At 40.7% G+C, this 144179-nt stretch overlaps 2 protein-coding genes and 1 non-coding gene across 3 annotated transcripts in view; 2 read left to right on the plus strand and 1 right to left on the minus strand.

The window, feature by feature from the left end:
* The first annotated feature begins 31934 nt into the window (after positions 1-31934).
* Positions 31935-92998, plus strand: scn4ba (sodium channel, voltage-gated, type IV, beta a). The gene is made up of 5 exons (XM_034168128.1): positions 31935-32714; positions 71454-71617; positions 74837-75056; positions 87863-87992; positions 92739-92998. The coding sequence occupies exons 1-5, from the start codon at positions 32621-32623 to the stop codon at positions 92830-92832; spliced, it is 702 nt and encodes a 233-aa protein (XP_034024019.1). The 5' UTR covers positions 31935-32620; the 3' UTR covers positions 92833-92998.
* Positions 92999-113836: 20838 nt separating this feature from the next.
* Positions 113837-113909, minus strand: trnav-aac. Its single transcript has one exon. It is a non-coding gene; the product is annotated as a tRNA-Val (tRNA).
* A 30141-nt stretch (positions 113910-144050) lies between these two features.
* Positions 144051-144179, plus strand: part of mecom (MDS1 and EVI1 complex locus) — a 523157-nt gene continuing 523028 nt past the window's right edge. The window contains 1 exon segment of the mRNA XM_034168129.1: positions 144051-144179. This exon segment is cut by the window's right edge and continues 154 nt beyond it. The gene's annotated coding sequence lies outside the window, so the exon portion shown is untranslated.

Raw genomic sequence — 144179 nt, forward strand, 5'->3', positions numbered from 1 at the left:
GTGTGGAATAAATTACTGTGATAAAGAAAGTAAAACACATTTAATGTTACAAAGCAGCCCTTAAAATGAACATTTTTTGACATAGGTAAATAACATAGTCATACTAACACACCTTAATACAAATACAGACACTAATACTAGAAATATACCAGATAATCCCATTAAAATGATATCATGAATGTGCAATTGTAAGGAAAGGTTTGGTATGAATTGCTCATGCGCCGTCCACCAAAAAAGCTTTTTTTTTTTTTTTTTTACATTTAAGGCACATAGAATATATTATATTGTCGTGAATGCATGTTAAACTGTGCATATAAAAAGTGACAGATTTTTCTTTCTCATATTTCACAAAAATCAGAAAAATTGTGTTACTTCAAAGCATGTTTAAGCTTCATTTCATGCAGCAATCAGGTGATATCACATTTAAAACCCTGGGATATATATATATACACACACACAGAGTTTTTAGCTTGCACTTTGATTAACTTCATATCTTTGCTGTAACATAAAAGAAGGACTTCAATTTCAATATTTCTTAACATTTTATATATATATATATAAACTTTTTTTTGTAGTTTGGATGGCAAAGTTAAAAATGTTGTTATAAAACTATGGCATACCTCTGTCTCCAAAGTAATATATTACATAAGTAAATAGTAAAATATTGTTAACTAAGAGAGCATCATTCATTTCTCATGTAGTAATAGTAAATGAAACATACAAAAAACTCACGTTATCCAGATATGGCATGGCATATTGTATTTTTTAAATCAAAATTGTATGTGTTTCTTTGACAATTCACTGAGTACACACCAAATGTTAGGGCCCCTTCACACATAACAAGATTGAAGCGCACAAAGGAGGAATTGCATGCCATTTTTGAAAAATCGGAGCTGCCTCAAACGCCTGTACACCTGTCGCCACAACCATTCATGCCCACAGGTGGCCGAAAGACAGCGAATGCCCTGCACATGCCCATTTGATCCCCCTCTCGGCAGGTGTCGACCAAATTCCGGGTGCCACACACGAACATCTAACACCACTCCCTGGGACTTAGAAAAGACGGGGCTATTCACACACCTGGTACAATAGTAGACAGCAGGCGACTACATTCAACCTGTGTGTGAAAAGTGTCTAAGTGCAACACGAGTGTGGCATCACTTAGCAACATACATGGGTGTAACTGTGCCAAACTCCCCCTCCCCCCCACCACCACCACCACCACACACACACACATGCACACTGGAGTGTGTCATCGTTGTCGTCCCCCCAGAACAAATGGCTTGGTGAAGTGTGTCATTCCCGACCCCACCATCCCCCCACCAACAAACACACACACACACACACCGTGAATCCAACATTGTCAACTGTGGTTGGAGGTCCTGGAGTCCGGTCCTGTCCAGCGCAGTGTGCTGCTGGACCAGCTGACCACTATGTCCTGCAGCTCAGCTGGACAACACGCAGTGCACATGTGTGGGTGGGCGCACATGCCCTCATGAGGACCGGCCAGCATCTGAGTGCGGCACAGGGTGAAGTCAGCCTGGCCAGCTGATGTCACTTCCACGATGTGAATTGTAGTTTACATGACAGACAGAAAGAGTGGAAATTAAATAAAACAAATAAGGGTGAAGACGTGAACTCATTCTTGTATGATCGCTTTGCTCATATGCTTTGCTGTATACGGCCCATGTCACCTGACTGCCGACTGACAGCTGGATGTGACTGTGCATGCAAGGTGTTACATTACAACACAGACATCAGACAGATGCAGGACAAACACATAATAATACATACATAAAATTAAAATCACAGAACAAAGCAACAGAGAGTGAGCCTTTTTTTCTGTGACCTGACGAGGTCCACTGACATAGGTGGGCGTGTCCCCCTGCAACATACAACTGTACAGATATTGGTGCTTGGAAGTCATAGCTTGGACCTGTAGTGGCTTGTAGGATATGACCGCACATAACTGTACTGTGAGGCACGGACGTCGGCATCCTATCCTCTCGTGGGAAAAAAAAATTTAAATACATTGCTTCAGCTGACCGGCATGTCAGTACACCGCAATGCTGATGAATATCGTGCCATTCAGGAAATCACCCCACAGGACTAGCCTGCGAGGTGTGTGTCAATGCGGGATTTCCCCACATTGTAATAATTAAAACACATATCACATTTGCAGCAGATCACTGCTGATGTGTTCACGACACGAGAGCCTGGCTCTTCATGAGACGGGAGACGACTCTTCATGACACGTGAGCCGGCCGACTCTTCATGAGACGCGCGCATCAGGTAATTCATGTAAAACATAAAAGGGAGGACAGTAATCCACTTCATTTCATTATCTGCTGGTGTAAGTGTAGGCGGAGCCTAAATCCGATCTTTATAACAGGAATGAAGTATTATGAATTGTGGTCTTTTTTAATTTTTTTCCTCTGCTGCTGTGTATGTGACTTTCCACATGCTCGCACTGCGTTTGTGCGTGTGAACACGAGTGTGCACGAAACCAACGCCACGGTATTGTGCACGCCTGTCCGACTGTGTGTCCCTCCCGACAGCAGGTGAAATGTTTCAGAGTTCTCCATTTCTTTTTTGGTTCGCAGATTTTCTTCCAGTTTCTGCGTCTTTCGTGTTATGTGTGAAGGGGGCCTTAAAAAGGTTTTGTGTGTATTGCTTGTTTGTTTTTTGAGACAATGGATTGCTAATGTTCCTTGTACTGTATATGTTACAGCATGTGAGCTTTGTTTATTTCCAACTATTTGATAAATTTATAAAGTCTGTTGTGATAACAGACCAGCTGTGTCACAAAGTAATAAGTAATATCTGTAATGTCACTGAGCCAGTTTGATAAGTTTTGTTCATTCAATCAAATGTGGTTGGCCTGGCTATTAAGAGAGTTAACAGGTTTTTGTCTAAGCCTGCTTAGTTAGTCTTAATTCATTTTGATTTTTTAAATGAAATGTTTTTTATCTATGTTTTTAGGCTGTGGGATGTCTGATATATACATGTACACATTATAAGTACATCTGGTTCCACACTGATATAGCCAACATTTTTTATGATATTCTCACATTTATGTGTTGCTCTGTAATGAACAATAAACCTGAATAAATGTTGCCTGCATAGCAAGTCCTTTGTGTTCAAGGAAGAATCCTGTTTGAGGTATTTCTTACTGAAAATTTATGGTGGGAAAAGAGAGCAGTACTTATTTGGAAAGTACATTGACAGTCCAACTATTCTCAAGTGAAGGTGGATTTTGATCACTTACCATATTTCTATTGCATGATGTCCACTGAATATTTTAAAGATTCGTTTTTGCAGGTGGACTTTTATATTACCGTTCCACCTCTTAATTTGTCCCCGTCACTTCAGGGACAATTTCGTAACTGTTCATGTAAAAAACATCACTTATTGTGTCACTCCATTCAACTTTCATCTTTAGAAATTTGCAAATACATGGGCACAAAATTAAAGTCCGAATTACACATTTTGTAAAAAGTATTTTCGTGAACATACACTTGACCCTATAAACTACATTGCCTTGCATTATTTTGTTAATTTTTCCTGCATATCCTCTTGAGACCCACTCAATTTTCAATTCAATTCAGTTCAATTTATTAATTTATATAATGCCAACTCACGACAAAGTCTCCCCAAGGCGCTTCACACAATTCACAACAACACAAATTAATCTAAAATCAAAATTAAAAGCAAGAAAAGCACAATAAAACGATAAAACACAGTAGAATAAAAAGAAATTACAAAGCAAACACGAACAGATTAAATTAATGATAAGACAGTCTGAAAAAGTGGGTCTTCAGTCTTGATTTAAAAGTCTCCACTGTGTCAGACTGCCGAATAACAGCAAGTAGATCGTTCCAAAGAGTCGGACCACGGTAGGAGAAGGCTCTATACCCCACAGACTTCTTGTTCATCCTCGGAACACACAGAAGCCCTGCACCCTGCGAATGCAAGGGCCTTGCAGGTACGTAGGGCTTAACCAAGTCCGCCAGGTAGGAAGGTGCCAGTCCATGAACAATTTTACAAACCAACAATAAAACTTTAAAATCCAATCTGGCAGAAACCGGTAGCCAATGAAGGGATGCCAGAATGGGAGTAATGTGGTCAAACCTTCTACTTTGTGTCAAAAGTCTGGCAGCAGCAATCTGTACCAACTGAAGTCCTCGAATGCTAGACTGCGGCAGGCCAGAAAATAAAGCATTACAATAATCCAGTCTGGAAGAAATAAATGCATGTATCAAAGTCTCAGCATCAGCCATAGACAGGATGGGACGAATCCTCACCACATTTTGCAGATGAAAGAAGGCAGTCCTCGTAATGTCTCTAATGTGGGGGCCAAGAGACAATGTAAGATCGAAAAGTACTCCAAGATTCCTCACTTTGTCCGTATAATGCACAACACATGAACCAAAATTAAGCTTCAACTGGTCAAAATGATGCCGATATATGCTGGACCAAGAACCATCATTTCAGTCTTATCAGAATTCAAGAGTAGGAAATTACTAGACAACCAACTTCTCACAGATATAAGGCAATCTTCCAAGGCTTTTATATGGGCAAGATTACCAGCAGTTACTAGCATGTACAATTGAGTATCATCAGCATAACAATGAAAGGCAATCCCATAATGCCCAAGGGGCGCTATATAAAGTGAGAAAAGCAAGGGGCCTAACACAGACCCCTGTGGAATCCCAAATTTCATTTTACCAAGGCCAGAAGTAGTGTTATTATACGCAACACAATAAGAACGACTGGACAAGTATGACGTCAGCCAAGCAAGAACACTTCCAGTAATCCCAAAGTAAGTAAGAGCCACAGTATCAAACGCAGCACTAAGATCCAAGAGCACTAAAACCATCGTGGTGTCTGAGTCCATTGTACACAGAAAGTGAGAAAAGTATCTGACCTTTTTATTTTATGCAAAACAATATATATATATATATATATATATATATATATATATGAATGAAATATATGGATTTCATTCATATGTTTTTACGTCAGCCAAGCTTGAACCTTCGTGTGCATGCGTGAGTTTTTTCACGCCTGTCGGTTGCGTCATTCGCTTGTGGGCAGGCTTTGAGTGAGCACTGGTCCACCCCTCTCGTCGTTTTTTCATTACGAGGAAATGGCGGAATAATTTGGGCTTTGTTCCATCAGAATTGTTTCAGAAACTCTTAGAGACAGGCAGCTGGAAACCATTCGGAAAATTCACATGGCTTTCGGTGAAAATTTTATGGGCTTCTCAGAGATTAAGGAGTGTTACTACCGCTTTAAGGACGTCCCACAATGGCGCACGGCATGCCGTGCTCCAAGCCACGATCGACAGGCAGAAACAACCACATCATTTCTAAACAGATGGCTGTGTGGAGCCGGGACCATCGTGTGCAATTTCTCTGGTTATCACAAGAGCTGGACATCAGCCATTTTCCGGCAGATTTCACTTTTAACAAGAGATTTTGTCATGGAAAGCCGCGTGGAGGCTTCGCGTGTTACGACGGATTCGCTGATGGAGCGAGACAAAGAACACCTCCGTTTTGGAGTGTCAGAGGACAAGTTAGGACAAGCCCAGCTCTCCACAATTTCTTTTATACTCACTCGACTGGTAAGCCACTGAAAGCCGAGATAGGCATGTCCCATGTACATTGCCAAATGACTTTGATTTGAGAAGAAAAGAAGGCACTGGTAATACCTTCAAGGGCAACACAATTAATCTGGGCAAGGCATGTAAATTCTTCGCATTTCAAGTAGATATTTAGTCATATTCCGGGAGACACTAATCCATCATCAATCCAGGATTTGCTGGAACCAGTCACACCTTGGGTTAGAGGTAGACATTTTTAGTTTCAGATTGATGGATTATCCTAGCATTGTGAGCAGATTCTCTTGTTGCTGATGTAAAATCCCTCACAAATAATTACAAATTAATATGGTTAATCATTACACAGTTTCATGCTATTCTTGCTGCCTGCAGGGTAACATAATTTATTCTTTAATAAATGCTCCTTGTTCTGTAATATACTGTACAAAAGCAAGACATACTTCTTTTGGAATATTTATGCTTTATGTCTACCAACACCTCCAGAATGCTTTAACCAACATGTGGAGTAATTACAAGCCCCATGTGACTAATGCGATTTACAGCATGTTTGATTAATCATAATCTGCGGCACTTTGCCAGTGCTGCACTTGCCATTTACAGCACAGGAGCTGTAACCTGGACCACATTCAAAATACCAAAGTTAGACATGTTTCTTGCCAGTTTTAGGCTTGTATGTTTCTTGCCAGTTTTAGGCTTGTAAGTTCTTCAAGCAATATATGCATTAGTTTTGCTCCGTCAGATAAATTACTAGTTACGGTGCATCCGGAAAGTATTCACAGCGCTTCACTTTTTCCACATTTTGTTATGTTTCAGCCTTATTTGAAAATGGATGAAATTATTTTTTCCTACAAAATTGTACTCACAACACCCCACAATGGCGACATGATAAAGGTTTATGGAAATCTTTGCAATTTTATTAAAAATTTTTAAAAACTAAGAACTCATCACTCATCATCTCCTCACTCATCTTCAACCGCTTATCAGGGATCAGGTTCGCAGGGACAACAGCTCCAGCAGGAGACCCGAGACTTCTCCATCGTCGGCCACATTAACCACCCCTGACTGGGGGATCCCGAGGCGTTCGCAGGCCAGTGTGGAGATATAATCTCTTGACCTAGTCCTGGGTCTTCCCCGGGGCCTCCTCGAAGATGGATGTGCCTGGAACACCTCCCTAGGAAGGCGCCCAGGGGGCATCCTTACCAGATGCCCAAAACACCTCAACTGGCTCCTTTCAATGCAAAGGAGCAGCGGCTCTACTCCGAGCTCCCCATGGATGACCGAGCTTCTCACCTGTGACCTCCAACACCAAGGGAGTGCTGGAGGTCACAGGTTAATGAAGCCAACAGGACCACATCATCTGCAAAAGCAGTGATGAGGCCCTGAGCCCACCAAACTGGAAACCCTCCTCCCCCTGAATATGCCTCAGTATCCTGTCCATGAATATCACAAACATGACTGTGACATTGCATGTACATAAGTATTCACACCTTTTGGACAATACTTTGTTGATGTACCTTTGGCAGCAATTACAGCCTCAAGTCTTCTTGAATAAGATGTCACAAGCTTGGTGCACCTATCTTTGGTCAGTGTTGCCCATTTCTCTTTGCAGCACATCTTCAGCTCCATCAGGTTGGATGGGGAGCATTTGTGCACAGCCATCTTCAGATCTCTCTCAAGATGTTCAATCAGATTCAGGTCTGGGCTCCGGGCCACTCAAGGACATTCACAGAGTTGTCCTGAAGCCACCCCTTTGATACCCTGGCTGTGTGCTTAGGGTCACTGTCTTGCTGAAAGATGAACTGTCATCCCAGTCTGACGTCAAGAGCGCTCGGGAGCAGGTTTTCATCCAGGATGTCTCTGTACATTGCTGTATTCATCTTTCCTTCAATTCTTATTAGTCTACCAGTTCCTGCCACTGAATAATGGCATTCACACCAAATAGTTCAATATTTGTCTCATCATACCAGACAATTTTGTTTCTCATGGTCTGAGAGTCCTTCAGTTGCCTTTTGGCAAACTTCAGGTCCAGGCCTGATTGGTGGATTGGTGCAGAGATGGTTGTACTTGGTTGATCATCAGGTTCTTGGTCACCTGCCTGACTAAGGTCCTTCTCTCCCGATCACTCAGTTTAGACGGATGGGCAACTATAGGAAGAAGCCTTCTGCATCCAAGCTTCATCTGTTTGTAGATGATAAACGCCACTGTGCTCATTGGGACCTTCAAAGAAGCAAAAATATTTCTGTACCAGATGTGTGCCTCGAGACAATCCTTTGACTTCAAGCTTTGTTTGTGCTCTGACATGCACCGTTAACTGTGGGACTTTATAGGTAGACAGGTGTGTGCCTTTCCAAATCAAGTCCAATCAACTGAATTTATCCCAGGTGGACTCCAATTAAGCTGTAGAAACATTTCAAGAATGATCAGTGGAAAAGGATTCACCTGAGCTGAGTTTTTAGCTTCATGGCAAAGGCTGTGAATTCTTATGTACATTTGGTTTTTTTTTTATTATTTTTGAATAAATTTGTGAAAATAAAAAAAAACAGCAAAACTTGTTTCACATTGTCATTATGGGGTACTGTGTGTATAATTTTGAAGGAAAATTTTTTTTTATCCCTTTTAGAAAAAGGCTATAACCTAACAAAATGTGAAAAAGTGAAGTGCTGTGAATACTTTCTGAATGCACTGTCATTAAAAAGCTGGCCAATCACAATAGCCAGAGGACCTGGATCACATCTATCTATCTACAGTAGTGTTCAGAATAATAGTAGTGCTATGTGACTAAAAGATTAATCCAGGTTTTGAGTATATTTCTTATTGTTACATGGGAAACAAGGTACCAGTAGATTCAGTAGATTCTCACAAATCCAACAAGACAAAGCATTCATGACATGCACACTCTTAAGGCTATGAAATTGGGCTATTAGTAAAAAAAGTAGAAAAGGGGTGTTCACAATAATAGTAGCACCTGCTGCTGACGCTACAAACTCAAAACTATTATGTTCAAACTGCTTTTTTTTAGCAATCCTGTGACTCACTAAACTAGGATTTAGTTGTATAACCACAGTTTGTCATGATTTCTTCACATCTGCGAGGCAATAATTGTGTTGGTTTGGAACGAGGATTTTGCTCTTTTACTAGTGTGCTTGGGGTCATTGTCTTGTTGAAACACCCATTTCAAGGGCATGCCCTCTTCAGCATAAGGCAACATGACCTCTTCAAGTATTTTGACATATCTGAACTGATCCACGATACCTGGTATGTGATATATAGGCCCAACACCATAGTAGGAGAAACATGCCCATATCATGATGCTTGCACCACCATGCTTCACTGTCTTCACTGTGAACTGTGGCTTGAATTCAGAGTTTGGGGGTCGTCTCACAAACCCTTGGACCCAAAAAGAACAATTTTACTCTCATCAGTCCACAAAATATTCCTCCATTTCTCTTTAGGCCAGTTGATGTGTTCTTTGGCAAATTGTAATCTCTTCTGCACGTCTTTTATTTAACAGAGGGACTTTGCGGGGGATTCCTGCAAATAAATTAGCTTCACACAGGCGTCTTCTAACTGTCACAGCACTTACAGGTAACTCCAGACTGTCTTTGATCACCCTGGAGCTGATCAATGGGTGAACCTTTGCCATTCTGATTATTTTCTATCCATTTTGATGGTTGTTTTCTTTCATGTTTTTTTTTTTTTTTTTTTTTGTCTATTTTAAAGCATTGGAGATCATTGTAGATGAAGAGCCTATAATTTTTTGCACCTGCGTATAAGTTTTCCCCTCTCAATCAACTTTTTAATCAAACTACGCTGTTCTTCTGAACAATGTCTTGAACATCCCATTTTCCTCAGGCTTTCAAAAAGAAAAGCATGTTCAACAGGTGCTGGCTTCATCCCTAAATAGGGGACACCTGATTCACACCTGTTTGTTCCACAAAATTGACGAACTCACTGACTGAATGCCACACTACTATTATTGTGAACACCCCCTTTTCTACTTTTTTTACTAATAGCCCAATTTCATAGCCTTAAGAGTGTGCATATCATGAATGCTTGGTCTTGTTGGATTTGTGAGAATCTACTGAATCTACTGGTACCTTGTTTCCCATGTAACAATAAGAAATATACTCAAAACCTGGATTAATCTTTTTAGTCACATAGCACTGCTATTATTCTGAACACTACTGTATTTGTGGCACAAATTTGGTGAAGTTGTTTTCATATAATCCTTCAAAGCCTATATAAAGAGAAATCCTGACCCAGAATCCAGATCTGAATCCGGATCACCTCCAAAATTTAATGGAGTCTTCCATGATGCAAATTATTCATTGTAATAAATGGATTAATAAATGGAATAGTTTTAACTGTGTTGAATGTTTGGTCTCCAAAGTAGAAGTCAAACATGGTTGAGGTCGATTGGATTCTAAGACATATGTTACCCTGTAACGTGATAAGTAAGCACAAGCATAAGTAGTCACATAGCACTACTATTATTCTGAACACTACTCCTATCTATCTATCTATCTATCTATCTATCTATCTATCTATCTATCTATCTATCTATCTATCTATCTATCTATCTATCTATCTATCTATCTATCTATCTATCTATCTATCTATCTATCTATCTATCTATCTATCTATCCATCCATCCATCCATCCATCCATCCATCCATCCATCCATCCATCCATCCATCCATCCATCCATCCATCCATCCATCCATCCATCTATCTATCTATCTATCTATCTATCTATCTATCTATCTATCTATCTATCTATCTATCTATCTATCTATCTATCTATCTACATAGACCCTAAATGTGGGAAAAAGGATGCATGAGGCTTCCTTAATTCCAAAATACCAAAGTTGGCAGATGTCTTACTTAACACTGTCTGAATGAAATTCAATGGAAATGAATGACAGCACATTTCAAATGTTAAGGCAAATGTGGTCTACAGTGTTGCCACAGTTACTTTGAAAAAGTAATCCAATTACTGATTACTCCTTGAAAAAGTAACTTAGTTACTTTACTAATTACTCAATTGTAAAAGTAACTAAGTTAGATTACTAGTTACTTTTTAGTTACTTTTCCCAGCTGCCGACAACAACCCATGTCAACATGACAATGATACCTGTTTTGCCAAAACTCACTTTATAGTCACCCTTTCTTGACTTCAATGAAAATAAATACTTGTTTTATAAAAAGTAAAATAAAGACCTCTTTCTTGACCTCATATTTAACTGTTGACAGCACTGTAACAGTAAAACTTGCAATTTTGAACCTACATTGTTTATAAATGTAACTATTAAATTCTAACATTTTTCTAACATTTAAATTCTCTCTAAACATTTTACTTGTCGAAATTATTATTATTTTAAGCAATATTAGTAGTTGTAGTAAAAAACGGCTTCAAAACTGGACCTTTAATCTAGGGGTGTTGTGAGGGGGGCACATCCCTGCCCCACGCCCCCATTCCATCTGGATTCGCCCCTGCTTTGGCGTTTGAGCACAAAGAATGGATAACATTTATTTATGCAGAAAACATGACCAGATTTACAGGTAAGAAAGTTTTATTGCGTTTTCACATCATGTGGTCCTCAGAAAGAGAGTTTAGGTGCATTTGAGTGGAAAATAGTGTTAGTTGTTGACGCGTCGCGGAGGATCAGCTGTTTTTAACGAGACGATACGGAGCACCTCAGCTCAGAATTCTAAATAAAGGAGGGAAAAAAGTATAAAAATGACTTTGTAAAGCTCAGTGCAGGTGTGCTGATCACCGCGCTTTAAGAGGTGAGGACGAGTCGAGCAGCTGCAAAAAACCGTGGATGAAAAGCTCACAGCTCGCTTAAAGTGGGCAGTTCAGTCGAACCCCGACCTCCTGCCCACAGACCAAGTTTAATGCTGCTGTCGACCCACAATGAAAAATAATAGTAACGCACAGTGACATGGAGAAGTAACTTTAATCTGATTACTGATTTGGAAAGATGAACGCGTTAGATTACTCGTTACTAAAAAAAGTGGTCAGATTAGAGTAACGCGTTACTAAGTAACACGTTACCGGCATCACTGGTGGTCTATGTGGCTTTTATAGCTTAAATTGTATGAATATTGAAAACTGGCTGTATGGAATTCCCCCCAGGTAAATATGTTCTCTTCATTAAAATTAGCTGCAATTTTGCAACACATTACAAAAATAAACCTACATTATAATGCTTGAATTTCGATAGAAGCTAAAATTTGTCAGTTTTGTGAAGTTTGAAAGGCCATATAACTTTAATGATTGATGTAAATGAAGTCCAAGGCATATTAATTTAATTGTGGCCAGCCTTTTGTCTGCCTGTCTCCCCTTCCTTTTCTCTCCTCTTGTGTGTTGTCTATTTTTCCCCCAGATGTCGCACTCAGAGCAGAGGAACACCTGCTGTTCATCATCGACACACACCTGACGTTCATGAGCGGCTCATCAGCAGCGGGTTACTTAAACCCAGGCTTTCATCTCATTGACTGACAGATTGTTCCATGAGCCAAGAACCAAGCCAGATTCTTGCATCGCATGCTGCATGAGATTCCATGACCTGACATCATTCCATGAAATCTTTCCTGCCTCTTCCATGCGATCTTACGTGGGAGCTTTCCGCAGCTCATTTCAAAGTAACCTGGGCAGCTCTAATTTCCATATTCGCGCTCGTTGTTTTTTTCTGGTGTTCCAGACAATCTCCTGTGCAGATTCCATGTCTCTTATGCTCCTGGCTCCACGACTATCTGCACCACATCACGTTGGCACTCTCTGGCTCTCAGCTATAGAGCATGTACATAGCTCTGCCACGCTTCAGTTAAGTTTCATCATGTTCTGTGAAATCCCGCTCTTACTCTGTTCCTGTCAGTAACTGTGCTTGACTAAGAACTGTTTCCAAGATCTGGCTTCAAGAGCTGTTCCAAGAACTATTTCCAAGAGCTGTTTTCCTAGAACTGTATGAACGCTGATATTGAACCACTAAGAACTTTCCAAGTCCTTTCTAAAGTCAAGTCCTGCTTAATTGGAACTCATGAACTGTGAATGATTCCTGAACAGCAAACCTTATTTCTTAGACTGTGAACATTATTTCCAGAGCCGTGAACATTCCTGTTTTAAGCCTTCAGTGAACTGTCTGTTGCTAAAGGCTTCAGTGTTACAAGCGCAGTCACTCACCTTCTCTCCCCACCCCCAGAACAGCATTATTATTTATCCAATTATTGTAAGTAAATGTCTTTTCATTCACAACCAGTTCTGTTCCTTGTTCTCAACATTTGAGTCCATTGCCTGGACTGGTCCGGTTCCATCCGGACCTCTAACCATAACAGGATGTCTCTCATGTCTCATGAAACCTGTCTATGAAAACTATGAAAATGCATCAATACATGCCAATATACTGTGTCATGTGGACATGTTATTACCATGTGGTTGTTTTTGTTATTTCTTGACTTGAAATGGTTGTTTTGTTGTTCTTTGTTGTGAAAGTGTAGTGACACGGACCCACAACAGGGGGCACAAATGAACGGTCAATAGATGAGCCAAAAATTAACAATTTAATGTTGTGAAGGAGCACAACGAACATACAGACAATCTCAGAATAAGATTACAGTCAATCCACAAAGGTGACGTGTGGGCAGGCTCGAGGATAGAAGACGTCTGTCCTGAGAAGAGCCGGAACCACACGATTTCCGCCGCCACCGAACCTGGTGAATACTGGAGCCGCCAAGTTCCGAATTCCCAGGTGATCACCGTCCCCGACTGTCGGATCTGGTACTGCTGGCGAGAACAAAGACAGTCAAGTGTAGGTGTGTGCACACCCAGTAACAACAACGGTGGGAATGCCACCTCCACCTCTCACTCAGAAACTTGCAGAGTACCGCAGTGATTCCTCAGGGGAAAAGAGTGCCTTCCAGCACTCTCTCAGCTTCCACCGACAGAGGTACCGGTACTCCTGCAAACACTCACAATATACAAATTATATTGTAACACAAACGGCTGAGGATATTACCTCCAATGAAGTACGATATCTCGGCGATGAGGTGGAGATGACGTCTGGGTTTTATGGAGTGCGATGATGAAGAATGAGTGACAGCTGTCAGGAATTAATGAGTGACAGCTGTCACTCCCGACTGTGTCTGTGGCGGTAGCGCCCTCTCGTGCCTGAAGCCCGCACTTCAGGCAGGGCGCCCTTTGGTGGTGGGCCAGCAGTACCTCCTCTTCTGGCGGCCCACACAACAGTTCTTATTGCTTTGTAACTTTTGACATTTTTTAAAACATCATGGCATTTACATTTGTACGTTTACCCGAGGCCATCAAATATGGCCATCAGGTATTGTGAAGGCTTTGCGTCCATCTGTCTGTCTGTTCTCAGCATAAGTCCAGTCCTATTACTGCCACAGTCTTCAAATTCACAGGGAACATTCTTGGGACACAGACATTGGACAAGTTCAAAGATGGTTAGCCTTGACATATTTTAAGAGGTATTTTAAGAGGTTAAAAAGTCACACTCTCTTTCAATCTGTTCCGTTTTGTTTTTGACATGCTGGGGTGACAGCCAATCAGAGTAGGGTTACACTGTGACAATCAATGGCTGGCTTCTCCAAAACCACTTTGTTTTTTGTGTTTATATGCATGTCTCTCATATATTATGTAAAACATAGTGAAACATAAACACTTCTAAAACTGAACATGCAGTTTTTGGAACCTAATAACTTATTTACAAGACATTTCGTGGGCGTTAGCATGGTGATATCACAGGCTGGTAGCTAGCTGCATAACTCTATTTCATTTGTGTGTACATATATCCTCTTTGTCATATATTTTGTAAAAGCTAGTGCGAAATATACACTTCTAAAACTAAAAACACTGGTTTTGTAACCTGATAACACCTCTGGAGTCATTTACAAGACATTTTGCGGTGTTAACATGCATGCTAACTTCTGCTAACTCAAAGCTAACGCCCTATGGAGTTAAATTTGTCTCATTAATACCAGCAAATGCACAGGGATGATTTACAAATATTGCTTGATTTGCACAACTTCCACTCTTATCAAAAGTTCATGTACATGCACACACAAAGCCTAGTAGTAGTAGTAGTAGTAGCAGTAGTATTTTTTTATTTATTTATCTGACATGCTGACACTGAGATGAGTGACAGGAAGGAAAATCTGTTTCAGGAAATTTCAACCAGTAATGTGAATGCAATAAACCACATGTTTCTCATAAATGGAAACTGTAAAGTCCACTTCATGTGGGAGGATAATGAAAGTATAGCCACAAGTGTAATGTCGGCTCCCAAATTTCAAGATTTATTTTACCTGCATATTGATCTCTCCATAGATACTTTGTATTCAAGTGACAAACACCACACTGAAAAAAAAGTCTGTTGACATCAGAATGATCATATGAAAATGATTTACATATTTTTCAGTGCACTATAAAAAAAGCCAAGCTATTTTCCCAAAACAACATGCATACTGCATGTATATTTCACACACTGGACCCATACTAGTCTCTCTCGCAACCAGCCAAAATCCAGTAAGTCAAGCTGCACACTGATATCTCAGGACTTGTAACAGGACTACAAAATTTGGATAAAAACTATACAACTGTCTTCTGCAACACTTGCAGATGGGGAAAAATATAATCTTATTGCAAATGTATTGTTAAAAAATGGGATAATTTTCTGTATGCAGTACTTTAATGTTCCCCATAATTCCCCTGCACTTCCGAGAATGCACTGCAGTGCCAGCAGAGTTCCGGCATCTCACAGCACATGTAAACAATGGCTAGCAAGGATGTGGATAATGTTAATCCAGCATGTTCATGGGCGATTATGATGATGACACATTTTCCCAAGTTATCTAGAGGAGGTGTAGCACCTGTGATGGACTTCTGCCACGCCCCGATGTTGTCTTGTTGTCCACACTTCGCAAGATTTGTTTACATTGTGCCCTGAACTGGAACTCTGCTGAAACTGACCTCTCGTGAGTCATGGACCATGAGATGACCCGAGATTCACAACTGCAAAAGAGTGAATTCTACAGTTTTCTGCACAAGGACCCAGCCGATGTCTCATCACTCTCTTGTTGAGTGAAGTGGAGACAAATGCTAACTGGACCATTCTCCCAATGGCAATTCTCGGCCCCGATTGACATTCCCTGTTGTGTGGGCCGCTGAAGAGGAGGTATGCTGGCCCACCACCACCAGATGGCACCCTGCTTGGAGTGCGGGCTTCAAGCACGAGAGGGCGTAGGAACCACTGGAGTGACAGCTGTCACACATCATCAACACCAGCTGTCACTCATCACCTTCATCCTCCATAAAAGCCGGACTGCAACTCCACCTCCCTGCTGAGAAATCAGCTACCATTCAGGTAATTTTCTCTGCTGAACAAAACATTGTGTAATAGTCTGAACTTCTTTTGCAGCCGTTTTCCTGTGGTGTTTGCCTTATCTGTGGGATTGGCATTTGGTGTGATCAGCGACGGCTTCGCTTCACACCCCAACCAGATAAGTGGTTAGACAGGAGCTGCACGAGTGTGTGACTGGAGGTGGAGGTTTTCCCTCCTGGAGGATTCAAACACCGGAGGATTGCTGGGTGTGTATTCACACACCCACCACTAACTGTTTCTGTTTCTGCCAGCAGTACCGGGTCTGACTGCTGAAGACAGTGGCCACCTGGGGCGCAGGGCTTGGCGGCTCCGGTGTTCTTCAGATCCGTTGGTGGTGGAAGCTGTGTGGGATCCGGCTCTTCTCTCGCCAGACGTCTTCTATCTTCGAGCCTGCCCACACGTCACCTTGTGTATAATTGGCAATCCACAATATTGTTATTGTCTGTAATTCGTTGTGCGGTTCACATTAAATTGTTACTTTTTGGCTTATCCATTGTCCGTTCATTAACGCCCCCTGTTGTGGGTCCGTGTCATGACACCTTCCCAACATTCCCATTCCAAAAATGAGTTTGTCACTGTATTATATTATTTTAACCCTTTAGCACAAACCCTCAAAAGAGACTCCCCAATTAACCCAGATTGCATACTATAGCATGCATTGACAGGGGATCCGATTGTTTTTTGAGCTACTAAAGTAAACAGTCAGGTGTGAGAAATCAGGAATGCTTTCTTAACAATAACTGAACCTTGTGCTATGCTTTGACTGTAAAAGTTTGTTTTCTGTTTTCAAAACAGAAATGACAAAATCAAGCAACTTGTTTAATAAGTTTACCTTCTGCATTTAACATGTATAAAACCTTTTCTGGGGAACATAAATTAGTTGGTCACGTCTTCAAAATGGCAGCACAGCGGTTTAGCGGTTAGCACTGTTGCCTCACAGTATAAAGGTTGTGGGACTGATTCTGATTCCCACCTGGTCCGTTCTATGTGGAGTTTATCTGGTCTCCCCGTGTTTGTGTGGATTCTCTCCAGTGGTCCAGATTCCTCCCACATCCAAAGACATGTAGGTTAGGTGAACTCTTTGACTTTAAATTGACCCTAGATGTGCAGGCATGTGTGGATGTGTTTGTCTGTCTATATGTGGTGCTGCAATAGACTGGCATCCTGTCCAGGGTGTATCCTACCTGGCACCTTGTGATTGGTAGGATAGTTTCTGGGTCAGAGGGGGTTGACTTGCCTTCATCAGAACCACACACTCTGCCTTCTGAACCATCAACAGTCTGCGGCCTGAACAGATAACATTTGCATAGGTTTCTTTAAATCATTTCAGTTTAACTAAAGTTATTTCAACTTAACTAGAGAAGTCTTGTGGGAGTAACTCAGTTAAAAGTTGAAATAACTAAGTTGAAATAACTTCAAAAAATCTATGCAAATGAAGCAGGGCCACATAAAGACAAACAAACACATTCATACCTGCAAGCACACCTACAGACAATTTAAAGTTTCCAATTCACCTAACCTACATGTCTTTAAATGTGGGAGGAAGCCGTAGCACCCGGAGGGAACCCGCACAAACATGGGGAGAACATACAAATTCCACACAGAAAGGACACAGGTGGGAACCGATCCCATGACTTTATTGATGTGAGGCAAGAGTGCTAACCACTATGCTACCATGGTGCCCTATTGCACTGATACTTGGATTTTTTTTTTCACATCTCCTGGCAAAATAAAGAAAGGCTATTTACAACACAAGCACTGTGTAATTGTCCAAACTGTCAAATCTGACAATCTGCTCAAACAAAGTAGTTGTAAGCTGTAAAATATGTAATGCCTCGCAAGGAATTAACTCCATTGAGGCTTATTTTATGAAATAAAATAGGTGAATGAGGCATATGCACTGCAATTGACCAAATGAAAATTGAAAACTGAAATGTACAGGCTTTTAGAAATGCTTTCAATGCATGGAATTTTTTTTCTGTTTGTTAAATAAAATTCTTACTGTTCTCTTTCCTAAATTTCATGTATTGAGGATTAATGTTTTGCACCCTTTAAAACATATTGGGTTCTTTCTTTTGTCTTTATCCACATTTGGCATTGAGGTAATCCAAAAATCAGCTAAAGCAATCACACTTTAAATTTATGATCTGTTACAGATTCCATTTATGAGTAAGTAATGAGACGTTTACCAGAACGCATTTGTAAATTAAAACTGCAAACCCTGGCAGTACATAAGGCCACACCCCATCTACACACACACACACACACACACACACACACACACACACACACACACACACACACACACACACACACACACACACACACACACACACACACACACACAAACAAACAGAGTAATGAAATTAGTGGTATCCCATAATCATGGCATATTGCTGTATCTAAATTAATAAGCAGTGACATGCAAAAGGAAATCCAGTGCAAGTTAAATCCCACAAATGACTGAGATTGGCAATTTAACTCAACCACAAGTGGTGTGTTGCCAGTACATTCTTAGTGTCGGTCCCAAGCCCAGATGAATATGGTTGCATCATCTGGCCTAACAATGATGGAAATTGGGCTACTGCTGGGCGAAGACGACGAAGAAGAGGAGGAAAACGTTGCCACAAACAGCGGGAGAAGAAGAGAACTAGAAGGGTGGAAATGAGAGTGGGGACTTTGAATGTTGGTAGTATGACTGGTAAAGGGAGAGAGCTGGCTGATATGATGGAGAGGAGAAAGGTAGACATATCGTGTGTGCAAGAGACCAAGTGGAAGGAAGACAAGGAGACTTGGTGGTGGAATGAAGAGGTCCAGGAAAGCATAAGGAGAAAGAGGTTGGCGAAAAAGTTTTGGGATAGTCGGAGAGATGAAAGTAGACAGGAGTACAAGGAGATGCAGCGTAAGGCAAAAAGAGAAGTGGCAAAAGCAAAGGAAAAGGCATATTGCGAGCTGTACAAGAAGTTGAATAGTAAGGAAGGAGAAAAGGACTTGTACCGATTGGCCAGACAAAGGGACAGAGCTGGAAAGGATGTGCAGCAGGTTAGGGTGGTAAAAGATGCACATGGTAATGTGCTGACAAGTGAGGCGTGTGTGCTGAGAAGGTGGAGGGAATATTTTGAAGAGCTGATGAATAAAGAAAATGAGCAAGAGAAAAGGCTGGATGATGTGGTGAGAGTAAATCAGGAAGTACAAGAGATTAGCAAGGAAGAAGTGAGGGCTGCTTTGAAGAGTGGAAAGGCAGTTGGTCCAGATGACATTCCAGTGGAGGCATGGAAATGTCTAGGAGAGATGGCAGTAGAGTTTCTAACCAGATTGTTTAATAAAATCTTGGAAAGTGAGAGGATGCCTGAGGAGTGGAGACGAAGTGTGCTGCTTCCTATTTTCAAGAACAAGGGTGATGTGCAGAGCTGCAGTAACTACAGAGGCATAACGCTGATCAGCCACAACATGAAGTTATGGGAAAGAGTAGTAGAAGCTAGGCTTAGAAAACAGGTGAAGATCTGTGAGCAGCAATATGGTTTCATGCCGAGAAAGAGCACTACAGATGCAATGTTTGCTCTGAGAATACTGTTGGAACGTACAGAGAAGGACAGAAAGAGTTACATTGTGTGTTTGTGGACTTAGAAAAAGCTTATGATAGGGTGCCAAGAGAAGAGTTGTGGTATTGTATGAGGAAGTCTGGAGTGGCAGAGAAGTATGTTAGGGTAGTGCAGGACATGTACAAGAATAGTATTACAGTGGTGAGATGCGCAGTCGGAATGACTGACTCATTCAAGGTGGAGGTGGGATTACACCAAGGATCAGCTCTGAGTCCTTTCTTGTTTGCATTGGTGATGGACAGGTTGACGGATGAGATCAGACAGGAGTCCCCATGGACTATGATGTTTGCAGATGACATTGTGATCTGTAGTGAGAGTAGAGAGCAAGTTGAGTCTAGTCTGGAGAAGTGGAGATATGCTTTGGAGAGAAGGGGAATGAAAGTCAGTAGAAGCAAGACTGAGTACATGTGTGTGAATGAGAGGGAGCCCAGTGGAGTAGAAGTGGTGAAAGTAGATGAGTTTAAATATTTGGGGTCAACTGTTCAAAGTAATGGAGAGTGTGGTAGAGAGGTGAAGAAGAGAGTGCAGGCAGGGTGGAGTGGGTGGAGAAAGGTGGCAGGAGTGATTTGTGACCGAAGAATATCAGCAAGAGTGAAGGGGAAAGTTTACAAAACAGTAGTGAGACCAGCTATGTTGTATGGTTTAGAGACGGTGGCACTAACAAAAAGACAGGAGGCAGAGCTGGAGGTGGCAGAGCTGAAGATGTTGAGATTCTCTTTGGGAGTGACAAGAATGGACAAGATTAGGAATGAACATACCAGAGGGACATCTCAGGTGGGACGGTTTGGAGACAAAGTCAGAGAGGGAAGATTGAGATGGTTTGGACATGTGCAGATGAGGGACCCAGGATATATAGGGAGAAGGATGCTGAGGATGGATCCAATAGGCAAGAGGAGAAGAGGGAGACCAAAGAGGAGGTTCATGGATGTGCTGAGAGAGGATATGCAGGTGGTTGGTGTGACAGAGGAAGATACAGAGGACAGGGTGAGATGGAAACGATTGATCTGCTGTGGCGACCCCTAACGGGAACAGCCAAAAGACGAAGAAGAAGATCTGGCCTAACACAAGGTCAAAATAACTATGTAGATCACAAATCAAATTTCCATACCAGATCATTCGAGGCTTGGGTTTAACAATGACCATCAACAATGCTGTTGTCCAATAGGGTGATGGTGGAAACTGAGCTACTGCTGGGCAAAGAAGAAGAAGAAGAGGAGGAGGAGGAGAGGGTGTCTGGAGACAGCAGGCAAGGATGAAAGTTTGAAGTGTGTAAGCAGAAGTTGGGACTTGGAATATTGGCAGTATGACTGGTAACACCCCTATTCCACAGGGTGCCATTCTACTATGATTACCCATGATCCAAAAAAGTGCAAAAACATGATGAAACTGCTTAATCCAGCTTGCCTCCTAACAGGCTGGTTTATAAAGTGTAGACCTGGCAAATGACAGTTAGGAGCTGTGCCCTCAGCCAGAACCACAACAAACACTGCTTCAGTTTCAAATTTTTACCCCAACAGAGCACAATCAAACAGATATCAAACCGTTAAGATTATGAACATCCAAAAGTCACCATGCACTAGTGACAATATTGTGAATCGGGATGAACATTTTGAACAGTTCAAAACTGATGCCAATGATGGCATAACTATTACGTATACCATGTTTGGTCAAGGTTGACAAAGATGAATCAAGAAGTTACTATGATGCTTCAAAATGTGCCCTGATTTGCTATTCAGGATTAAACAGGAAGGAAGGGTTCTGTAGAATAGCCCCAGAAAGGGGGAGAATTGGCTGATATGATGGATAAGGGAACTACTGTGTGTTCAAGAGACCAAGTAGTTGGGAAGTAGGGCCAGGAGCATCAGAGGTGGGTTCATGTTGCTCTATCATGGTGTGGATGGGAGACAAAATGGGGTTGGGGGTCATTCTGAAGGAAGAGTAGATTAAGAGCATGGTGGAGGTTAAGGAAGAGTCTAACAGAGTAATAAGTGTGAATTTGGAAATTAAAGAGGTGATAATGAATGTCATTAATGCATATGCCCCACATGTAGGTTGTGAGAAGAAGGAGAAAGCATGAAAGAGTGGGGTTTGGCACAGCCCTCAATAGCCATGTTGCTGAAGGGAACAGAGCTGATGAGTCAGTCATATGATATCAAGGCGAGGAATGCTGAAGGGCAGATAGTTATAGATTTTGCAAAAAAGATGGAAATGGCTTCTGTGAATGCTTATTTTAAGAAGAAGGAGCATGGGGTGACATAAGAGTGCAGGAAGGTGTACATAAGTGGAGTTTGTGGAAGACACAACCTAAAAGAATTTAGAGACTAAAAGGTGGTGGCAGGGGAGAGTGTAGCAAGATGGCATCAGATGGTGGTTTGGAGCTTGACTTTAGAGGTAAAGAAGAGGAAATGAGAGTGAGAATTGAACCAAGGATCAGATGGTGGAAGCAAAAGGAGGAAGAAGTGTGAAATTCAGGGAGGGGGTTGAGACATGCATTGTAAAGAGATGAAGTGATTTTGGACAACTGGAAAAGTACTGCAGATATGATGAGGGGGACAGCTAGCAAGGTACTGCGTGTGACATTTCAGCAGAAGAAAGATGATAAAGAGACTTGGTGAAATGAAGATGTCCAGGAAATTATAAGCAAAAACAGGTTGGTGAGAATGATTTGCAATAGTCGGAAAGATGATGAAAGTAGATAGGCGTACAAGGAGAAGTCTTGTAAGGTGAAAAGGAAAGGGTATGAATATATATCAAATTGTACATGAAGTTGAACACTAAAGAAGGAGAAATGGACTTGTATCGACTGGCCAGACAAAGGGATCGACCTGGAAAAGATGCACACCAGGTTCAGGTAACAAAGTATGCACATGATAATATGCTGACAAGTGAGGACAGTGTGTTAAGAAGGTGGAAGGAATATTTTGAGGAGATGATGAATGAAGAAAATGAGAGAGAGAAAAGGCTGCATGATGTGGAGACAGTAAATTAAAGTGTGCAAGGGATTACTAAAGATAAATTGAGGACAGCTTTGAAATGGAAAATGAGTGGAAAAGCAGTTGGTCCAAATGACATACCAGTGGAGGAAGCTTGGAGAGTGGCGCTAATAAAAACATGGGAGCTGGAACTGACAAACATGAAGATGTTGCAATTTTCTTTGGGAGTGATGACGTTGGACAGGATTAGAAATGAACAAACCAGAGGAACAGCACAGGCAGCATGGTTTGGAGACTGAGATGGTTTGAACATGCAGAGGAGGAATCCTAGGGGAGGTGATGGTCTAGTGGTTAAACAGTGTGCTTCAGACCAGAGGATCCTCGGTTCAAACCCCTGTCTGGCTGGACAGCCACTACAGACTCTTGGGCAAGGTCGTTAATCCCCAAGTTTCTCCTGGTGTAGTGAGCGCCTTGCATGGCAGCACCCTGACATCGGTGTGTGAATTTGATTGTGTGAACGGGTGAATGCGAGGCAACATTGTAAAGCGCTTTGAGCTTCTGATACAGATGGACAATCGCTATGTAAATGCAGTCCATTTATATAGGGAAAAGGATTCTGAGGATGGAGCCACCAGCTATTAAATAAAGAGTGACACCAATGAGCAGGTTTATGGATGTGGAGAGAGAGGACAAGCAGGTGGGTGGTGTGACAGAGGAAGATGCTAAGGTCAGGATGAGATGGAAAAGGATAATCTGCTGCCGCGAACCCTAACAGGAGCAGCTGAAAGAAGAAAAAGAAGATGGGATTGACCACTGAATCAATACTGTGCTTGACCTTGCAGATGACATAATTTAGATTCATAGGAATGATTTTTCAGCATTCACTGGCAGAGTTCAGGTCATTATTGCCAGCAATGTTACACATACTCAGTTTGGTTAAGTCGCTCAAATCATGTTCTTTGTTGGTATTTACTCTGCGGCAAAGGCGATCAATAATATGACTCGTAAAAAAGATTTACATTTAACTACTGTTATAGTTTTACTGCATATACAACCCTGAGCAGTCAACACAACTTTATTTTTCACAATTGAGTCTACACCACCTCAAGCTGTCTTCCCATCATGAAGATCACAACCAAAGTCAAAGTAGTTCTGCCTATTAAATCCAAAACCACAAGACCACTTGACGCTATGCCGCAACAAAACAAATCAAGATGCATCCTCTGCAAGCCTCTAGCTCCCAAACTGCACTAAGGGGCCAGCTGCATATTCTGTTCAGGGTACAGTCAGGCTCCCACAACTGCAACACACGCTTCCAAAGCACATGTGAAAACGTGTAAGGATATCTATGCTGGACTTTACTTCAGACTGAACTCACCTTGTGGTGGTCACTGGCTTCCCAGTGACTGAAGGATGGGCCAACACACATAAAGACAAGAGCATCACAAACCGGGCACACACAACGCATAAACAGGAAAGAAAGAAGACACAAAGAACACAGGGGTGCAATCACACACCAAAGAGCACTTCAACAAAGGTAAAAAGAAAAGACATAGGATAGATGAAACGAGGAGCTGGAGAGAGGCCCTCCTCCACAGTCAGGATGCTTTCTGAAATGTGCTCACTCACCAGCTGGTGCAAAGAGAGCGCGCGGGGGGGGGCAAAAGGGGAGTGGGGTGGGGAATGAACAGGTTGAAGTGAGGGTGAGAGGAAGGTTACTCAGAGTGGGAGGTGACAGAGGTGGGTGGGAGAAGATGGAGATGAAGAGGGAGAAAAAGAAAGAGGGGATCGCTCAGCTGCTGTGGTCGGTCCAGATCAGCACCAATGCTTCACTGCAGCATTTCACCACCTTGGCCGTCCAAGAAACAGATCCTCCGTTCCCTCCCTTACTCTGGCTCTCATCTCACCTCCCTCCTTTGTGTCCTGTCATCTCTTCTCCACTCTCCACTGCCCCCACCACCTTCTATTATCTTCCCTGTTCTTCTCATCAGTCTTTATGTTGAACTCTTCCCTTGCACCTGAACCACCTCCTCGTATCCCTAACACACTCCTCTGCTCCGCAGTGTGCCGTCTGCTCCACCTTCATTATGCATCAAGGTCACTCTGTCCAGAGGCATGCGTGTGTGTGTGTGTGTGTGTCTGTGTGTGTGTGAGCATGCACATATGGCTCTACATTTGCATATGTACAAAATATGTTTATACACACTGTATTGTCACCTTTTTTTTTGTATTTTTTTTCTCTGTCTCCAGGATTGACTTAGTTTATGTATCACACAATCAATAATGGTGTATGTACACTTGGACCAGGGAATGTAAAGGAAAGGATCAGCTGAAATGTACGCGTTTGCAGCATAAGTGTTGGTGAGGTTGGCAATCATAGGGTTTAAATGTGTTTGTGTGTGTGTCATTATTTCTATACATATTTTCCAACCCCAAACTACATAACCCTGAATGCTTATTGGATTGAAACATTCTCAGGTGATGTGTATTTGTGCAGTGAGGGAGGGTGTGGCATAAAGTGATTGATACCCTGTATCAAGATGTGTATAATTATTAGGCAACTTCTTTACCTCAAGAAAAATTGGTAAAAGATTTAACAGACACGGAAAAGTCAAAAATTGTAAAATGCCTTTCACAGGTAAACTGTTGAGGTATGAGCAATGAACAATCGGTAAAATTTTACTTGAAGGTACCTTCATAATAGAGACACGACACTGTCATAACTGTTACATGACACAGTCATGAAAGTGTCATAAACATTATGTCAATGTCATAAATGTTTATGACTGCTGTCATTCAGTGTCATTCGCTTTTATAATGACAAGTTGACATTTTTTTGGGTTGTCTTGATTATAACAACTTGACTGTAATCAAAGTGACATGACCAGAATTTGTGTTTGGCCTTTTTGGTCTTCAGTTATATGCCAACTTGTCATATATATATATATATATATATATATATATATATATATATATATATATATATACACTCAACAAAAATATAAATGCAACACTTTTGGTTTTGCTCCCATTTTGTATGAGATGAACTCAAAGATCTAAAACTTTTTTCCCATACACAGTATCACCATTTCCCTCAAATATTGTTCACAAACCAGTCTAAATCTGTGATAGTGAGCACTTCTCCTTTGCTGAGATAATCCATCCCACCTCACAGGTGTGCCATATCAAGATGCTGATTAGACACCATGATTAGTGCACAGGTGTGCCTTAGACTGCCCACAATAAAGGCCACTCTGAAAGGTGCAGTTTTGTTTTATTGCAGTGCAACACATCTCCTTCGCATGGAGTTGATCAGGTTGTCAATTGTGGCCTGTGGAATGTTGGGTCCACTCCTCTTCAATGGCTGTGCGAAGTTGCTGGATATTGGCAGGAACTGGTACACGCTGTCGTATATGCCGGTCCAGAGCATCCCAAACATGCTCAATGGGTGACATGTCCGGTGAGTATGCCGGACATGCAAGAACTGGGACATTTTCAGCTTCCAAGAATTGTGTACAGATCCTTGCAACATGGGGCCGTGCATTATCCTGCTGCAACATGAGAGTTCTTGGATGTATGGCACAACAATGGGCCTCAGGATCTCGTCACGGTATCTTTGTGCATTCAAAATGCCATCAATAAAATGCACCTGTGTTCTTCGTCCATAACAGACGCCTGCCCATACCATAACCCCACCGCCACCATGGGTCACTCGATCCACAACATTGACATCAGAAAACCGCTCACCCACACGACGCTACACACGCTGTCTGCCATCTGCCCTGAACAGTGTGAACCGGGATTCATCCATGAAGAGAACACCTCTCCAACGTGCCAAACGCCAGCGAATGTGAGCATTTGCCCACTCAAGTCGGTTACGACGACGAACTGGAGTCAGGTCGAGACCCCGATGAGGACGACGAGCATGCAGATGAGCTTCCCTGAGATGGTTTCTGACAGTTTGTGCAGAAATTCTTTGGTTATGCAAACCAATTGTTTCAGCAGCTGTCTGAGTGGCTGGTCTCAGACGATCTTGGAGGTGAACATGCTGGATGTGGAGGTCCTGGGCTGGTGTGGTTACACGTGGTCTGCGGTTTTGAGGCTGGTTGGATGTACTGCCAAATTCTCTGAAACGCCTTTGGAGACGGCTTATGGTAGAGAAATGAACATTCAATACACGAGCAACAGCTCTGGTTGACATTCCTGCTGTCAGCATGCCAATTGCACGCTCCCTCAAAGCTTGCGACATCTGTGGCATTGTGCTGTGTGATAAAACTGCACCTTTCAGAGTGGCCTTTTATTGTGGGCAGTCGAAGGCACACCTGTGCACTAATCATCGTGTCTAATCAGCATCTTGATATGGCACATCTGTGAGGTGGGATGGATTATCTCAGCAAAGGAGAAGTGCTCACTATCACATATTTCGACTGGTTTGTGAACAATATTTGAGGGAAATGGTGATATTGTGTATGTGGAAAAAGTTTTAGATCTTTGAGGTCATCTCATACAAAATGGGAGCAAAACCAAAAGTGTTGCGTTTATATTTTTGTCGAGTGTCTATATATATAAATATATATATATATATATGAGAGACATAATGTAAAAAAAAAAAATCCGGAAATCACAATGTATGATTTTTTAATAATTTATTTGTATGTTACTGCTGCAAATACAATGTGCTGTTTATCTCTGCTTCTGTGGTGTCTGCGCGCCGCATACAAGTAGTTGCCGTACTCAAAAGACCAAGATTCCTTGCGGATAGGACATGCGCAGAACACAAAATAATGTTCCTTTCTATGGGGATATCCCGATGCGCGTTTATATGACCTGATATTCGGGTTACAAAAGGAGAAACCCAGGGGTCTTATTCAGGTTTTTAAAAACCGGAATATGAACATATTCGGGTTTTTGCGGGTGTTTACATGGCCGTGCGCAGGGAAGATACATATATCAATTGATTTAATGCCAAAAACATTTTGTAAAACCGATATTGTATGCCAACTTAATTGATTTTTTTAACATACACCAATGATCCATGCCTGCATTTAAGGCCTGCAACACATTCAAAGAAAGTTTAGACACTAATACATTTATAACTTTGTAATGCTACCATTCCTTCTCACAGCACTTTACAGACATTTTAGCATGGAGGATACTAAGCAATGCAGTACTGTAGGTGTTATTTTGTCCCATTCTTCCAGCATACTGTACATGTCTGAAGGTGTGCAACAGTATAGGCTCATCATCGCTGCAGGTTTCCTTTCAGAATTCTCCACATCTCTCAATTTGGAACAGATCAGGACTGCAGGCAGGCCAGTCCAGTGCCCGAGTCCTCTTCTTCTGCAGCCATGCTTTTGTAAAGTGTGAAAAATGTGGCTGGAATGTTGAATGGATATATATGAACAAAAGAAATTAATATGACCATACAAAACATGAACTATCTTGAGTCCATACTGTCTGCAATGAAAACTAATCAAAGTAAATGTACAAGTATTATTTATTTATTTATTTTCAATTTTCATGCTGTTCACTTTTTCTGATTTGGGGTTATAGATACTATAATTCCGATGGCTCAGCCATCAGAAAAGCCAATTATAGTCTGATTCATGTGGAATATCACAGTATCCGTGTATACTAGGTCTGTTAGAAAAGTATCGGACCTTTTTATTTTTTGCAATAACCTTATGGATTTGAATCATGTGTGATTGCATCAGCCAAGCTTGAACCTTTGTGCGCATGCGTGAGTTTTTTCACACCTGTCGGTTGCGTGATTCGCCTTTGAGCACGCTTTGTGGGAGGAGTGGTCCAGTCCCCTCAGCGGATTTTCATTGTCAGGAAAATGGCCGAGCAACTGCTGCTTTGCTGCATCAAAATTTTTTCAGAAACTGTGAGAGACAGCCAGGTGGAAACCATTCGGAAACTTCAGATGGCTTTCGGTGAAGATCTTATGGGCATCACACAGATTAAGGAGCATTACAACCGGATTAAAGACGGCCCACAGTGGCTGAGGGTGCGCCGCGCTTCGAGCGGCCATCGACAGGCTGAAATGACCAGATCATTTCCACAGTGAAGGCTGTGTTGATCCGGGATGTCATCTGACTAACAGAGAAATGGCAAGAGAGGTGGACATAGCACTTTTTCGGCATATTACACTGTTACAGGAGATTTTGTAATGAAAGACGTGTGGCGGAATTCGCGCGTCAGGACGGAGCTGCTAATGGTGCAGAACAAAAAGCACGTCCGTGTTGGAAGTCTCACGGGACATGCCCAGCTCTTCCACCATTCGGAAGATTCAGACGGCTTTGGGTGGTTTTTCAGTCGAGTGAGTATCCAAGAAATTGTCAAAGATCTGGGCATGTCACATGTCCTGTGAGACCAACACGGAGGTGCTTTCGTTCCGCGCCATTAGCAGCTCCGTGGCGAATTCCTCCGATCCTGTTTTCATGACAAAATCTCCTTTAACAGTGGAATGTGCCGGAAAAGTGCTATGTCCACCTTTTCTGCCATTTCTCTGGTAGTCAGACGACGTCCCGGATCAACACAGCATTCAGTTTGGAAATGATCTGGTCGTTTCAGCCTGTCGATTGCCGCTCAGAGCGCGGCGCGCCCTCCGCCATTGTGTGCTGTCTTTAAACCGGCTGTAACACTCCTTAATCTGTGTGATGCCCATAAAATCGTCCCTGAAAGCCATCTGAATTTTCCGAATGGTGTCCACCTGGCTGTCTCTCACAGTTTCTGGAAAAATTTGATGCAGCAAAGCTCCAGCCGTTCAGACATTTTCCTCACAATGAAAATCCGACGAGGGGGGAGGAGCAGTGCTCACTCAAAGCCTGCTCACAGGCGAATGACGCAACCGACAGGCGTGAAAAAACTCATGCATGCGCACGAAGGTTCAAGCTTGGCTGATGCAATCACATGTGATTCAAATCCATAAGGTTATTGCAAAAAATAAAAAGTCCGATACTTTTCTAACAGACCTCGTATCCTGGTGATGATGCCCAGAAACCTGGCTGATGATCCTATAATGTTCAGAGTAGCTTGCTGTGTGAATATTGCAGTTCTGCTTTGATTCAGATTCAGATTCAAACAGCTTTATTGATCCCAAGTAAGACAATTATTTGCAGCATATGTTGATTTTTGTATAACCGTTGACTTGGCTGAAGAGGTTGCACTTTGGGACATCCACAAAATTTGTGGAAATTGATTTTGGTGCATGTGTCATCAATTAAAAATATTTCATATACACAACTCAAATTTCTCAGATGACTAAGTGACAACTAAATGATGACAGGTGCCTTAGGCCTCAGGATGCAGGGTGGTTTGTGTTTCTCAGCTTTAAAAAAATCTCAACTTTATGGAAAAGACCAGGTTGCAATGTTATATCTTCTGCTGAATCTTGAAAAGTAACACATATCTCTTTATATGGTTATATTTAGCATACCATTTAATTTATTTTAAATGAAATTTTTATGTCTATGATGTGTGTGGTTTTGCTTTTTTGTCTCTTAATTGGTTTGTGTGGTTGTTATATATTCATATTTTTCTTTGAAATCTTGTGTTTTTTAATATATACAGCACTTTGAACATTTTATCCTGAAAGAAAAAGATTAAAATAATAATAATAATAATAATAATTTGTATATACATTGAGAGATAAACTAATTTTGATACAACTAAATAAAAACTTCAGAAATCAAAAATGAAAGAGAGGATTGCATCTATTCTTTGTTATATGTTCATATTTCTCTGTAATTATTTAGTTATAATGTGTACAACACTTTGAAAACCTTAACCTGAAGGAAATGTCATCATTATTATTATTATTACCCTTATTATTATTATTATTATTGCTATTCTGTGTCAAATGGTTGCGGAGATATGCCTAGTGTGTTGGTATAGCTTATAGTGTCATTTCCACCTCTTGCTCTCAGTCCTCACTGCCAGCTAGCACTGCTATTGCAATAGTGTGAAAGAGCTGAGTACATAAGTCTCTTCTTGCCATTAGATAGCTTCTTCAGCAGCAAGCCTTTTGTAGTGCCAATATGAAAAATCCTACGGGGCTGACGACACACGTCAATTGAGTGTCTTGCGAACTCAGGCTAAATTACAACATGCTTGGAGGAGGTCTGACCCCCCAGACATGTGACATGCAGGCCCACCAGTGTATGGATATACCCTGGTGCCCATGAATCAAACCCCCAGTTTTGGCCACTGCCTTGTGGTATAATCGCGAGAACGATAAAGGCAAGGGGAGTAAAACCCACAAGAAAATCAGGAGTAGAGCCCCTTAGGCGGCTGGAATAGGCACCATGTAACCTTCCGGCAGTGCCTGCAGCTGCACTGGTAGAAAACATATTGAGGGGGGTCCTGCTTTTTGGGCAGCCCAGGACCTCCATAAATTTTGCAAAGGCTCTTTGCACCCTGGAGAGTCCAGCGTCATTCCAACAAGATGAAGCTGTTCATCATAACAACAACGCTGAAGGTCACAAACACCCCATCATCTCACGAGTAGGTGGATCGATCCTAATATCGATAATATCGATACCAACGCTGGTATTGATATTGAATGATCCTCGTGTAAAAAGATCGATACTCAATCTTTTTTTCTCTCCCGCACGCACTGACTGCTGCGCACGCAGATTCATCAAAGTCTACTCTCTGTCTGTAAGAGCAGCGCTGCACTGTGTCACACAACACAGAGCAGCGCACCTTCGTATTGTGGTTTGTCAGCCCTCTACCTCAGGAAATGTTGTTTTAAGTTGTGTTGAGTATTTTTTTTTAAACAAAAATGTTGATTGTGATAATAAAGTGTTTTGTTGTCATGTACAATGTTTGGCGAAATTCTATCCTAGGTCTTTTGGAACCTTTGGATATATGAAGCTTAAATATGAAAAAGTATCGGTATCGGTATCAATATCAGCGATACTGAGCCTGTATTTACTTGGTATCGGATCAATTCCAAAATTCCCAGTATCGCCCAGCTCTGCTCACGAGATGGGCGGATACCGACAACTGTCAATTTTTATCTTTATTATTAAAACATTAACATTAAGAGTGTGATAAAATGTGAGTTAACTTATGTAAAACTTGTAAATGACTCTCCAGAGTTCAGATATGCATTGCAGCATACATAGAGATTTCCTGTGGGAGTATCAAGCGTAAAGACTGATAGAAGAAAAAAGGAGATAGTAACAAACAAACAAACAAAAAAACAGTACTTTGTGTTGTAAGTGAGCTGAGTCAGCCATGCCATATGCATGTCTACGCGTGGTTGCATGTGGCATCAGTTCATAGCCCACCCTATCGGTTTCAGTATGTAGTCCTCTCTCTCTCTCTCTCTCTGACTCTCACTGTGCCTGCACCTCTACCTCTGCAGTACCTCTCCTGCTCATTCTTGCCCGCACTGGCTGGGAAGACGCACTTGCTGCTTTTCTGCATGGCTGCTGGCTCTGCTCCACTCTCCCTCTGTGCCTCTCTGGCTTTTTTTCACCACGTCCCTCTCCAGCCCATGTCTCCCCTCGTGGGGCATGTTTCGCCAGCCTCCTTCCCTGGCTGCTTTTGCTACTGCTGATGGAGCAGCGGAGCTGACTGAGGCTACGCTGCTGCACCACTCAGTTTGTCTTCTCATCTTTTGCCTCACATTTCGCCTTGCTGGATAACCGCCTGCCAGAGACAGGGACAGAGGGGAGGGAGGGAGGGAGAGAGAGTGTGCTCTTCATTCAGCTGCTGCATTCTTCAGTCTGTCTTTCCCTCTGCTGCTCTCCAGCAGAGGGAACAACTGGACAAGAGCGAGGTCTTTGAAGGAATTCCTCCTCTTCTCACTCTGCTTCCTCCTTCTGTTCATTCCTGGGACAGAGTGGAGAGGAGGACACCAGAGGGAGGGAGTGAGAGCAAGACTTCAGCCTTTTGCGGTGTCAGTGTCCCACCTCGCTCCAGAGACACATAAGACATACGTGCATAGACTAGACTTAGTTGGAGCTGAACAAACTGAAAGACAGATTGACAGACAAAATCAGTCTGCGCGCAGAGAGACAGACATAAACACAGACAGGTGGTATCATGGCGTCAGTGGACAGCACCGGTTCAAGTGTCTCCAGTCGGCTGAGATCAGGAGATCTACTTCATGCTGGTCTGGCAGTTGCCCTGCTGCTGGGTGAGTTCTACTTCTATCTGCACCTTTTGCTCTCCTCACTCAGTTTCCACGAACATATCATTCTGTCAACATGCCATCTTGCAGAGGAGTGCACATAAAGTGTTTATTCTTTTTATTATTATTTATTACTATTATAGCATCTTCTTTGTTTTTGTTCCATTCATTTTGCCTGTTTAGTGCAGTTTACCATCTTATTGCTCCTTATAAACATCTGCTGCTCCGTCATCCCTCGTCCTGCTTTCAGCTCTCCTGTTTCCTCTAAATCTGGCTCACCGTGTTCTCATTCCACACCTGCAAGTTAAAATTTATGTCGCTGTTACAGGTGATGTTTACTTGTTGCATCAGGGTCAGTGACATCCATCTCGAAGGTGACCTGACAGAGAATCAAGTATTGATGTGTCAAACAACAGCCTGTGATCTAAAAATTAGCAAGTTGATTCATTTTTGTATTCTAGGGGTACACACATATTTTGGTTATGTTTATATTTCCGTATGTGTGCGGTGAGAATATGGCTGGAGAAGTTGTGGTGCAGTGATGATCTATTTCTTACTTGTACATTCCTTTTAGTTGTTGTTGCCCAAGTGTTACTCTTGTGGCTCAGCATTACCTCCCACCTTCTTTTCCTTGTCTGGAAATGTCATAAAATTCACAGCTGGCATATGGAGGGTTGCAGGTGAAGGCGTATGCGTGTCATAGGCCCCATTCACTGCATTCCTAGTTTGATCAACTCTTTCCCCCTCTTTTACTTTCATAGCTAGATTCACACAAAATCCTTCCTGTGGGGTTGTGTGATAGTCTGACTGTGTTGTTTGAAATTGAGAATGTAACCACTGTATAACAAAGTAACTGTTCACTTCTCTAATTTAGTCATGGGCACAATTTGGTGGGGGATAGGGGGGACATGTCCCCCCACCTTTTCAACCAGGGTGGACAGAATATGGTATGTCCCCCCCCACCTTCTGACATATATGTGTGTACTTGAAACATGCTATGCCAGTCTTATGTGCAAACCGTGTCAGTCTTATGTGCAAAACCATGTCAGAATAGTATCTTTATTTCTGCAAGTTTGTGTTTTTAGCAGCATTGACTTGTTTACAACATGTGTTTCTTGTTTGTCACATTCGGAATTTTCTGGGACTGCATTTGCCCAGATTTGAAACCAAAAATAGTTGCCTCTAGGGACTAGTGTCTACACATAAGTATCAATGGACCATATGCTAATTTACTAAATTCTGAAAGTTAGAAAAGGAAATCAGAAAAGCTATCTGGGACCTCAGAAAGCCCATCTGCAATTATTGCTTGATCTCCAAAATCAGTCTGTGCAAGTGAAATTATGTTCAGTAGGAGTGTTGTCATTAGTGCCACTTTGAAAATTAAATTCATGATAAGTAATTTATCCTAAACTTATGATCTGTTGTTTTTTCAAACTAATGCAAAAACAAATCTTGAGAAAAAAAAATACAGTATGCGATAGTTAATAATTATTAAGAGTCTGTTCTTTCATATTTATGAATATATTTTACCACATTGCAGTTGTTTTTTTTTTAATGAAAACTCAATCTATCATTCTTTTTGAGTTCTACACATGTGGTGATACCTTATTTACACCAGGATGTTAATAAAATCAATGCTGGCTATTCTCAGAATAAAGTATTTATATCCACAGTTTCAAATTGTATAAGTTAAATGGTGTCCACTTTATGGTCTTCTCAAAACATTAAAATTACTGTTCTGGATGCTCAGAATGCATCTGAGCTTATCTAGAAACCGTTGGCCTATGGGCTTTGGCCCTGCGGGCCTTGCACTTTGTCCCCCCCAATTTCTAGTTCTAAATTGCGCCATTGAATTTAGTACATTTCTGTACAAAAATGGGCTGTCTCTCTTACTGACATCCAGTGGTGGACACAGCTAACATTAAAATGGTAACTAAATAAACTGATAAACCGCTAAAAAAAATTAGCAGATGTTTAGGCTAACCGCTAACTTTCAGTACTGACTCATTGGCGGCCACATCTGGCGGCTACTGATCAGCCAGTTTCGAGTTTAAGTGTTGCGTGGCCTGCTGGGGCTGCAGGATCACAAACACAAAATGAACGCATGAAAAATTAATAAAAAATAAAACCCCGAACACTGTCATCACCTCTATCAAAAGCAGTAAATCGCAGTATTAGAAGTCACAGTTTATCTCTATATTATATATTTAAGAACCATTAATGGAGCTGCGTTCACAAACACAAAACAAATGCACAAAAATTAAATAAATAAAAAAATAAAATCCCAAAAACGGTTATTGTTTTTATACAGTAAAAGCCAGAAAATTGCAGTATTAATAGTCATAGTTTATCTGTGTATTATATTTATGAACGGCTCACCCGTGTTGCGTTCAGTGCGAATGGTAAAATCTACACTTCACCTGTTGAGCTTCCGCACCAAAAAAAAAAAAAACATGCAAGTTTTGTCTTTACATAAAAATACAGCAATTAGTGTGTTTTCACTTTAAAAAAAGTAAAGATGTGCATGTACACGCTATCTTTAAAGCAGACACACTATCGATTTATGCTGCGGGAGCTCATCACGACAAAACAAACTTTGCAGACACACAACGGACAAGAACTAATACGTATGATTTTAGGGTTTACAAATGTTTTTGACGGTTAAACTTTACTCACTTTACCAGGAAAAAAAAAATAAATAAATAAATTAGCGGACTGAAAGTTAGCCGGGCTAAATTTAGCAGAAGCTAATTGGTCCGCTGATGGTTTTCAAAGTTAGCTGAAAAGCTAATTTTCTAACAAAAATGTTAGCTTCGCAAATTAGCATTTAGCAGATTAGTGGAACGACGCTCACCACTGCTAACATGCACACCTGCAACTCATCCATCATCAATCCAGCACCCACTAACCATTAAAGTAGGTAGCATCCATGTCTGTGGGATATTATATATTCAAAATGAAGTTACTTATTTTATGTATCAGATGCATTAAAGTTCACCAGATTTGAATGTTTGTATTTGTTATATGGACTTTTATTTGCTTTAACTTAGCTAGCTCTGCTCTGTGTAAGCCTGGTGTAGTCAGATCTCAGAAGCTAAGCAGAAAGGGTCCTGATTAGTGCTTGGACGGGAGACTTCTTTCAATGTGTTTCTCCACTTAAAACTGGAGTTTTGTCAGCAAGGTCATCTGCTGTAAAACGTGCCAAATCCCAATGAGGATCTGTGCTGGATCCACTGTGGCGACCATGCTCAAACGGGAGCAGCTGAAAGGCAAAACAACAACATAAGAATGATGTAACTTATTGCTTTTGATTTATCATTTAAGGACTTGCAGGAAACTGACTCACCTATCAGCAACAGCCACAATAGCATAATGTGCTACTGCAGTGTGTTATCACTTGAGTCATCAGCATTTCTTCCACTGCAGTATTGTATATAAACATCTTATTTGTCCTCCACTAGGTTGCAAAATGGCTGAGTGACAGTTTTGAAATGTTACAATCAAAAGCAGACACATCAAATTGTCATAACTTCATTGTCATGCTAATATTCATTCTCATCTACAATTACATGTTTCTATGTATGTGTGTGAGTTATTCTCTAAAGCCCCTTCACACTAGAGCATGAATGAGCCAGAATGCCATACAAATTAGGATTCGAGCGATAGTCCTGCAAATTTGAGTTGTATTCTTACAGCAGTCAGCACATTCCTGCTCCACAGCACATGTAACCTACATTCATGTTACGCTCGTGCAGGAAAACAGATTGTGGTACGACTGCAACTCCATTGCCGTCAGACTGACTGCAGTCATAATATTCGCACTGCAGTTCGTAGGAAATTTGAAGCATTTGGGCTGAATTCGAGGGGCTGTAGGAATTGTTCGAGCACGTTGACTCCTGGCTGAATGTCTTGACTGTCTTCCTGGTCACACTACACATTTGTGTTTGTACTTCACAAAGTCAGGCACATTCACACTGCCAGCACGAATGTAATGAATTTGCATGCCATTGTCGAGCTGCAGTCGAACTGGGGAAAAGTCCAGCGACGGGCGAAGGCCAGTCATACTGCAGTCTGACTGCATTCGGAACTTTCTGATAACATTCGAGGGAAAATCCAAATGGATTAGGAATGGCAAATCCTGCCAACACGTCCAATTGCGCCTCCGATGAGCCGGATCCCCCTCCCCTGCTGCATCCTATTCAGGGCACACAAAGGAAATATTGTATTGTGTAAAGTCTGGCACACAATCATTATGTGTACTAGACGTGAACATTGCGCAGTCACACTAATACACCGAGTCAGCACATCTCCATGATGCGCTGATGCACAGTGTGGCCATGTGGATAGGGTCTAACAGCCATCCTCTGACACATGAGGTGGACTGACAATGGATGTGTGATATCATGCTCATTCTGGACGTTTCACCACCATCACAGGCGTTGTATGTCAGCGCATCTCTGTGACATGCTGATGCACAGTGCGGCTATGTGGATGGAGTCTAACAGCCATGATAACATGATAATACACAGACATCCTCTGACACATGAGGTGGACTGATAATGGATCTGTAATATCGTGCTCATTATGGGCACAAGTGGCACCCTTTGACTCGCAGTGGGGCAGAGCACTGCACAGCTATATGTGGTGTTACAGCTGTGATGGTCATCAAAATTTACATACATTATGTAACCCATGAGAGGGCATGATCATGTACCTTTAACAGCCCGGTCAGGTGAGATGCAAAGTGAGTCAGTGCATCTCAGAGCCGCGCTACACTGCTCATGGCTGAGGGGCTGTCACAGCTGTAATACACATCATATCCAGGCCAGTGATCATATCACAGTAACACATATGAAGGACTGACATCACAACTGTATTACCAAGCCATCACAGTATGAATAGAATAAATAGTCACCTTTGGAATGGCTCCAGATGGACAGAATTTGGTACATGCCAACCAGCCTGCAGCCAGGCTGGACTGGAAGGCGCAGAAGGGGTGCAGGTGGGCAAACACTCAATCATCTTTATACTCTTATTTATTCCCCTCTTGACAGATATGTGTCAGTAATCATTACACATGGATCAGTAACATAATACAGCAACATAGTTGCTATCATGGCCGCATCCATCTGAAATTGGAGGTTTCCGGCGCTTTTTACAGGCCACCGGTGATCTCATGGCCTCCTGCACCTTTCAGTCCAGGAGGGATAACAACTGATTGAAGCACTGCTCATGCGTGTTGCTTGTCACACACCATGCTGTGTGTGTGTGTGTGTGTGTGTGTGTGTGTGTGTGTGTGTGTGTGTGTGTGTGTGTGGCCAGAACAGCTGACCGAACTGCTGTGTGTTCATGAGGCTGGAACACATGTGCGCTCAGCTCCATGTGCATGTGTGAGCTCATAAACAGCTGATCACCTTCCTGCATGTGCGCCCACACCAAGCAGCTGATTCTCTGGTGGGTGAGAGAGAGAGAGAGAGAGAGAGAGAGAGAGAGAGGGCGTCTGCAATCACTTGCACTCTGGGTAGTCGACCTGGATTTGAAGCTGCTGCACTCCAAATGTGCACGAATCATTCAAGGTGGCTTCAAATCACATTCTGGGTATTCTTATGGCATTCGTACACGGCTGTACGGATGTCTGTCCCATATGACTGAGGCTTGAATTCTGTCTGTTTTTCTCATTCGGGCTGATTTGGCCTCATTTGGGCTCATTTGTGTTTTAATATGAAGGGGCCCGTAACAGTGTTCAACAGAGTGATGCTCAAACTCACAATTCTGCAGGACTAAATCTGTGTTAGAGCAATGAGCACAAGTTTAGAAAACCAGTATAAATAAATCCATAATCTAATAGTCATTTGTTTTTGAAGAAACAACAACAAGTACATGGGTTGTGGTCATCAAAGCTAATAAAGAAAGAATACAACATTTTTGTGACACTGTGAGTTTAGATTTGTACTAAAGGTTGGTTCGAGCATTGCGGTGAAATATGAGTAGCAGTTGTGTCAACATAACTCAATAAACTGTCATCCATTTCCTGTACCCACTTAAGCTGACTTCATCCTCATGGAGTTCTGGAATTTATCCTAGTGCACAATGGACAAGTCTATCTCAGGACACAAAAGAGAATACATTTACAAACTGAAAACATGACACAACCTAAAAGCGCCTGCAGTAAACTATGTAGTGAGGTTAGCTAATCATAGCAGACAAGCTTGTACACAAAATATCCAGTAACCTCACACACACTCATCTTCAACCGCCTAGTCCAATTAAGGGTCACGGGTGCCTGGAGCCTATCCCAGCAGTTAGAGAGCGTGAGGCGGGATACACCCAGGACAGGACGCCAGTCTGTCACAGGGCCACAAACACTCAAACAAACACAGTCACACCCACTCGCACACGTACGGAGAATTTTAAAGATTCCAATCCATCTAACCTGCATGTCTTTGGATGTGGGAGGAAACCAGAGCACCCGAAGGAAACCCACGCAAACACGGGGAGAACATGCAAACGCCATACAGAAAGGCCACAGGCGGGAATTGAACCCATGACCTTCTCACTGTGATGCAACAGTGCTAACCACTAAGCCAGCATGCTGCCCATGCAGTAACCTATGAGACAAAATTGCTCAATCAGTTATTAATCATTGTGTGCAATTAAGTGCTGTGCACATGTAGGACCCATCAGGTTATTAGTGGAATAATAATAGTTGCCATTGGTAACTGTTAATATTAAAGAAATTTGCTGATGAATTAACTTATTAATACACCATTCTGGGCAGCATGCTGCATTAGTGGTTAGCACTGTTGCCTCACAGTGAGGAGTCCCCACATTCCCATGTTTGTGTGTTCCCTCGGGCTGCTTCAGCTTCTCACTCCAAACAACATGCAGGTTAGGTGAATTGGTGACATTAAATTGACTGCAGGTGAGAGTGTGAATGAGTTTTTCTGTCTATATGTGCTGACCCTATAATAGACTGGCAGCCTGTCCAGGCTGTAACCATTATCTCACCCAATGACTGCGAGAAGAGGCTCCAGCTCATCTTTCCCATGATTGTTAATTGGAATAAGTGGGTATAGCAAAATAATGAATAAATTAATATATTAAGTAAACCACAATGGGCAGCACAGTTGCTTAGTAGTTAGCACTGTTGCCTCAAAATGAATGAATGAACTGGAAGTGTTGGTATCCTCAGAGATTAGCACTTGGCAATGAGCAGTGAAGGATAATAATCTAAGCACTGACCTTTGCAACCAGCTGTTTTCACAAAAAAAAATAAAATAAAATAAAATAAAACTAATAATTAAAAAACAGAAAAACAAGAGTCAAACAAGATTTCTGACATCTGCCAATCCGTATCTGGATCACCTCCAAAACTCAGTGGAGTCTTCCATGCCCTAATATCTATCTGTGGTGCAAATTTGTGAAGTAGTTTTGATGTAATCTTTCAAAGCTTCTTTCAAAGGACTGTAGAATTGCTAAAGTGAAATCTTGATCCAGAATCTGGATCCAGATCACCTCCAAAATTTAAGGGAGAGTCTTCCAAGGCCTCATTTCTGTGGAATCACAGCCTATATCATTAGTTGGATTGTTTCAGCCTTTGGGGGCAACATGTAATTAGTAGGTCACCTTCTTTTAGGTACTTTTTAATTGCTATTGAAGTCTGCTAAATTATAATCCATAATATACAAATAATAAGAATGAATGAGGGTTAACTGACAGAAATAGATGGACCAGGGAATTGCAATAACAAAATAAAAAAATGCCCTGGTCCAATTATTAAAAAAAAAACAAAACAAAAAAAAAAACACGGAAAGTCTCACATACAAAACAAACTTTTGAATTCTGGTAGTCACTCCTTAAATATCTGTGTTTTTGAGGGGAATGAGTTTTGTTGAAGAAAACATAAACATGCTAAAATTCATCTGAATGTGTCAGAAAATCACTACACATGATTTTGATAATAAGAAAAAAAATTATGATTAATTGCTGGCTCACTGTAAGTGCACCTTGATTTTCTAAAGATTACTTTTATCAAACCAATGCCAGAATTTATATAAAAAAGAGGCCCTTATGGTAAGCTATGTCAACCAAACAACTTTTCATGAATTGCCAGTGCATCTGGAAACTATTGACAGTGCTTCATGTTTTCCACATTTTATGTTACAGCCTTATTCCAAAATGGAGTAAATTTATTTTTCCCCTCAAACTTCTACTCACACCCTGTGATGATAACATGAAAAAAGTGTTTGTTTGTTTTTTGGAAAATTTCTTACAAATAAAAACTAAGAAATCACATGTACATATGGGCCCAAATCTGAAATATGCATTTTCGTTGCACCCCCCTGGTCACCAAGGTTTGATGGTTTCATGATGTTCCTGGTTCATCTGGGATAACATTTCCACTTGTTGTCTTTGGCACAACCCGGCAAGGATATATTTGCCGAGCACGTTTGTTCGCGTCCCCTTCTTTTAGACAAAATTTTAGGTAACACACTGTTGGCTCTGTGCTTCCCCAAAACCCACCTGAATTTTATTTTTTGCAACCCAAACTACTCTCAGTATATCATAAATAAAATAAAATGCATTTAAGATGATAGGTGCCTTTTATATGTCTCTTGGACAAAATTATGTAAAAAAAAATCATCCAAAAACATGGTTATTGTGAACAAAGTAAAGACACATTTTCTCTTCCCATTTCAAAAGTATTAAAGATATATAAACAAAATATGCATCCAAATTATTCCTGGCATCTCTGCTGAATGTTGACAACTGTTTTTAGTGCAACTGGTCATCGGGATTCTGTCCACAAGGTATTTTCTTACCCCTCCCCCCAATCAAAAAGAGAGCCTTTTTAATGGTGTACACATAACCTCATACAAGATGGATTTTATTTCTCCACAATGTTGGTTGACATGATTCCTGCCCTATTTATTAACATTTTAATTTGATAAGTTTAGTTTTTGGCCATTTTTCTAATTCCCCCTACCTCCTCACAAGTTCAGCTTAAATTCAATGTTTGTACCTTTGCTTGTAATACTTTACTTTAATATTAATTTCCTTTCAGTGAATAGTGCATATACCATTACCACACCAAACTGGTTTTGATTTTTTTGTATATATGGCATATAATAAACACAATAATGCTAATACATAACTTTTTTATGGAAATAGTTCTCAAAGTTTGGAAATAATGCCAAACAAAATAAAAGTTTTGTTCATAATCTCACAAATGAATTGAAACAGAAAGTAACAGCATAGCATAAAAATGAATGAATGAATAAATGAATGACCAGTGTTTTAGGTCCAGTTTATGCACTATATAGAGGCTGATCAGGACCAGCCAGTAGCTGGGAGTGATGAAAGATGAGAGGTGAGGAGACTCGACGAAGTGAGTCCTGGGAATTGAACCCAGGACCTAGTGATTGACTGGCCAGCATCTTACCACCTTACCATGACTGCTGACAGCATAGCATAAGTTTAATATCCTTTGTTCATGTAAAGTTCAGGTTAACAAATGAAATTCAGTCATCATCTTCTTCACTTGAGTCAATTCCTGTCAAACCTTCATGGTTCTCACAAGAGACACATCTGCATACATCTGTGCAAGGCATCCCATGCTTGCAGCAAGAGCATCTGTTCCCTCTGCAACTACAACTGATCAGCTCCAGGATTGCTTTTGGGGCGGACTGCTGGTCCATCCAGTGGATTGAGATCTTGCCATCTGTCAGATCCCACTCATGCTCATTTGGATTTGGTGGCTGTGCCTCAGCCTCTAGGGCAGAGGTCTCAAACCAGTTCGAGAAAGGGCCGAGAGGGTGCAGGCTTTCTGTGCAACCACCCACTCCAGCAGGTGATTTCATTGATTAACATCACTTTGAGCAGGTGGAATCAGTTAATCAGTGAAATCACCTGCTGGAAAGCCTGCACCCTCTCGGCCCTTTCTGGAACCGGTTTGAGACCTCTGCTCTAGGGAATGACGCCAAATCCAAGCCTGATAATTTGATCGTGCAATGTGATAGGGAAGAGCATTTCTTGTATATTCGTCCGTGAATTGTTCTGTAATTTATGTTTGTAGCATGGCCCAAGCAGAGGGTCACCCGTTTGAGTCTGTTCTGCTTGAGGTTTGTTCCTCAGAGGGAGTTTTTCTTTACCACTGTTGCTGTGGGAGTTGGTAAGGTTAGACCTTACCTGTGTGAAGCGCTTTGAGGCAACTCTGTTGTGATTTGGTGCTATATAAATGAAAATAAATTGAAAATTCAATTGAAATTGGAGGGAGATCACTTGAATTAGTGTTTTTGCTGCAGAACATTCTGTACCTGACATTGTCAATGTCACTTTCATCATGACTATACAGTTTACAGACAAACTGAGTAAATCCTAAAGTGCATTTATCTGTGACATTCAGAGATCTTCCCATGAGCTGCATTGCAAAGCACATGTCGACTTCTGATAGGACTAGCTGAAATGCCTTCTTCTTGCCCTTACCCACAAAGGCTATCGCGCTATCGCACTATCGCACTATCGCACTATCGCATCCTGTGAAGGCATGCATTTCAGGTAATGCTTGGCATACATTCTCACCTAAGCTTTGTCCAATCTTGGTAAGATCTAAACATCTGTGTCTCTCCTTTGTACCAGTACTGAATAAGACCCTTGCATGAATTTCATGACTCAAGGCAACGCCAAGCACTGCAACATCTGTATCCGGGGATTGGATTATGATACACTCATGGCTATGAATTGAGGCATGCTTTGCATGTAAGAGTATCCTGGTGTTGGCCTCCTCTTGGTAAGTGCAAAGTAAGTCAACTCTAGTACAGGCTATGCTATTTTCTGCAGCAGCTAACATGTGACATTCTGGGCCATGTGTGACAAAGAGTGTGCCAAAGTTCCCAAACAAGGGAACATACTCTTCCTTCTGCCATTCCTCAACAAAGAAGTTTGCAAGGTTTGTCTTGTTACTGCCATCTCCAAGGAACTTCTTCCACTGGGCTGGGCATTTCTGTTTGCCATCCTTGACTTGGATCTGAATGGTACCCTGAGCACTCCTTGCCTCTCTCTCAAGGTTCTTAATTGAGACTTCTGGGTACTGATCCACAATGAAGTCAGTTCGTGTAGACTCTTGGGATACACAAATTGATTTCAACAACAGGAAGACGTACCTGCAAATATACAATGATATAAAGAAATATATTGAAATATGTTATATATTGTATTGTTTAATATTCAAATTACATTACATTATTAAGACACCGAAACAAAGAATAAAACATTTAGAAAATTTTGATACCTGGCAAGATCACTGAACGTCTTTGGAACCATTTTCAGGGACTTCAACAATGCCATGCCATCTACAACAAAGGCTGCAGAAACTGGCACATCTTCAACATGGTCAGCCTGTCCCTCAAGAAGGTGAAGTAGTGTGTCTTTTGCTGTCTTTGCTAGCCTACCATCAGTAGTGGCAAGTGACCAAGGGAGAGGTCCAAGAGGGAACTTCAAGACTTCATGCATGTCCATCTGTCTGTGCTGAGCAATGATAATCATTCTTGCAAATAGTTCACAGTCAGCCTTTAGAATACTAGTTGGGATCGATTTAGAATTCCTATTTATGGCCATGCGGCTGAATGTCTTCAAGTTTAATTTGGCCAAAGTGGCATGGAGCTTCTCTTCACTTGTGCACAGTCTAGTCTCCACAAATGTTGTAAAGGCATCATTTCCCTTTTCTTCTGCTGTTAGGAGGTCTGCTGCTACATCAACAGTGGCCTTTATACCTGATGCTATATTGAGAAGAGGTTGTGAGGGATCTCTGGACTTGAAAGGATCTACCCAGGTCTCCAATGTTGCCATCACTGTCTGTACAGCTTTATCTTTTTTTATATGTGAAGGAGTAGAATCCTTGTGAGTATTGTCCTGATTAGTGACACCTGCCATTTCCCTACATGTTTGCAAGACCTTTGCTCTGTCATGAGCTGTAAGGATCCATCGCTGGACTGAAATGATAGTGATAAGAGCAGGAGTCAAAAATGAGAACAACGTAGGAAAAGAAAATACATAATATGTGAAGTTATGGTAATTTCGCTAAAAAGGTAGTTTTTAATGAGGGGTAGGGGGAAGATAATTTCTCCTGAACAAAGTTCAGGCCATCTGGTGTACTATTAAAAATTGTCAACATTCAGCAGAAATGCCAGGGATAATTTGGATGCATATTTTGTGCATATATCTTTAATACTTTTGAAATGGGAAGAGAAAATGTGACTTTACTTTGCTCACAATAGCCATTTTTTGGATGATTTTTTTACATAATTTTGTCCAAGAGACATATAAAAGGCACCTATCATCATCCTAAATGCATTTTATTTTATTTATGATATACTGAGAGTAGTTTTGGTTGCATAAAATAAAATTCAGGTGGGTTTTGGGGAAGCACAGAGCCAATAGTATGTTACCTAAAGTTTTGCCTAAAAAAAAGGGGGGTACGCGAACAAAAGTGCTCGGCAAATATATCCTTTCCGGGTTGTGCCAATGACAACAAGTGGAAATGTTATCCCAGATGGACCAGGAACATCATGAAACCATCAAACCTTGGTGACCAGGGGGGTGCAATGAACTCCTTAACTAGAGCCCTTTTGAGATTGGGCCCACTGACTAATACAGGTATTCATGCAATGAAGCTCAAAATTGAGCTCAGGTGCATCCTGTTTCCACTGATCATGCTTGATGTGTTTCTACAAATTAATTGGAGTCCACCTGAGTTAAATTCAGTTGATTGGACATGATTTGGAATGGCACACACCTGTCTACACATAAGGTCCCACAGTTGACAATGCATGTCAAAATCTAAAAAAACAAAAAAACAAAAAAAAAAAACACAAAAAACACAACCCCCCCCCCCCCCCTTTTTTTTCACATTGTCATTATGGTATATTGTGTGTAAAATCAATCAATCAATCAATTTTTTTATATAGCGCCAAATCACAACAAACAGTTGCCCCAAGGCGCTTTATATTGTAAGGCAAGGCCATACAATAATTATGTAAAACCCCAACGGTCAAAACGACCCCCTGTGAGCAAGCACTTGGCTACAGTGGGAAGGAAAAACTCCCTTTTAACAGGAAGAGACCTCCAGCAGAACCAGGCTCAGGGAGGGGCAGTCTTCTGCTGGGACTGGTTGGGGCTGAGGGAGAGAACCAGGAAAAAGACTTGCTGTGGAGGGGAGCAGAGATCGATCACTAATGATTAAATGCAGAGTGGTGCATACAGAGCAAAAAGAGAAAGAAAGTGCATCATGGGAACCCCCCAGCAGTCTACGTCTATAGCAGCATAACTAAGGGATGGTTCAGGGTCACCTGATCCAGCCCTAACTATAAGCTTTAGCAAAAAGGAAAGTTTTAAGCCTAATCTTAAAAGTAGAGAGGGTGTCTGTCTCCCTGATCTGAATTGGGAGCTGGTTCCACAGGAGAGGAGCCTGAAAGCTGAAGGCTCTGCCTCCCATTCTACTCTTACAAACCCTAGGAACTACAAGTAAGCCTGCAGTCTGAGAGCGAAGCGCTCTATTGGGGTGATATGGTACTACGAATTCCCTAAGATAAGATGGGACCTGATTATTCAAAACCTTATAAGTAAGAAGAAGAATTTTAAATTCTATTCTAGAATTAACAGGAAGCCAATGAAGACAGGCCAATATGGGTGAGATATGCTCTCTCCTTCTAGTCCCCGTCAGTACTCTAGCTGCAGCATTTTGAATTAACTGAAGGCTTTTTAGGGAACTTTTAGGACAACCTGATAATAATGAATTACAATAGTCCAGCCTAGAGGAAATAAATGCATGAATTAGTTTTTCAGCATCACTCTGAGACAAGACCTTTCTGATTTAGAGATATTGCGTAAATGCAAAAAAGCAGTCCTACATATTTGTTTAATATGCGCTTTGAATGACATATCCTGATCAAAAATGACTCCAAGATTTCTCACAGTATTACTAGAGGTCAGGGTAATGCCATCCACAGTAAGGATCTGGTTAGACACCATGTTTCTAAGATTTGTGGGGCCAAGTACAATAACTTCAGTTTTATCTGAGTTTAAAAGCAGGAAATTAGAGGTCATCCATGTCTTTATGTCTGTAAGACAATCCTGCAGTTTAGCTAATTGGTGTGTGTCCTCTGGCTTCATGGATAGATAAAGCTGGGTATCATCTGCGTAACAATGAAAATTTAAGCAATACCGTCTAATAATACTGCCTAAGGGAAGCATGTATAAAGTGAATAAAATTGGTCCTAGCACAGAACCTTGTGGAACTCCATAATTAACTTTAGTCTGTGAAGAAGATTCCCCATTTACATGAACAAATTGTAATCTATTAGACAAATATGATTCAAACCACCGCAGCGCAGTGCCTTTAATACGTATGGCATGCTCTAATCTCTGTAATAAAATTTTATGGTCAACAGTATCAAAAGCAGCACTGAGGTCTAACAGAACAAGCACAGAGATGAGTCCACTGTCCGAGGCCATAAGAAGATCATTTGTAACCTTCACTAATGCTGTTTCTGTACTATGATGAATTCTAAAACCTGACTGAAACTCTTCAAATAGACCATTCCTCTGCAGATGATCAGTTAGCTGTTTTACAACTACCCTTTCAAGAATTTTTGAGAGAAAAGGAAGGTTGGAGATTGGCCTATAATTAGCTAAGATAGCTGGGTCAAGTGATGGCTTTTTAAGTAATGGTTTAATTACTGCCACCTTAAAAGCCTGTGGTACATAGCCAACTAATAAAGACAGATTGATCATATTTAAGATCGAAGCATTAATTAATGGTAGTGCTTCCTTGAGCAGCCTGGTAGGAATGGGGTCTAATAGACATGTTGATGGTTTGGAGGAAGTAACTAATGAAAATAACTCAGACAGAACAATCGGAGAGAAAGAGTCTAACCAAATACCGGCATCACTGAAAGCAGCCAAAGAGAACGATATGTCTTTGGGATGGTTATGAGTAATTTTTTCTCTAATAGTTAAAATTTTATTAGCAAAGAAAGTCATGAAGTCATTACTAGTTAAAGTTAAAGGAATACTCGTCTCAATAGAGCTCTGACTCTGTCAGCCTGGCTACAGTGCTGAAAAGAAACCTGGGGTTGTTCTTATTTTCTTCAATTAGTGATGAGTAGTAAGATGTCCTAGCTTTACGGAGGGCTTTTTTATAGAGCAACAGACTCTTTTTCCAGGCTAAGTGAAGATCTTCTAAATTAGTGAGACACCATTTCCTCTCCAACTTACGGGTTATCTGCTTTAAGCTGCGAGTTTGTGAGTTATACCATGGAGTCAGGCACTTCTGATTTAAGGCTCTCTTTTTCAGAGGAGCTACAGCATCCAAAGTTGTCCTCAATGAGGATATAAAACTATTGACGAGATAATCTATCTCACTCACAGAGTTTAGGTAGCTACTCTGCCCTGTGTTGGTATATGGCATTGGAGAACATAAAGAAGGAATCATATCCTTAAACCTAGTTACAGCGCTTTCTGAAAGACTTCTACTGTAATGAAACGTATTCCCCACTGCTGGGTAGTCCATCAGAGTAAATGGAAATGTTATTAAGAAATGATCAGACAGAAGGGGGTTTTCAGGGAATACTGTTAAGTCTTCAATTTCCATACAATAAGTCAGAACAAGATCTAAGGTATGATTAAAGTGGTGGGTGGACTCATTTATATTTTGAGCAAAGCCAATCGAGTCTAACAATAGATTAAATGCAGTGTTGAGGCTGTCATTCTCAGTATCTGTGTGGATGTTAAAATCGCCCACTATAATTATCTTATCTGAGCTAAGCACTAAGTCAGACAAAAGGTTCAAAAATTCACAGAGAAGACTAAGAGACAAGCTTTCAAATGAATTAAAGCTCTGTCTGGGTTTTTGATTAATTAATAAGCTGGAGTGGAAGATTGCTGCTAATCCTCCGCCTCGGCCCGTGCTACGAGCGTTCTGGCAGTTAGTGTGACTCGGGGGTGTTGACTCATTTAAACTAACATATTCATCCTGCTGTAACCAGGTTTCTGTAAGGCAGAATAAATCAATATGTTGATCAATTAGTATATCATTTACTAACAGGGACTTAGAAGAGAGAGATCTAATGTTTAATAGACCACATTTAACTGTTTTAGTCTGTGGTGCAGTTGAAGGTGCTATATTATTTTTCTTTTTGAATTTTTATGCTTACATAGATTTTTGCTGGTTATTGGTGGTCTGGGAGCAGGCACCGTCTCTACGGGGATGGGGTAATGAGGGGATGGCAGGGGGAGAGAAGCTGCAGAGAAGTGTGTAAGACTACAACTCTGCTTCCTGGTCCCAACCCTGGATAGTCACGGTTTGGAGGATTTAAGAAAATTGGCCAGATTTCTAGAAATGAGAGCTGCTCCATCCAAAGTGGGATGGATGCCATCTCTCCTAACAAGACCAAGTTTTCCCCAGAAGCTTTGCCAATTATCTATGAAGCCCACCTCATTTGTCAACCAGAGCTGTTGCTCGTGTATTGAATGTTCATTTCTCTACCATAAGCCGTCTCCAAAGGTGTTTCAGAGAATTTGCTAGTACATCCAACCAGCCTCACAACCGCAGACCACATGTAACCACACCAGCCCAGGACCTCCACATCCAGCATGTTCACCTCCAAGATCGTCTGAGACCAGCCACTCGGACAGCTGCTGAAACAATCGGTTTGCATAACCAAAGAATTTATGCACAAACTGTCAGAAACTGTCTCAGGGAAGCTCATCTGCATGCTCGTCGTCCTCATCGGGGTCTCGACCTGACTCCAGTTCATCGTCGTAACCGACCTGAGTGGGCAAATGCTCACATTCGCTGGCATTTGGCACGTTGGAGAGGTGTTCTCTTCACAGATGAATCCTGGTTCACACTGTTCAGGGCAGATGGCAAACAGCGTGTGTGGCGTCGTGTGGGTGAGCGGTTTTCTGATGTCAATGTTGTGGATCGAGTGGCCCATGGTGGCGGTGGGGTTATGGTATGGGCAGGCGTCTGTTATGGACGAAGAACACAGGTGCATTTTATTGATGGCATTTTGAATGTACAGAGATACCGTGACGAGATCCTGAGGGCCATTGTTGTGCCATACATCCAAGAACATCACCTCATGTTGCAGCAGGATAATGCATGGCCCCATGTTGCAAGGATCTGTACACAATTCTTGGAAGCTGAAAATGTCCCAGTTCTTGCATGGCCGGCATACTCACCGGACATGTCACCCATTGAGCATGTTTGGGATGCTCTGGACCGGCGTATACGACAGTGTGTACCAGTTCCTGCCAGTATCCAGCAACTTCGCACAGCCACTGAAGAGGAGTGGACCAACATTCCACAGGCCACAATTGACAACCTGATCAACTCTATGCGAAGGAGATGTGTTGCACTGCATGAGGCAAATGGTGGTCACACCAGATACTGACTGGTATCCCCCCCAATAAAACAAAACTGCACCTTTCAGAGTGGCCTTTTATTGTGGGCAGTGTAAGGCACACCTGTGCACTAATCATGGTGTCTAATCAGCATCTTGATATGGCACACCTGTGAGGTGGGATGGATTATCTCAGCAAAGGAGAAGTGCTCACTATCACAGATTTAGACTGGTTTGTGAACAATATTTGAGGGAAATGGTGATATTGTGTATGTGGAAAAAGAGGGGGCCCCAGAACCACGCCACCTGGACCACGGCCCCCAAAGGGAGGAGCGAGCGGTGGTGGGGACGGGGTGCAAAGGAGCCACTGCAACCAAACCCAAAGTGCGGACAGGGACCACAGAGCCATACGAGGGCAGGGCCCGGCCCCCAGACAAGAGGTGAGACCCAATCCCCTGAGCCAGGAAGCACACGAGGCCCCCCAACACCCAGCACAGCCAGCAGGACCCCTCCAAACGTCTCCCCCAGCGCCCAGTCCACCCCCCCAAACATCAAAGTCCAAGATTGGGAGGCCACCCAAGTGAGAGCGGGGCAATATCACACCCCACAGAGACCACGGCCCCTAACCCCCCAACAGCCATCCACCCCCTGTGCCAACACCCGCGCCCCACCGCCAACACCCACCCCCCAACAGGCCATGGGACCCTAGGCACCAGACCCCACCACCCCAGAGCCCCACAGGCAGGCTGGCCAGCTGCCCAGCCTCCCCCCCAGGCACAGAGTCGCACCCATGCCCCGTAAGGGAGGAGACGGAAGTGAGCACCCAACCCAACTCCCTGGAAGCTCACAGAGGCACCAGGCAGCACCGGAAAGCAAACCCCCCAGACCCCCGAAGCACCACCCTCAACCCCAAATCCCCAAGCAAGCCTAGGACTCCACACCCGGATGCCAAACCATCCCCACACGCATGGGCTGCACAGCCCCGCCATAACCAAGGGGCCACCCACTCGAGAAGACACAAGCTGTCTTCCCCAGCAATTCAATCGTTTTCAAGAGAAAAAACAAACAACAAAAAAACAAAAACACACAGTATCAATCTCTGACAGCAAGAGTATCCCAAAGAGCTGCAACCAGGATCTGCAGCACAAGAAAGAAAAGCCAGTAGGTCAACAATAATAGGAACAAGTCATAATCTAATATTAATACAGTACAGGTGCAAGAGTGGCATTCCCTAACAGGCAAAAAAAAAAAAAAAAAAAAATAGACCCCCAAATTCCAATTCAAATTTAATGAGTTGATAAATAAGGACCATGTTTCATTAAGTTGTGGAATTGGTTTCTTAATGAAGCAGATATCTTTTCCATTGATATATATTCAAAAAGGAGGTTTGACCAGTGGTTAATATTGATTGATTGTTTATTTTTCCAATTCAGCAAACTTGTTTTTTGGCAATAGTCAGTGCTACAAGTATAGTTTTAGATTGTTTAGTTGGCAGTTCAATAATTGTAGTGTCTCCAAGTAAACATAAATTAGGAGATAAGGGAATTCTATATCCAGAGATGGAGGACAATTTTTCAGTGACTTTTGACCAAAAACACTGGACAGGTGAGCAGAGCCAAAGGGCATGAAAATAGGTATCACTGGTGTTTAGCTCACACTGTGAACAAACATCAGAGTCTGAGAAGCCCATTTTATACATCTAATATTGTGTAATGTGTGTTCTATGTACTACAGTATTCAACTTCTTATACAGCTCGTTATATGCCTTTTCCTTAGCATTTGCCACTTCTCGTTTCGCCGTACAGTGCATCTCCTTGTACTCCTGTCGACTCTCGTCATCTCTCTGACTTCCCAATTCAGGTTGTTCCCTTAGTCTGGCCAGTCAGTACAAGTCCATTTCTCCTTCCTTCGTGTTCAACTTCATGTACAGTTTGATATACAGAAGTGCAAAACTCAAGCTTCAGAAAGTAACGGTCCAACCACATATTGGTTCCATCTTCCTAATAAACCAGCTGATTGTAATTAGTTCAACTCTTCAGGCACTTGGATGAGCTAATTATTGAGATCACCTGTTTTAGGTGCACAGGCAGAAGCAATACATGGTTTTTACTTTCTGAAACTGGAGTTTTCCACATCTGTTGATACATATATATATATATATATATATATATATATATATATATATATATATATATATATATATATATATATATATATATATATATATATATATATGAGGTCTGTTAGAAAAGTATCCGACCTTTTTCATTTTTTTCAAAAACTATATGGATTTGAATCATGTGCACTTGCATCAGACAAGCTTGAACCTTCGTGCGCATGCGTGAGTTTTTTCATGCCTGTCGGTTGCATCATTTGCCTGTGGGCAGGCTTTGAGTGAGCACTGGTCCACCCCCCTCATCGGATTTTTATTGTTTAGGAATGGTGGAGCGACTGCCGCTTTGTTCCATGAAAATTTTTTCAGAAACTCTGCCAGACAGCCAGATGGGAACCATTTGGAAGATTCAGATGGCATTCGGTGAAGATTCTATCGGTATCACATGGATTAAGGACCATTAAAACTGGATTCATCGACAGGCTAGAACGAGCAGATCACTTCCAAATTTAAGGCTCTGTTGATGCAGGATGTCGTGTGACTAGCAGAGAAGTTTCAGAAAAGGTAGGGATCAGCACTTTATTGGCACATTCCACTGTTAAAGGAGATTTTGTAATGAAAGACGTGTGGACGGATTTGCGCATCAGGACGCAGCCGCTCATGCCGCTGGACAAACAACACCTCCGTGTTGGAAGTCTCACAGGATAAGTTGGAACATGCCCAGCTGTTAAACAATTTCTCGGATACTCACTCGACTGAAAAGCCACCGAAAGCCATCTGAATCTTACGAATGGTTTCCAACATGGAGGTGTTGTTTGTCCAGCGGCATGAGCGGCCTCTGCCGCCGTGGGCCATTTTTAATCCAGTTTTAATGGTCCTTAATCCATGTGATACTGATAGAATCTTCACCGAAAGCCATCTGAATCTTCCAAATGGTTTCCATCTGCCTGTCTGGCAGAGTTTCTGAAAAAAATTTCATGGAACAAAGCGGCAGTCGCTCCGCCATTCCTAAACAATAAAAATCTGACGAGGGGGGTGGACCAGTGCTCACTCAAAGCCTGCCCACAGGCGAATGATGCAACCGACAGGCGTGAAAAAACTCACGCATGCGCACGAAGGCTCAAGCTTGTCTGATGCAAGTGCACATGATTCAAATCCATATAGTTTTTGAAAAAAAATAAAAAAGTCAGATAGTTTTCTCACAGACCTCGTATATATAGTATAGCTTCCACCATCTGATCTATTGTTGAGCTCTCACTCTCTTCTTCTTGTTGTTGACCTCTTCTTCTTCTAGCTTCTACCTTCTTCTTCTTCTTGCTTCTAGCTACACTCTCCCCTGTGATCACCTTACAGTATCCAATTTCTTATAGCTTGCATCTCCTACAATGAATGTAGTCCACCTGTGTGCACCTTCCTCCACTCTTATATGTTACTTTGTGCTCTTCCCTTTTCTTAAAGTAGGTATTCACCACAGCCATTTACATCCATCCATTCATCCATCCATTTTCTTCTGCTTCATCCGAGGTCAGGTCGCGGGGCAGAAGATCAAGCAAAGCTGCCCAGACCTCCCGATCCACACACACTTCCCCCAGCTCCTCCGGGGGAACCCCGAGGCGTAGTCCCTCCAGCGTGTCCTGGGTCTTCCCCGGGCCCTCCTCCCAATGGGACGTGCTCGGAACGCCTCTCCAGTGAGGCATCCAGGGGGCATCTGAAAAAGATGCCCGAGCCACCTCAGCTGGCTCCTTTCGACGTGGAGGAGCAGCGGCTCGACTCCGAGCTCCTCACCCTATCTCTAAGGGAGCGCCCAGCCACCCTGCAGAGGAAACTCATCTCAGCCGCTTGTAGTCGTGATCTTGTTCTTTCGGTCATGAGTCAAATCTCATGACCATAGGTGAGGGTCAGAACATAGATCAATTGGTAAATTGAGAGCTTTGCCCTCTGCTCAGCTCTCCCTTCACCACGACAGTTCGATACAGCGACCGCATCACTGCAGATGCTGCACCGACCTGTCTGTCGATCTCACGCTCCATCCATCCCTCTTGTGAACAAGACCCTGAGATACTTAAACTCCTCCACTTGAAGCAAGGACACTTTTTGCAAAATCAACGATCATCTGCCCTTCTATATTTCTGTCCTAGATATCATATCTACCAATTACTTGCTCATCACCTTTGTTCACTTTGCCAACATGCCCATTGAAGTACGCTCCTATCATCACTCTTTCATGCTTGGGAACACTATCCATGACCTCATCCAACTCACTCCAGAAATCTTACTTTTCCTTTGTCTTGCAACCTACCTGTGGGGCATATGCAGTGATGATATTCATCATCGCTCCTTCAGTTTCCAACTGCAACTTTGGAATAAGGCTGTAACATAACAAAAGGTGGAATAGGCAAAGCACTGTGAATACTTTCCAGATGCACTGTACGTATGTATATGTGGAATGTACAGTTGAACTAGCATTGTGGACATCTCTCTTTTCTGAATTCCCATTTACTTTACTTTTATTTTTATCTTACAGCTCTCTCTGTGGTGAAGACACACAGAGCTTCTTCCATTACTCCCTTAATTATCTCTCGTTTCCATTTTCGTCTTCAATTTCCATTCCCTCCATTTTCTCTCGATCTTCCCATCTGTGGGTTCACTCAGAAATGCATTAACTCCTCAGTCTTTGGCCTACTTAAAGCCCCCCCCCCCCCCCCCCCCAAAAAAAGCCACATCACCTTGACAACAATCAAGGACAAGCGAGCGCTAAGACTGTTTGTTTCCCACCCAGTAGCTACAGTGATTCACATATCGATGTTTCTGAACTGGGCAAAGGGAAATTTGATAATGAAGCTAAAAATATACATTCTCGCATATTGCTCATGCAGTCACAAGTGCACGTACTGCAAGTTCACACGCATACAACCACATATCGCATACACCACATGCTGTTCATTATGATGGTACGTGAATGTGGGTGTTGTGAGGACACACTCTGAACATAAGAGGAGGAGACCAGAAAATAGGACAGAACAGCACAGAAAGAAATAGTACAGTAGACAAATGGGGGAATCTATTTCTATGTAACAGCAATGACGTGCCCACTCACAGATATGTAAAAAATCACCATGTACCCACTGGAGATCAAGATATTTAGAACTACAGTAGGAGGCCCATTGTGCTCAGCACAATAATTGACTTGATTGGTTAGTACAGGACATGACAGTGACAGGATTCCTTGAATGCAGTAATAATTTCATTTGACATCACACTGTGCCTGTTGCTATTTCATAAGTATTAGGAAAGTGCCAGAGTCTCCTGTCCCCCACACTCCTGCATTTTCCCAAGAGCTACAGCAGCATTATATTCTAAATTTCTGGGAAAGCCATGTGATTCCTTGAATGGAACATTGACTTCATATGATGTCTCTCAGCCACAGATGCTATATCTTAAAAATTATTGAGTTAATGGGCAGCACATTGGCTTAGTGGTTAGCACTGTTGCCTCACAGCAAGAAGGTCACAGGATCAATTCCCACCTGTGGCTTTTCTGTGTGGAGTTTGCATGTTCTCTCTGTGTTTGCGTGGGTTCCCTCGGGGTGCTCCATCTTCCTCCCACATCAAAAGACATGCAGGTTAGGTGAATTGGAAGCTTTATAATTGTCCAGGTCTCCCTTGTAAAAGAGATCTCGATGTCAATGGGACTAACCTGGTTAAACAAAATAAAATGCCAGTTGGCAACAGTGATAAATGTTGGGCCCATGTAAATTACATGACATCATGATCACACATAGCTCATCCCTTTTGCACAAGTAAATGCCATGCTATGTGGTGGTCTTCTTACACTAGGATCACACTGGTTTTATATCGAGGGTAATCCAGTGTTACAATGGTAGCATTAGCGTTACGCTGCAGATATGCCGCTCCACAGGAACTCACTTCAGGGCCTGGTTTCATAACGCAGTCTAACCTTTAATCTACTAAACTTACTTAGGCAACAACAATTTAATTCAATTTAATTCAGTTTCAATTGATTTCATTTATATAGAGCCAAATCAGAACAAAGCTGCCTCAAGGTGCTTCACACAAGTAAGGTCTAACCTTACCAACACCAAGCAAGCACACTCCCTCTGATGATTTGAGGAAGAAACCTCAAGCAGACCAGACTCAAAGGGGTGACCCTCTGCTTGGGCCATGCTACTGACACAGCTGACAGTACAAATACGAGGTCTGTTAGAAAAGTATCAGACCTTTTTATTTTTTTTCAAAAACCTGATGGATTTGAATCACGTGTGCTTGCATGAGCCAACCTTGAACCTTCGTGCACATGCGTGAATTTTTTCACGCCTGTCGATTGCGTCATTCACTTATAAGCAGCCTTAGTGTGAGGATGGGTGTAGTCTCTCGCCGGATTTTCTTTGCAAGGAAAATGGCGGAACAACTGGAGCAGCGCAACTGCATCAAATTTTGCCAGAAACTGGGCGACAGCCAGGTGGAAACCATTTGGAGTATTCAGACGGCTTTCAGTGACGATGCTATGGGCATCACTGTTCACTGGTGTCACTGTTCACTCTTACTTGTTTGGTTGTGTTTTGAAATTTTGTGATTAAGTTAAATTGTTTATGCACTTTTTTCCTTTTCTTTTCTCTTTTTTCTTGTACAGTTATTATGACCATATGTGTAGATGTATATGTATATGTACGAGGTCTATTAGAAAAGAAACCGACCTTTTTATTTTTTCAAAAACTACATGGATTTGAAACATGTGTGATTGCGTCAGACAAGCTTGAACCCTCGTGCGCATGCGTGAGTTTTTTCACGCCTGTCGGTTGCATCATTCGCCTGTGGGCAGGCTTTGAGTGAGCACTGGTACACCCCCTTGTCGGAATTCCTTTGTCTGACTTCTTCCTGAGAGACTGGCGCTTTGCTTGATCAAAATTTTTTCTGAAACTGTAAGGCACATCCAAGTGGACACCATTCGAGAAATTTTTTCAGGAAAGCGGGTTCATCCAAAGGCACAGTGTGGAAAACATGTTGCTGAGAACATTATGAAATGAATTTCTTATTGCTGCCACAATTTTAACCCCTTAACGCCTGTTGTCGCATATATGCATATATGCTTTGACTCAAATATGCAACATACCAAATTGACCAGTATGCCTGTTGTCCCAAATTTGCAACATACCATTACTATTATTATAACATTATAACATAAAGTCATTACCAAAATACCAAAATTACTATTTATTTTTTGTGCAAAAGTGAAATTAATAATCTCAACATTATTTACCATCTACTTAAAGGCAAAAACACACACAAAACATTTTTTTATATACAGCTATATAAATTCAGGGGTTAAGGGGTTAATTACTTTTTAAAACTTCCACAAAATATTTTGTATTCCTTTTACAGTTGTCAAAATAAGCGTTAATTTAGATTAATTATTTATACAGCCAATAATGTGTAAAAAAAATTAAATTCTCAATCACATTTTCTCATGCCCTTTAACCCAGCCATTCTTTCCATTGTAGTTTTGCAAACAGCACTGCCAGGCCTGAATTTTTTGAATAGCACCAACAAAAAAGAAACACCAAGTATCAACAAGTTTTATTATTCAGTAATGATCTCAGCACACCTACAGCACTTAACTGTAAACTGGAATGAAAAAAGAGTTCCATTCATTTCTTCTGTTGCTCTGTTGCACACACAAGTCAACCACGTGTTAATTACTTTTTTATCTGTCCCATAAATGACCTCATGTGTGTGGGTCTGTGGCTCTGTATGTGTCCACGTGTCCATGTCCACATCAAAGGCGGTGTTCTCTCTGACATGTCTGTATTTCTTTATAAATCTAAAATGTTTGGCATTTTTTTCTGTTATATTTTGTAAAAAATAGAAATAAACACTAATGTATCTAAAAATGGTGTTTTTGTAACCAGGTAACATGTCTGAAGTGATTTACAAGACATCTTATGGAGCATGCTAACAGGAAAGTAGCTAAATTGATCATAGTAAGGGCAGATCAACCATCTCCATCTCACTCTGTCCTCTGAATCTTTCTCTGTCGCAGTGGCTACCTGCAAGTCTTCCTCCTTTTAGTAAGACCCTTCGGCTGCTCCCTTGTTTGCACTCGGGGTTGCCACAGCAAATCCAAGGTGGATCTGCATGTTGAATTGGCACAGGTTTTACACTGGATGCCCTTCCTGACGCAACTCCACATTACATGGAGAAATGTGGCGGGGGTGGGATTTGAATCCGGAATCTTCTGCACTGAAACCAAGCGCATTAACCACTTGGCCATGCACCTGCAAGTCTTCCTCCCTTTAACACATTCATAAACATCTTCCTTGAAATCTTCACCATCCTTCCCCCTATATTCCCTACTTTTAAAATTAAATGATAAATGCGTTTGTTGCACCTGCAATCTGCCATCCCTTTAGGACCAGTACACCTCTGGGGCCCTGAGGTGAGCAAGGAAGATAGCAGACAATCCTTCTCACCCACAGCACAGTCTTTTTGTCACCCCTCCCCTCTGGCAGACAGCTGAGGTCCATCAGGACTAAAACCTCAAGACACAAAAACAGCTTCTTTCTGTCCGCAGCTAGACTTATAAATACGAGGTCTATTAGAAAAGAAACCGACCGTTTTATTTTTTAACAAAACTATATGGATTTGATTCATATGTTTTTACGTCAGCCAAGCTTGAACCTTCGTGTGTATGCGTGAGTTTTTCCACGCCTGTCGGTGACGTCATTTGCCTGTGAGCACGCCTTGTGGGAGGAGTGGTCCAGCCCCCTCATCGGATTTTCATTGTCTGAGAAGTTGCTGAGAGACTGGCGCTGTGCCATTCCACTGTTAAAGGAGATTTTTTTAATGAAAGACGCGTGGGCGGATTGGCGCGACGGCTCGAAGCCGGCGCGGCGCGCCCCACCACAGGAAAAACACCTCCGTTGGAAGCCTTAAGGACAATTTGGAACATGCCCTGCTGTTAAACAATTTCTCAGATACTCACTCAACTGAAAGCCAGCAAAAGCCGCCTGGATTTTACAAATGGTTATCAACACGGAGGTGTTTTTCCTGTGGCGGGCACGCCGCGACGGCTGCGAGCTGACGCGCCAATCCATCCGCACGTCTTTCATTAAAAAAATCTCCTTTAACAGTGGAATGTCCGGATAAACTGTTGATTCCGACCTCTTCTGAAAGTTCTCTGTTCTCTCACGACGTCCTGGGTCAACAGAGCCTTAAATTTGGAGGTTTTCAGCTTGAAACAGGATGACGACGTCGCCTCGGAGCGCTGTGCAACGTCCCGCTCCGTGGGAAGTCCTTACAGCGATAGAAACTGTTATGTGTAGGACGCGGGTTAGAGAACCGAACCAGCGTCTGACTGAACCCAGCGCTAAATAATCAGAGAGTGGTTCCAAAGAACAAAATTTATTTCCCTCCTGTGCAATAATACAAGTGCAAACAAAAGACATATAATGGCCTGGCGAGGTGAACGACGGTGCGCTCTCACAGCGCCCAAACGGATCGGAGCCCGGCAGTTCTGGACCCAAGAAACCCCGCCGACACCCCCCAGGTGGTTAGGACATGAACTGACTCTGTGAAGGACGGACAAGGTGAGGTAAGTTAACACTGTAACACAAAACACCATTCAGAGCCACACATCATCAGTAACACATTCAGCTTTAAATTCAGGCTTAATTTAAAGGGGCAGCTTCTCACGGCAAGTGGAGGATCATTAATCCGCATGACACGGCAGTGAGGAGCAAACCACACAATTTTCACCACTGTTCCAATAAAGCTGCATTAGACGCCAAATTACAATCATTAATTACTCAAGCAGTAGTCACCTCTGAAGTGTGCTGACAGCATGTATCCCTCACCCCCGACCTCCTTCACAGGCACGATGTGTCAGAACCTGGAGCGGCCCTCAGCGTCACACAAACGGTCGTCACAAGGTTGTATTCTCTGGCAATTCAGCCCTGGTCAATCAGGGCTTAAATGCAGTACTTCATCTCATAATTGGTCCCAGCTGAAAGTCCTTAGGTCCACACGTGAGCGTCATCCACAGGTACAGCAGATAGGCTTAATGAGGGTGAAGGATTCTTCTGTACAGCACATTCCTTTCAGGAATCAGTTCAAAACCACCTGGAGAGAAAAACAAAATAAAAGCAGCACCAAAAAGTCCAGCCAAACCCCCCAACACACAACAAGAAACAATCCAAAATCTCTCATCAGCCATTAAAATTTTCACAGAAAACCAGCTGAATTTCTCAAATGGTGTCCACTCGGATGTGCCTCACAGTTTTTGAAAAAATTTTGATGAAGCACAGCGCCAGTCTCTCAGCAACTTCTCAGACAATGAAAATCCGATGAGGGGGCTGGACCACTCCTCCCACAAGGTGTGCTCACAGGCGAATGACGTCACTGACAGGCGTGAAAAAACTCTCGCATGCCCACGAGGGTTCAAGCTTGACTGATGTAATCACATGTGATTCAAATCCATATAGTTTTTTTAAAAAATAATAAGGTCGGATACTTTTCTAATAGACCTCGTAATGCCAGAGACCCCATTTACCCTGCCCCCCCACTCCCATAAAGTACAGATTGATCATCCCTAAGTCTTAATCTGCAAGCCTGCACAGCCCCATTCCACCATTCCACTATATCTATTTGACAGTAAACTTAGCTTTGCCCATTTGTGTATGTGACTGTTTTTCTTCTTACAGAAGTATTTTTTTTCCTTTTCTTTTTATTGTTGTTTATGCACCTATTACTTCTTACAGAAGCATTTTCTTTTATTGTTGTTTATGCACCAATGACACCAGATCAAAGTGATCACTTTGATCTGGTGTCTGGTGATTGGGGGAGGTGATGGTCTAGTGGTTAAGGTGTTGGGCTTGATTCCAGAAGATCATGGGTTCAAATCCCCGCCTGACTGGAAAAGGCAAGGCCTTTAATCCCCTATTGCTCCCGGTGTGTAGTGAGCGCCTTGTATGGTAGCACCCTGACATCGGGGTGAATGTGAGGCATAATTGTAAAGCGCTCTGAGTGTCTGATGCCGATGGAAAAGCGCTATATAAATGCAGTCCATTTACCATTTATCAAATTCCTTGTACGTGACAGCTTAGTTGGCAATAAAATCTATTCTGATTCTGACCTCACTACCACTTAGCCCATAATTTTAGGATTTAAATGAGAACACAGAGTAATATTCACTGAATATTTTAGCTGTTAAAAATATATTTATTGTTATGTACTCTATGTCAGTGATTCTCAACCGGGGTGCCGATCGTCAGGGGTGCCGTGGGTATTTTTCATATTCGCGATTATTTTTCATATTCGCGATTACCGTGAATTATTTATTTTATCCATAAAGCATAAACGACTCAGAATCTGACGTCATTGTGCTGCAGCCTCGCTCTCGTCTTAAGGCGGGACAATAACAAGGAGGCTGACGGCCGATTAAAACAGTGCCGTCTCCTTCAAAAGCCGTCTAAAATGCGGAGCTGTCGGTGTGTGTGTCTGTGCACGCGCGCGGATTTAACAGGCTGCAGACTGTGAGGGAGGGGGTGGGTGAGGGGGATTCCTGAATGCAGGCGCGACACGTTCAGTGCGCAGCGAGCGCGGAGCAGAGAGAGGATTTTAACCCGAGTGAACGTTAACAAAACGGAAACGTGAAGCTGCTTTTACTTCTCTCTGAACTTTCTCTAAAGGTGTGATTCTGCCGTTACCGTCCTGTTCACACCATGTGCGCGTCGTATGCTGAATTTATGAGATCATGAGATGAAATAAATGGTCAAATATCTTTAAAAACATATTTAAAAAATGAGAATATATGAATGAACTGAGCCACAAAAAAAAACAAAACAATGTTCAGACGCAGAGATCACAAAAAGCAGGTGAGAACTCTGAACTTTAACAGCTGTTATTTTCCAAAGGTATTTATTTGTTCAATCTTGAGCTTAATGCAGTGTTTAAGCACAAAACGTGACTGATGAGGAGAAACAATTTCAGAAATGCAACAGAAACAACCACAAATCAGAAAAAGTTGGGACTGTATGTAAAATGAAGATAAAAATAAAAATGTTGCACCATTCCCAGTTTCTCCACTCACAGAAGCCAAACGTTCTTCCAGAGTTGTGTAATTATACTACAATAGTAGAATATAAAGAAGGGGAAAAAAGAAAAAAAATAGACAATATATTCGTCAATCGCAATTATTTGTCTGACAATTAATCGTCTCCAGAAATTCCTAATCGTGACAGCCCTACTTGAGATCAGAGCACAAAATGCTTGAGGATTTTCGAAATGCGGTGGTTTCTGTATCGATTTTCTATTGCGATAATTGGGTTTTAAATATAAATATAAAAAGGGTGCCGCAGCTCAAAAAAGGTTGAAAATCACTGCTCTATGTGATGGAGGCCAGCAGGATTCGCTGTGCATGTGATAATCAATAGGCCTCACTTCCTCGACAGCCAAAGGATACTTTGGCCACTCAGAGCCCAGGCTTTAGCTGACTGGACAGAGAATCTGCCTCCCATGCCACAGATTGTGAGTTTGAGTCCAGAGGGGAGCAAGTGGGAAGAGTCATAATGCAGAGCAAGCCACTATATGTGCCAGCAGTGTTGCATTTTATGTTGTATTATAAAATGTAATCAGCATGAATTATGTTCAAATTTTCTGGAGCAGAATGGCAAAGTACAAATCTAAGTATTAAAGTGAACAATCCCAAATCTATTTGCATTGCATTCAGTGCATTTGTTTCCCATGTTGTTCCAGTCAGCAGGAGTTCATTTCATCCACTAAGAGAAATATTAGAAATTCTCCTGTTTTAGCATATTGCCAAAACTGATTTCTTTTTCAGACTGCAAACATGGTTGTGTAAAATTCTGATACAGGTGTAACCCCCCAGTCAAGATAAATACACAAACACTTTGGTAAACACACACTCCAGTAGTGTTTGCACCATGTGCAATGTGATCCTGAGCAGGTCAGTGCAGGAAAGAGTTTAAAAATAGGATCCAAATGTGACCGACACCAAAGCAATAATCTGAGAATGATGCTCAGCTTTGGCACATGTTTTATGCTGGATGCTCTTCCTGATGCAACTCTACATTACATATAGAAATGTGTCAGGGGTGGGGGTTGGTTTGAACCGGGAACCTTCCACACTAGAAACAAGCACACTTAACTGCTTGGCCACTAGGGTGGTCCCAAAAAAGACAAACGTCCACTGCTGCCCTGCCCCTGTTTTTTTTTTGTTTTTTTTTGTGATGTACGAGTGACATTTTGAGTTACGGACTGGATACATTAGTGCATTAGTGGCAGATTTTGCTACATCTGCCTCAGGTCATATATTTAAGGCATTCAATGTCAATATGGACTTCCTCAGCAAGAACCCCTCTGAGTGGGAGGATGAGCCATCATTCCGGTCATCACAGAAGGTCCAGGATACAAAGGATGAACAGCAGCGCCAATACCTGCTGCAAGTTGTTGAGTGGCATCGATGTCAGTTCTCAGAGGTGAAGAAAATCGTAACCAAACGCCACTCCTCATGACTGTTTGTTTTCACCAAATAGGTGGACAGTGACACGTAATACTTTTTTTCATCTCTTCTGTTGGTCAGTAAAAGGAGAAATGATTGTTGTTTTAGTTTGTATTTCATTTGTGAACAGGTACATAACTATTGCTGGTTTGTGCTAATATACTCAACCATTGCAATTTACACACCGTGTGTGGCAGTGGTTAGAAAAGTGGTATCGAAAAAAAAATTTGCAGAAAACGTTTTCTCATCAAGATGAACAATTTTGTCAGGAAGCACCTAAAGACAATCATTTTTATTTTTAGTCCATGGGCCAAGCAGGTTTTCAGTACCACTGAAGGTGAAGGTGAAGAATTACTGAAAATGGAGCAACTTTAACTTTTGACCCCTGTACAAACTGAAACTGACCTTTGTCACCATTTTTGCTGTTTTTACCCCATACCTCCAGAACATTCTGTCAGAGATAGTCCAAACTCAACCTGGTCTCATGGCAAGTCGTGATTCAGCAGGACAAAATATACATTAATCTATTGTTTTGTGATATTGTGACAAAAAGCTCCTCATTTTCGTCACAGCAGCACAAATTCATTCTGTGATGGCTGCACGAAATTAAAAGTGAAGCAGGGCGGTCAGGTGGTTATTGTTAGGGTGGGGGGAAAGAGTAAGATAAGGTTATGGTTAAGGTTAGGGTTGGGGGTAGGAGTAGGGTTAGGAATAGTGAGTTTAAAAAAAACCCTGTCACGAAAATTTGACTCATTTCGTCACGGGAGCATGAAAAAAAAACATGAGACTGGGCTGTCCAAGCTATACCTTTTTGGATTCATTATGATCAGACAAATAATGTGATATAGTTTCCAACATGATTGGAGCATTTTTTTTTACAATTTGACCTCTGTGTAATTCTTCATTGACCCCTAGCTGGGTACAGTTTCCACCCTGTGATGTATCATACGTTTTTGTGTAGGCCAAGGTACACTGAGGCTGGATTCTAAGTGTCATTTGGTCACCTTCAGTGGTATCAATCAGGTCAAGATTGATGACTGGCTCCTGGACTATTTTGGCATAACTGTAGAGGACCACCCTTTTGGCCACCAACCCTGCTGAGTCATACAAATTTCAATGAAAAGTATTTTTTCATGCAAAACTATCATACTAAATCTGAAATAAAGTTTCAACAAAATAAACCACACTTCACTCTAGATTGCCTAACAGTAATTTATTAACTCCAAAAAGCTTGACAGTTGCCATTGCATGCCAAAATAAAGGGAAGACGGGCCCCATTTTGCAGCCCTGATTTTAAAACTTGTGAGGGACAGTGATGAGGAGAAAATATTAGATTATTTTTAACTATTTGATGATTCAGTCATTCACTTTGCACACCTGCTTATCCCAATCATGGATGATGGGGGGCTGGAGCTTATCCCAGTGGCCACCAGTGTTTCCAAAGTGACTTAAAAGTTACTTTATTAGTCACTGTTTACAGTTGCTTTATACAGTTAAGCCCCTGTCACACATAACAAGAATTTGCCAGAAGCATGCCTGACAGGCAAATATTGCCATAATCCAACACAGCCGGGAGGAAAAGAGGCATGGCCAGCTCTGTCAGAGCACATCCAGAGTACCTCATCCACACCTGCACAATGGCATCCAAAGTACATGTAGATAACAGGTGGATGATACAGACTGCTGTCAGACAGCCATAAAAGGAGCTGCAGACTGCCTGATCTCCTAATGTCTGATGGCAAACAAAGATGGGGCCGAAGCGCTGTGTTCCTTCCTTTGCACAGGACCTGTACAGGACATCAAAGAACAACCAATGTATTGACCGGACTCACACCATGTGTGTCCATCCGTGCGGCCACTCACAGCCCCATTCATTCACTCCTTTGCTCATCCTTTTTTCCCAGCCTCACTGACCTCACGTGCATGTGTGTGTGTGTGTGTAGAAGTGCTGACATATGAGGAAATGATCACTCAGTGTGTGTATTTCTATAATAAGCCACTATGTGTGCACACACATGTGCACGCATGTGCTCAGCTATTACTGGACAGTTTTACTGCCAGTGAACCTTTGCTAACAGTCAAAGGACACGTTTGCTCAAAGGTTTGCAGTGAGCTTTCCCACTATATTGCCAGATGCAGCCTTTCAAGCAAACTTTACCCCCCCACAACACAACTCTACATCGTGATTTGTGGTTGGATTATCCCATTGGAATTATTTATGCCGTTGTTTCCAGCATTCCACCACAGCTGTGTGGTCCTGATGCACTGCGCTGTGAAATGCTCCTGGAGGTGAGATTTATGTTTCATATGTTGTCATGGTGAAACAGTTCCACGTCATATGTCTGACAGAATTAAATGTGATCAAGCAATAATTTGTTTATTACAGCAATGAGATCTATTCAGCAACAGCCTGTACAGATCTGCAGTGCCGTGCGCTGTGTGTTGTGCCACACACTGACCCGCTGTGGACACGGTGTTTTCAGTTTGTTCACACAGTGTTCACATCACTTGCACATGGATGGCTGCGAGCCACATACATATCAACCCTCAACGGTTCTCTTGTGTTCCGTGGGGGGGGGGTGACAGTGGAGGTGGACATTATTAGCTATACTGGCTGGCTTTGCACTGTGTCAGATCCATCTCAAGGTTCCCTCGTATGCGCTCAAATCATTTCAGATGCTGTTTTGCCGCCACCAGAACATGTAAATTGCTGTTAGATGGTCCTCAGAGTGCTCATGGACCGCCGTCAGATAGGTGTCCCATCTCAATGGCACCCGGAGAATTATGAACATGTGCTTTACACTTGGGGCCGCCGGCCGATTTTGACCTACTGTGTGGACTTCTGCAGATGGCTGTCAGAACGTTTTGGAACAGAAATCTGACAGTTTTCGGATGTGCGCCGATTCATAACTCTGATGCCATTCTACGTGATTCCGGCTATGTGTGACAGGAGTATTACATCATTCACAGCTGTGGACAACTTGTCAACAACTGCTGAATGTAATGAGTAAAGTAACTCTAAATTGGTTATTTTTTAAGATTGAGTACTCAGAAAAGGAACTATTAGTTACTTTACTGATTAGTTACTTTGCTGATTATTCAATATTAAGTGTAAATAAATTAGATTACTAGTTACCTTATTAGTTACATTACTTACTAGTTGCAAGTAGTGTGCAGATCCTAATAAAGTAATTGCATAAAGCTGCTAATGAAGTAGCCAGGGCTGCCCTTTGTCACCGGTTCTGTTCATTACCGTTATGGACAGAATTTCTAGGTGCAGCCAGGGTGTAAAGGGAGTCCAGTTTGGGAACCACAGAATCTCATCTCTGCTGTTTGCGGACGATGTGGTTCTGGTGGCTTCGTCAAATCAGGACCTTCAGCGTGCACTGGGGCGGTTTGCAGCCGAGTGTGAAGCGTCCGGGATGAAAATCAGCACCTCCAAATCCGAGGCCATGGTTCTTGACCAGAAAATGGTGCCTTGCCCTCTTCAGATCGGTGGAGTGTCCTTGCCTCAAGTGGAGGAGTTTAAGTATCTCAGGGTCTTGTTCACGAGTGAGGGACAGATGGAGCGTGAGATCGACAGACGGATCAGTGCAGCATCTGCAGTGATGCGGTCGCTGTATCGGACCGTCGTGGTGAAGAGAGAGCTGAGCAGAGGGGCAAAGCTCTCGATTTACCGATCGATCTATGTTCCGACCCTCACCTATGGTCATGAGATTTGGCTCATGACCGAAAAAACGAGATCACGAGTACAAGCAGCCAAAATGGGTTTCCTCCACAAGGTGGCTGGGTGCTCCCTTAGAGATAGTGTGAGGAGCTCGGTCACTCGGGAGGAGCTCGGAGTCGATCCGCTGCTCCTCCACGTCGAAAGGAGCCAGCTGAGGTGGCTTGGGCCTCTTTTCCGGATGCCCCCTGGACGCCTCGCTGGAGAGTTGTTCCGAGCACGTCCCATCGGGAGGAGGCCCCGGGGAAGACCCAGGACACGCTGGAGGGACAATGTCTCTTGGCTGGCCTGGGAATGCCTTGGGGTTCCCCCGGAGGAGCTGGGGGAGGTGTGTGTGGATTGGGAGGTCTGGGCGGCTTTGCTTGAGCTGCTGCCCCCGTGACTCGACTCCGGATAAAGTGGAAGAAAATGGATAGATGGATGGATGCTAATGAAGTAACTGTATAAAGTAACTAAAAAAGTAACTTTTCAAAGTAACTGGCAACACTGGTGGTCACAGGATGAGATGTGGCGGACACCATAGACAAGCCTCCGGTCTATGACAGGGCCAACACATACAGACAGACAAAGACGTTAACATACACAGAATTTAGAGTCACCAATTCACCTAACCTGTGTCTCTTTGGAAGTAGGAGGAAGCTGAAGCACCCAGCGGGAATCAGCATAAATATGGGGAGAACATGCAAACTCCACACAGAAAGGACAAAATCAGAAGTGAACCTTCCATTGTGAGGCAACAGTGCTCACCACTAAGCTACACTATTTGAGCATGTTAGAAATTATTATTTTATTATATGCTATTTTAACTTTTATCAGATTTGATTTGCATCTGGGTTAACTGTAGTTAAAAATATATACTTAGTAGTTCAATAAAATGTTGAAATTATTTTAAAATGGTTAAAAGGTTCCTTCAAAGCATTGATAGCTTCCCCTTGTTGGTGTTAAAAAAAATAATAATACACATTTGGCGTATAGGTGTCATGTCACTTAATTAAAGCTTGTTTGCTCTAGACTCATTAAAATATATCCTTCAGAAGCAAAATTTGTCGGTTACTTAAATTAGCCTCAACAGTTACGCCAACTGTTGTAACACTATTGTTATTCCAAGACTTTGGGACAAACACAGAGTAGGCCATTGTATTTGTTGATATGAGTGAAACAGGGATATCTCAAAGGTGAGCATGTGGAGCTGAATTCTTCCTCCAGCAGCCTTGTATTGGTTGGACTCTTAGTCTATTGAAAGTCAGCAAATGTATTGATAGATGCCAGCTGAGTGTGAAGGCTGTGATCTCAAAGTAACAGTCACGATGGTTTGGTGATTTTTCTTTGGAGTGATGAGTATAGGATAAGGAATGATCAGATCAGAGGGGGGCAGCGCAGGCTGAATGGTTTGGAGATAAAGTGAAAGCAGTGAGATTGAGAGGTTTGGACATGTGTAGAGGAGGGATGTGGGGTAGATCAGGACAAATATGCTGAGGATGAAACTGTCAGGCAAGAGGAGAAGAGGAAGACCTAAGAGGAGCTATAAGGATGGGGTTAGGGAGATTATGCAGGACAAGTGCTTGATGTGACACATGAAGACGCAGAGGAGTGCTGTAATGACCGCTGATAGGAGCAGTTGAAAGAAGATACCTTCCCCAAGCTGGTTCATTTGATGTTTAGAGCTAGTTATGCAACTGCTACCCTTTGTCATTTTGGTATGTCACTGCTGAAGGCAGGGGTACTGCATACAGTCCCAGAAAACAAAGCAAAAGAAGCCCAGACTTTCTCTTCTAGATGATATATCAAAAAAGAAAGCAATTACCTGCATTTCCTGTGTGCTGAAAATCATGTGCATTTCTCAGAATTTGATAGGAATATTAAGTGGCTGCTTCTACGCTTCTGTTCAGTTGTGGTTTCAGTCTGTGACCTGCCTGTAGCATTAAATTCAAAGACTAGTCCATGAGCCAAGCAGGTTTCTGTAACACTTAAGGTGACAAAACAGCACTTAGAATCCAGCCTCAGTGTACCATGGCCTACCCAAAATGTAGTACAGTCATCCCAGGGTGGCAGCTATAGCCAGGTCAGAGTCAATGAAGAATAACACAGAGGTCAAAATGTAAAAATGTTCCAATCATGTTGAATACTATACCACATTATTTGTCTATCATAATGATTCCAAAAAGGTATAGTTCTGTGACTGTGACTGAATGTTCTGGAGTTACAGGGTAAAAACAGCAAAAATGCTGACAAAGGTCAGTTTGTATGGGGTCAAAAGTGAAAGTTGTTCCAATTTCAGTAAAAGAAAATGCGGATATTATAGTTTGGGTTAATACGGTTCTAAAAAGGAATAGTTTGCACCATCCTTCGTGCTTACTTATCACATTACAGGGTAACGTATGTCATAGAATCCAATGGACTTCAACCATGTTTGACTTCTACTTTGGAGACCAAACATTCAACACAGTTAAAACTATTCCCTTTATTAATCCTTTTATTTCAATAAATAATTCGCATCATGGAAGACTCCATTAAATTTTGGAGGTGATCCGGATTCAGATCTGGATTCTGGATCAAGATTTCTCTTTATATAGGCTTTGAAGGATTATATGAAAACAACTTCAACACATTTGTGCCACAGATAGATATTAGGGCATGGAAGATGCCACTAAATTTTGGAGGTGATCTGGATCCGGATTGGTGGACATCAGAAATCTCTGATTGCTCTTGTGCCTCATTAGTTTTTCAACATAAAAAACATCGGCAAATTTGGAGGTTACACAAATAAGAAAAAACAAGTTAAGAAAACACCCCTGCATGATGTGTCAATGCACTGAGTGTGCATTGTGGTTAATCAGTTTGGTTTTTTGTTGTTATTGGGTTTTTTTTCGATCTGAACGTAATGACGCAAATGGCCTCAGTAGTCGTAAAATCCCACCACCCACTGTCATAATTTGAAAGCGCTGTACAATCATATTGAGTTAGAAACAGGAGTATGTTCTCATTGGTGTCACAACCTAAAAAACACCTGTGTAAATTAAACAGCATTTTTTGACCTCATCAATAAATACCTCAAATTCCACCTGCTACTACGCAACAGTTTCTGTGCTGCAATTTTACATAAAAATGGGCCCACTTTTTTTTTTCTCTGCTCAAATTTCATTGAGAAATTTTTTTTTCTTGAATAAAGCAGAAAGGTGATGGCACAGGAACGCAAAGGACAACTGTAATGATAAATAATAGTGTACTCATTCTGGAAGGTTTTATGCTGGTTTTTGTAATGAGCTTGTTAAAACTTCTTCAAGCATGTTAAAAGTAAGTCGGTAAGTTATTGTGATATCTAAATAAACAACATGAAACCATGAGTTGTTGCAAAAGGTTGGGTTCAAAACTACTGGTGGACTCAGTGTCACCATCTAGTATTACCAGTCACTGCATTTAATTTTGTCATCACAAAAGTTGATGTTTTTCACTCTCTTCTTCCATTATTCTGCTGAGGAACACAAGCAACAAACAGATGTTTTGTAACCATAAATGCTGAACTGAGGGCCTTTCTGAATGCAAATGACCATGAATGTGCACGAGCATGTGCTTTAGAAAATTTATGTTTTTTTAACAGCTGAGATGTACTGATGTGTGTATGACCAGTGTGAGCTTCTTTGGTAAATATGGAGGGTTTTTTGGTACTTAAACACATACTGAATTTTGTTTTTACACCAGCAGTTTAAAGCTTTCTTATGCACAGTTTGATAAATCAGAGCCCGGGAGTCCTTGACCTGTACCCTATTCAGAACCACATATGGAAGTGGCTGAAATTGGAATTGCAAATAATGAGATTCCATGTGACGTCCTTTTCACACTGTCATGAAAATATCTGGATAACAAATGTGCAAAAATCAGATTTGGGCCATATTTGACCTGCAGTCTGAAAGTATCTTAAATGTAACATGTAGCCCCATTTTACACAAGATACACTTTGTACTTTCATACAGGTGTGTGGAACGTTGGTGGACTGGAGGTGTCTACAGGGAAAGTGTCTTCAATTGAAGCAATGAATGGCTCCACAGTGCTGCTGCCTTGCACCTACTCCTCCTGCATTGGCATCCAAAATCTGCAGTTCAACTGGCATTATAATGACAATGGCACTATGGTTAAGGTGCAGCATATATGTCCACACACACACACAAACACACACAAGTAGTGTGGACACACTGTCCATGCAAACACACAACCACACTCAAACCAACATGGGTGTTGTTGGTTTTTATGTTACATGAACATAAGTCTAACATGTAGCCTCTACGATATAAAATCAAGTTTTATGCGTGAACACATCCAAATCATGTAGTTTTAACATACTGTAACATGCAACAACTTCAAATTTAACTTGCTCAGTGAACACAATAAAACTATGGAAAGTATTTCCACCCAATTAAAATGTGTTAATGTAGCCATAAACAATTTTGCTGAGTGACCTAAATGTAAATTTGTTGGGTCAACATGATGAATTTGCGTTACTGTTACTTAATTACCATGGGTCAGGCCAACTAGATTTGTAAGGGTAAATGTAACAAAAAATAATAAGTCCCTTTGGCTGCTCACTTGTTTGTGCTCAGGGGTCACCACAGCAAATCCCAGGTGGATCTGCATAAATTGTGCTGATCCAACACAGCAAAGTTAAGTTGACATGTAACTGTACTATTTTAAAAGTAGTTGTAACTACTTGGGCAGGGGTTGTGGCCAAGGGTTAGTGTACTTTGCTTCAGTATGAAAGGTTCCCGGGTTAAAATCCCACCCCTGCTACATTTCTCCATATAATGTGGAGTTGGTTGAGGAAGGTCATCTGGAGTAAAATCTGTGTCATTTCAACATGTAGATCCACCTCTGATTTGCTGTGATGACCACAAGGGAGAAGCTGACTCGCTTTTTATTTTTGTTACATTTACCCTTATAAATCTAGTTGGCCTAAACCATGGTAATTGAGTAGCAGAAATGAGTAGCATGATGTTGACCCAAAAATTTACATTTAGGTCTACATTTAACTTTTCAAGTCAAATTGAATTCATCATGTTGGCCCAACAAATTTACACTTATGACCCAGTCACACTGCACATGATGATTCTTGAACGAAAGGAAAAAAGTAAAAAAAAGTTACAATTCATTGAGAAAAGGTGGACGAAAGAGCTTTATCACTGAATAGCCTGCAAAGCAACAGCGCAAAAGGGACGAAAGAGGAACTAAACAAAACCAAAGCTAACGATCTCAACGCTTTCAATGAAACACACCTGGAGCCACAGCTGGAGCAGTGTGTGTCTGCATCTCTGAGTTCCAGGAGTCGGCGCTGGGATCAAGCTCATAGCACCTGAGTCCTGAAGAAACTGCAAATAGAGGCTGTGGAGATCTGTGTGCACGTCGGTGGACCCACCTTCTCTGGTTCCTCGTCCAGAACAAAAGAGGGATCATCTCCTTTATCATCAGAATCCTCACTGTCTGACAACACGCTGTACGCTCCGTCTTGCTCCAATTAAAAAAAAAAAACTGGTGTGCCGTGGTCACTGCTGTATCACTGTATTACGTTACTAAGATATATATATATATAACAGAAAACTGTCAAAACGGGGAATAAATATAAGGCAAAGGCTATACGCCCAACCATTGGGCAGATAAATATAATGTCTTACCTTAATCGCCCAACCGTTGGGCAGATAAGTCATACATTGAACGTTACATGCACAACCGTTGGTCATATAAATATAATGTCTTACCTTATTCGCCCAGCCGTTGGGCAGATAAGTCATACACTGAACATTACATGCACAACCGTTGGGCAGATAAATATAATGTCTTATCTTATTCGCCCAACCGTGATTGTGTATTTGACATGTTTTATGCATCTAAACTATGTTTTTTACACCACCTTTTAAGGCTCTATTGCGGCGTATGTTTGACACATTTAATGGCGCCGTCTTTAATTACTGCAAAAACACCACAATGGATGAAAACAGACAAACTTCATAAGCATTTTGAACGGAAGCCTCTTAACAACGACAAAACAGTTTTTGAACAAAATGCTGCTGCTTGGCTGTAAGATGGTGTTAGGTTGACACTGCTCCCTGGGTGTGATGAGCCAAACAGAACCGCTTTATATGGCAAAGGCTTTAGATCACAGCTCCTTCGCACTGCTGCGAACCCTCCCACAGCTGGCGAGAAAATAGCCGCCTTTTTTCCCTCCCGCGTTGAAACCGGAAGTGAGCTTACAAGTGTGCTCATTGGTCGGTTATGGTTGGGCGTATATGCTTGTGAATTTACTTTATTGACCCAACCGTTGGGCGTATAGCCACTCTAAATATAAAGTGTAAAGATGATTGAATATATCAGAGCAGTAAAGTGATCAGTCTATGTGAACGCCGCACATTGACTCACATGTGCGGTTATTTCTACGAGCTGCAGCTGATCCACAACATGAATTCTGTCTTCCAGAACAGCTCTTTATATAATCATTTGAATTATCTACCTGTTGCCACATGTACAGAAGGGCCAGATTGCCATTCCTACACTCATATTGTTATATTTAATAAAAAATAAAAAGGGCATGCAGGAGCTGCAGCTGTCGCTGCTGCTGCTGCGTTCAAGTATACATATTTACATATTTTTTGTTGTTTCAAATTTAGAAGTTGCTTGTGGCAAAATAATTAATTGTATCCACACAAAAGATGAAATCTTCCCTATATAAGGTGCCTGGGCCCATTGAAGTTGACCCCCACCCAGATATAAAAAAAAAATCCAAGCAAGCAGGCTGAGTTTGCCCTGTAATTTCTAACGGTACATGAATGCAACAGCAGCAGCAGTGCTCACAAACCGGCTTCTGCACTGTGTGAAAACATCCAGCTGGTCGAACAAAGTCAAACTAAACACTAACGTTACAAAACTAAGAAAACAATTAAAAAATGTCAAGAACGACAGCAAAACGAAACACGGACGAATTGAGGTTTTTGTTGCCTTTCGTTCAAATTTTTCAACAGTTTAAAAATCCTGATGAAGTGCCAGCTGCAGGAACAAAGCTGGGTGAAGGTTAAATGATGCCAACGAAAGTCAACGAAAGTCCAGATTTCTCGTTTCATTAGGGCTTCATTGCCCTTCGTTAAGTGCCGTGTGACTGGGCCATAAGGTCACTCAGCAAAATTGTTTCTGACTAGGTTAACACATTTTAGTTGGGTGGAAATACTTTACATAATCTTTTTATGTTCACTGAGCAAAGTTATTTTTTTGAGTGCAGCAACAAATGTGTTTATATTACTGACACGTAGATTTGAATGTCCATGCATGAGCCTTTTTGCTGGTATTCCTAAGGTCGTATTTGCATGTGTCTGCTTAGCTTTGTGAAGGAGTGGTTCCTACTGAGGGGGTGGAGCCCAGAGTGCAGGTGTTCCACGAACGTGTAGAGTTTGTTGGCTCTTCGAAGGGCAGCAACATCTCTATCCTGCTGTGGAACATCACGTTTGAAGATGAAGGAGAATACAAATGTTTCGCCATGAATCCAAAAGAGAAGAACCGCAACCACAGTGCTGTGTTCACACTCATAGTGGTAGATCAAGGTATGTAGCACGTTTCTGTCAATAATTTCAAAACATAAAAATAATTTTAAAAACATAAACACTTTGGAGGAGGTAAAAAACAGGGGTGTAAACATAACACATCTGGTTGAAAAAGCGTCCGGTTAAGGTGCAGCTCGCTAAAGGACATTTAAACAAATATTACTGGGAGTGTACGTATATAGTTGAGCCTCTACATATAATTTTGACGTTGTATGGATTAGAGAAGATCCAAAATTATTTCAAATTTCTGTGCACAATTATTGTTTTGTTTTGTTTTTTTTTTTATGTATGCTGTACAGTCATTGCACCCTGGCAAAAGAACAGTCCAAAGACATCATTAAAAGCCTAACATTACCATGCCATTCATACCCATGATGAGTGCATGTAAATATCCACAACTGTACTGCTACCATTTTGGTTGTAAATGATACTACATCTCCACGACTGTGTTGACAAAGATAAACATTGTGCTGTACTTTATGTTGATTTATTCAAAGCTAGAGTTGATCATGCTCTGCTCTTACAGAGATTACGTGATATTGCTTGTAATTCTTGTACTGTAACTGCCTCTATCGTAGGCAGCAGTGTGTCATTTTTGGGAAATGAATGCCTAAATTTTTACCAATAATAAATGGGATAACACAAGATTCAGTTTTAGGTCCAAGCTCATTCACTAGATACATTCATAATATCACATCTTTCATAAGAAACTGTATCCCCCATCTGTGTGCAGACAATACAATTCAGTGTTGTTTCTCTAACGCTGCACATTCACCATTGTGCAGTGGCCCATACGAAAAGCTTTTGACTACTTACAAAATGCACTCTGTAATTTAAAACTTGTACAGAATGCAAGAAATTATATATATGCTGTTCTCCAGAGCTAGAAATGTTGTTGATAATGGATTACATATTGCCAGTCTAAATGATCATAGTATTGGGAGGATATCTCACATAAATACTTGGTATCTGGTTGGATCAGAAACATACATTTAAATTTTACATTGTCTCAATTGTTAGTAAGTTACAAAAAATAAACAAAAACTGGATACCTGTCCAGAAACATGCTGCACATAAATTAAGCTTTCTTCGTGTCAGTCCTGCATAATGATGACATCATCTACAGAGATTCCTTTGCCTCCACTTTGTGACCCCCTGAGATCTGTTACTAGTGACAGTTATTCCACACATCACTGCATTCTATATGACATGGTGGACATTTTCAGCAGATATTGGTTTCTATTTATCTACAAAGCCCTAAATGGAAACTTACTATCATACAGTACATCTCCTCATTAATCTGGTCCAACATTCCATTATTTAACTTGTTCAAGTGAGTGGCTAATGCTTGACATACCTTATGTACGTACGTAATTCCCTTCAGCTTCTCCCTTGTTTCACTCAGAGTCGCCACAGCAGATCCAAGGTGGATATGCATGTTGATTTGGCACCAATCCAAGTTTTATATGATGCCCTTCCTGACGGAACCCCACATTACATGGAGAAAGGGCTGGGGTGTTCTTGAACCAGGAACCTTCTGCAGTGAAAACAAGGGCACTTAACTGCTTGGACATCACTCCTGCCTGGTTGATGTCCATTGTGTAATTCCCAATTTTAGGATTTTATTTTATTTTATTTTAATTTTGACGCCTATGTAATTCTTCAATGACTCCTACCTGGATTCAGCTACCACCCTGGGATGGCCATCATACATTTTTGTGTAGGCCACGGTGTACTGAGGCTGAACTATAAGTGTTGTTTAATACCCTTAAGTAGTACTGAAAACCTACTTGGCACATGGACTATAAAGGCTTTGAGGTTTCTTTGTGCCGGAGACAGTATTTACACCAGATAGCATGACTTTGACTCAAACCCAGATCTACATGTGTATGTCACCCCCCACCCCCAATTTGGATGACAGTTTCACAAAGAAGTGCGACACTTCCTTAGCCAAGGCGAGTACCTTTTTACAGCTGGGTAGACTGAGACTGTGCAGATTAAGGACACATGACTAAGAATCCTTTCCATGTAGCCCACCCTCTTACCCCATTGATCTACCTGTTTTGTACCTGGGTGGCATCTTGGCTGGATGTGTGATGGAATAAAATACCATAAAACACATTTATCCACTTTGAACTATGGCTTCTGGGGAAAAACCTGGCCCGATGGCCCTGAGGGCTTGGAATTTATTTGTTCTATACAAACTCCAGTGCAGCAGCATCATTAGGGAAAGTCAGTGAGCAGGTCAGTGTCACAGAGACTTTATAAATAGACCCCAAGTGTGAGTAACACTTGAGCAATAATTTGAGAATGCCACTCAGCTGTTTGCGCATTACCACCATAACCCACCCAGTAAGACTGACCACTCTGTCATAAGACTGGCAACATTTTGTACAAGAAGGACAAGTGTACATCATCTCTGGTATGACCCAAAAACACACACTCTGAAAAAATACATTTTAAAAGTATATATCATTATATTTTGAAGAGTGCTGCTAGAAAAAAAAGTGTCTGAACACAAAAAATAATGTTTTCATCCAATTCCAACTTATGATCCATGAAACAAGAAAAAAACTTGTTGAATCCCTTTGAACGTGATTGAACACTTTGCACCATTACAATACAAACTTATATTTACATAGCTCAGTTCATTATTATGGTAAGATTCAATCAGCTGATCCATGATTGGCAATGGAAGTTGCAAGACCAGAGAGCACCAACCAGAGGGAATGTAAATGTTTTGCAAAGTAAAAATGCATTGCAAAAGTAGGGCAAACAAATTTTGAACTCCAAATCAGAAAAAAGTTGGGACAGTATGGAAAGTGCAAATTAAAAAAAACAAACAAAAGAAAAACCTCTTGTGATCCTTACATTTACTTTGTCTTCTATTTCATTGTAGACAGAATGAACCCATAATATTCCATGTTTTGTTTTATATATATATATATATATATATATATATATATATATATATATATATATATATATATATATATATATATATATATATATATATACGAGGTCTGTCAATAAAGTATCGTACCTTTTTATTTTTTTCAAAAACTATATGGATTTCATTCATATGTTTTTACGTCAGACATGCTTGAACCCTCGTGCGCATGCGTGAGTTTTTCCACGCCTGTCGGTGACGTCATTCACCTGTGAGCACACCTTGGGAAGGAGTGGTCCCGCCCCCTCGTCGGATTTTCATTGTCTGGAAATGGTGGAATGAAGAGGACTTTTTTTCCATCAGAATTTTTTCAGAAGCTGTTAGAGACTGGCACCTGGAAACCATTTGAAAAATTTATCTGGCTTTCGGTGAAAATTTTACGGGCTTCACAGAGAATAAGGTCTGTTACTACAGCTTTAAGGACCCCTTTAAGGACCCCTTTAAGGACGCTCGGCACGCCGCGCTCCCAGCTGCGATGACACGGCACAAGCCACCGGACCATTTCTGAGCTGATGGCTCTGTGGATACGAGACCGTCGTGTGCACTTTCTCTGGTTATCACAAGAGCTGGACATCAGCCATTTTCTGGCAGATTTCACTTTTAACAAGAGATTTTGTCATTTAAAGCCGAGCAGAGGCTTCGCGCGTCACGACCGATTCGCTGATGAAGCGAGACAAAGGAACACCTCCAGTGATAAAGGACAAGTTTGGACATGTCCAGCTCTCCACAATTTCACTGATACTTACTGGACTAGTAAGCATTGAAAGCCGAGATAGACATGTCCAAACTTGTCCTCTGACACGCCGAAACGGAGGTGTTCCTTTGTCTCGCTTCCAAAGCGAATCGGTCTTTATGCGCAAAGCCTCCGCGTGGCTTTCCATGACAAAATCTCTTGTTAAAAGTGAAATCTGCCAGAAAATGGCTGATGTCCAGCTCTTGTGATAACCAGAGAAAGAGCACACGATGGTCTCGTATCCACAGAGCCATCAGCTCAGAAATGGTCCGGTGGCTTGTGCTGCGTCGTCGCAGCTCGGAGCGCGGCGCGCCGAGCGTCCATAAAGGGGTCCTTAAAGCTGTACTACCAGACCTTATTCTCTGTGAAGCCCGTAATTTTCGAATGGTTTCCAGGTGCCAGTCTCTAACAGCTTCTGAAAAAATTCTGATGGAAAAAAAGTCCTTTTCATTCCACCATTTCCAGACAATGAAAATCTGACGAGGGGGCGGGACCACTCCTTCCCAAGGCGTGCTCACAGGCGAATGACGTCACCGGCAGGCGTGGAAAAACTCACGCATGCGCACGAGGGTTCAAGCATGTCTGACGTAAAAACATATGAATGAAATCCATATAGTTTTTGAAAAAAATAAAAAGGTACGATACTTTATTGACAGTCCTCTCATTTCATATGCAGACTGTATGATTTTGGCATGATCTGTTAAGTCAGCGTGTATGTTTTTTTTTGTAATCATTGGATTTTTCACCTTTAGCTCACTCTGGAGCACACAGTTTACATTGTGCGAGGATTGGGTGAACCAAATGACAATCAGAGGAGAGAAAGAGGACACTCCTCCTGCTACATGTACTTTACTTTGTTAGTTACATTTCTGGTGACTTTCACTTTTACTACATTTCCTCAATAAAATGTATACTTTTACTCCGATACATTTCTCTTAAACATCTTCATTACTCATACTTCAATATAAAAGTAGAAGAAATTTGACTGGACAATGCCTGTTTGCAGAGGTGAAAGTAAGCCGGAGTGCAGCTGTACATCGGAAAGACATACAGTCCTCTACAGCCGGAGCGCAGCACCTTTCACCCCTGCATCAAGTGCTGTGTTTGACATAAAACAAGTTTAAAAGACAAAAAAAATTGAATTGAATTTGAAATTGAAAAATATGAATTTGTGCCCCAGCTGAGGAAGCGGAAGACTGTTGAGGGTGAAAACCATCTGCGCTTTGGACTCCAAATGCGCACACGCTGACTCACACACACATATTTACATATGGATCAGCTCCTGCACACGATCTGAGATAAGGGGAAAACTTTAATACTGACAAAACTGGCCGGCATGGCTGTTTCATTTCATTTGTTTTATTTGAAATGTTCGCAGACAAGCGCTGTGTAAAAACGGCGCTGCATTTTGGATTCGAGAGTACAAAGAGCACTGCATTTGGTTGCCTTTAATCTTAATAAAGACAGCAGTGCGATGATGTCACAGTGCAAAGGATTCTGTAACAATAAATAATTGTCTTCTTATTCTGTTAAGTGGAAAATTTTTACATGTTGTGAAACTTTTTAAAGGTTGTTAAAATTATGCCCATAAGTGATTGTGATGTCTAAATTTAGAATCAACATGACACCATGACTGGATATTTGATACGAATTGTCAGATTCAAAACAACTGGTAGATGGGTCGTCACCACCTATAGGTCATGGGCCAGCATCATCCCGCACCCCCCAAACAACCCTATAAATTTGGGTGGCCAAGTGGTTATGCTCTTGGTTTCAGTTTCCTGGTTCAAACCCCATACCTGCCACATTTCTCCATGTAAAATGGAGTTGCGTCAGGAAGGGTATCTGGCATACAATCAATCAATCAATCAATTTTTTTTATATAGCGCCAAATCACAACAAACAGTTGCCCCAAGGCGCTTTATATTGTAAGGCAAGGCCATACAATAATTATGTAAAACCCCAACGGTCAAAACGACCCCCTGTGAGCAAGCACTTGGCTACAGTGGGAAGGAAAAACTCCCTTTTAACAGGAAGAAACCTCCAGCAGAACCAGGCTCAGGGAGGGGCAGTCTTCTGCTGGGACTGGTTGGGGCTGAGGGAGAGAACCAGGAAAAAGACATGCTGTGGAGGGGAGCAGAGATCGATCACTAATGATTAAATGCAGAGTGGTGCATACAGAGCAAAAAGAGAAAGAAACAGTGCATCATGGGAACCCCCCAGCAGTCTACGTCTATAGCAGCATAACTAAGGGATGGTTCAGGGTCACCTGATCCAGCCCTAACTATAAGCTTTAGCAAAAAGGAAAGTTTTAAGCCTAATCTTAAAAGTAGAGAGGGTGCCTGTCTCCCTGATCTGAATTGGGAGCTGGTTCCACAGGAGAGGAGCCTGAAAGCTGAAGGCTCTGCCTCCCATTCTACTCTTACAAACCCTAGGAACTACAAGTAAGCCTGCAGTCTGAGAGCGAAGCGCTCTATTGGGGTGATATGGTACTACGAGGTCCCTAAGATAAGATGGGACCTGATTATTCAAAACCTTATAAGTAAGAAGAAGAATTTTAAATTCTATTCTAGAATTAACAGGAAGCCAATGAAGAGAGGCCAATATAGGTGAGATATGCTCTCTCCTTCTAGTCCCCGTCAGTACTCTAGCTGCAGCATTTTGAATTAACTGAAGGCTTTTTAGGGAACTTTTAGGACAACCTGATAATAATGAATTACAATAGTCCAGCCTAGAGGAAATAAATGCATGAATTAGTTTTTCAGCATCACTCTGAGACAAGACCTTTCTGATTTTAGAGATATTGCGTAAATGCAAAAAAGCAGTCCTACATATTTGTTTAATATGCGCTTTGAATGACATATCCTGATCAAAAATGACTCCAAGATTTCTCACAGTATTACTAGAGGTCAGGGTAATGCCATCCAGAGTAAGGATCTGGTTAGACACCATGTTTCTAAGATTTGTGGGGCCAAGTACAATAACTTCAGTTTTATCTGAGTTTAAAAGCAGGAAATTAGAGGTCATCCATGTCTTTATGTCTGTAAGACAATCCTGCAGTTTAGCTAATTGGTGTGTGTCCTCTGGCTTCATGGATAGATAAAGCTGGGTATCATCTGCGTAACAATGAAAATTTAAGCAATACCGTCTAATAATACTGCCTAAGGGAAGCATATATAAAGTGAATAAAATTGGTCCTAGCACAGAACCTTGTGGAACTCCATAATTAACTTTAGTCTGTGAAGAAGATTCCCCATTTACATGAACAAATTGTAATCTATTAGACAAATATGATTCAAACCACCGCAGCGCAGTGCCTTTAATACCTATGGCATGCTCTAATCTCTGTAATAAAATTTTATGGTCAACAGTATCAAAAGCAGCACTGAGGTCTAACAGAACAAGCACAGAGATGAGTCCACTGTCCAAGGCCATAAGAAGATCATTTGTAACCTTCACTAATGCTGTTTCTGTACTATGATGAATTCTAAAACCTGACTGAAACTCTTCAAATAGACCATTCCTCTGCAGATGATCAGTTAGCTGTTTTACAACTACCCTTTCAGAATTTTGAGAGAAAAGGAAGGTTGGAGATTGGCCTATAATTAGCTAAGATAGCTGGGTCAAGTGATGGCTTTTTAAGTAATGGTTTAATTACTGCCACCTTAAAAGCCTGTGGTACATAGCCAACTAACAAAGATAGATTGATCATATTTAAGATCGAAGCATTAAATAATGGTAGGGCTTCCTTGAGCAGCCTGGTAGGAATGGGGTCTAATAAACATGTTGATGGTTTGGATGAAGTAACTAATGAAAATAACTCAGACAGAACAATCGGAGAGAAAGAGTCTAACCAAATACCGGCATCACTGAAAGCAGCCAAAGATAACGATACGTCTTTGGGATGGTTATGAGTAATTTTTTCTCTAATAGTTAAAATTTTGTTAGCAAAGAAAGTCATGAAGTCATTACTAGTTAAGTTAATGGAATACTCAGCTCAATAGAGCTCTGACTCTTTGTCAGCCTGGCTACAGTGCTGAAAAGAAACCTGGGGTTGTTCTTATTTTCTTCAATTAGTGATGAGTAGAAAGATGTCCTAGCTTTACGGAGGGCTTTTTTATAGAGCAACAGACTCTTTTTCCAGGCTAAGTGAAGATCTTCTAAATTAGTGAGACGCCATTTCCTCTCCAACTTACGGGTTATCTGCTTTAAGCTACGAGTTTGTGAGTTATACCACGGAGTCAGACACTTCTGATTTAAAGCTCTCTTTTTCAGAGGAGCTACAGCATCCAAAGTTGTCTTCAATGAGGATGTAAAACTATTGACGAGATACTCTATCTCCCTTACAGAGTTTAGGTAGCTACTCTGCACTGTGTTGTTATATGGCATTAGAGAACATAAAGAAGGAATCATATCCTTAAACCTAGTTACAGCGCTTTCTGAAAGACTTCTAGTGTAATGAAACTTATTCCCTACTGCTGGGTAGTCCATCAGAGTAAATGTAAATGTTATTAAGAAATGATCAGACAGAAGGGAGTTTTCAGGGAATACTGTTAAGTCTTCTATTTCCATACCATAAGTCAGAACAAGATCTAAGATATGATTAAAGTGGTGGGTGGACTCATTTACTTTTTGAGCAAAGCCAATAGAATCTAATAATAGATTAAATGCAGTGTTGAGGCTGTCATTCTCAGCATCTGTGTGGATGTTAAAATCGCCCACTATAATTATACAACTTGTCCCAATTCAACACGCAGATCCACCTAGGATCTGCTGTGGTGACCCTGAGTGTAAAACAAGGGACCAGCCGAAGGGATTTACTAGAAACCTTCAAGGATGTCGAGATTACAGAAATAACTGGTAACAGTTAAAATACTCACTATGACATATGACAACACTGAATGACAACATTGTATCTTGAAGGCAACACGTCACTCAAATATATCAATTTCACTTTTCTGCATTGATGCTGTCATCAGATGCTGACAATGACAAACCATACCATGATAAACATGCAATTTTGGACTTTTTGCTAATTACAGTATGTCTGGTCCTTTTCATGTTTTGTCCAGCGCATATGGTGTCCATCTCTTACAAAAACATCAGGAATACTGATTGGTTTGGCCATAATATACACAGTACCTCAGAAAAGAAACAGGACTTGGGTCACAAAAAAATTTATGTCAAATCCAAACTATAAACTACAAGTTTTCCCCTTTGGAATAATCCCCCTCGAGTCTAATGCACTTTCCCATGATACACATTACTGCACACGAGACCATGGAGAGGCGGAGCAGCACATGGGGCTTTCGGTTTGATTGTGGCCTGTTTACATTCACTGTATATGATGAATGTGTGCCACATACATGTTATTACATATAAACATTTCCTTTGCCCTCCCTGGCCGGGGTCCAGTGGAGGTGGACAACATATAGACCACATATAGACCGCCGTCAGATGTGCGTTCCATCTCAATGACGCCAAAAGTGTTTTGACCATGTGCAACACACTCTGGACAGCCGAGCGAATGTGACCATACATGTAGATGCTCACGGATTATCATAAATTGGTATTCGAACAGCAAGTCAATATTTCCCGACTGTGGAAATATGGATGTGCCATTCTGACGCAATTCGGCCTGTGTGATGGGGGTATTAGGGATCGCGATCACGTGTGTTAAGCTTAGGGTTGCACCCTTCCACTGTATGCACTGAAATCCCTCCACATTCTGACATGCACTGTAGAAGGAAAAATGTGCACATCCCTTCCAATATCTCTTTGAGGAACATTGTTTTTAAACATTTCAATACTTTTGTCACAAATTTATTGACAAATTGGTGATCCTCTCCCCTACTGTTGCTTCTGAAAGACTAAGCCTTTTGTGGATACTGCTTTTGTACTAAATCATGATTACAGTCACCTGCGGACATCATCTGTTTGGAATAACATCAACATTTATGTATTTATTTGTATTTGATTATTATTAACCTTAAATGGTCCCCGCCCTCACATTTTTTGGAATGGCTTGGTGGCCTGAAATTCATGACTAAGATAACATGATCAATTAATAGTCCCTTGATGGGGAAATTTGTGAATTTATAATATATTAACACAATTAAGTTGACCATACAAAACATGAAACATCAGATTCATGGTGTCTGGAGTGAAATAGTTGTCAAGTAATCGTCAGTCATTGTGCTTTTTGTTTATTTATTATTTTGGATTTTCCGTAATATCCCAACTGTTTTCTAATTTAGGTTTGTACATCTGTAAGGGCCACTTCACACATAGTGCATATTTGGTCAATTTGCACATAAAGTGCACAAGAAGCAGGAATCCTGTGCAAAATGTGTAAAATCGCAGCTGCCTCGTACACCTGTTGCTACAACTATTTGCACACACCAGCAGCTGAAAGAAAGTGTGCGCTGTGCGAGTCCATAGAACCCTCTCGCGGCAGTTGTTGGCCAAATTCCAGGTGAGACGCAAGAATACCTAACACCGCGAGCATGGCATTTAGAAAGTGTGTGGCCATTCACACTATCATCACAAAAACAGTCAGCAGACGATCACTGTCAAGCTGGATATGAAATTTGTCTAAGGGCCCCACAACTGTGGCTTTGCAAACACACACACTGACATGTTGGTGTGTGCACTGAAGTGACAGGAGGTGTGGCCGCCAACAGAAGCAGCTGTGGGGAGCTGTGGATCTGGATATCCCAGCTGGACAACACGTACTGTGTTTGGACAGACATGAACTAACAACTGCCCACTGTGACGCGCGTATGTCTGCTTGCTGTCCTTAAGAGGACATAAATTAAAACATACATCGTTGTGGTGATGGGTGAGTGAGCGTGTGCACACTGCAGCCCATGGACAGGCTGCTCCCAGGTTGAAATGGTCCGTCAGATCACAACACGCAGCGGACGATCTGACTATCACACCACACACATGAGCTCTGTTCTACATGATGTAGTGTCAGTCCTGTGATGTGGCATCCACAAGACATGCGTGTCAGGCAGAACACGCGCACGCCGCTGCCTGGACGCACCAGACCAGTAGATGTGGACATGAGAAGAGCGACTGCTTCATCATTCATATCATTTCATGACTATGTGTCTGTGACCGTGGGTCATCCACAGACAAACAGATGGATCATATTTGTATTGTCCTCTTGATAAGAGGGATTCAATATAATATATTATATTTTATATGGTGTGTGTGTTTTTTTTTTTAAATACGTCCATGTCCTTCCTGATATGAGGCAGTTTCCCACAGCCTTTCACAGGACAGTGATCGTAGCTTAGTGGTAAAGTTTCTGACTGGTAATCAGAGTGTTTGGGGTGGGTTTGATTCCCATGGGTGGCATGTAATTTTTATTTTTTTTTATTTTCACTGCTGTGTAAAATTGCATGATAGCTTTTTTGATGATAGTAGAGCCACTACCTACTCAACGGATATCGAAGTGCTGAACTCATATGACTGGCTTCCAGTACAGAAGAGAAACAATTTTTACATTGTTGTTATGGTTTTGAAAGTAACCTCCATATAATACTGATTTGTCAATTCCAATAAATCAATAAGTAATTGAACTCACAGATCCTCCAGAAATGAGTTTTTGTTGGTGCTCAAAAGGTTTTTCAGATCTGCAGAGAAAGCGTTATTTAACTATATCCTGTTCCTTCAGTAAGTTTTCACTTGACTTTAGACTCATTAGACCTACAAACTAAAAATATGATTGTCAATATGTAGACCTGGGTTTAAGTCCCACTCGTGCTACCTGCCTGTGTCTTTGGACAAAACACTTAATCTATGTTGTCTCAGCCCACGCTGCTGTAAAAAAAAAAGGTATCGTTTTGGTTGGGGAAGTAAACATGGGGCATCATTGTAAAGCACTTTGCAAGATGGAAAAGTACTATTGAAATGCAGTCTTATTGTTATGGATGAACCTACAAACCAAATGCAAACAGCCACATAGAATGATGATGGCAAATGATGGCAATCCTAGAACCAGCACCAGGCGGCCACGATGGAGCTGGCACAAGGCCAGAATGCTGAGGACACAGAGAGAAACAGAGTTAACTGGGAAGCAGAGTACAAGGAATCAAAAATGTTCACATGGACATGAACTGAGGCCAGGTACCACGCAAGCTAAGCTGAGTTTCCGGCATCTGTGGTGTAGAAAGACTAGGGTTTATATACAGGTGTAGGTGATTGCAGACGGGTGTGATGAATTAGCTCCATGACACGGTGCCTGGAGGAACAGGAAGAGAGGGGGAGTAGAGCAGATCAAGGCATCACAACACTTATGTTGGCATTGGCTTTTATACAGCTCAAGTGTAATGTAATTATAAAATATTTCTCATGGCTATTGTTCGACTGTAAACCCCTGAGCAGAAAACAACACTGATGAAATTTCAAACAGTCTTCATTGACAGCTAACAGGCTGTTACCATTTGTAATAAGTATGCACCAATGCTTATGCAGCAACAACTAGAGATGTAGTTGGTAACACAGGTACGGGTTCCATACATGATCACTTGAATCAGCAAACTGTGTCCGTGAAGGCAGCGGCACACACAGAAGTCAGTAATGTCAGCAGAAGGTCAAAAAACAGTTAACCATTTTACTTTGGAAGTCCAAGAGACAGCAGGCTAAAACCAAAAAAACGGGGGGGGGGGGGGGGGGGGGGGTGTTGGTAACTGGACATCAGAACACTGGCAATAGAACATGAAAAAGCTGGTACACAGACAAGACAACCTGGCACTGGAGTGAGGGAATTGTGGTGGTTAAATAGTATATAATCCAATTAATCTGTAAATAAGCAGGCACATGAACCCAGAGTCCCATGAATATGAATACAAACAAGAAAACTTTATTGTGCAAGATATGGAAAGTCGTGAGTGCCAACGGAGTAAAACCAACATTATACACCAGGATAAGGACCATCAAAATAAAAGCATGAGGAGAATAATGTAGAAAAAAATATCTGCCGAGAGATCAGAAAAGCAAAACCGAAACATGAACCATAACAATATTATTTTAAGTCTGACTCAATGAGGCACGAATCCTTCTTGACCTTGGACATTTTACTTAAATTTTCTTTCCTTCTCTCTCTCTTTTCAGTGAAGGAGGTTGACAACACGTTAACAGTCATCATTGTCTCAGTACTGGGTGGAGTCATTGGCTTAGTTATCATCATCATGGTCGTAAAAGCTGTGGTACTTCACTTTCTGAGGAAGGACGGTGAGAAAAAGTAAGTAGATCACTGGTGACACTGACAAGTGGAGTTAATAAGGAAATTTAAATACACACAACTGCATGAATGTACATGTTTTCTAACGTGCTAGTTCTGATTCAATACTATCTTATAAATCAAAATTTTTTAAGAAGGAATTGTTATGAGTGGAACCAGGAACTAAGTCAGTTTGAACCCCAAAAGCAGGCAGCCAAGACTCTGATGAAGGGATACAAACAAAGAACAAAGTGTTTTAATTATCCAATGTGACACAAAATACAACATACCGTGAGGTTGTGGACAAAAGGTGAAGGAACCCGGAGTAAATGACCAACAAAAATACAGGAGCAAGGCGGAGAAAGAAGACACCAAAAAATACTTATATAACCAGTGATCAAAAGGGGCAATGACTAACTCTCATACTGACAACCATAACCAAATAATCGACCCGCACCTGAACAGTAAACAAGGAGCAGCTTAAAATGACTAAACTGATGAACAGCAGGTGTGTGTGAAAACAGTAAGCCAGAACTAATGACACACAAGATAATTAACAGAACACAAGGTGACAAAAAACTAAACAGATGTCTGAGGGTGAGTGGAAAATCAAACATACCTGAAAAAGTAGAGAGGCTTGAATCTTCGACTGGACTGGGTTGCTTGACGCGAGGACATTTCGCTTCAAATCCCAGAAGCTTCCTCAGCTAAAATTCTTGCTCTAGTAATCTGACTTCTGTCTGACCCTTGTCGAGAAGAACAAACAGAAGCCACAAAAGCTGGAGTTTTAAACCTAACCAGACACCTCCTACTGAGAGGCAGACTGCTATTGGCTAGTGACTAAACAATTGCTTTAATTAGCACCTATTGTGCTCTAGTTAGCACCCTCCTAATGACAGGGTAGCTGTCCCTCCTAACGATTGGACTGATGCCTCTCCTGATGGTGTGAATGACTCATTACCATGAACAAAAGACTGAAACTGCTTTGATCTGAGTACCCATTGTAAACAGGGGACAAAGCATGTCTCAGACCCCCTCCCCGGTTAAGGCTGGGTTTCAACTGTTTCACATAGAATGCCTCTTTCACCCCTCTCTCAAACAATTTCTTCTCTCTGGCTAAGATTTTAACTTCCTTGTCCTCAAACGTGTGGTTAGTGTCTTTCAGGTGGAGATGAACTGCAGACTGAGGTCCATTTGTGCCCTCTCTGCGGTGCTGGCATATCCTTTTGTGTAAAGGTTGCTTAGTCTCACCTATGTAGTGTTCGTTACAGTTTTCCTGACATCTGATAGAATACACTACATTGCTCTGTTTGTAACTAGGGATCCTGTCCTGTCCAAACAGAGCAATGTAGTGTATTCTATCAGATGTCACTGTTGAGCTGGATAGCCCGGGTTGTTTGGAGCATACAGGGGTAGTCACACAGCTCATTAAAGAGGCCCATGAGAACAAAGGTGACCTTACAGTGTTGTGGTTAGACCTGGCTAATGCCTATGGGTCTATACCACACAAGTTGGTTGAGCTGGCGCTACACCACCGTCACACCCCCAGTAAGATCAAGGACTTGATCCTGGATTACTACAATAATTTCAGGTTGAGAGTCACTTCGAGGTCAGTAACATCAGATTGACATCATCTTGGAAAAGGGATCATAACAGGCTGTACCATCTCTGTCATCCTTTTTTCCCTTGCCATGAATATGGTGGGGAAGTCTGCGGAAGTGGAATGCAGAGGACCCCTGACCAAGTTGGGTGTACGGCAACCCCCAATAAGAGCGTACATGGATGACCTGACTGTCACTGCAACATCGGTTCCAGGGAGTAGATGGATCCTTCAAGGACTCGAGAGACTCATTAACTGGGCAAGGATGAGTTTCAAGCCCTGTAAGTCAAGGTCTATGGTGTTGAAGAAGGGTAAGGTGATTAACAAATTCCAGTTTACCATCTCAGGAATTGTCATCCCATCCATCACTGAACAGCCAGTCAAGAGTTTGAGGAAGCTCTTTGACTCAACCCTGAAAGACACCGCCACCATCCAGAAGTCCACTCAAGACCTTGGTATTTGGCTCAGCAAGGTTGACAGGTCTGTCCTGCCTGGCAGATTTAAAGCCTGGATCTATCAGCAATCCATTCTGCCTTGAGTTCTGTGGCCCCTGCTGATCTGTGCCATCCCAATCACAACAGTTGAGTTCCTCAAAAGGAAGATCAGTGGCTTTCTTCGGAAATGGCTGGGCCTACCACGCAGCCTCACCAGTGCAGCACTGTATGGGATGAGCAACACCCTGCAGCTACCGTTCAGTGGTCTCATTGAGGAGTTTAAGGTGACACACACACGAGATGCCCAGTATAGGGACTCCAGGGATGGAAAGGTGTCATCAGCAGGCATTGAGGTGAGAACAGGAAGGAAATGGAGAGCAGAGATGGCAGTGGAGATGGCAGATTTACACCTGAGACAGAAGGCCCTGGTGGGCACCCTGGCAACTGGCTGAGCAGGATTGGGCTATTTCCAAAAGCCCAGATCAGCAAGGCCAAGGGTAGGGAGAAACACCAGCTGTACCAGGAAGAGGTCCGTGCAGTGGTGGAAGAGGAACGGGTGAGCAGGGCGGTAGGACTCTGGCAGCAAGGAGCATGAACAAAGTGGGAGAGTACACTGCAGCACAGGATCACCTGGCCAAACATCATGCAGGCAGACTTCATCCGCGTCCGATTCCTGCTGCAAGCAGTCTACGATGCCCTGCCAAGCCCAGCGAACCTTCATGCCTGGGGGAAGAACGAAACATCTTCCTGCCCACTCTGTTCTGGAAGAGGCTCATTAGAGCACATTCTCAGCTGCTGCCCCAAAGCCCTGGTGGATGGTCGTTACCGTTGGCGCCATGACCAGGTGCTCAAATCAAATGCTGAGAGCCTAGCCTCAGCCATTAACACTAGTGGGCAGCACCACTCCAAGAGGAAGGAAGTCACCTTAATCAGAACTGGAGAAAAACCCCAGGCATAGGCAAAAACAACAACAGGCCTCCTCCACACAGCTTCTAACTGGCAGCTGCAAGCTGATCTTGGAAAGTAGTTGAAGTTCCCACAGCACATTGCCATAACATCGCTATGACCAGACTTGATCGTCACCTCCGAAGAGTCAAAACATCTTATCATGCTGGAACTCATAGTGCCCTGGGAGTAGCGCATAGAGGAAGCAAACAAGAGAAAACGGGCCAAGTATCAAGTATCCCATCACAATGTATTTCCATTTAAAACCCCTCACATGTACCGGACAGAGCAGTCTAGATGTACCCAGCTACAACAGAGGCACAAAATGAACTTCAGCACTGACACTCGCCGATTCGAGGAAGTGGGTACCATACTTCCTTAATTAAAAGCCTGGGTGTTTATTTTTTTCAAACCATGCTCACTCCCAGCGCCTAAATGAGGCAAGCCTTTCTTCAAGTCCAGCAAACATCTTTAGATTACAGCCCCGCAAGGACTGTGATTTGTCACTTTTACATTTTCACTCCTTCCTCTATTTTATAAGTTTTTGGAGTGTGTCCGCCAATTACATTTTGATCATGAATCAAATACGTTTGGCATAAAAGTCTACAAATATGACCAACTTTACAAGGAGTCTAAAAACTAAAAAGATGCTCAAATGACCCACAAATCATAGAGGGAACCTACCAGTAATGTTTGTTTGGAGGTTGATGATTGTATAAAGAAGAGGAGCTCGTTGGGGGACAAACTGATCCAGGAAAAGCCACTGTTCCTGCGGAAAACTGCTTTAAGATGCGACGGAGAACTTTAAAAGGGTCACGTGGACATCAACATCATTGCATGGCCACAGAGTTATGGAGTTGTAGAAGCATAAATCGGGCTTTAGGATTTAGTTCAAGTTTCAGTTTCAATTCAATTTATTTCATTTATACAGTGCCAAATCACAACAAAGCTGCCTCAAGGTGGTTCACACAAGTAAGGGCTAACCTTATTAGCCCCTAGAGCAAGAACACAAGTGACAGTGGTAAGGAAAAACTCCCTCTGGTAATATTGAGGAAGAAACCTGAAGCAGGCCAGACTCAAAGGGGTGACCCACTGCTTAGACCATTCTAACAATTACAAGGTTTTGTAAAGTTTTGCAAATCTGGAGAAACATAAAATAGAAAATCAAACAATGTAATGATATAAAGAAGATGAGAAGTCCACACAGGCATCAGCACCACAGGCAGGGGTCATCCACACTGTCAGTGGGCAGACTGCAGCATGCAAAACCCTCCTTCAGCCTTCCACCTCACAGTCTGTCCGGGTCCTTCGGTCCAGATTCATTCATCATTCGTACCTCGGACAGAGAGAAAAAGAGCAGAATCAGTTGGCCAGAAAAAACAACACCTAAGGTATAATTCATCAGCAATAATTCAACAATAAAACAGAAATTACTAAGGTGATTGCTGGCCACTAGCCCTAAGCTTAACTCACAGACCAAAAATTTAGATAAAGTTGAGGCCGGGACCTGTTCCGTTGCTAATAAAATGACTTTATACTATACTATGCCAGTATGCTAGCCATACGAGAGGGAGAATAGATGTGTCAAGTATAGACTTGAAAGTCTCCACAGAATCTGACTGTACAAAGTAAAATCACCAGTGTAAAACTAACACTGACGATGTTAAATTAACAGTGTTAGTTTTACAGTGTTAGTTTCATTTTGAATTTATTACCGACAAAATCTAACCCTAAAGTCTTGGTGTTTTTGTGTGTGTGTGTGTTTTTTGATTTCTCTGCTTTCTCCAGCAAAGAGTGCCTGGTGAGCTCCTCAGGGAATGACAACACAGAGAATGGACTTACAGGAGCCAAAGCTGACAACAAAGGAACACCAAAGGCATGAGCAAAATGTAAAGTATGTTTGTAGATACTGTATGTCAGACAAATGTACACATTCAGAGAAAATTATGCTTATCAAAGGACTGTTTTATCTTAATAGTAGCTAACTAATAAAATATGTAAAATGTCTATTTTAAATTATGCTTGAAATCTAGAAAGTGTGAAATGTGCTCGGGCCTGCACTCTTGGCTTTAACAGCCCATTTGTCACATAGTGTGCAGCTTGTCTTATGAAAATCTGCTGCCACAAGTACATTGGATGGGAAACAAACACTTCCCTACAGAGGAGCCCCACGGAAATAGCATTCGATCTGAACCAGCACTTCTCTGTTGCATATGTTCTCGACCAAATTTCAACTGCCCCTGTGACATACAGTTATGTTTTAACCTATCTGTTTAAAATTGTCTTCTTGGGGCTCTACTGTAAAAGGCAACAACTCAGTCAAACTTGGACCCAATTAAGATTGTTTTTTTTTTTTTTTCTGACAAAAACCTTGAGGGTTTAAACATTTCCCTCACTAAACATTTGAGCGTTTTGACTTGTTGAAAACTATGGCTACTGTCACATCACTGCAGCCTTCACCTGGTCCAATGTTGGACGAATGTTGTTTTTGTGGTGTGTGGTTGCTCAAATCAGGCAGCAGATTTTGCTTGAGTCATGACTGGTGTCACTAACAGTTGGGTTGGCTAAGCTGACTTAAATACCTGGTTCTGCACATATTATTATTTTGCTTTAGATAAAACACAGGTGCCTGTTCTGCTTCTGCTCCCTGCTCGTGGGAGGGTAAAAATACAGAAAATGTCGAAAAACTCCGAACTCTAACGCTCATCAGAGACAATCCCCAGACTACCCAGCTCCCCGAAGAAAGGAATGAACCTATCCATGCTGCTTCTGAATAATAACCAATGCATTTTTAGCATGTGTGCATTTTATATACATATATATAAATATTGTCTTGAATCAAAATACAGAAACATTTATCTGTCTCTGTATATTTAACCCATCATATCAACGTCACCTAACTGAAGCCCTGGCAATCCTTACAAGCATGTAACACCACTGCTAGACATGTTGCTCCCCTTTTAACTAGGTCATGATGATTGAAAGTCACCAAAAGACAGTTCATGCTTATTCTAAGCCCTTTTACATGTATATTAAACCAATCTGTACAATTAACCAGCTTTGTTTAGGAAAATTATGAACACTCATTGGCACATCAGCAGAACATTTATGGGGAGAAGAGACCATTTGCAAATACAGTTGTGCCATACTCAAAGAAAAAAAAAATTACACCCATCAACACATATAAACACTGGTTTCTGGCTACCAATTAACACCTAAAACCAGATTACTATTCTTGTATGCAAAATATAACAGGCAAAATTAAAGTACAATAAATGTGCTCTGTTAGCCTAAAACAAAATAGCTCACCATTTGTATTTGCCCAAAGGTAGCCCAAAAAGATTCCCGAGCACTGTCTCACTAATACAGGTGGTACCACAGCCCTGGGACAGATCAATGCAAAAGGTTAGGTTTCTGTTAAAGGAGACATTTTGGAATATTGTCCTGTTCTTCTATTTTAATTGATGTTACAACCAAATTAATGTAAGAATATTCCATAATTAGCCAGTTAATTTTTTATTTTATTTTTTTTTTTTGGGGGGGGGGGGGGGGGGGGGGGTTCGGGGCAGATGACTTACTGGCTAAAAGCTGAAATCAGCCTAAAACCCTTTGCTCCATTTATATCTGAAAACACTGGGCATTGAAGAATTTAAGGCTTTTGTTTCTTATGTAATATAGTGAAATAATAACACAACTTCACTCACTCACTCACTCACTCACTCACTCACTCACTCACCTTCAACCACATACTCCAATTAAGGGTCAAGGGGGAGCCCATCCCAGCAGTCATAGGGTGCGAGGCAGGGTTGACCTTGGACAGGACACCAGTCTGTCACAGGGCCGCAAATAGACAAACAAACACATTCATACTAGCATGCACACCTACAGACAATTTAAAGTTTCCAGTCCACCTAACCTGCATGTCTCTGGATGTGGAAAGAAGCCGGAGCACCCGGAGACACCCCACGCAAACACAGGGAGAACATGCAAACTCCACACAGAAAGGCCAAAGATGGGAATCAATCCCATGACCTTCTTGCTGTGAGGCAACAGTGCAAACCACTAATCCACCATGCTGCCCATCCAGGAGCAGTCTTTTCACAAAATTTGATTTAAAGCATTCTTGTAGTGATGCAACAGCATTCTTGTAGTGTTGTGAGGCAACAGTGCTAACCACTAAGCCACTGTGTAATAATGCGACTTCAAGTTTTGTTTTTTAAAAGACACAGTTTGACAATTAAAATTTGAAGTATTTTTGATAGACTGATATCTGGTATCTGACTTGAAGAAAATTCTCCAAATTCACAAAACTAGGTAATAGTACCTGTGGGCAAACAGTAAGGGCTACTGCAATCAGATATTTAACCCCATTGACCTTGACCTTTGCACAAATGACTGACCTCTGTCTGACCTAGACAGGACAATTCTTGTGTCCACCTTATCCTGTGCCATTTGTTCAAAATGGGGCCTAAAACCAAATTCCTTGACCATTGACCAAATTTTTGGGTCAGCCTTTGTTGACACAGCAACTTTGGCAGAAATCAACAAAATGTTCTTGGAGGAGTAGGCCAACAAAAAGAGAGAATCATATGACCTTTGCCCCAATTAATCTGACCTTTCTGGGCATATGTGGAACCAGCATCCAAATGGGTGCCCAGTTTGTTGTAAACAGGAGTGAAATGATTCAACTTTGACCTTTGACCATAATAATTGATCTTTTGCAAATATGACCTCAAAAATTCCAAATCCCAAACTCCATATGTGTGCCATATTTTGTGACTATTGAAGTGTAAATCAAAATTTTGTACTTTGACCTCAGTGACCTTAATTGTTGTTAATATAAAGCCTTTAAGGGCAATTACGGTCTTGACCTTTATTCACAAATCACGTTTACCAGAAATTAGGCCAATAACATGGGAGGAGTAGGGGAACAAACAGACAGACCGACAGACAAATGTTTCTTAAATTATACTGTAGTATGATTGTTTCGTATATTCATTTATCATTTTATTTGTGAAAGAAAAGAAACAGCCCAAAAATGGTGCATGTATGTAATCATATGAGCTATTTTGATAAGAACGACAAAAAAAAAATTCTACAATGGCCTTTTGATGTTACGTTACAGCACTTTACATTTCAGTGTTTCTGCAAAACAGGCGAACGAGGAGAACAACTTCAGTGTCATATAAACTCTTTTCAGTGTGTTTGTCAAGTTAACTGACAACAGCATTGATTGTGTCTGCCATCATTTTTAGTACATTTATGTGTCCATGTCACATTGAAAAACAGCTGTTTGGCAAGATTTTCCTTTATTTTTCTATTTTTTCCTATTTTGTTAGCCTCCTGCTCTCTAATTCTGGAGCGCATTTCACTTCTTGCTTTCAGTGGAAGCAATAAGACTGACATCAGATTATGCAATAACCTGTTCTAAGGCACTTTATATGCATGTCTGGACTCGCTGTGGTGGCTATCTGTCCAAGACAATGTTCACTAAACTGATGTGTGTATCTATACTGTACTACTGTATCTCAGTTGGACTAATGTGTTGATAGGTTCATATATCTGCATGAAACAGGTTTTTCAGCTTTGGATCAATCTGTATTACATCCCATTTATACTTGGCATAAGATTCAAACAGTAGATGGAAGATACTTATATACTGGGAAGAGCTGATGCAAGGCAATCTAGGCAACATATCAGTGTTGGCACGATAACAGGGTGTAGTGGCTGGATTAAGGCATGCTGGGATATATTTAACCTAATGTCATTTTTTTCACAAAGTAATCTAAGAAATGTTGTGCGGTAAAAGGAGAACAACATTATAAAAGTGAGTTGGCACTATTGTTGGCTAATGATGTTTCAGTCATGAACTTTTGTTGCCCTAATATGAATAGACCCACACTTATGTAACAGCAATTGTGGTTACAATGTGGACTTAATAAACACACACACACACACACACACACACACACACACACACACACACACACACACACACACATATATATATATATATATATATATAAAACTGGCCAATAACTGGCTGTGCCAATTATCGACATCATCCGATTATCAGCCCAGCTGATTATCGGTCTATCCCTACAGAGCCCCCTGAAGGATTATTGGCCGATGCAGATTATCAGACCAGCCAATTACTGGTCTATCCCTAATATATATATATATATATATATATATATATATATATATATATATATATATATATATATATATATATATCTCAATCAATCAATCAATCAATCAATTTTTTTTTATATAGCGCCAAATCACAACAAACAGTTGCCCCAAGGCGCTTTATATTGTAAGGCAAGGCCATACAATAATTATGTAAAACCCCAATGGTCAAAACGACCCCCTGTGAGCAAGCACTTGGCTACAGTGGGAAGGAAAAACTCCCTTTTAACAGGAAGAAACCTCCAGCAGAACCAGGCTCAGGGAGGGGCAGTCTTCTGCTGGGACTGGTTGGGGCTGAGGGAGAGAACCAGGAAAAAGATATGCTGTGGAGGGGAGCAGAGATCGATCACTAGTGATTAAATGCAGAGTGGTGCATACAGAGCAAAAACAGAAAGAAACAGTGCATCATGGGAACCCCCCAGCAGTCTACGTCTATAGCAGCATAACTATGGGATGGTTCAGGGTCACCTGATCCAGCCCTAACTATAAGCTTTAGCAAAAAGGAAAGTTTTAAGCCTAATCTTAAAAGTAGAGAGGGTGTCTGTCTCCCTGATCTGAATTGGGAGCTGGTTCCACAGGAGAGGAGCCTGAAAGGTGAAGGCTCTGCCTCCCATTCTACTCTTACAAACCCTAGGAACTACAAGTAAGCCTGCAGTCTGAGAGCGAAGCGCTCTATTGGGGTGATATGGTACTACGAGGTCCCTAAGATAAGATGGGACCTGATTATTCAAAACCTTATAAGTAAGAAGAAGAATTTTAAATTCTATTCTAGAATTAACAGGAAGCCAATGAAGAGAGGCCAATATGGGTGAGATATGCTCTCTCCTTCTAGTCCCCGTTAGTACTCTAGCTGCAGCATTTTGAATTAACTGAAGGCTTTTTAGGGAACTTTTAGGACAACCTGATAATAATGAATTACAATAGTCCAGCCTAGAGGAAATAAATGCATGAATTAGTTTTTCAGCATCACTCTGAGACAAGACCTTTCTAATTTTAGAGATATTGCGTAAATGCAAAAAAGCAGTCCTACATATTTGTTTAATGTGCGCTTTGAATGACATATCCTGATCAAAAATGACTCCAAGATTTCTCACAGTATTACTAGAGGTCAGGGTAATGCCATCCAGAGTAAGGATCTGGTTAGACACCATGTTTCTAAGATTTGTGGGGCCAAGTACAATAACTTCAGTTTTATCTGAGTTTAAAAGCAGGAAATTAGAGGTCATCCATGTCTTTATGTCTGTAAGACAATCCTGCAGTTTAGCCAATTGGTGTGTGTCCTCTGGCTTCATGGATAGATAAAGCTGGGTATCATCTGCGTAACAATGAAAATTTAAGCAATACCGTCTAATAATACTGCCTAAGGGAAGCATGTATAAAGTGAATAAAATTGGTCCTAGCACAGAACCTTGTGGAACTCCATAATTAACTTTAGTCTGTGAAGAAGATTCCCCATTTACATGAACAAATTGTAATCTATTAGACAAATATGATTCAAACCACCGCAGCGCAGTGCCTTTAATACCTATGGCATGCTCTAATCTCTGTAATAAAATTTTATGGTCAACAGTATCAAAAGCAGCACTGAGGTCTAACAGAACAAGCACAGAGATGAGTCCACTGTCTGAGGCCATAAGAAGATCATTTGTAACCTTCACTAATGCAGTTTCTGTACTATGATGAATTCTAAAACCTGACTGAAACTCTTCAAATAGACCATTCCTCTGCAGATGATCAGTTAGCTGTTTTACAACTACCCTTTCAAGAATTTTTGAGAGAAAAGGAAGGTTGGAGATTGGCCTATAATTAGCTAAGATAGCTGGGTCAAGTGATGGCTTTTTAAGTAATCGTTTAATTACTGCCACCTTATAAGCCTGTGGTACATAGCCAACTAACAAAGATAGATTGATCATATTTAAGATCGAAGCATTAAATAATGGTAGGGCTTCCTTGAGCAGCCTGGTAGGAATGGGGTCTAATAAACATGTTGATGGTTTGGATGAAGTAACTAATGAAAATAACTCAGACAGAACAATCGGAGAGAAAGAGTCTAATCAAATACCGGCATCACTGAAAGCAGCCAAAGATAACGATACGTCTTTGGGATGGTTATGAGTAATTTTTTCTCTAATAGTTAAAATTTTGTTAGCAAAGAAAGTCATGAAGTCATTACTAGTTAAAGTTAATGGAATACTCAGCTCAATAGAGCTCTGACTCTTTGTCAGCCTGGCTACAGTGCTGAAAAGAAACCTGGGGTTGTTCTTATTTTCTTCAATTAGTGATGAGTAGAAAGATGTCCTAGCTTTACGGAGGGCTTTTTTTATAGAGCAACAGACTCTTTTTCCAGGCTAAGTGAAGATCTTCTAAATTAGTGAGACGCCATTTCCTCTCCAACTTAGGGGTTATCTGCTTTAAGCTACGAGTTTGTGAGTTATACCATGGAGTCAGGCACTTCTGATTTAAAGCTCTCTTTTTCAGAGGAGCTACAGCATCCAAAGTTGTCTTCAATGAGGATGTAAAACTATTGACGAGATACTCTATCTCACTTACAGAGTTTAGGTAACTACTCTGCACTGTGTTGGTATATGGCATTAGAGAACATAAAGAAGGAATCATATCCTTAAACCTAGTTACAGCGCTTTCTGAAAGACTTCTAGTGTAATGAAACTTATTCCCCACTGCTAGGTAGTCCATCAGAGTAAATGTAAATGTTATTAAGAAATGATCAGACAGAAGGGAGTTTTCAGGGAATACTGTTAAGTCTTCTATTTCCATACCATAAGTCAGAACAAGATCTAAGATATGATTAAAGTGGGGGGTGGACTCATTTACATTTTGAGCAAAGCCAATAGAGTCTAATAATAGATTAAATGCAGTGTTGAGGCTGTCATTCTCAGCATCTGTGTGGATGTTAAAATCGCCCACTATAATTATCTTATCTGAGCTAAGCACTAAGTCAGACAAAAGGTCTGAAAATTCACAGAGAAACTCACAGTAACAACCAGGTGGACGATAGATAATAACAAATAAAACTGGTTTTTGGGACTTCCAATTTGGATGGACAAGACTAAGAGTCAAGCTTTCAAATGAATTAAAGCTCTGTCTGGGTTTTTGATTAATTAATAAGCTGGAATGGAAGATTGCTGCTAATCCTCCACCTCGGCCCGTGCTACGAGTGTTCTGACAGTTAGTGTGACTCTGGGGTGTTGACTCATTTAAACTAACATATTCATCCTGCTGTAACCAGGTTTCTGTAAGGCAGAATAAATCAATATGTTGATCAATTATTATATCATTTACTAACAAGGACTTAGAAGAGAGAGACCTAATGTTTAATAGACCACATTTAACTGTTTTAGTCTGTGGTGCAGTTGAAGGTGCTATATTATTTTTTCTTTTTGAATTTTTATGCTTAAATAGATTTTTGCTGGTTATTGGTGGTCTGGGAGCAGACACTGTCTCTACGGGGATGGGGTAATGAGGGGATGGCAGGGGGAGAGAAGCTGCAGAGAGGTGTGTAAGATTACAACTCTGCTTCCTGGTCCCAACCCTGGATAGTCACGGTTTGGAGGATTTAAGAAAATTGGCCAGATTTCTAGAAATGAGAGCTGCTCCATCCAAAGTGGGATGGATGCCGTCTCTCCTAACAAGACCAGGTTTCCCCAGAAGCTTTGCCAATTATCTATGAAGCCCACCTCATTTTTTGGACACCACTCAGACAGCCAGCAATTCAAGGAGAACATGCGGCTAAACATGTCACTCCCAGTCCGATTGGGGAGGGGCCCAGAGAAAACTACAGAGTCCGACATTGTTTTTGCAAAGTTACACACCGATTTAATGTTAATTTTAGTGACCTCCGATTGTCGTAACCGGGTGTCATTACTGCCGACGTGAATTACAATCTTACCAAATTTATGCTTAGCCTTAGCCAGCAGTTTCAAATTTCCTTCAATGTCGCCTGCTCTGGCCCCCGGAAGACAATTGACTATGGTTGCTGGTGTCGCTAACTTCACATTTCTCAGAACAGAGTCGCCAATAACCAGAGTTTGATCCTCGGCGGGTGTGTCGTCGAGTGGGGAAAAACGGTTAGAAATGTGAACGGGTTGGCGGTGTACACGGGGCTTCTGTTTAGAACTATGCTTCCTCCTCACAGTCACCCAGTCGGCCTGCTTTCCCGGCTGCTCGGGATCTGCCAGAGGGAAACTAACGGCGGCTAAGCTACCTTGGTCCGCACCGACTACAGGGGCCTGGCTAGCTGTAGAATTTTCCACGGTGCGGAGCCGAGTCTCCAATTCGCCCAGCCTGGCCTCCAGAGCTACAAATAAGCTACACTTATTACAAGTACCATTACTGCTAAAGGAGGCCGAGGAATAACTAAACATTTCACACCCAGAGCAGAAAAGTGCGGGAGAGACAGGAGAAGCCGCCATGCTAAACCGGCTAAGAGCTAGTAGCTGCGCTAAGCTAGCGGATTCCTAAAAACACGCAAAGTGAATAATGTGTAAATAATTTAGAGGTGATTCAGCAGAAGGAGTGCTTTAGTTAAGGCACGTGAAGATTACACTGTGAAACAAATCGTAATCTAGATAACTAGATCAATCTAACTGCGCAGATTAAACAGCTAACAGATACAGAAAAACACCGCTGTGCTCCGGAACAGGAAGTGATACAATACCGCAGTGAGAGCCAACCACCAGTAGAGGCTATATATATATATATATATATATATATATATATATAAAACTGGCCAATAACTGGCTGTGCCAATTTTCGACATCATCCGATTATCAGCCCAGCTGATTATCGGTCTATCCCTACAGAGCCCCCTGAAAGATTATTGGCCGATGCAGATAATCAGACCAGCCAATTACTGGTCTATCCCTAATAAATAAATAAATATATATATATATATATATATATATATATATATAAATCACATTCTGTGATCTAAGGAATAAAAGTTAAAACTTTGATAGCTGTCAATTACAGAGTTTTGAAGTTGGCTATGTTTCAAAGTTCAATGTAAATGAGCACAAAATATGTCAACTGCAGAACAAACTATTGTTCTTGGCACTTTATTTTTGCTTGTAACAAATAAGATGGGAAGGTACCATATGACTATAATGCAACTTAAAGCACCCGCTAAAGTGTTTCAAGCAGTCAGACATTGATCTTGCATGGATCCACAATGATTTGGTACAAATTTTTTTATGCTGCATGGCATTCCTGGAACAACTCCAGATGTAAGAAAAATTAGTGACCTTTGAATTGATGTCCACTGTAAGTTACTGCTTGGTATAAATGGGATCTAACTTGGAGTGTGATAAAACTGAAGTTATGATTGATGATTTGATGATTTTGTAAGTCAGTTAAAAACCTGCAATACCGAGTAACATTGTAACTGTACTGTTAGAAGTGGTGCATTATGCTTGCTGTGCTGTATATCCACAAATGCCATTGATCTGAGGAGGCACCACATGTCTGCTTTTTTCCAACCACTCTCTGCAATATGACGTCTTCCTGTCAACAAAAGCAATATTGTGGAGTTAATCCATCTGTTGTCGTACACATCATATCCCTTATAACACAGTATAAGAAACATACTGGCTTCATGTTAGGACTGTGATGTTTCACTCAGTTTATGGTGTCAAAGCCCCTTGACTCTGCCCTACAGTCCCAGGAGTCTCCTTCTGACAACAGGATTCTCTGAATAAAATGTGGCAAGCTTAAAATCCCCAACATAAGCATGATCCAAACAAACCAAGAAGAATTAAAGCAAGGAGAGTGTAAGAGTGCTGTTCTCTTTTGAGGAAGACCAGGTATTAGTGTTCGATTTTATCCATGAATGTAAGTGAGACCTAAATGTCAAACGTTGCCTTTATACGCCCGTGAAACAGGAATCAAAAGCAACAAACAGTGTCAGCTTTATTTTACTTTGTTAAAAAAAAAGGGGTTTTGGTATTCTAATAAGCTTGGGTGTAAATCTGCCTCGTCTGTCTGCGGAAAATGTTTCTGTCCTGAACCTTACATGAGCCTCAAGGTCGGCCAGTGGTTTGCAGTGATTGCTGCAGTACTGAGTATGCCCTGTACAGTCTAAATGCTCCTCTGCAGTGGTGCAATACAGCACAGGAAATACAGTGGGACTGCCACCCAGTGGTAAAATGCTAAGTCTACCTTTAAGTAACATAATTCGAACATTGATACCCCACATCTTGCAGTTTGGCTCTCCAGATTGTTTGCATGTACACATAACCAAGCTCCCTATGTTTTTTTCTGGCATTTTCTTAAAATTAGAAATCACGGGATGCAAACAAAATTTATTGTTAGAACAGAAATTCATAATAATCCTTCAAGAACTTCCTCCCAGATGACATCAGTTGAGAGTATTAAATACTTGCAGACTGTCTGTTAACTTGATTACAGTAAGTGCTCGAAGTTGACTGAGCGAGAATCCCGTAGTTAGCGTAGTTAGTATTGCTCGTACTGCCAGAGCAGCTGAAACTCGTACTGCCAATCCAAGAGTCTCATGTCTGCTGTTGTTAGAACTCATACACTCTTTCACAAACAGATATGTTGTACTACTGCTACAGTGATGCCATTTCAGTACTAAATTGTCAGTGCTATTGCTCTATACTACTTGTGTATCTTTAGCAGATAAAACTCACACTGCCAAGCCAAGAGTCCAACGTTTGCTGCTTCCCACATTCCACTAGGATCATTCAGTTTAACCTGTTTAGCACTATGAAGTTAAAAGTTAACAATTGTGACCACAGCAGACTGAGATGCAATCAGAACAAAACTGTACTTGTTTTGCCACACACAGTTGTCAGAAATGTTGGAATTTTGAGAAAAAAAAAAGACAAAAATACAAGTAAACATCTTAAAATGAGTTTGAAAAAGTTTAAAATGATGATATTAAGGATGTTTGTGTTTGAGATTGTTAAGGAGTGGAAGTGTGTCCAAACATGACACCTACCAAACTGCCTCTTATAACCCTTTGATGACATTATCACACAGAACAAGATTTAACAGATTTGAATTATAAGCACAGGTTGAACAAAAAGAACTTCAAGTTTTGACAGTGCACTCATAACTTTTTAAAGGGAATTAAATAATACTTTTTACACATAATGGATTGTAACTCAAATTCAGTCTTAATATAGATTAACATTACTGACATAATGCAAATTATAGTATTATAGAGCACTAGTGTGAAGCTTAAAAAAAAATCACAGTAAATACTTATATTTCGCAAACTACAGCACAATCCACTCAACACATACGCATAGAAAACTAATGTGTAACCTCAGATTTCTATGTATCAACTATCTGGTGAATGTTAAGATGTTTGTCTGTGTTTGTGGCCATGTTGCTCATGCTCCATCCATAACTATGCATTTCAGACTTTTGAATTGTTAAAAAATATATATCTACATGCCAGAAATAAAATGTTGATTACAATTTCTGGAGAATTATTGAGTCTTGTGTTTCTATGAAGCTTTATTTCCCTTGTTCAGACTTCATAATTTCATAACTTCACCAAATGAACTCCATTTAGTGGTGATACAGCACTAAACAAATGTTATGAACACCCCAAACTTGAAATGTCTAAAAATTCCAACAAAGATGTGATTTTTTTTTTTTTTTTATTGAATTGGGAGTACCAAGTGACATACCTCTTATTTGCAGCAGTGGCCATCATAGTAGTAGTAATAATTACAATTGTAATTAATTTCTTTTAGATTAGATTAGATGGAACTATATTAATCCCTTAGGAAGACTTCCCCAGGGAAATTGAGGTTCCAGCAGCATTGTGTAGCAGCACACGGGGTAAGAAGCACACAGAGTATCAAAAGTGAAAGTTAAAAAAAAAATAATAATAATAATTAAAAAAAACAACATTTTGCATATAGAACTGCCAGACATACTGATCACCAGAGGTGGGACGAAGTCACCATCAAGTCACTGTCAAGTCATCAATCTGCAAGTTCCAAATCAAGTCTCAAGTCATAATGATCACCAATTGTTTGCAAGCTGACTTGAGACTTGACTTGGGACTTGCAGATTGATGACTTGAGAGTGACTTGACAGTGACTTTGTCCCACCTCTGTTGATCACTACTGGTTTACTGGCTACTACTGTTGCTCTCCTTCCTGCCCTCTGTCTTCCTGTTCTTCTCCTCCAAATGGCGAGTTGTGCAGTCTGATGGCCTGAGGGACAAAGGAGTTTTTCAGTCTGTTGGTTCTGCACTTGGGACGGACTTTTGGCTTCTCTGGAGTTAACACAGTGAATCCAATATGGATCCTCGTGTTGATTTGACGTTGGATATCCTTCCTGACAAAGGGTACCTTTTTATAATAATAAATAAAAAATAAAAAATAACCCCACCCCACCAGATTTCTCAATAGATATTTTGTCTGGTACAGACAGCACAAAAACAGCTGCCAGTGATCACTGATTAAATACAACATGATTGTTCTATAAGCTGCCAAAGACCACCTCTAAGAACTGCATATTTTTAAAGTTGAGAAGCGGTCACAAATTTTACTGATTTAAAGGAGTATAACCCATACATTTAGCACAGGTTTTACACCAGATGCCCTTCTTGATGTAGCTCCAACTCTACATGCTACAAGCCTCCCAGCCAAGAACTAACCAGGATCTAATCTGCTTCTTCTCTGATGGGATCAGACATGCACAGAGCAATGTAGCTATAGCTATTGAAGAAGAAGAACCTTTATTATCATTGTACAAACATGCAACAAAACTTGTCCTCTGCATTAAACCCATCCTAATTACAGTTAGACACAATCCAACCACTATGAGCAGTGCGCAGCCATAGTCGGCCCGGGGACCAACTCCAGATGTAGAGAAGCTGCCTTGGTCAGGGGCAGAGTCTCATGCTTTTTTTCGTGCCTCCGTCTTGAAAATGTTGCACTTTTTAAATTTTACTATTTATAATCCTTCCCCTTCTCCTAACTCTAACCATAACATAATGTCTCCCTTCCTCTAACCTTACCCCCCCGTCACTCAGCATTTTGTGCCCCATCACGAAAAGCACCCAATTTTCGTGATGATATCACAAACCCATAGTTTAACTGACTTTACGTAATGCCATCAGGAACTGCCATGAGACTGGATTGTAATCATCAGAATAGCCTTTATTCACCAAGTATCCTCAAAAAAATACAATGAATTTGACTCTGGTTTTAACTGTACTCTCTCTGTACAAGCATGTATAAATATACACTAAACCTAAGCACAGGAGAACATGCAAGTTCCAGATAAAATGGGCAAGAATTGATCACACCAGCTTTTTGATGTGAAACACCAGTGCTAACTACTAAGGCGCTGTGCCACCACTGTATATTGAACAATGTAATTACAGTATGTTTGATTTGGGCAATAGATTATATTCAAAAAATTAAAAATCAAACTAAATTTTTATGTCAATCACCACTCACATTTGCAGTCATGACAACCTTGTTGTCCTTGTCATCGGCAGGGGAGGATTAATGCTCAGGCTTTCCTCGACATCTGTTACCCCATTTCAATTGGACCCCCATGTTCCTTTATAATATGAATACCCTAGTACTAATAATAGTTCAAACATAAAAAAATAAGATAAATAATAATAAGATAAAGCAAAATAAAACTTATCTCAAGCAACTAATGAGATTGTAGGGCAGAGATGGTTGGTGTCGATGCCTTTGCAGAGGGATGACAGGTCCAAGTCTTCAGGGTCCTCGAGGGACGTTCCTGTCTTACTGACAACTTGGATGCTAACCAGTGACCTAAGGCGATAACAAGATGTCTTTGGTACTAGGTCTGTTCAGAAGATCCTTGGGTACCTGCATTGAAGACACAATATCAGACTGTTATACTATTCCAACTAAAGATAGAAAAAATAAACTATCTAACATTGTTATACGATTTACAAGCAGAAAATATAAATATGAGTTATTAAGACAGGCAAAGAATTTGAAAGGAACGAGTGTCTATATAAATGAGCATCTAACAAAAAAAAATGCAGATATTGCTAGGGAAGCAAGACTACTAAGAAAACAGAAACATATTGTTGCTACATGGGTCTGGAATTGTAGGGTGTGGATTAGAGTGAAAGAAGGAACAAACGGTATACAAATCAAAAACATGGAGGACCTTACGAAATACAGACCTGAATAGACAATCAAATATAACATCTGTTGGTAATTGGACCAACAAAAAATCAGATCAAACATGGAAACAGAGGATAAAATATATGACATAGACACTAATATTGATGAAAGTATATTTGACTTAAAAACGATTGGTTGTGAGTATTATACAGTAGAACAGCTGAATAGTGAAAAAATTGCAGAAGATACCCTGTCACTCATACATATAAACAGTCGAAGCTTGTATTGTAAAATGTCACAAATAAAAGATTATTTAAATCAGTTTAAAAATAGATTTAGTATTGTTGCAATCACTGAATCTTGGCTTAAAGATGATCTCATGGATGAAGTTCAAATGGAGGGATATGAGCTGTATTTTGTAAACAGAAGATATAAAAAAGGCGGTGGTATTGCTCTGTATACAAAAACAGATCTGATGTGTACAATTGTTGAAGAAATGACAATTATGAATGATGTCATAGAAATTGTAACAGTGGAACTTGTACATGAAACATCTAAGAATATTTTAATTAGTTGTGTATACAGAGCACCAGATTCTTGTGTTGTGAAATTTACAGATAAAATAATTGAATTATTCCATCAAATTAAAAACAAAACGCTTTTTATGTGTGGGGACTTTAATATTAACATAGAAAGCTCCAGCTGCCAAAGATTAAGTGATTTTGTGAATACAATGTATAGTTTGGGGTTATTCCCCTTGATAACAAAACCAACCAGAATTACATCGCAAAGTGCAACGGTAATTGATAATATATTTACAAACAGAACAGATGAAATTATTAAGAATGGGATCTTCATGACAGATATTAGCGACCATTTACCAATTTTTTCAATATTTAAATATAAAAATAGGTACAACAAAAAAACTGATATAAACTTTAAAAGAGATAAGTCAGTAAAAGCCTTAGAGGCATTAAAATATGACCTTAAAAATCAAAACTGGGAAGAAGTTTATGTCAGTGATGTTAATGTAGCATATAACTCATTTATGAAAATATTGATGAAATCATACAATAAAAATTGTAAATTAATTGAAATTAGTAAGAAAAGAGTAAATAAACCATGGCTGACAAAGGGAATAAAAAATGCTTGTGCAAAGAAAAACTATTTATACAGGTGCTTTTTAAAATTGCAAACAAAGGAATCAGAACATAAATACAAAAAATATAAAAATAAACTATTAACAATAATTAGGAAACAAAAAAAAGATTATTACAGTGAAAAACTAAATAAGAGTAAAGATAATATGAGGGTAACATGGGGAATTATAAAAAGTGTGATTGATAGTGATGGAACGAAAGAAACTATTCCAAATTACTTTGTTAAGGAAAATAAAGAGATATATGATATAAAAGAAGTTGCAAATGGGTTTAATGATTATTTTTCAAATGTAGGGTCAAGTCTGGTGGGAAATAAACCAATAATAGAAGATAAATTATGTACATTGGTAAATACGGTCAATAGTATTTTCCTGGACAATGTGGAAAAAGATGAAATAAGAAATATTGTAAAAAACTGTGTAAGCAAAAGATCAACTGACCATGAAGATTTAGACATGATGACTGTAAAAAGTATAATAGAAATTGTTATTGAACCATTTACTTATATTTGTAATCTGTCTCTGTCAACTGGGGTTTTTCCAGATGAAATGAAAATTGCTAAGGTAGTCCCATTATATAAAAATGGAGACAAACATAATTTTTCTAATTACAGGCCAGTATCATTGCTTCCACAGTTTTCTAAAATTATGGAAAAAGTTTTTGTAACAAGATTGGATAAATTTATTGAGAAACATCATATTTTAAATAATGCTCAGTATGGATTCAGAACAAAACATTCGACAGCTATGGCAATTATGGAACTAATAGAGAAAATATCAACAACAATAGATAATAAGGATTATTTTGTAAGTATTTTTATTGACCTGAAAAAGGTTTTTGATGTTATAGACCACTCAAGATTGCTCCACAAGTTACAACAATATGGAATAAGAGGTGTTGCACATCAGTGGGTAAAAAGCTACTTAGAAAATAGAAAACAGTTTGTTCAGATAAATAATACCAAATCAGAATTGTGTAACATTATTTATGGAGTACCACAAGGATCGGTACTTGGACCCAAACTGTTTATTTTGTATATCAATGATTTTGTGAATGTATCCAATGTGCTTGGCAGCATTTTATTTGCTGATGATACAACGCTGTTTTACTCTGGATCAGATATACAGGAAGTAGCACAAGTGATAAATACAGAGTTGGAAAAAGTTAAACATTGGTTTGATATAAACAGATTGTCACTAAATATTAATAAGACAAATTTCATATTGTTTAATGATAGAGCGAAAGAAAATAATGTGTCATTACAAATAGATGGAATGGATATACAAAGGGTAAAAGAAATGAAATTTTCAGGAGTCATGATTGATGAAGATCTTACATGGAAGTCACACATAAATTACATAAAAGGAAAAATAGCGAAAGCCATTGCTGTTTTGCATAAAGTAAAATATTCATTAAATAGTTATGGTTTATTAACATTGTACAATTCATTGATTGTCCCATATTTAACTTACTGTGTAGAAATCTGGGGATCAACATATACAACCTATATACAACCTTTATTTATTTTGCAGAAAAGAGCTTTAAAAGTGATTAGTAACAGTGGTTTTAGAGATCCATCTAATCCATTGTTTATTAAGTATAGGGTACTTAAATTTCATGATTTACTTGATTTGAAAATATTACAAACGATGTACCAAGTTAATAAAAATACTTTACCAACAAACATTCAAAATATGTTTGAAAAAAGAGTAAGTAGTTATAAATTGAAAGGAATAGAAGTCTTTAAAAAACCAAGATTTAGAACCAAAGTAAAGGAAAGGAGTATTGCAGTAAATGGTGTCAAATTATGGAACAATCTTAATAAAGAAATTAAAGAATTAAGGTCGCTTAAATTATTTAAAAAACATATTAAATTAGATGTATTAAGTAAGTATGAAACTATGAAGTAAGTCAGTGGGCTGCAAGAAAGTCAAAAAAAAAAAAAAAAAGTAAACTGTTAATAATGTTTGGAGTGTCTTAAGTTTAAATGTAACCTGTCAGTGATGTAATCTATTAATTTCTGGTCATAATTATGAAATGGGTCAGTGGTATGTGACAAGTTAAAGAAATGCAATCTGTTAAATAATGTTGACTATGATGCTGTATATTGAAAGATTGTATTGTTAAAAGGGGCAGAAATCATAAGACTTGTTCTTCTTTCTGCTCCTTTTCATTCTGGTATTGTGGTGCTTTTGTTTTTTGCTTTTCTGTTTTTCTTTTAAATGAATGAAATAAATATTAAAAAGAAAAAAAAAGAAAAGAATGAACAGTTAGTGAAGAAGACTCAGAAAAGCAGGATCACTTGCTTTGCGATGGAATGCCAGCAACAATATTTGGGCCATGTGGTGCTTTTCTCGATATATTATCCAGTACACAGGTGCCTCAGTATTGAGGATCCCAAGATGGTGCCCACATTTTACCTGGCTGTGGTAGGTAAATGGTTAGTTTTGAGTGGTGGGGATCGACCGGTTGTTTGCCTGAGTGGCTACCATCTAGGGTCCAAGTTGGTTCCGTATTTTTGGTGGATGCAGTAATGCACAACATCAGTTCACATTCCCAAACCTGACTGAGAAACTAATAATACGGAACCAACAATTACAAACATAAACACTGTGTCCTTGCATGATAGGAAATGATGCAGACCTGAGCACCACAAAATTTTCAATTCATCAAGCAGAAATTACAAATGAAGCACAATATTGTTTTTTAAAGTACTTAATATGCATGGTAGGAAGGATTGTGTGGTTATAATTTGATACACAGTGCTGCTTTTGATACTGTTGACCATAAAATTTTAATACAGAGATTAGAGCATGCCATAGGTATTAAAGGCACTGCGCTGCGGTAGTTTGAATCATATTTATTTAATAGATTACAATTTGTTCATGTAAATGGGGAATCTTCTTCACAGACTAAGGTTAATTATGGAGTTCCTCAAGGTTCTGTGCTAGGACCAATTTTATTCACTTTATACATGCTTCCCTTGGGCAGTATTATTAGACGGTATTGCTTAAATTTTCATTGTTACGCAGATGATACCCAGCTTTATCTATCCATGAAGCCAGAGGATACGCACCAATTAGCTAAACTGCAGGATTGTCTTACAGACATAAAGACATGGATGACCTCTAATTTCCTGCTTTTAAACTCAGATAAAACTGAAGTTATTGTACTTGGCCCCACAAATCTTAGAAGCATGGTGTCTAACCAGATCGTTACTCTGGATGGCATTTCCCTGATCTCTAGTAATACTGTGAGAAATCTTGGAGTTATTTTTGATCAGGATATGTCATTCAAAGCGCATATTAAACAAATATGTAGGACTGCCTTTTTGCATTTACGCAATATCTCTAAAATCAGAAAGGTCTTGTCTCAGAGTGATGCTGAAAAACTAATTCATGCATGTATTTCCTCTAGGCTGGACTATTGTAATTCATTATTATCAGGTTGTCCTAAAAGTTCCCTGAAAAGCCTTCAGTTAATTCAAAATGCTGCAGCTAGAGTACTGACAGGGACTAGAAGGAGAGAGCATATTTCACCCATATTGGCCTCTCTTCATTGGCTTCCTGTTAATTCTAGAATAGAATTTAAAATTCTTCTTCTTACTTATAAGGTTTTGAATAATCAGGTCCCATCTTATCTTAGGGACCTCTTAGTACCATATCACCCCAATAGAGCGCTTCGCTCTCAGACTGCAGGCTTACTTGTAGTTCCTAGGGTTTGTAAGAGTAGAATGGGAGGCAGAGCCTTCAGCTTTCAGGCTCCTCTCCTGTGGAACCAGCTCCCAATTCAGATCAGGGAGACAGACACCCTCTCTACTTTTAAGATTAGGCTTAAAACTTTCCTTTTTGCTAAAGCTTATAGTTAGGGCTGGATCAGGTGACCCTGAACCATCCCTTAGTTATGCTGCTATAGACTTAGACTGCTGGGGGGTTCCCATGATGCACTGAGTGTTTCTTTCTCTTTTGCTCTGTATGCACCACTCTGCATTTAGTCATTAGTGATTGATCTCTGCTCCCCTCCACAGCATGTCTTTTTCCTGGTTCTCTCCCTTAGCCCCAACCAGTCCCAGCAGAAGACTGCCCCTCCCTGAGCCTGGTTCTTCTGGAGGTTTCTTCCTGTTAAAAGGGAGTTTCTCCTTCCCACTGTTGCCAAGTGCTTGCTCACAGGGGGTCGTTTTGACCGTTGGGGTTTTTCCATAATTATTGTATGGCCTTGCCTTACAATATAATGCGCCTTGGCGCAACTGTTTGTTGTGATTTGAGCTATATAAATAAAATTGATTGATTGAATTGATTGATACATTCACCTAAATTTAGTCATTATAATGGGATTTTGATGCTCTACAGGTAATTGTAGCCCATGCAGGGGTAAATGGTGATTATTCTGCTCCCGGTCATTAGTGATGCACTGTAAAAAAGAAATCTTAGTAAGATGAAATATGTTATTTCAAGGCAAAATATTCTTAGCAATATATGATAAGAATTTTCTTTTTACCAGACAGTTCTGTACTGGACTATGTCACTTGTTTCAAGCATTTTGTTCCTTATTTGTAGTCTTATATTGAGTCTAGCTGTACTAGCTATAGGTTCAAGATATATTACCTACATATATCCTTATTTAAAGATGATAGCACAAACATAATACTGAATTTAAGAATATTTCCTTACATAGAGAAAGTAATTCCTAGATACGTATTCTCCTTGTTTTAAGTGAAAATGCACCAGCTATAAGATATCCATGTTCTTTGAAGCTAGATATCTTTACTTTTTTCTTGACAAGTCATATTTTCTTGTTCTGTTGGCACATAATTTTGTTCCTTCTAAGTGATATGTCACTTAAATTATAACTTTTGTCCTTGTTTTTCCAAGCTGACTTTTTGCAATGTTCAGAGGATAATTATATTTATCCTCTCAGCCAGTTAAACATCTGATTAATAACAATTCTCCTAACTTCCACGGACGTTACATTGACTGTAAGACAGCATCAAAATATGGCTGGGTGGTTGAATAAATAATTTTCCATTCATTCTGGACAAAGGTCAAGGAAAAGACTCCATGCAACTTGCGCTTTACTGCCATCTTGTGGTAAATGTGAAGAAATGCACAGTAGCATGTTCAGTGTTGTGCTGCGTGTCCTTTAGGGTCTGTGCGTGTATTAGATGTTTTACGTGATATTTTTATGTTAATGTATATAGACAGCAGCTGTCTCATCAATTATCTCAGCTGTAACTGAGACAATTCCATGATTACCCGTTTTACACAGAAACGTTCCACTTTCCTCTTGCTATTTTCAAAGTTTTCGTGGAAAAGGGTGCTTTTTAATTTGCTATCGTCTGTGATTTAAGAAGTAATGACAAAAAGAAGAACAAGAATTTAAAAAGTTCACAAAAACCTTAAAATTGAAAATACAAAACTGTTCCCGCCCGGTTTCGAACCGAGGACCTTTCGCGTGTTAGGCGAACGTGATAACCACTACACTACGGGAACTGATGTAAAGTGTTTGAAATACAAGTATTTATATTGAAGTATGTATACGACCTTATATTTATCCATATGAACCGACCGTCCTCTGAACTGGAAAAATAACACTGATCTGAACGAGCAGGCAGCTGAGAAACGGAAGCGTGGGGACCGTCTACAAAGTGCAAAAACGAAAAGAGAAACCAGAAAAATATTTAATCAGTTCATTGTTATAAACCTGAATTAATCTTTTTGGTCACATAGCACTACTATTATTCTGAACACTACTGTATATACATGTTGGCTGTCAGTTTCAGTTGCACCATTAGAGGTGGGCTATACCGTGAATTTTTGTATTCATCCGATACCAAGTAAATACAGGCCCAGTATCTCCGATACCGATACTGATACTTTTTCATATTTAAGCGTCATAGAGCCAAAGGATCCAAAAGACCTAGGATAGAATTTCGCCAAATATTGTACGTGACAACAAAATACTTTATTATCACAATCAACATTTTTGTTTTAAAAAATATCACTCAACACAACTTAAAATCTCCTGAGGTAGAGGGCTGACAAACCACAATACAAGGGTGCGCTGCTCCGTGTTGTGTGACACAGCGCAGCGCTGCTCTTACAGAGGGTAGACTTTGATGAATCTGCGTGCACAGCAGTCAGTGCGTGTGGGAGAGAAAAACAGCTTGAGTATCGATCTTTTTACACGAGGATCGTTCAATATCAATACCAGCATTGGTATGGATATTATCGATACTAGGATCGATCCGACGTCTAGTGTTGACATCAAATTCACTGCAACCACCAGGCGTCACAGTACTCAGTTTGGGGAAATCACTTTTTGCTTAATTTTGGAGAATTTTTCATTGTTTATATTTTCAGTAGCAGGGGCTGTCGTTGTGCACAGACTGGTAGACAGAAAACGCAGACTCCAATCAAAGGCGGTGAACACATGGAAAGGTTATTTCAGACTACTTTTTTGATATTGATGTTTATCTGTGCTCTTAATCGTTAACACTAGTTAATCATGGACTCAATGAAAATGCAAGTGTTTACTGAGCAGATGACTGCCCTCGCGGAATATTTATGAACGAACAAATACCCACAGAGTATTTCAGAGTCGTCCAGACGGGCACTGAGATACCACTCCAAGAAATTTTTCTTGGAGAACGGTTAGTATCTCAAAATGTTTCCAATCAATACATTTCGTACTCATTCCTCAGTTCCAGTTTTTAGAATCTGAATATTGGGTAGGCTAGAATTATTAGATATGGAAAACTTTACAGGTGACATGGAAACATTTATATGTGGATTGCGGCTCACAGCGATTCCCATTGCAAATAAAGGTTAAATCACTTGAGATTCTTGCATGTTTACATAAAACAATAGCATCTGAAAACCTAGATAATATATTCACAAGGGTTTTAGGCACAATACACAGAGTTTTACCTTGCGATGGTAATCTCATTATCCGTGTGCAGTGGTTAAATTCCAGCATTATTTGACCATTTCAATGTAGTTCTCAGTGTTGTTGGCATTTTACAGTGAAACCCAATTATCTGAGATTTTGCGGGATTTGAAACCTCAATAGGGTGAATAGCATCTTATAAGGTGTAGTGAAACCAAATTCACTGCAGCCACCAGGGGTCTCCTGCTGGTTATACTACAGCATACAGTTTGGGAAAATCAATCAATCAATCAATCAATCAATCAATCAAGTTTATTTCTAGAGCCCTTTACAACACTCAAAGTGACCAAAGTGCTTTAAAACAAAATTTAAAAACAAAACATGGTAAAAACAAATATCCAACAGTAAAACCATTACAAAAACAATTAAATAAAATATGCATAAAAACATTTAATAGCATAAAATAAAGCGCCATCATGCTACTGAGTGTTAAAAGCCAGCCTGAACAAATACGTCTTGAGCCTGGACGTAAAAAGCTCTAAGTCAGAGATGATTCTCATTTCAGGGGGCAGTTTATTCCAATGTTTGGGCCCAGCGACAGAGAAGGCCCGATCACCCCAGTGTTTAGACCTGGACCTGGGCACTTCCAGTAAAAGCTGATTTACAGACCTCAAAGACCTGTTTGAGACACGAGGATGCAAAAGCTCAGTCAAATAAGGAGGGGTCAAGCCATTAAGGGCTTTAAAGACAAACATCAAAATTTTAAAATCAACTCTAAAAGAGACTGGAAGCCAGTGCAAATTAAAAAGAACTGGGTTGATGTCCTGATGTCTTGATATGTTTGTTAAAAATCGGGCTGCAGCGTTTTGCACCAGCTGCAGATGACTCAGAGATGTCTGAGGAACTCCAACATAAAGGGCATTACAATAGTCAATTCTAGAGCTGATAAAAGCGTGGATAGTTTTTTCAAGGTCAGTGTGGTTTAAAACTGGTTTAACCTTAGATAAAAGACGCAACTGATAAAAACTTGTTCTTACCATGCTGTCAATTTGTTTGTCAAATCTAAAAGAATAGTCAAATACCACCCCAAGATTTCTTACTATAGGTTTCAAAGATGCAGACAACAAACCACAACCTAGAAGAGCAGGGTCACCAAACAAAATGTAATCAGTTTTGTCCTCGTTCAAAAGAAGAAAATTTTGCTGTAGCCACAGCTTTATATCAGCCATGCAGTCTGACAAACGTCTGATAGCGTCATTTGTATTTGAAGACACTGGCAGATAAATCTGCAGGTCATCTGCATAGCAATGAAAAGACATGTTATGTCTCTCCATAATGAAGCCCAGTGGTAACATCAATCAATCAATCAACTTTTTTCTTGTATAGCGCCAAATCACAACAAACAGTTGCCCCAAGGCGCTCCACATTGCAAGGCAAGGCCATACAATAATTATGAAACACAGTCTACGTCTAAAGCAACATAACCAAGGGATGGTCCAGGGTCACCCGATCCAGCCCTAACTATAAGCCTTAGCGAAAAGGAAAGTTTTAAGCCTAATCTTAAAAGTAGAGAGGGTATCTGTCTCCCTGATCTGAATTGGGAGCTGGTTCCACAGGAGAGGAGCCTGAAAGCTGAAGGCTCTGCCTCCCATTCTACTCTTACAAACCCTAGGAACTACAAGTAAGCCCGCAGTCTGAGAGCGAAGCGCTCTAATGGGGTAATATGGTACTACGAGGTCCCTAAGATAAGATGGGACCTGATTATTCAAAACCTTATAAGTAAGAAGAAGAATTTTAAATTCTATTCTAGCATTAACAGGAAGCCAATGAAGGGAGGCCAACACGGGTGAGATATGCTCTCTCCTGCTAGTCCCCGTCAGTACTCTAGCTGCAGCATTCTGAACCAACTGAAGGCTTTTTAGGGAACTTTTAGGACAACCTGATAATAATGAATTACAATAGTCCAGCCTAGAGGAAATAAATGCATGAATTAGTTTTTCAGCATCACTCTGAGACAAGACCTTTCTGATTTTAGAGATATTGCGTAAATGCAAAAAGGCAGTCCTACATATTTGTTTAATATGCGCTTTGAATGACATATCCTGATCAAAAATAACTCCAAGATTTCTCACAGTATTAGTAGAGATCAGGGAAATGCCATCCAGAGTAACGATCTGGTTAGACACCATGCTTCTAAGATTTGTGGGGCCAAGTACAATAACTTCAGTTTTATCTGAGTTTAAAAGCAGGAAATTAGAGGTCATCCATGTCTTTATGTCTGTAAGACAATCCTGCAGTTTAGCTAATTGGTGCGTATCCTCTGGCTTCATGGATAGATAAAGCTGGGTATCATCTGCGTAACAATGAAAATTTAAGCAATACCGTCTAATAATACTGCCCAAGGGAAGCATGTATAAAGTGAATAAAATTGGTCCTAGCACAGAACCTTGTGGAACTCCATAATTAACTTTAGTCTGTGAAGAAGATTCCCCATTTACATGAACAAACTGTAATCTATTAGACAAATATGATTCAAACCACCGCAGCGCAATGCCTTTAATACCTATGACATGCTCTAATCTCTGTAATAAAATTTTATGGTCAACAGTATCAAAAGCAGCACTGAGGTCCAACAGAACAAGCACAGAGATAAGTCCACTGTCCGAAGCCATAAGAAGATCATTTGTAACCTTCACTAATGCTGTTTCTGTACTATGATGAATTCTAAAACCTGACTGAAACTCTTCAAATAGACCATTCCTCTGCAGGTGATCAGTTAGCTGTTTTACAACTACCCTCTCAAGAATCTTTGAGAGAAAAGGAAGGTTGGAGATTGGCCTATAATTAGCTAAGATAGCTGGGTCAAGTGATGGCTTTTTAAGTAATGGTTTAATTACTGCCACCTTAAAGGCCTGTGGTACATAACCAACTAACAAAGATAGATTGATCATATTTAAGATTGAAGCATTAAATAATGGTAGGACTTCCTTGAGCAGCCTGGCAGGAATGGGGTCTAATAAGCATGTTGATGGTTTGGATGAAGTAACTAATGAAAATAACTCAGACAGAACAATCGGAGAGAAAGAGTCTAACCAAATACCGGCATCACTGAAAGCAGCCAAAGATAACGATACATCTTTGGGATGGTTATGAGTAATTTTTTCTCTAATAGTCAAAATTTTGTTAGCAAAGAAAGTCATGAAGTCATTACTAGTTAAAGTTAATGGAATACTCAGCTCAATAGAGCTCTGACTCTTTGTCAGCCTGGCTACAGTGCTGAAAAGAAACCTGGGGTTGTTCTTATTTTCTTCAATTAGTGATGAGTAGAAAGATGTCCTAGCTTCACGAAGGGCTTTCTTATAGAGCAACAAACTCTTTTTCCAGGCTAAGTGAAGCTCTTCTAAATTAGTGAGACGCCATTTCCTCTCCAACTTACGGGTTATCTGCTTTAAGCTACGAGTTTGTGAGTTATACCACGGAGTCAGACACTTCTGATTTAAAGCTCTCTTTTTCAGAGGAGCTACAGCATCCAAAGTTGTCTTCAATGAGGATGTAAAACTATTGACAAGATACTCTAACTCCCTTACAGAGTTTAGGTAGCTACTCTGCTCTGTGTTGGTATATGACATTAGAGAACATAAAGAAGGAATCATATCCTTAAACCTAGTTACAGCGCTTTCTGAAAGACCTCTAGTGTAATGAAACTTATTCCCCACTGCAGGGTAGTCCATCAGGGTAAATGTAAATGTTATTAAAAAATGATAACATATAGAGACAAAACAAAATGGGGCCCAAAATGGAACCCTGGGGTACTCCACAAGACAAGGTTGCAGCAGAGGAGGACAAGTCACCTATCATGACAGAAAATGTTCTGTTCATTAGATAGGAACTAAACCACTTTAATGCTGTGCCACAAATGCCAACATGGTGCTTTAAATGGAAAATGACTTTTAGCAGAATTTTGGAGAATTTTTCATTGTTTAAATTTTCAATAGCATCAGTTTTATAAGGTGTTGTGACACCAAATTATGTAAAATGACCCCTGGTGGTTGCAGTAAATTTGGTGTCACTACACCTTATAACACTGATGCTATTGAAAATTTAAACAGTGAAAAATTCTCCAAAATTATGCAATATGACCTTGGAAAACCGGGCTGAACGATAGTTGGTGAAAGGCAACCCAGACTGAATCTGCTAGACCTGGATTGCCAACACCAAGTCTGAATGGGGTTGCTTATTGTTTCATTATTTTACCAAGATTTACAGTCAGCTGTTGCGTTATAAGATAAGATCAACTTTATTTATCAGTTCAATTTCAATTTATTTAGTTTGTAGCATGCCAACTCACAACACCATTGCCCCAAGGCACTTCAAGCAAACAACCCCAAAGCAAAATAAAATAAACCAAAACCTTAAAAGACATAATTAAAAGAGTAAAAGAAAAATAAATATTAAAAGAAATAAAAACTTAATAACAATAAAAAACATAGTAACAATTTTGCTAACTAAATGAAATAGAGAACAAATGCGTCTTCAATCTGGCTTTAAAAGTGTCCACAGAATCTGACTGCTTTATAAACGCTGGAAGACTGTTCCACAGAAAGGGGGCCCAATAAGAAATTGGTTGTTGCCCCGCAGATTTTTTTATTCAACCTAGGAACACAAAATAGTCTTGCATCCTGCGAGCACAAGGCCTGGGCCGGAACGTAGGGTTTTATTAAGTCAGCCAGGTAGGAAAATGTCAGTCCGTGAACAATTTTATAAGCTAGTAGGAGAACCTTAAAATCTGCTCTCGCAGAAACATGCAGCCAGTGACGAGATGCCAGAATGGGTGTAATGTGGTCAAATTTCCTGCTTTGTGTCAAAAGTCCTGAAGGACTTATCCTGAAAGGAAATTATTTTGCCAGAATACAGAAACAGTGAACATCTTTTTTTTACAATTTTAAACAACAATTTTAAAAACAATTAAAAACAATTTTAAACTGAATAGTTCTGTTCGTTATGTATTCATCCTGCAGGGGGAGGAATTATACAGCATCCTCTTCTCTGACACCTCCACCACAGACTCCAGCTCCACCCCCAAGACAGAGCTAGCTCTTCTGATGAGCGTGTTGAGTCTGTTCATGTCAGCTGCCTTCAGCCTGCTGCCCCAGCACACTACATTGTAGAAGATGACGCTGGAGACCACCGAGTGATAAAACATCTGCAACATATTTCTGCAGACACTGAAAGATCTGAGCCTCCTGAGGAAGTAGAGTCAGCTCTGACCTTTTTTATACACAGCATCTGTGTTTACAGCCCAGTCCAGTTGTCTATGGGGACAACCAGGTACATGTAGTAGTCCACAGTGTCCACCTCAGTTCCACTGATGGTAACTGGGTTCGAACAGGTCTTCTGTCTGAAGTCCACCACCAGCTCCTTCATCTTAGATACGCTGAGCTGCAGGTGGTTGAGTCCATACCACTCCACAAATCTGTACTCAGCCTCCTGGTCACTGCTGATGCAGCCCACAGTGGCAGAGTCATCCAGAAACTTCTGCAGGTGGCAGGACTGTGACCACAACCTGAAGTCTGAGGTGTAGAGTGTGAACAGAAAGAGAGACAGGGCCATCCCCTGTGGTCCCCCTGTGTTGCTCTTGATGATGACGCATGTAATGTCGCAAAGTAAGTGTTGATAAAATGAGCATAGTAAGCATTAAAGATTCAGTACATTCAGTACGCTGATTTGTGTAGTGCATGGGTGTACTGAAAATTGAAGGCAAAGGTTTTTTTTTTTCTGGAGCAGAGTGTGGGAGCCTTCCAGGAACAATAAACACCCCCCGTTCCAACCCCACCCCTGGCAGAGGCAGTTGCATCAATTGCGCTATAAGCTCAGTCTGCAGGTCACACACTCTGCTCCAAAAAAATATCTAAATTTGTCCAGTTTTCAGTACACACACTCTGCTCCAAAAAAATATCTAAATTTGTCCAGTTTTCAGTACACACACTCTGCTCCAAAAAAATATCTAAATTTGTCCAGTTTTCAGTACACACACTCTGCTCCAAAAAAATATCTAAATTTGTCCAGTTTTCAGTACACACACTCTGCTCCAAAAAAATATCTAAATTTGTCCAGTTTTCAGTACACACACTCTGCTCCAAAAAAATATCTAAATTTGTCCAGTTTTCAGTACACACATGCACTACACAAGACAAAGAGAGTGACACACACGCACACACTGGCAGTTAAACCACACTAAAAAAACAAAGTAGTAATTATTACTACTTGCAACACAACTGTATCCTGCTGATTTCACTTCTCCTGAAGTGTCACACAACAAGCAGCCTGCCACAGAGAATTCAGTTATCATCACATTTGTGTTTCTTGATTCTTTCATTTGTACCAGTTGAGATCCCAAATAGAGCCGACTGCATCGGGAGATGTGACACACAGCTGCTTTGGTTTTCACAGGGCTTTGCAAGCTTTGATATTTCCAAATTCAGTGAATATGACATGACTGACAAACATCCAGTAACCATCATGACATTTGTGTTTTCTTGATTGATTTTTTTTTTCCATTTGTTAAACATGTGGTGACAGAAATGCTGCAGCAAAGCAACCATATAAATATGAAAGGTTTAGATGCAATACTCAGTAAGTCCTTTTTTTAAATGAAGAAAACTGCAGTTTAAAATGGGAGTTTAAAGGAAAGTGCATTAGAAATGCACAGAATTCCATAAATATAATGGAAATGGTTTGTTCAAATTGTTTTATATTTTGCACACTGAAAGTTGCCAAAGCAGCCAAGTACATGTTGGCCTCAACTAAAAATATGTCCATTTAGAGATACTGGGTTTTGCACCTGAACCTTTCATGTGATCACAGCCACAACAACTGATGCTTCAAAAGACAACCAAATGGTGAAGGACAGAGTCCCAGTAGAATGGACAATTGACAAGTCAGTGTTTGTTGTGATGCCAGATCAGTCAGGAGACATTACAAACATGATGGTCCCTTAATTCATTGTCACTGTCCAGGTGTCACTAGCCCTCATATAGACCCCATATGCCCCAGTTTTTGAAGGATCTTGGATGGACAATCAGATGGATGGATTCCCCAGACATGCCATCGACAGGCACTACTTCCCAAATTACAAGGTAACTACTATAGGTGGTTTTAAATAAATAGAAGGAAGCTCAGTGCTTGTGTTGTTGAACCATAATATTTTCTATCAATAAAAACTAATTTAGATCCTATTCCCTCTACACACTACATTTCTTGCAGTAAAGAAAGAAAAATATACACTTTTATTGTTTTCATTTGTATTGATGCAATTTTTCAGACATGAATTTCACTTGCATTTTTGATTTCTTGCATCAAGACAGTTTTTTTTTTTTTTAACATAAGTTAACAAATATATCGGTTCAGAAAGACATAACATACAGCATTCTGTGCAACTGTTTTGAACATTGGTTAGCATCATGCCAATAGACTTTTCAATGTTTTACATGATTCCGATCAGTGATGCAAGAGCTGAGCAGAAATTCAGGAGTGCATGTGGTCACTTGTGGTTACAAGTCAAATAAGACATTTTTTATTGATGTTCATCAAAAACATACCCTTCCAGATTTAGAAACAGTTTCTTTCTGAAAGTCATTTGCATATTAAAAATATATATGGGTAATTTCATGTCAATTCAACGAGGGTCTCACGCACTTTGTCTCAGATTTTCTTTAAATTTTAATCAAATATTCCTAGACTATTCAGAACAACAAATCTGAAGTTTGAAGCCTGTAGGCCAAGTAATTTCTGAGATATGGCCAATTTAGTGTGCATGGGGTCTGCCGTTTTTTAGGCAAAAATTATGGCCGTCATTTCTGGAGCCATGTTCAAGGTGGAATATCTCAGCAAATAATGGACTTAGAGACCTGAAATTTTCTGTGGCAGTTGTCATGGACACCCAGACTTGGACTGTAGTCAAACAACAGACATTGACACTAAACTGTGAAGTTTATGTATGCTCAAACTATGGAAAATATTACATTGACTATTGCGAGCATCCATGTTTGAGACACTGAAGGATACCATTACATTCAAAGAAGTCTTTTCCATCTCTTGGCTCCTTAATGCCAGCTATACTGGCTATGAAATATGCAAATTTGGCATATCTGTGGTAAACGGTTATTGTGGGAGAAACCTCTGAAATTTGAAAAAAGCATTTTGTGGTCGAAATTTATTAGAAGAAAAGCTCATGTAGGCAGTAAATAAAACTCTTCAAACTGATTCCATTTTGAAGGTATTGATATCTACTTTATGTGTTATAAATATGGCCTTCTTTATGAAACTCCTTCCTGGTTAATTTAAGCATCCAATTATGGCTAATTTGTGCACTCGCGAATGTATTTCTCATCCTGAAATGACAATTTCATTTTCATTGCATGCACACACTGCATTCATATGATTCATGGCACACCCCAGAATGCTTGCACATAGATCTGCCAGGGGGATTCCCCAAGGTTTCCACAGTTACAAGGCTTATATCCACCTGCATGATGAGTGTGATGTTGTGTGATGTGCCTGTACTGTAAAGCAGAAGTTCTCTTGTTGCATCATCTAAGTCTGTGATGGGCTTGACCCCTTTTTTCCTACAAGAAACCATGAAGTTGAAAAGTGTTATTCTAAAGCATTAAATCAAATCAATTCAATTCTTTTATATAGCGCCAAATCACAACAAACAGTTGCCCCAAGGCGCTTTATATTGTAAGGCAAGGCCATACAAGAATTACGGAAAAACCCCAACAGTCAAAACGACCCCCTGTGAGCAAGCACTTGGCGACAGTGGGAAGGAAAAACTCCCTTTTAACAGGAAGAAACCTCCAGCAGAACCAGGCTCAGGGAGGGGCAGTCTTCTGCTGGGACTGGTTGGGGCTGAGGGAGAGAACCAGGAAAAAAATATGCTGTGGAGGGGAGCAGTCATTACATGACTCTGACAAGACTGATCGATACCAACAGAAAAACTGCATTCAGTGTTTATTGGTCTGTTTAAAGAAATTTGAAATGTAGATCATCAAAATATTCACCTGCAGAAAGAAGGGTGATGACCAAAAAGAACAGGGAGGAAGATGTGCAGCCATTCTTACTCCAATCAGACTGACAGCAGCAGCTTTGAACATGTCCAGACATACAGTACTCCATTCACTGCATTGCTCATCATGCAGGTGGATACAAGCCTACTAACCGTGGAAACCTTGGGGAATCCCCCTGGCAGATCTATGTGTAAGCATTCTGGGGTGTGCCATAAATCATATGAATGCAGTGTGTGCACACAATTAAAATAAAATTGTCATTTCAGCAGGAGAAATACATTCACAAGTACACAAATTAGCCATAATTGGATGCTTAAATTAACCAGGAAGGAGTTTTATAAAGAAGGCCATATTTATAACACATAAAGTACGTAGATATCAATACCTTCAAAATGGTATCAGTTTGAAGAATTTTATTTACTGCCCACATGAGCTTTTCTTCTAATAAAATTTGACCACAATATGTTTTTTTCAGATTTCAGAGGTTTCTCCTACAATAACTGTTTACCACAGATATGCCAAATTTATATATTTCATAGCCATTATAGCTGGCATTAAGGAGCCAAGAAATGGAAAGGTTTCTTTGAGTGTAATGTTATGCTTCAGTGTCTCAAACATGGATGGTCGCAATAGTCAATGTAATATTTTCCATAGTTTGAGCATACATAAACTCTACAGTTTAGTGTCAATATCTGTTTGACTATAGTCCAAGTCTGGGTGTCCATGACAACTGCCACAGAAAATTTCATGCCTCTAAGTCCATTATTTGCTGCGATATTCTACGTTGAACATGGCTCCAGAAGTGACGGCCATAATTTTTGACAAAAAAAAAATGGCAGACCCCATGCACACTAAATTGGCCATATCTCAGAAACTACTTGGCCTACAGGCCTCAAACTTCAGATTTGTTGGTCTGAATAGTCTGGGAATATTTGATTAAAATGTAAGGAAAATCTGAGACAAAATGTGTGAGGCCCCTCAAATATTTGCTGAATTGACATGGAATGACATATATATATATATATATATATATATATATATATATATATATATATATATATATATATATATATATATATATATATATAAACAACACTGAAATATAGTCATTCGTGCTGCTTGTCCTGAACTTTATTTTATGTGCAATATTTATTTTTTTAGCTTTATACTTACATATTTTTAGAACCTTATTTAAGTGATTGTACTTTGTCCCAAATGGAGTTGCACTCATAATTTTGTTGTATGCTAAACTTACAATAACAATAAAGGCATTATCATTTTATCTTTAATATTCATGTCATAGTCAGTTTAGCATTGGGATTAAAGGCCTTGCCCAAGGGCCCTTAGTGATTCTCCAGTCAGGCGGGGATTTGAACCCATGATCTTCTGGACTCAAGCCCAACACCTTAACCACTAGACCATCACCATTACTTTGAGAAGAAAATAGAAGACATTAGATTGAGCATATCCCAGCATGCCTTAACCCAGCCACAACATCCTGCTATTGAGGTGGTGCCATCACTGAGGTATTACCTAGAATTACAGAATTTGATAGTATCTCACTAAATGTGCTGATGAACCTCATAATGTCTACAAAAACCATAACCTGCTCTTTTGATCTTATACAAACAAAACTGTTTAAGGACCTGTGGCCCAGTCTTGGGCCGACTGTGCTGGAAATTGTTAATCTCTCACTAACTTCTGCATCTGTTCCTAAATGTTTCAAATCTGCAGTGATTAAACCATTACTTAAGAAATCTAATCTTGACCCTAGTGTATTGAAAAACTATAGGCCAATATCAAATCCATCATTTTGCTCTAAAATTCTGGAAAAAGTGGTTTCACTGCAGCTTGTGGACCACCTTACGTAGAATTATCTTTTTGAGCCACTGCAGTCTGCCTTTAGAAAATATCATTCCACAGAGACGGCACTCACTAAAGTAGTGAATGATCTTCTGCTTACAATGGACTTGGACACCACTACAGCTCTGGTGTTGTTCGAACTCAGTGCTGCGTTTGATACCATGGATCATTATATTTTACTCGATGGGCTGATGGTCTAGTGGTTAAGGCGTTGGCCTTGAGACCAGAAGATCCTCAGTTCAAATCCCAGCCTGACTGGAAAATCACTAAAGGCCCTTGGGCAAGGTCTTTAATCCCCTATTGCTCCCGGTGTGTAGTCAGTGCCTTGTATGGCAGCACCCTGACACCGGGGTGAATGTGAGGCATAATTTGTAAAGCGGTTTGAGCGTCTGATGCAGATTGAAAAGCGCTATATAAATGCAGTCTATTTACCATTTATTTTGTGATAAAACCAGAAGATATAAGAATAAACCTGTGTTTGAAACATGTCCTTTGTAGTGCCCAATCCTTATGCAGGAAGTTTTGCAGGAAGGAGCATAATTTTTTTCTAGAGAATGTGCTAAAACATCTGTGCTAGACAGACACTGTGGGACATATCAGATATTCTCAGTGAATATATAAACCACATATTTTACAATATTGACAGGCTGGTCGGTTTTTTAAAAATCATAAAAATTAAGCTAATCTATTGCAAATCTTGTTTTTATTTAAGATGTCACTATTTCAATATATAATCTCTTATTTTAGGGGTTAACATTGATGAGTAAAGTGTCCCTTTAAGCACCCAAACATACCTTGAAATGAAAACAAATTGACAAGATATTAACAAGTTATTTAGTGGAAACCACAATCAAGATGGCTGTCATGGGGGCATCTTGATTATTGGAGCATGCCACAAATCTATATGAAGCATCCTTACCTCCCTAACAAAACAAAAGGACCAGGCATTTTTAAGATTTATAAGGCAGAAAATAAAATCAATATGGCCACCATGCATGTAGCCATCTTGATTTATCAGAGTGGGATGTGAATTTAAAGGGAAATCATAGCAGGATGTGCATAAAAAGGAATCATCCAAAAATCAACCTCAGCTCACCATAGAATTATTGACACGTATGCATTTTTTTACTTATCAAAAGTCAAATTTGACAAACAGTTTTTGAAAGAATGTGAATTGACAGAAAATCAGGAAACTCATGGTGGCTCACCATCAGAAAGCTTTATGGAGTAGGGCTATATCTGTACAGCTCAAGATTTCCAGTCCAAATGAGGATTCTGAAGCCACCAATCAAAATAAACATGTTTACAACTTGCACCCTGTGACACTGATTGCACTTAACATGCACTCATTGAACTGCACTTGGTGCTTCTGCACTTGCATTGCTGCTTCATTCTAAAGTGATATATTGCAAGTAATTAATCTGAGGGGCCCTAAATTCAAGGAAGCATAAACATGTAATCAGTACTTGACCAATTTCATCTTTAAAAGACAGGTTACTTATAATGACTAATAATATTAGACTGAGCTCCCGACTGTACATGTGACAGAAGGACACTGTGGGAACAAAATTATGATTTCCATCTCTGAAACCTTCAATATCCCAAAGTTAAATATGTGTGAATAATAAATCTTCACAAATTCTGATTTGAGTAAAAACTGTCGCCTTCATCTATGTAAATTGGCAATGAATGAAGAAAAATTATCTCCAATATCATAAAAAGAACAAAATCAACGAGCCTTAAGAGATCTGTCGTCATGCAAAAGTAAATGTAATTTGTGGAAAATGCACAAATATCGGTTTTAAACACAGTGACTATGCAAAAATTATACATACAAATGATACCTTTTCCATACAAATAATGTACAGAACCAAAGGAAAAATGTCCCACAACATGTTTGTCCGTCACGTGTGACGGATGGACATTTTGTGGGACAGAAATGAATCATTGTTTGTGGGGATTTGGCCACTTGAATTTTTTTCATGGGTGTCATTATTGAGTATGCTTGTCGGTTGGGCTTCATCACACTTAGGTCAACATTTTTAATCTTCCCACAGTGAGGAGCAACATGTAGCATTATGGACGGACACTGTGGGACAGAAAGAAATATGCCCAAAATAAAAGGACTACAGTATCAAATTCCAAAAATCTAATGAAAAGTTGTTATTTTTGTCAACTCTTCCGATCAACCAATAGGTGTTTTTGGTACTTCCAGAAGTTTTAACATGTATTTTTTATCCATTAAATGCAAGGTGACCTGTGTGTACGGTAATTTTTTTTTTTTTTTTTTTTTTGCATTATGCTTCACTGAAGAAAAATAGGACGGACCAGTTGTAATTTCCCCGAAAGTACCACGTCATATATCAATGGAAACTAGAAACAATAAAGATGCTGTAAATATGATGTTTCATAATGATTAATAGGTGTACATCTTATTTCTGTCCAGCTGAATTTACATTATATCAAATATGTTACATTTTTTTGGAAAAACATCGTATTTTGGGTCAATTAATGCTCACTGTGAGACTATTAAACACACCAGCCACCTGAATTTGTCTTGACAGATTCCTAGGAGCAGTGGCAAAACAATAAAGCCAATAGCTTCTTTGAAAAATGATTTTTTTTTTTTCTGTTTCTGAAACTTGAATTGAAGGTATTTGGTTTTGATGTCCAGTATTGTGAACATGCTCAAATCCTTTTCAACCTACATTCAACTGAATACACCACAAAGACAAGATATTTAATGTTCAAACTGATAAACTTTATTGTTTTGTGCAAATATTTGCACATTTTGTAATGCATGCCTGCAACACATTTCAAAAAAGCTGGGACAGTGGTATGTTTACCACTGTGTTACATCACCTTTCCTTCTAACAACACTCAATAAATGTTTGGGAACTGAGGACACTAATTGATGAAGCTTTGTAGGTGAAATTCTTTCCCATTCTTGCTTGATGTACGACTTCAGTTGTTTAACTTCGTTGTTGAATTTTGCGCTTCATAATGCGCCACACATTTTCAATGCGTGGCAGGTCTGGACTGCAGGCAGGCCAGTCTAGTACCCGCACTCTTTTACTACGAAGCCACGTTGTTGTAACACGTGCAGAATGTGGTTTGGCATTGTGTTGCTGAAATAAGCAGGGACGTCCCTGAAAAAGCTTGGATAAACCTTGGATGGCAGCATGTGTTGCTCCAAAACCTGGATGTACCTTTCAGCATTGATGGTGTCATCACAGATGTGTAAGTTGCCCATGCCATGGGCACTAACACACCCTCATACCATCACAGATGCTGGATTTTGAACTTTGTGCTGGTAACAATCTGGATGGTCTTTTTCCTCTTTTGTCCAGAGGACACAACGTCCATGATTTCCAAAAACAATTTGAAATGTGGACTCATCAGATCACAGCACACTTTTCCACTTTGCGTCTGTCCATTTCAAGTGAGCTTGGGCCCAGAGAAGGCGGCAGCATTTCTGGATGTTGTTGATGTATGGCTTTCACTTTGCAAGGTAGAGTTTTAACTTGCACTTGTAGATGTAGTGACAAACTGTGTTAACTGACAATGGTCTTCTTAAGTGTTCCTGAGCCCACGTGGTAAGATCCTTTACACAATGATGTTGGTTTTTAATGCAGTGCCGCCTGAGGAGCGGCACTGCATTAAAAACATGCATCTCCGGAGCACAGCGGTGTTCTGCTGTATCTGTTAGCTGTTTGAACTGAGCTGTTTGAGTTCTTTGAATTAACAGTCTTTTTCAAGACTTTTTTACTTTTTTTTACTTTTTCACCGTGCTCCAACGCCTAAAGAAGACCTCTAACGGTCGAAGCATCGCGACGGAGCTCTTTTATCAGCTAACCTTCATCAGCGTTGGCAAGCTAACTAGCTTGCTAACGCTTTCGTTTTTATTTTTTTTTATTTTATTTTTTAGCACTGTTGTCGTGCTGCTCCACAGCCTGCCTAGTGGATTTTTATTTTATTTTAGCACTGTTGTCGTGCGTTACCTGTGCTGCTCCACAGCCTGTCCAGTGGATTTTTATTTTATTTTTTAGCACTGTTGTCGTGTGTTACCTGTGCTGCTCCACAGCCTGTCCAGTGGATTTTTATTTTATTTTTAGCACTGTTGTCGTGTGTTACCTGTGCTGCTCCACAGCCTGTTCAGTGGATTTTTATTTTATTTTTTGGCACTGTTGTCGTGTGTTACCTGTGCTGCTCCACAGCCTGTCCAGTGGATTTTTATTTTATTTTTAGCACTGTTGTCGTGTGTTACCTGTGCTGCTCCACAGCCTGTCCAGTGGATTATTTGATTTTATTTTTTGGCACTGTGTCGTGTGTTACCTGTGCTGCTCCCAGCCTTGTCCAGTGGGATTTTATTTTATTATTTTATTTTATTTATTTATTTATTTTTTTTTTTTTATCACTGTTGTCGTGCGTTACCTGTGCTGCTCCACAGCCTGTCCAGTGGATTTTTATTTTATTTTTTAGCACTGTTGTCGTGTGTTACTGTGCTGCTCCACAGCCTGTCCAGTGGATTTTTATTTTATTTTTTTAGCACTGTTGTCGTGCGTGTACCTGTGCTGCTCCACAGCCTGTCCAGTGGATTTTGATTTTATTTTATTTTTTGGGCGCTGTTGTCGTGCGTTACCTGTGCTGCCCACAGCCTGTCCAGTGGATTTTATCTAGCGCTGTTGTCGTGCGTTACCTGTGCTGCTCCCACAGCCTGTCTAGTGGCATTTTTATTTTGTTTAGCACTGTTGTCGTGCGTTGCCTGTGCTGCTCGACGCCGGTCCAGTGGATTTTTATTTTTATTTTATTTTTTAGCACTGTTGTTGTGCGTTACCTGTGCTGCTCCACAGCCTGTCCAGTGGATTTTTATTTTGTTTTAGCACTGTTGTTGTGCGTTACCTGTGCTGCTCCACAGCCTGTCTAGTGGATTTTTATTTAGTTTTAGCACTGTTGTCGTGCGTTACCTGTGCTGCTCCACAGCCTGTCTAGTGGATTTTTATTTTGTTTTAGCACTGTTGTTGTGCGTTACCTGTGCTGCTCCACAGCCTGTCTAGTGGATTTTTATTTGTTTTAGCACTGTTGTTGTGCGTTACCTGTGCTGCTCCACAGCCTGTCTAGTGGATTTCTATTTTGTTTTAGCACTGTTGTCGTGCGTTACCTGTGCTGCTCCACAGCCTGTCTAGTGGATTTCTATTTTGTTTTAGCACTGTTGTTGTGCGTTACCTGTGCTGCTCCACAGCCTGTCTAGTGGATTTCTATTTTGTTTTAGCACGGTTGTCGTGCGTTGCCTGTGCTGCTCCACAGCCTGTCCAGTGGATTTTTATTTTTATTTTTTTTTAGCACTGTTGTTGTGCGTTACCTGTGCTGCTCCACAGCCTGTCTAGTGCATTTTATTTTGTTTTAGCACTGTTGTTGTGCGTTACCTGTGCTGCTCCACAGCCTGTCCAGTGGATTTTTATTTTATTTTTTAGCACTGTTGTTGTGCATTACCTGTGCTGCTCCACAGCCTGTCCAGTGGATTTTTATTTTATTTTTAGCACTGTTGTTGTGCGTTACCTGTGCTGCTCCACAGCCTGTCTAGTGGATTTTTATTTTATTTTAGCACTGTTGTCGTGCGTTACCTGTGCTGCTCCACAGCCTGTCTAGTGGATTTTTATTTTGTTTTAGCACTGTTGTCGTGCGTTGCCTGTGCTGCTCCACAGCCTGTCCAGTGGATTTTGATTTTGATTTTATTTTTTTTGGCACTGTTGTCGTGTGTTACCTGTGCTGCTCCGCAGCCTGTCCAGTGGATTTTATTTTATTATTTTATTTTATTTATTTATTTATTTATTTATTTTTTATCACTGTTGTCGTGCGTTACCTGTGCTGCTCCACAGCCTGTCCAGTGGATTTTTATTTTATTTTTTAGCACTGTTGTCGTGCGTTACCTGTGCTGCTCCACAGCCTGTCCAGTGGATTTTGATTTTTATTTAATTTTTTTGGGCGCTGTTGTCGTGCGTTACCTGTGCTGCCCCACAGCCTGTCCAGTGGATTTTTATTTAGCGCTGTTGTCGTGCGTTACCTGTGCTGCTCCACAGCCTGTCTAGTGGATTTTTATTTTGTTTAGCACTGTTGTCGTGCGTTGCCTGTGCTGCTCCACAGCCTGTCCAGTGGATTTTTTATTTTATTTTTTAGCACTGTTGTTCTGCGTTACCTGTGCTGCCCCACAGCCTGTCCAGTGGATTTTATTTAGCGCTGTTGTCGTGCGTTACCTGTGCTGCTCCACAGCCTGTCCAGTGGATTTTTATTTTGTTTAGCACTGTTGTTGTGCGTTACCTGTGCTGCTCCACAGCCTGTCTAGGTGATTTTTATTTTGTTTTAGCACTGTTGTCGTGCGTTACCTGTGCTGCTCCACAGCCTGTCTAGTGGATTTTTATTTTGTTTTAGCACTGTTGTTGTGCGTTACCTGTGCTGCTCCACAGCCTGTCTGTGGATTTTTATTTGTTTTAGCACTGTTTGTTGTGCGTTACCTGTGCTGCTCCACAGCCTGTCTAGTGGATTTCTATTTTGTTTTAGCACTGTTGTCGTGCGTTACCTGTGCTGCTCCACAGCCTGTCTAGTGGATTTCTATTTTGTTTTAGCACTGTTGTGTGCGTATACCTGTGCTGCTCCACAGCCTGTCTAGTGGATTTCTATTTTGTTTTAGCACTGTTGTCGTGCGTTGCCTGTGCTGCTCCACAGCCTGTCCAGTGGATTTTATTTTTATTTTATTTTATTTTTTAGCACTGTTGTTGTGCGTTACCTGTGCTGCTCCACAAGCCTGTCTAGTGGATTTTTTATTTTATTTTAGCACCTGTTGTCGTGCATTACTGTGCTGCTCCACAGCCTGTCTAGTGGATTTTTATTTTGTTTTAGCACTGTTGTCGTGCGTTGCCTGTGCTGCTCCACAGCCTGTCCAGTGGATTTTATTTTATTTTATTTTATTTTTTAGCACTGTTGTTGTGCGTTACCTGTGCTGCTCCACAGCCTGTCCAGTGGATTTTTATTTTATTTTTTAGCACTGTTGTCGTGCGTTACCTGTGCTGCTCCACAGCCTGTCCAGTGGATTTGATTTTTATTTAATTTTTTGGGCGCTGTTGTCGTGCGGTTACCTGTGCTGCCCCACAGCCTGTCCAGTTGGATTTTTATTCTAGCGCTGTTGTCGTGCGTTACCTGTGCTGCTCCACAGCCTGTCTAGTGGATTTTTATTTTGTTTTAGCCTGTTTGTCGTGCGTTGCCTGTGCTGCTCCCACAGCCTGTCCAGTGGATTTTTATTTTATTTTTTACCACTGTTGTTGTGCGTTACCTGTGCTGCCCCACAGCCTGTCCAGTGGATTTTTATTTAGCGCTGTTGTCGTGCGTTACCTGTGCTGCTCCACAGCCTGTCCAGTGGATTTTTATTTTGTTTTAGCACTGTTGTTGTGCGTTACCTGTGCTGCTCCACAGCCTGTCTAGTGGATTTTTATTTTGTTTTAGCACTGTTGTCGTGCGTTACCTGTGCTGCTCCACAGCCTGTCTAGTGGATTTTTATTTTGTTTTAGCACTGTTGTTGTGCGTTACCTGTGCTGCTCCACAGCCTGTCTAGTGGATTTTATTTTGTTTTAGCACTGTTGTTGTGCGTTACCTGTGCTGCTCCACAGCCTGTCTAGTGGATTTCTATTTTGTTTTAGCACTGTTGTCGTGCGTTACCTGTGCTGCTCCACAGCCTGTCTAGTGGATTTCTATTTTGTTTTAGCACTGTTGTTGTGCGTTACCTGTGCTGCTCCACAGCCTGTTCAGTGGATTTTTTTTTTTTTTTTTGGCGCTGTTGTCGGTGTTGCCTGTGCTGCTCCACAGCCTGTCCAGGTGGATTTTGATTTTTGGATTTATTTTTTTTGGCACTGTTGTCGTGTGTTACTGTGCTGCTCCGCAGCCTGTCCAGTGGATTTTATTTTATTATTTTATTTTATTATTTATTTATTTTTTTTTTTTTACACTGTTGTCGTGCGTTACCTGTGCTGCTCCCACAGCCTGTCCAGTGGATTTTTATTTTATTTTTTAGCACTGTTGTCGTGTGTACCTGTGCTGCTCCACAGCCTGTCCAGTGGATTTTTATTTGTATTTTTTAGCACTGTTGTCGTGCGTTACCTGTGCTGCTCCACAGCCTGTCCAGTGGATTTTGATTTTTTATTTATTTTTTGGGGCGCTGTTGTCGTGCGTTACCTGTGCTGCCCACAGCCTGTCCCAGTGGATTTTTATTTAGCGCTGTTGTCCGTGCGTTACCTGTGCTGCTCCACAGCCTGTCTAGTGGATTTTTATTTTGTTTTAGCACTGTTGTCGTGCGTTGCCTGTGCTGCTCCACAGCCTGTCCAGTGGATTTTTATTTTATTTTTTAGCACTGTTGTTGTGCGTTACCTGTGCTGCCCCACAGCCTGTCCAGTGGATTTTTATTTAGCGCTGTTGTCGTGCGTTACCTGTGCTGCTCCACAGCCTGTCCAGTGGATTTTTATTTTGTTTTAGCACTGTTGTTGTGCGTTACCTGTGCTGCTCCACAGCCTGTCTAGTGGATTTTTATTTTGTTTTAGCACTGTTGTCCGTGCGTTACCCTGTGCTGCTCCACAGCCTGTCTAGTGGATTTTTATTTGTTTTAGCACTGTTGTTGTGCGTTACCTGTGCTGCTCCACAGCCTGTCTAGTGGATTTTTATTTGTTTTAGCACTGTTGTTGTGCGTTACCTGTGCTGCTCCACAGCCTGTCTAGTGGATTTCTATTTTGTTTTAGCACTGTTGTCGTGCGTTACCTGTGCTGCTCCACAGCCTGTCTAGTGGATTTCTATTTTGTTTTAGCACTGTTGTTGTGCGTTACCTGTGCTGCTCCACAGCCTGTCTAGTGGATTTCTATTTTGTTTTAGCACTGTTGTCGTGCGTTGCCTGTGCTGCTCCACAGCCTGTCCAGTGGATTTTTATTTTTATTTTATTTTATTTTTTAGCACTGTTGTTGTGCGTTACCTGTGCTGCTCCACAGCCTGTCTAGTGGATTTTTATTTTATTTTAGCACTGTTGTCGTGCATTACCTGTGCTGCTCCACAGCCTGTCTAGTGGATTTTTATTTTGTTTTAGCACTGTTGTCGTGCGTTGCCTGTGCTGCTCCACAGCCTGTCCAGTGGATTTTTATTTTTATTTTATTTTATTTTTTAGCACTGTTGTTGTGCGTTACCTGTGCTGCTCCACAGCCTGTCTAGTGGATTTTTATTTTATTTTAGCACTGTTGTCGTGCGTTACCTGTGCTGCTCCACAGCCTGTCTAGTGTCGGATTCCCTGTTTGGGAATCCGCTAGCTTAGCGTAGCTACTAGCTCTTAGCCGTTTTAGCATGGCGGCTTCTCCTGTCTCTCCCGTACTTTTCTGCTCTGGGTGTGAAATGTTTAGTTATTCCTCGGCCTCTTTAGCAGTAACGGTACATGTAATAAGTGCAGCTTATTCGTAGCTTTGGAGGCCAGGCTGGGCGAATTGGAGGCTCCGCTCCGCACCGTGGAAAATTCTACAGCTAGCCAGGCCCCTGTAGTCGGTGCGGACCAAGGTAGCTTAGCCGCCGTTAGTTCCCCCCTGGCAGACCCCGTGCAGTCGGGAAGGCAGGCTGACTGGGTGACTGTGAGGAGGAAGCGTAGCCCTAAACAGAAGCCCCATGTACACCGTCAACCCGTTCACATCTCTAACCGTTTTTCCCCACTCGACGATACACTCGCCGAGGATCAAACTCTGGTTATTGGCGACTCTGTTTGAGAAATGTGAAGTTAGCGACACCAGCAACCATTGTCAATTGTCTTCCGGGGGCCAGAGCAGGCGACATCGAAGGACATTTGAAATTGCTGGCTAAGGCTAAGCGTAAATTTGGTAAGATTGTAATTCACGTCGGCAGTAATGACACTCGGTTACGCCAATCGGAGGTCACTAAAATTAACATTGAATCGGTGTGTAACTTTGCAAAAACAATGTCGGACTCTGTTGTTTTCCTCTGGGCCCCTCCCCAATCAGACCGGGAGTGACATGTTTAGCCGCATGTTCTCCTTGAATTGCTGGCTGTCTGAGTGGTGTCCAAAAAATGAGGTGGGCTTCATTGATAATTGGCAAAGCTTCTGGGGAAAACCTGGTCTTGTTAGGAGAGACGGCATCCATCCCACTTTAGAGGGAGCAGCTCTCATTTCTAGAAATCTGGCCAATTTTTTGGGATCCTCCAAACTGTGACTGTCTAGCGTTGGGACCAGGAGGCAGAGCTGTGGTCTTATACACCTCTCTGCAGCTTCTCCTCCCCCTGCCATCCCCCTATTACCCCATCCCTGTAGAGACGGTGCCTGCTCCCAGACCACCAATAACTAGCAAAAATCTATTTAAGCATAAAAATTCAAAAAGAAAAAATAATATAGCACCTTCAATTGCACCACAGACTAAAACAGTTAAATGTGGTCTATTAAACATTAGGTCTCTTTCTTCTAAGTCCCTGTTGGTAAATGATATAATAATTGATCAACGTATTGATTTATTCTGCCTAACAGAAACTTGGTTACAGCAGGATGAATATGTTAGTTTAAATGAGTCAACACCCCCGAGTCACACTAACTGTCAGAATGCTCGTAGCACGGGCCGGGGCGGAGGATTAGCAGCAATCTTCCATTCCAGCTTATTAATTAATCAAAAACCTAGACAGAGCTTTAATTCATTTGAAAGCTTGTCTCTTAGTCTTGTCCATCCAAATTGGAAGTCCCAAAAACCAGTTTTATTTGTTATTATCTATCGTCCACCTGGTCGTTACTGTGAGTTTCTCTGTGAATTTTCAGACCTTTTGTCTGACTTAGTGCTTAGCTCAGATAAGATAATTATAGTGGGCGATTTTAACATCCACACAGATGCTGAGAATGACAGCCTCAACACTGCATTTAATCTATTATTAGACTCTATCGGCTTTGCTCAAAAAGTAAATGAGTCCACCCACCACTTTAATCATATTTTAGATCTTGTTCTGACTTATGGTATGGAAATAGAAGACTTAACAGTATTCCCTGAAAACTCCCTTTTGTCTGATCATTTTTTAATAACATTTACATTTACCCTGATGGACTACCCTGCAGTGGGGAATAAGTTTCATTACACTAGAAGTCTTTCAGAAAGCGCTGTAACTAGGTTTAAGGATATGATTCCTTCTTTATGTTCTCTAATGTCATATACCAACACAGAGCAGAGTAGCTACCTAAACTCTGTAAGGGAGTTAGAGTATCTTGTCAATAGTTTTACATCCTCATTGAAGACAACTTTGGATGCTGTAGCTCCTCTGAAAAAGAGAGCTTTAAATCAGAAGTGTCTGACTCCGTGGTATAACTCACAAACTCGTAGCTTAAAGCAGATAACCCGTAAGTTGGAGAGGAAATGGCGTCTCACTAATTTAGAAGATCTTCACTTAGCCTGGAAAAAGAGTTTGTTGCTCTATAAGAAAGCCCTTCGTGAAGCTAGGACATCTTTCTACTCATCACTAATTGAAGAAAATAAGAACAACCCCAGGTTTCTTTTCAGCACTGTAGCCAGGCTGACAAAGAGTCAGAGCTCTATTGAGCTGAGTATTCCATTAACTTTAACTAGTAATGACTTCATGACTTTCTTTGCTAACAAAATTTTGACTATTAGAGAAAAAATTACTCATAACCATCCCAAAGATGTATCGTTATCTTTGGCTGCTTTCAGTGATGCCGGTATTTGGTTAGACTCTTTCTCTCCGATTGTTCTGTCTGAGTTATTTTCATTAGTTACTTCATCCAAACCATCAACATGCTTATTAGACCCCATTCCTGCCAGGCTGCTCAAGGAAGTCCTACCATTATTTAATGCTTCAATCTTAAATATGATCAATCTATCTTTGTTAGTTGGTTATGTACCACAGGCCTTTAAGGTGGCAGTAATTAAACCATTACTTAAAAAGCCATCACTTGACCCAGCTATCTTGGCTAATTATAGGCCAATCTCCAACCTTCCTTTTCTCTCAAAGATTCTTGAGAGAGTAGTTGTAAAACAGCTAACTGATCACCTGCAGAGGAATGGTCTATTTGAAGAGTTTCAGTCAGGTTTTAGAATTCATCATAGTACAGAAACAGCATTAGTGAAGGTTACAAATGATCTTCTTATGGCTTCGGACAGTGGACTTATCTCTGTGCTTGTTCTGTTGGACCTCAGTGCTGCTTTTGATACTGTTGACCATAAAATTTTATTACAGAGATTAGAGCATGTCATAGGTATTAAAGGCATTGCGCTGCGGTGGTTTGAATCATATTTGTCTAATAGATTACAGTTTGTTCATGTAAATGGGGAATCTTCTTCACAGACTAAAGTTAATTATGGAGTTCCACAAGGTTCTGTGCTAGGACCAATTTTATTCACTTATACATGCTTCCCTTGGGCAGTATTATTAGACGGTATTGCTTAAATTTTCATTGTTACGCAGATGATACCCAGCTTTATCTATCCATGAAGCCAGAGGATACGCACCAATTAGCTAAACTGCAGGATTGTCTTACAGACATAAAGACATGGATGACCTCTAATTTCCTGCTTTTAAACTCAGATAAAACTGAAGTTATTGTACTTGGCCCCACAAATCTTAGAAGCATGGTGTCTAACCAGATCGTTACTCTGGATGGCATTTCCCTGATCTCTAGTAATACTGTGAGAAATCTTGGAGTTATTTTTGATCAGGATATGTCATTCAAAGCGCATATTAAACAAATATGTAGGACTGCCTTTTGCATTTACGCAATATCTCTAAAATCAGAAAGGTCTTGTCTCAGAGTGATGCTGAAAAACTAATTCATGCATTTGTTTCCTCTAGGCTGGACTATTGTAATTCATTATTATCAGGTTGTCCTAAAAGTTCCCTAAAAAGCCTTCAGTTGGTTCAGAATGCTGCAGCTAGAGTACTGACGGGGACTAGCAGGAGAGAGCATATCTCACCCGTGTTGGCCTCCCTTCATTGGCTTCCTGTTAATGCTAGAATAGAATTTAAAATTCTTCTTCTTACTTATAAGGTTTTGAATAATCAGGTCCCATCTTATCTTAGGGACCTCATAGTACCATATTACCCATTAGAGCGCTTCGCTCTCAGACTGCGGGCTTACTTGTAGTTCCTAGGGTTTGTAAGAGTAGAATGGGAGGCAGAGCCTTCAGCTTTCAGGCTCCTCTCCTGTGGAACCAGCTCCCAATTCAGATCAGGGAGACAGATACCCTCTCTACTTTTAAGATTAGGCTTAAAACTTTCCTTTTCGCTAAGGCTTATAGTTAGGGCTGGATCGGGTGACCCTGGACCATCCCTTGGTTATGTTGCTTTAGACGTAGACTGTGTTTCATAATTATTGTATGGCCTTGCCTTGCAATGTGGAGCGCCTTGGGGCAACTGTTTGTTGTGATTTGGCGCTATACAAGAAAAAAGTTGATTGAGTTGAAGTTGATTGAGGGATCAAAGGCCCAGGGTTTGTGTTCTCAGGATGCAGGACTACTTTATGTCCCTGGGGTGAATAAGAAGTCTGCGGGTCACAGAGCTTTCTCTTATCGTGCCCCTGTTCTGTGGAATGATCTCCCTGCGTCAATCAAACAGTCAGATTCTGTCGAGACTTTCAAGTCCAGACTTAAGACGCACTTATTTTCCCTTTTGTATGGCTAGCATACTGGCATAGTATGTTACTATGCTTTTTACTTTTTTTACTCTTTCCTATGCTATTTAATCTTTTAATTCATTTAATTTTATTTTCTGAATTGTTTTGCGTGAAGCGCCTTGAGGAAACTCCGTTGTGATTCGGCGCTATATAAAGTGAATAAATTGAAAGTGATATCTATTCTCAATTATTCTCCAATATTGGGTGCTACATATTCTAATTAATAATATCATATAAATTAAAGAACATCCATCATCTGAAGTACTGATGAGCGTTATAAATTTCAAAATATATTTTGGGCATTCTTTGGGTCTGTAAAGTCAAAATGTAATCCATGTTTAAATAAATCACAGAAGCCACAGGCGCTATTAGTTTTCTGTCTGTGTCCTAATCATTCCGTCCATTTAATTGGCCTACAACCGGGAACTCGACAAGCATCCTTCTGTCTGCTGTTACTGGAAACACAGATAAATAAACCTCATCGACTGTCCCATTGATCGTCTGTCACATAGCTCTGTTGAAGGCCAATGAGGTGTGTGTGTGTGTTTGTGTTTTCATGGCTCACACTATAAAAACCACTTCCACAAATAGTCTGCGGAGCGCATTGTAATCTGTCTCCTTTCATAGATACTGAGGCCAAGAGCGGCAGTTACAATGCACTTTACTTCTGTGCACGCCATGACGTCATCAATCAATCAAGAAATACAGTGTGATTTTTGACTTGATGATCTTAGTCCAGATCATAGTCTTAAAATCATCAGATTTCAAACAAATAAGTTGGGCTTTTAATTTTTCTTTTTTTTTTCTTTTTTTACAGAAATTCAAACTGTTACTGAAGCAGATTTGTTTTAAAGCTGCTTCGTGTATAAATGCTGAATTTATTTTTGCCTTATCGCGCACTTCAGTTTCTTTCGGCTAGAGGGCAGTATAACATAAGAATGTTCTTCCACAAGGTCGTGCTCGTTTGATGTTTTGTGCTCCTGGTGTTCCGTGTTCGACAATCCAGAATTTTACAAACGAAACAGAATCAAATAGCTCCAAATGGTTTCTGTTTTCACTCCGTCTTTTCAAAGAAAATAAGACAGACTTCTCTTGTCTCATTTTGAACACTGACGTTAACCTATAGATAATGCCCTGCTTATTTATTTGTATTTATTTATTTAATTTAATTTATGGAGGGGGGTATACACATCCTTATAATAAATACTTATGTAATTATATAAATCCAAGGTATACGAAAAAAATCGAGAATTATTACTAATTCAATAATATATTGGCATGTAAAAACTGAATAGTCTACCGAATATCATTTCGATCCCCCCCCCCCCCCCCCCCCCGTTGCTGAATTGTTTAATTGGCTGGAATATACAGTTGTGAGCGTTATTTATTAATTCGATTTACGGTACAATTTTTGTTCATTTTTTTAACCGTGGTGCTAAAAACAGATCCAGGAACAAATAATAACACAAGAAAGAAAGAAAGATACGTATTTATGCATATTAAAAATCATAATCTCGTTGTCACATATCTTCACAATGTTGTTATCAATTTTTCTACCGTCACAAATAAAATAAATTAACAGGGTAAGTCTTTTAAATCAAGTTGGATTTTTTTTTTCTCTCATCAAATTTTCATTTCATTGGTTGTTCTTTAATTGAGTCGACAATTCTCCACGAAGGGGCAGCACGCGTGAACTGGGCCTCATAATTTATGTTTTAACACCATCCACTGTTTTAGTAAGTAATAGGAGATCACTGCGATATGGAATATTAACCATACACCTCAGCAATAAATACTTTGAAATGAATAGTTAATTTTCAAGAAATGGACATATATATGTTCCTCAAAGCTGTGAAAAGGCATTTTACCATCAATATAATGTACCGCTCGGCTTTATGGGCCATTATTATCATCATATTTTATCTGTATGATTACATTATTATTATTATTATTATTATTATTATTATTATTGTCTGTTAAATTAAGGAAAATGAGCGTCCATCAGAATAAAGACGGTCAATTTTTCCGCCTTTTATTTTGTTTCTTAGACAGGCCTGTCTGCACAAAGCTGTGATAAATATCCATGTTGATCACTTGATTGATTACCTTGCTCAAAGGTCACACGGGCGCTGGTAATTTCCTTGCGCCCGAGGCTCTCTTTTCCCTTTCAGCCTTTCCTTCCACATATAACACATTGTTTTTTTTTTTTTTTTTTAAAAACCTCTTTTCCGAATAGTCTGCTGCAGTAAGAAGACCTTCCGTTGGAGCGACGCTGTTTATATGTAACAGACAGGTGAATTAAAGGCACATATTCCCGCCTGGGTCTCGAACCCCATTAATTTCTAATAATTACAACCCACGGGGCTGCGGGGATGGGCGCGCGCGCTCCCCGGTGCCACGGGGTTCGGCGCGTCATCATAAAATATGTATTGAGAAAGTGTTCACACAGGAGAGCAGACGAGGGAAAAGCCGAGTGACTTATTATCACGGTGCACCAAAACTGTTTCCATTTAGGCTAATTGAGCGCGCCGCCGGCAGCCCTGCAGTGCGCGACGGCGCGCGTATGCGCGTAGGACATGCGGGCGCAACCCGCTTAATAGCACCGTTTATGTCATTAGGGCGGAGGTAGAACCACAATAAAGTAATAATAACGCTGCATCAACCTGTGCGCACGGGTGTTCCGTCTAACACTCACATACACAACAACAGTCTGTCTGACTGTACTGACTGTAGCTTTAGCGGGGGGGGAAGTTGGCCTTCCCACATGCATCATTATGCGTTTTGGTTATCTCGGAAAGGAATGGAATGATGACGTCATGGCGCCTGTTTGGGATCGATAGTGGAGTTCACGAGCCATTATCGAGTTCAGCAGGTTCAAGACGAGCTCGAGGAGATCGAATTAACTGGCAGTTACCTTAATTCTAAGATGCTTCGAATAGGGCACGATCATCCTGCACATACATACAAATATATATATATATATATATATATATATATATATATATATATATATATATATATATATATATATATATATATATATATATATATATATGTGTGTGTGTGTGTGTGTGTGTGTGTGTGTGTGTGTGTGTGTGTGTGTGTGTGTGTGTGACATCTCCATCTTGTGTCTCCATCACTCTTCACCATATAGTAAAAACGGTCTGTTTCAGTAGAAGGTCACACATCGCATCTGGTTGTTTCTCTATTTTGCAAATCTGTGAGTCAGTATCTAAATATGCCTCTATAAAATGTTTATGTGATAACAGCAGACATGCAGTGATTTTATTAACTTTTCAGTGCTCGGATGGCATGGTTTTTATGAGTGTGGCCCTTTTCCTGAAACTCCTGAGAGAAGAGAGAGAAAGGGGGGGAAAAAAAAAAGTTGATTTAACAGTTTTACTCCGCGTACTGAGCCTGAAGGTTTGGACTAAAAAAAAAAACAAAAAACAAAAAAAAACAAGTCATTTTTATGGCGTCGCTCTCCTTCCAACTTCCAAGTGAAATCAAGCGCAAACATCCTTTTCCAACCTTCAGAAATTACCGAACGATTAAATTTACGCACCGCAAAAGAAGCGTCTCCACAGGCGCTAATACAAAACGCTTCATTTCTGAACAATTCTCACCGTAAAGAGGGGAAATAAACCAGGTTATATTACAGTCGTCACTTTCCGGTGAAATGGTCAGAACACAATTAAAATATATAAAATCTTTAATAGCTACATCCAGCACTGGTAATTTAAGCGAAAGTTGATTAATGTGGCTTCAGTTTCAAGATTAAGGAAGGACTGAAACAGATCATTATTATTAATGTCCCCCTCAATGCATTTCAAAAATGTTCACATAGCATTTTATTAGAAACATTTTTCAAAAAAAAAAATAAAAAATAAAAAAATAAAAAGTCTGAAATGTATTTATTACAAGTTAACTGAAATTAATTCGACAAGTTTGCATTGGAAAATTCAGTCTTAATGAGAAAAGATGAGTGAAAAGTGAAGAACATTCAAACTTTTTTTTCACTTTTAAAAGAACAAACAGATCCGTGCGCGTTGTTTATTTATTTATTTATTTGCTGCGCTGCGCTCCCTGCCTCCTCTGGAAACGCCATGTCCGCGATCCACCCGGGCTGAGCGGAGCAGCTTCATATCAAAGTGATAAATCGGAGCCAAACTTTTTCTGGCACTTGCTGCCGGCAGATTATTATTTTTTTTTTTAGCTGTGCGCATGTGCGAAGGTGTCCAAGACTGACAATGCTGGAG

Source organism: Thalassophryne amazonica, chromosome 4 (assembly GCF_902500255.1).
Source record: "Thalassophryne amazonica chromosome 4, fThaAma1.1, whole genome shotgun sequence".
NCBI lineage: Eukaryota > Metazoa > Chordata > Actinopteri > Batrachoidiformes > Batrachoididae > Thalassophryne > Thalassophryne amazonica.

Coding starts and splice junctions, on each gene's coding strand:
- scn4ba (XM_034168128.1), top strand. CDS start 32,621: ATGGCGTCAGTGGACAGCACCGGTTCAAGTGTCTCCAGTCGGCTGAGA. Junction 32,715..71,453: donor GGCAGTTGCCCTGCTGCTGG/GTGAGTTCTACT, acceptor ACTTTCATACAG/GTGTGTGGAACGTTGGTGGA. Junction 75,057..87,862: donor ACTCATAGTGGTAGATCAAG/GTATGTAGCACG, acceptor CTCTCTTTTCAG/TGAAGGAGGTTGACAACACG.